We start from the raw sequence: 124775 nt of genomic DNA, 5'->3' as shown, positions 1-124775 counted from the left end.
GACCATATGAACAGTTAATGCAAGTTACTATGAATTTTGTTATTGTAAGAAACTAATACAATTGCTGGTATTTTGGTTGTTATAAAATTTATGCAAGTTTGTAACAAATACATTTTACCCTTCATCTTTTGCTGATTTTTTTTTAAAGTTAAACTTGTTTTTACTTTTGGATAAAATAAAAATCTTTATTGCAAGTCGGTTCTAGTCATTGGATTGATGTTGCTTTAACTAAAATCGCCGAAGTTTCCCAATTTCTGATAAATGTCACTTGCAGATCTGATCACAGGAACACATAATCCTGCATTCATAGATTATACAAAATCATAGTGTGATTTTGATACAGTGCAATCTATTAAAAGAAGAAAATGAATAGTCATGTTTGGTTAGGGCAGAAATCCAGAAATCATGTGGTTATTGATTGCAGCTTAGTGTGATGAGTAAATGGAGATGCATGTTTTTGATTTACTTTTGTATAAAATATACTACTTTGATAAATGCTCAAGAATGTAAGGCAGAATCAGCTAAAGAAACCAGGATTTTTTTAAAAAAACAGTGACAATTTTGAAATATGACTTGTTTTTATTTTAGCCAACAACCTTAATTTAAAAAATCCAGCCACAATTGTCAATGGGAATTGAGACTGTGGAGACGTAGCCATATTTTTAGATGAGCCATTTCCTTTTTATGGTTTCTAAAGTAATAACATGTTTCTTCTTTCCCAGCCTGTTTATTTTATATTACACAACTTTATAGGCGGGGTGGGGGTGGGGGGCTTAAAACTGAAACAGTTTCAGTGTTCAGAGTTTTTCACCTTAATTATCCATTTCTGTACCAAATCCTATTTTTGATATGATGGTCTTATAATAGTTTGGTAAATGGTACTAAGTATGGTAATCAGTTATTACAAATGTGTCAAAAAAAAAAAAGCTATTGTTGATAGCTGGAAAATATCTGACCCCCCTGAGTGATTTGGACAATATATTACAGTAATGTATTTAAAGTAACACTATAAAGAAATGGTTTAATAAATAAAATAATTTCACTTTGACTCTTAGGCTTTAGATTTTTCTGATGGGAGTTTATCCTTAAAAAAGACAATTATGTACAACAGAAGAAGAGAATATGAAATTAGTGTCAATAAATTATAATTGAAAAGCAATTGAACAGAAAAGAGTTCCAAGAACATTTAAAAAATGGATTATGTCCAAGAAAGCGATAAGGGAGTGTATCAACCAAATTTATGCCCCAGTTATTTCATGGCTTAGAAATCACTGTTGAAAAAAGTAATTCTAGGTCCCATCCATCCATAACGCCAGTGATAAGGAATGTGTGATAAGACCTTAGAAGATAAGCTGTGTCAATTGGCAAAGGTGGCCCTTTTTTATATTCTACTTTCAATTCATAGAAGAGCTTCCTGATAATAATGAGAACTCTAAACTACACAGAAATGAACCGGAAAATACAGGTTTCAGTAAATTATATTATGCAAAAAGAGTAATGATGCCTGATGGATTTTATACTTTGTAATAATTAGAAATTAATTACAGAAGATGCTGTGTCTATTTGATTTTTCTAAACAGTACCAATAATAGTAATTAATGGGATCAAATGTTCATATTACAGCCTGCTGTTGAGTTTTGTGTGCTGTATATGTATGTTCAAAAGAGAAAAAAAAGACATCAATAGTATCAGACAAATTTGGCCTGGAGATCAGAAGAATATGATCAAATAATATATACTATACAAAGTGTAAAAAAAACATTAATTAAAATTTTGATGTTTATCAATCATGGGTAAATGTAGACGATATTCTTAAATATGGTCATAGGCCTCTTAAATCAATATTTAGTACTGTGCATGAATTTGATAATGAAGACCTAAATATGTACTAACAAAAAAATAAACTAAATCAAACATGTTCTGGTTTACCATATCTTTTTTATTTTATGTTCTATCATAAATCTCCTACAGTGAATGAAAGAAGCAGCTTTCATTGTTTTTTGTATCAGACATTCCAAAAATATTTCTACGTGTTAATTCATCTCAAATGTTGAATTAAAACTTTGAAAGCAGAATGAATGTTTCTTAGAAATTCTACTGCAGAAGACAAGTTTAATAATTAACATAAATAATATATCTTTCCAGTTACAATAACTGTAACTGGAAAGCTACTATAACAGAATCACCGTCCCTTAACAGGATATTGGTAAAAATTATCCAATGTGTAACATCTCTTACTTGCAGTGTTACAAAACAGTCTTAAGAGTATTACTATGGACTATGGAAGTAGTCAAGCCAAGACTGATGATGTGAGAAATGCTTAAATGTATGCAATGTGGGCAGTAAGCAAACTGTTTGAAATCGAGCTGATTCATACTTTGGCATCCTTGTGTAATTCCTTTTTTTTGACAGAATTCTCACCCATGTTTCCCTGAAAATAAGACCAGGTGGTATTTTCTTTTGGGCCCCAAAATAAGCACTAGGGCTTATTTTCGGAGGGGTGTCTTTTTTCCCCATGTATGGAAGGCCCACTTCTGCTTGCTCACAGGCAGGGGTCATGCACAGTGTGCCAGTGCTGCCACAGTGAGGCGGAGGATGGAGCTTCCCCATGCGCCCTGCACCAGCTTACCTCAGGGCCCCCACAGCCAGACCACCAACATCCGAGCAGCTGCCTCGCCTCACAGCAGCAGCTATGACAGTCCCATCCAGCAGGATCCCACATGGCTGCCGGCCCACTTCTGCTTACTTCTGGCCGCAACAGAACAGGAGGCCGAGTGACGTGCTGGTGCTCCTAAGTAGGGCTTGTTTTGGGGGTAGGGCTTATATTAGGTGCACATGTAAAAAACATGCTAGATCTTATTTTCGGGGAAACAGGTAATACAAAACTGTCTAGCTAAATGCATTGATTGCTGCTGAGACTGATCTTAGTAACTAAAACAAATAAGTAAAATAATCCAGAGTTTACCCCCTTCACAAAAATGTTTGCTTTATGTACAAATCCCCTGCCCACAATGCACAAGGTTGCCTGCCTACAAAGGTCACAATGGTAGTTAGGTAAGGAGCAATGTAACACTTTGTAAGGGGAGGGTAAAAGGAGAAGTCTCAAGTGTCACCAAGTAGAGGAGCTCTGCTGTTTCCAGGAGGGTAAGACAAAACTGAAAGCGAATACCCAGAATGCTAATCTAGTAGCCCTTTTGAAAGCATAGTAAGTACTTGATAATAAAAGAAAGATGATGAAATGAAAAAGGAAGGTGGTTGACAACATATTCCTAGGATGTGCATCAGAACCTTGTAAAAATCATTTAGGAGCTCACATGTTCATGAACAACAAATTACACTTTGGGTTTTTCATATTAATTCACATAAATGATGTGGTTAAACATACCCAGGGTTTCAATCTGTTTCCAGTGATTATACGCATTGATGGTACATTTTGTCTGGAAGTAACTAAAAAGGATGTTTGCCTTTCTTTGACAACCATGACAGACCTGCTTAAGGACTATAAGTAAACTATATTCGATGAAAATCATATGTTTAGAACTTCAGTTAAAATCATATATTTGGTAGTTGACAGAAAAGCAAAGGAGAGATTTAGCCATACTCTTTAAAAAAGGAAATATTTTTATATTTCATTTTCTTGAATAACTGCTGCTTGTAACTTTTGGTAGAAATATAGTATTAAGGTTGTAATATTTCTCCATTGGCAGGACTGTGACAAAAGAGTGAAGCAACAATGACAGGATGAACCGGCTTCATGTAGAAAGAAAATCTAAAGACGAAGAAACAAAACATGAAGGAGAAAATAGTTAGTGTTTACAAATTACAGCATTGGGGGTTTTTCCACTGGGGTTGTGGGAAGGGGAGCATTAAAAGCATCAGGAAGACGACTGGATAATTACATGATCCTTAAAAGATCATCCCCTTCAATTCCACACTCAACATCAGAAATCTGGTTTTATAATAACTGATATAACTGATCTGTCTCCACTTCTGTGTCATTTAGTGCAGGTAAAGCTTTTTCTGCAGATCAGAAAAAGGAGGCATTCTGGGTGTTAGATGACAGGAAATGAAGGAATTTGGTCAGGGGAAAAAATTAGACTAGGTGTTTCTCTGATCTAAATACAAATCTTCCCATTCATAAAATTAAAGATAAAAAATTTAAAATTCCTCCAAGAGGATGGGGAGATACTCATATCCCTCATTTCCATCCTTCAAAGTTGGCAAAGCATTAAGTTGAATGCTCTGTTGTCAGAATATTCTGATCTATACATAAGGTTGCATTTCCATATCACTAGCAGTTCAACAGATTTTTTTTTTATGCCTTCAAGTCTTGACTCCTGGTGACTGCCTGGACAAGTCCTAGCAATTTTGATGGCATGATTTTGAAATGGTTTGTCTTAGGACTGAAAGTGAGTGATTGGCCCAAAGATCCCAGCTGGCTTTATGCCTAAAACAGGACCCAAAACCATGTTCTTTGGGTTTTTAGTTTGATACCTTAATCATTCTCTAAATGGTATCTTTTTGTAGCAAGAGAACCAACCAATAAGAACTAATCCTAATTAATATATTTCTTACTCACCTGTTGTGGTGAAATAGTTTTTTGCACTGCTTCAGTAAGATTAATCGTGAATCAATGAATCCCACGGAATTCTATTTTTGACTCCCTTTTACTATTGGTATTCTAATAACCATGTGGATCAAATCAACAAAACAGCCCCAAATTCTCACTCAAGATGCAAGTAATCAGATTCAAAGTATTATATTTTAGACATGTTATTCAAAGACCTGGAAAAGTCTATAATGCTGGGAATCATAGACTATTAGGCTGGGAGAGACCTTGGATGTCCTCTAGTCCAGGAAAAATGTAGCAGGAAATAAGGGGGCAATTAGCATCAATGTAGATAGACTCAATTATAGCAGGAATATGTGCACTGTTGGAAGAGCTGAAGGACCAGGTTGGGAGCAGATCCACCCGGATATGGTGAATAAGAGTTCATACCATCTTGATGGCACATAATCAAACTAAATAGAACCGAAAACATAAACTCCTACAGTGAACTCCAGCCTACTTTCTACTTTATAATAAGTTTACCAGAATCCTTAATTATGTAGTATACAGTATCATAGAATTATAGGGCTGCGAGGGACGTTGGATATCTAATCTAACCCTTTGCCCAGGAGTCTTTATTCTATCATGTACAAATAGTTGTCCAATCCTGAAAATCCCCAATGATGGAGCACCGAAAACTCTGGGAAGCAAGCTGTTGTATTGACTAATTGTTCTCACTGCCAGGAAATTTCTCCTTAGTCCCAGTTTGGATCTTCCTGTGATGAGCTTCCACTCATTGCTTCTTATACTGCCTTCAGGTGCTTTGGAGAATGGATGTCTTCCCTGTGACATCCATTCAAATATTGGAAGATGGCTATCATGTCACCCTTAATCCTTTTCTTCGTAAGGCTAAATTTACTTAGTTCCCGTAACCATTCATTATACAGTTAGATTCCAGATCTCTTATCATCTTTGTTGCTCTTCTTTGCACACTTTGTAGGACCTCAACATCCTTTTTGTATCATGGCGACCAGAACTTGACGCAATATTCCAAGCGTGGACTACTAGTGCAGTATAGAGCAGTACTATCAGTTCTCGTGATCTTGACCCTATCCCTCTGCTAAGACATCCTAGGATTACATTGACTTTTTTTGGCAATGTAATTGCCAAATTACTGCTGGCTCATTCTTAAGTGGTGGTCCACTAGGACATCTAGATTCCCCTCACAAGCACTACTGTTGAACCAGGTACTGCCTATTCTGTGTCTGTGTATTTGGATTTTCCTGCAAAAGTGGAGAACCTTAATTTTCTTACCACTGAACTAAATCTTGTTCAAAAGGGCCGAATGCCCAAGTCTGTCAAGAACCTTCTGAATCTTGAGTCTGCTTTCCAAAATGTTAGCCATACACTCCAGCTTAGTGTCATCCACAAACTTGATGAGCGCCTCTTCATCCCTCATCTAGGTCATTTATGAAGATGTTGAAGAGTACTGGGCTCAAGACAGAACCTTGAGGTACCTCACTGCATGCTTTCCTCCACACAGATATAGTTCCAGTGAGGACCATACAGCTTTCCATAAATAAGTTTCCTAACAAGATGACTAATGACTGTATGCAGAGAGATAAGTTCTGTTCAATTCAGCAGGACATACATCCATGCTCCCACATAAAGGTGGATAAGATCATTCTGTATTTTAGGATGTCCATATGAACAAGTTAGCTATTGCTAGAGATGGGATTCTAGGCCACAGTAAATGGACATTTGGTCTAAAATAGTTATGGATCAAAATGAATGACATCTGGTAGTTTACCCTCCAGTATATATGTCAAATGTTATGGATGAGTGTATGACAAGGAAATATTTTATTCTAGAATGTATGCCGGTAGTCATAAAAATAGTTACACATCTAAATCTGAATATATGAAAATGATCTGATGAAATTAATTTGGGTATAAGTTATAACAATTGGGGTTCAATGTGAAATAATCAAAACATTTAAGGGATCCTAAGATTGGATTTGGATTTGTTTTTCTGAAAATAAAGAAAAAATCCAATGATTATTAGAAATCTTTCCTCCCAGAGTTTATATAGTCTTTTCCAATCTTAAAAATTCTAACATCACAAAGATGAGGAAACAGGTATGGAAAATTGATTTAGCAGTATCTCAGGAAGTCGGTATCAAGAAGGCAGTGGGCTAGGCTTATCAGCCTCTGAAATGCAGGGGACAGGCCCAATGAAGCAGCAAATAAGATCTACTGTGATCCTAGCCATTACTGGTCACCTGACTTCACTTCCAATGTTGTTATACCCCATGCAACTGCAACTGGATGCTGTTGACTAAAGAGGGAATGCCATTATAGTAACACAGGTGTAGCTGGGGCTGACCTAAGGAGTCTCCCTCATGGGTTTGCCATGAGATGAAAGTAATATTACGGGAACAAGGCAGAGAAAGGTTGTTGCCAGACTATGATTCAACATAAACAATGATAGCTGCATGACAAAGTAGCAATAATGGTACATTCGAATATCTGCAAAAAATACCATTTGCCTGCAAGCAGGAAGTGACAGGTCCATAAAATAGAGAAAATAGAAAATGAAGAAGCTAAGGTGCTCTGAGGCTTTAGAATCCAAACAGACAGGCACCTGCCACATAACACTATTGTCGATAAGAAAGACAAAAAAGTCTGGGTAGTAGATGTAACAATACTTGGAGATAGCAGAATAGAAGAGAAAGAACTGAAGAAAACCACAGAATACAAAGACCCGCAAGCAGAAATAGAACAACTGTGGCAAAAGAAAGCAAAGATACTATCAATAGCAATGGGTGCCTTGGATGCAATCCCAAAACAACTAAAAGGCCACTTGAACACCATTGGCATTGACAAAATCCCCACCAGTCAGTTGCAAAAGGCAGCTTTACCTGGAACAGCTTACATCCTGTGACAATACCTTTAACACCATCAAACAACACCATTTGCCTATGCCATGTCCTTGGGAAGGACTAAACAGGTGGCTAAAAATGGAAAATCTAGTCTAAACCTCTGGCTGTTTGTACAACAAACCATAATTTATTGAATGTTTATAGACCTTTGGCCCTGTAGGCAAGATGCCCATTTGTCTTTAATTTGAACATTCAGAGGAGGCTCACCTATTAGTTTGTTTAATTCCACATATGTAAAAATTCACTCCAACTCTAGTTGGTTCACCTTACAAGTTTTGCTTATTTTCTATCAGGTTTAACAGAGTCTGAACGCTCGCCTGAAAAAAATCTGAATATTGCTTTGGACAATTGCCTTCCTGTAGTTTCCTGCCACCATGGGATGTTTCCGGGTATGTTTCTAGTATCTATGCACTGGGATATTAAGCATTCACTTAAAAAAATATTGTGAAATATTTCATGTGAGCTGATTAACACATACAATGCATTTTGATCGGGAATATATAGTATAAGAAAATTAGAGCAATTGCATCTGATCAAAGGAGCAAAAACAGAACCTTCAGTTGCACTATGTGTATCTGTCTTCAAGTCAGTTTGATTCCTAGTCCTACTTGACTATTTTGTTTGGCGTCTACTGAACTATTCCCTGCTGTTTTCTTCCTAGCACTGACAAAGACTGATTGGCCCAAGGCCACCCATCTGGCTTTGTGCTTAAGATGGGACTAGAATTCAGAATTTCCCCATTTCTAGCCTGTTGCCTTAACTCAGGGTTGTCAAATTTGCGGCCTGCGGGCCAGATGCGTCACATGCTGGCCATGCCCATCTCTGGTTTAGCGAAGGGGAAAAAAGTCATGATAAGTCACATGATGACAATGTGACACCGCGAGTTTGACACCCCTACCTTAACTGCTACACCAAATTGACTGCAGTATTAATATTTTTACAGGTCAGCCTATGGTTCCCTTTTGTATTTTAAAAAATAAATTAAAATAATGAGAAGCTGCTATATTTAGGCCTTCCAGCAGCATCTTCATTTATTCCAGGAATAGCTATAGATCCTGAATAGTGCAAAAGCTCTTTTAAAAAAAGGAATAACGAGGAGCTGCATCTTAATGCACATTTTGGAAGTGTACCCAAATGCCCAGAAAGAGGATACTGTAAAGTTAAAGCATGGATAGTAAAAAATGTCCTATCGAAGAGGGCAGTGGGGAGCTAGCATTCTGTTAAATACATGTTTTCCAAGTGGCTCTGTCTCCATGGCAGCTATTTTATGAGTTACATCCTCCCATAGTCCTTTATGAGAATGCTCCTAACTTCTTACTAGCATTCCAAATGTGTCCACCCATCACCCTAAAAGATTGAAGACTCCAGAGTAAAGGATTAGAGCTTTGGACTCTGCTTCTATGATCCCAACCAACATAGGAGTCCAACTTCAGAGGGTGTAACATAGATCAGATTTCTTTTCCTGTCTTACTGCAAAATACTAGTTCATTTCTACATCAAAATACTCCAACACAAGGGAGTCTGTAACTGAGGTATGACAACTGGTTGGACACGGGGAGCAAAGAAGCTACTGGGTCCAGGGGTGGGCTTCAAAAATTCTAGCCAGGGGTTCTCTGCCTGGTTGCTGGGTGGGCGTGGCCATGGTGGATGTGGTCTAATAGGCCTCCTGCACCACGGGGGGGGGGGGGCATTTTTGCCCTCCCTGGGCTCTGGAGGCTTTCCTCTGGGAGGATGAAAACGGCCTCCCCAGGCTCTGGAGGCCCTTCCCGAACTTCCGGTAGGCCCATTTTTTGCCCTCCCCGAGCCTCTGCGCATACCCTGCACTTACCTGCATCCAAAATGGGCTGCGTGGGGACTCCTGTGAGGGGTAGGGAGGGGTGGGCGGGGGCAGCCAGGAGTGGGATTTTGGGGTTCTCCAAACTGCACAGAATCTTACCTAGAGGTTCTCCTGAACCCCTGCGAACCCCCAGCAGCCGACCCCTGACTGGGTCCATCTGGCACCTCACAACCACAGCTCCCACTGTGACAAAACATTCAGATTAGACCTGAGGTCTGTACAACTGGAAGACTAAGGTTACAAATCACAGAGTTGTCAATAAGGGGAAGGAGAAACATCATTGTTTTTGCATCCTCTTACTCTAGTTTCTCTGAGTACTTTAGCTGGAGGCAGGAATCATTAGACAAAAAATCTGACTCTAGATTAGGAAGTTCGAAAATTAAAAGTTGCTATCTTTTGACATGACCTATGAAGAGACTGTCTATCTGTGGTCAGAAATCAACTATCCAAGAGAAAATGTCCCTGAAACAAATGTTATCATCTGTCTTTGCTATGGCCCATTACAGGTAGTCCTCAGTTAACAACTGCCCTGTTTAGTGACTATTCAAACTGATAATGGTGCTGAAAAAATAGGTTCACAATTGGTCTTCATAATTATGACAGTCATAGCGTCCTCACTGTCTTGCGATCATGATTTGGACACTTGGCAACCAGTGCAATTTACAACAGTTAAGGGTTCTGCAGTCATGTGAGTGTCACAGCTGGCTTCCCACAAAGTCAATGGGGAAGCGGCCAGTAAGTCACAAGTCACGGTGACATGACACCTCACTTAATGACCCCAGCGGAACTGATGTTGTAAGTCAGGCATGGTCACATGATGTTTCATTTAATAATCATGTCACTTAGTAGTAGAGTTGCCAGACCCAATTGCCATTACCAGTACTGTCAGCGTGATGTGCTTTAATGCATGGGAAAAAAGGCGGGAAAATTTCCTCCCATATATGTAAGATTAATTTAGAATAATAGCCTCCTTTCATTTAATTTCATTTTCTGAAAGAGGTTCTGCACCATTTCTGACTCTCAGCTCTTCTCAGATGGAATGTTCCTCATTATATAAGTGCATTTGTTTCCAATAATCTCCCATGGCAACATTCCAAGAAAAGAAATAGGCAATACAACTTCATTCCATACTGACAGATATTAAGATGAAAGAAGGATTTGGGGAATTTTTTTCAAAGACTTGGGCAATGGTTTGATCTAGTAGTTAAGGCTCAAGGCTAGAAACCAGGAGACTGTGAGTTCTAGTCCTGCCTTAGATATGAAAGCCTGCTGGATGATTCTGGGACCAGTTGCTCTCCTTCAGCCCAACCCACCTCACAGGGGGAGGAAGGAAGGAGTATTAGGTATGTTTGCTGCCTATAAAATTAATAAAGGCAGAATTAAAAAATATTTTAAAAGTTACTTTTTTGCTAATCCCACTGGAAAATATGGAAGATGAAGAGGATAACAGAGTTTGTACATTTCATGGAAGTTTATCTAGTGGTCGAAACTGTAATTTCAATGAATTTGGGTAATTATGCTAAATTAGACTAAATTTAGTATAGACAAGGGGCATCTTGGCAACTTTAAGACTTGTGGGCTTCAACTCTCAGAATTCCCCAGCCAGCCTTGGACACACCTTGGACACAGCCTTGGACACATATCAATTGTGTAAATAGAGATATTACTTCAATAATAAGTTTTTTCTTCCTTTGGACAAAATCTGGCCTGTGGCAAAGGTTATCTGTGTTGATGCTCTGGGCCCCTGACATCAGGAAGCTTTGATTGTGAAGTCACTGTTTTAATTTCTCACAACTCCCCAGTATGGTACTCTGTCAAGTCATTGTGGGAAATTTTAGATGGCCTGCCAGACTGAGGCACAACTGCTATCAGGTTTGCCCACAGCCAGGAGTGACCACCAGAGAATAATCTGACCAGGAATCTCTTAGTCCTGAACTTAATCTGAATTACTAGCTGTAGAGTCTACGAAAGGCCACATTTATACATAATCTGCTTTATTTTATATGCATAATTAATCTTCATTCCCCCTTCCAATATGTAGCCTATCCATAGGCTTTAATCCAAACATAATTAGCTCTAGTGTACATGTATAATGTTGCTTGCACAAATTGCCAAGAGGATTGTTAACATTGGCTAGTTAGTGCTCAAATATTTTAATTGCTCTTCCTCAGAGGTTCATCATGACCCATAGGGAAATTGATCACTAGTTGTCAGAAATCAAATAATTTTTAATGTCAAGAGAAATCTATTGAATATGCAGGGATATTTGGGAGCATTTATTTATTTATTTGTACCCCACCTTTATTATTTTTACAAATAACTCAAGTTAGCAAACATATCCAATACACATTTCTCCTCCTATTTCCCCATGACAACAACCATATCAGGTGAGATGGGCTGAGAGAGAGTAACTGGCCAAAGTCATCCAGTTGACTTTCATGGCTAATTCATGGTCTCCTGCTTTCTAGCCTGGTTATTACTAAATAACCTCATTTTTTTTAGTGCAGTTCTAATTCTATATTGTTCTTCTTTTATTTAACCATTTTTATAACATAGTTTTTTCCTTTATATTTTTAGAGCTCACATCGAGATCAGTGGAAGAATTGCCTCCTCCCAGAATAGACAAATACAAGCTTGCAAGATTTTTAGCAGATAAAGCCATCAGGGTATATTTAATAGGAATATTTTTGAAATAGTATTTGTATTGTAGCATGTCTGTCTAATTTTTGGAATTAAACCATTTAAAAATATTTCACAAACATATTTAAATATAGCACCCTGAATAAGGAAAAAAAGGGAAAATATTGCTTTGAATAAATAGAGATAAAAGTGAAAGCAGAGTTGGCTTGCATCTGTTTAAAAATACAGCTGCATAATTCTTTGCACTCAGTTTCATGTCTATATTTTTTCATTCTTCTAAAAGATTCTTAAAAGCTGAGATCATGGCAATATATTATTCTTCAGTCAGTGACTTTAAAGTGATTTGAAAAGGAATTTTTCAGTGCATTTTCCCAAGTTTTCAGATCTGTCAAAAGCCTGCAAGATCTAATTAACTCAGAGATGACAATGGGAGAAAAATAATATCTGTATATCTATTGTAGGATGGTTTGATACAACTGTTGTTCAAAGTTCTTTAAGTTTGTTGTCTGCAAACTGCCATTATGTTTTGGTGAGTGGCTTTGAGGTCTCATTCTTCAGTGACTCCCTTCAATGCTTTGGTGAGGTCATGGAGTCAGAAGTAGGGTTGAAAAGATCTAAATGTCCTAAGTATTGGAATGATACCATTGGGATATTATATCAGTATATCAATTCTCCTATATATAAATAGGGTAATTTACCTCTCCTCAGCCTGCTTTCTCTCTCAGTCTTGTGCTGATTGCATGTGGAACATGAGGGGGGGGGGAAGTTCCCATGCCAGACCTGCTTCTAATAATGTCAAACATCCAGAAACTCAGCTGTAGACTTCCCAGTCAGAATTGGATTCTACCTTGTCCAGATGGGATTCTTCTGTGTATAGCAAAGGTGTAGACTGCCATAATGATTTGGGGAGAACAAAAGTATCATGGCATACACAGCTCTGCCCTCTGCCCGAATTCAGAAAAACTCAAGCAAGTTTGTTTCCAGATTATTATCTGTGAAAGTTGCAGGCAGTTCAGACAAGGGAATCTCTGACTCTTCTTTCAGATATTATACTGAACTATAACTCCTAATATGCCTCACTGGCTGTTAGTCTTGGGACTGCTGGGAACTCCACTTTGGCAACTTAAAGACCACAGATTCCCCATTCCCATTCTAGTTAGTCCACAGTACAATATGTATTATTATTTTCTTCAACACAGCATAATTTCTTCTCCATTTGTGGTATAAGAAACAGACTCCTTCCCACTCACCATACAGAATATCTTATTTTCTGCAATGACTGTCAGGTACAGGTAGTCCTTGACTTACAACAGTTCGTTTAGTGACCATTCGAAATTACAATGGCATTGAAAAAAGTGACTTATGATCATTTTTCACACTTATGACCATTGCAGCATCCCTATGGTCATGTGATCGAAATTTAGATGCTTGGGAACTGACTCATATTTACGATGGTTGGGGTGTCCTGAGGTCACGTGAGCCCCTTTTGTGATCTTCTGACAAGCATCATCAATAGGGAAGCCAGATTCACGTAACAACTACCATGTTTCCCCGAATATAAGACCAGGTCTTATATTAATTTTTGCTCCAAAAGACACATTAGAGCTTATTTTCTACTTAGGTCTTATTTTGGGGAGGAAATACGGTACTAAATGCACCCATCTGACTGACAATCTTAACTGGGGCTTATTTTGGGGCTTATTTTGAGGGTAGGGCTTATATTACAAGCATCCTGAAAAATCATGCTAGGACTTATTTTCTAGTTGGGTCTTATTTTTGGGGAAACAGGGTATCTTTCTAACTTAACAACTTTGGTGATTCATTTAACAACCATGGCAAGAAATGTCATAAAATGGGGCAAAACTCACTTAATAAGTATCTTGCTTAGCAACAGAAATTTTGGGCTCAATTGTGGTCATAAGTCGAGGACTACCTGTACTATATTTCCCTCCACCTTTATGATTACCAATCAGCCAAACCAGCTTGTTACCTTTCTCACTTCCCCCCCCCCCCATACTTTCCCACTCGTGGACCATGACATCCATTTCACATGAGACCATCTCTGGTTTTAGGGAGTGTCTCGGAACCAATAGGGTCCCTTCTTTGAGAACTATTTTTTTGTGAGTCTTTTTAGAGTCCTCATTCTGATAGTTTTTCATGTGCTGACATCTGGGAAAAAGAAGAGCATATCTATCCGCACATAATTTTCATATCTATCACCTGTTTGAGCAGCTGCCATGTAGTCCATCTTTTATACATATCTATTCATACTTTCACACAAATACATCAGGGGTGGGTTCTACTTACCTTTACTACCGATTTGCAATGGGACTGTATGCGCAGATTGCCGATGATGACATCCGGGATGGTGGGCGGGGTCTCCCGCCAGTTTTACTACCAGTTCTTGCGAACCGGTCCGAACTGGGGGCAACCCACCACTGAAATACATGGCATAAAATGCACAATACAGTTGTAGACATCTAGACCCCGCAAAACCAATAACAAGATATATGTTGATGGCCTCCAACCTGGAAGTTGACGGGATTTAGATTGGAGTCATGAGTGGCCCAACATCCTTGGAGGCAGTTTCAGAGATGCCCAATAGTTGTTACCAAAGGGTTATTTTTGTGCAGCTGAGGATAAATTATTAACCATCTCACTGGGAGTAATTTTATTAGGTTTAATTTTAATTAAATGTACACTTTTACAGAAATCAATTTTAATTTTTTTAAAAAAGGGAAAACCTTTCTCAAATTAAGTTTTTGTCCTGGCCTACTATTTGGCTTGATAAGCTATCCAAGTCCAATGGAGCCTTCAGCCAATTGAGAACAAAATTAATTTGCTTGGAAGCATTGAGGGCAATATAGTGATGGCAAAGAATCTGCACAGTATGGTAAAAGGGGTTAAGATGACAGCCATGATACTGCAATCAAAGCTTCATAGTTTTTTATGTGCATTACCGTTTATTTTTGAGAGAGACCATTAAAAAAATTAACTAAAGAGAAAGATGAAGAACACACCATTTTGTTGACTATTGCTTTATGTTAACATCAGCTCTGAAACCCCTTTATAATTTCAGGAAAGGAGAATTTTTACCATCTGTGGTCCTTACCCAGTAATTCGCTCTTGTTTAAGAAAGAGAGGATGGGTGGAAAGAAAGCATATACTTAAATTTGACATTCAGGACCATAAAGATGAAGGGAATGAAGCAGAACGTGACAACGGTGTTAAAAATGGTAACAGATCTTTTAACTATGTTTTTTTTCTTGCTTTTTATTTGCTTAGAAATGCATAAATAATTGGCTTGAATTTCCTGTGAAATATGCTTTTCTACTCTACTTTCAGGGTTGGCAAACTTTAATGCACATAGGTGTCATGGATATGTGAATTATTTGAGATTTATATTATGTCCATATACTTTTTCAGATGTATTTCCCTCTCTGCCCTAAGAAGCCAAGAATTGCTAGTTTCTTATTTAGTAATCTCCCTTGATGATAACTTTACTTACTGTGAGCATTACAGAATGCTCACAATTATTCTAATTAGTGAAGAGGGAGAAGTACCAGTCAGAGAATGTTGTGAATAAGTGTAGCTGTTGGAAAATAAAAGGTTGGTTAAGATCAACTTAACGTAAGGACAACACATTTTGTGTGCTGTTAGTGGAAATGTTTGTTTTTAACCATTTAGTCCTGTCTTGACTCTCAGTGACTTTATAGGCAAGTGTTTCCCATGCTATCCTATCTTTCAATAATTGTATATACAACTTTGCATCATATTAACCCAGCATGTTCTTTGCTTTCCCCTTATTCTTTGTCCACTTAACATTCCTAGCATCACTGCCTTCTCCAATGAATACGCATGCATAACCTGGCTAAAGTAAATCAGATGTAGTCTTATGATTTTAGCTTCTAGTGATGTGTCTGGTTTTATATGTTTTGACACTTCTCTATTAGTTATTAGTTATTCTCGCTGTCCAGTATACGCAATAATTTACAGCAATGGAAATACCTTTTATACACTGCTCAAAAAAATAAAGGGAACACAAGCAGAAGACATCCGAGATCTGAATGAATGAAATAGCCTTATTAAATACTTTGTTCATTACATACAGTAGTTTTGTGTTCCCTTTAGTTGTTTGAGTAGTGTATAAACTACTGTATGTAAAGAACAAAGTATTTAATAAGAGTACTTCATTCATTCAGATCTCGGATGTCTTCTGCTTGTGTTCCCTTTATTTTTTTGAGCAGTATATTTAAATTAAGCCTACTTAATTAGAATAGTTCCACTATTTTGCAGCATCTGGGTTGCAAAAATTTAGACAATTAGGTACAGCAACTGGATTCACATTTGCTCCATCTCTTTGCTGCCATTTTTGGTTACAAATATCTAGGAAATTTGGTTCTCTTCTGCTCATGTTAAAGCATGTAATATCAATTTTTCATTTTGAAGTTAATGACTATAAATGACATTGGTTTACAATATAAAAGTGAATCTGGACACTAGAAAAAGGATATGGTGTGATGGGGGACTGTCAAAATTCTGATAATTCTACCTCATGACATGATTTTTCTAATAACATTTTTTTGGAAATAAATGTTGGAAGTAAGGCTTCCAAATGTTGGACGTAAGGCTTTTCATAGTTGGGATATAGCTTTCAGAACATTAAAAACATTTAACATATACTTCAATGTTCTATTATAGGCTAACCTTATTTGAATGTTATAGAATTTTTAATTCACGGCAATAATGTGTTTTCAATACCCTTTGCTGCAGCCTATTTAACTCTTTGTATTTTCTTTTTAAGAAAGCAAGGCAGTTTTGCATGAAGAAGAAAGTTTAAACAATTCAAATGACATCCATGATATAATGGTAAGATTATAGAGATAATCATGTTATTGTAAATTTTAGTATTTTTAGGTATTTTTGTCAAGTAGATTCCCAGCCCCACTAACTCATGTCACAGCAGAGGAAAAACAACATGTTTTGGTTTCAGTCCAATCATGTTCAGTTGGTCAGCAAATCACATGTATTTAAGTAATTTCATCCTGACACTTAATATAGCCCCTATGGGCTCTTCCAAATGAACAGTTCTTCATATTTCCATACAAAAGTTGTTGGGCAATTTTTCTGCCTTTCCCTTGAAATGAAATTTTCAGTGTAGAAAAATGAGGGAAAAAGTAGAAGGGAAGATGATTCAGTAGGCTTATCAATGGAAAATTACAGTGTAGGGCCTGTTAATAATGTAAGATTTTATTGCAGAATAAAAGATTTTATTGCACAATAAAAGATTGGTATGGAAGTTTTCATGAGAATTAAATATTTTGGGACCAGATCATTATAAGACTGTTTACATCTGTAAAACCTGCCACAGCTTTATGACAAATATCTGAATCCTAATCTATGGCCTTCCATGTAAGAGGAAACCAGTGCATTTCATGGATCCAATTGCACCAGATACAAACATGCAAGCAGAATTTTTATTTCTTAAATTTGATTTGTTTCACTAGCCTTATCTCTAGCCAGTTCTGCACAGATAAAACAGGGATCTTTTTGGTCCAAATCATGCAGCATACATTCTTTATTCTGCCTCAGTAGACCCAACAATTTTTCACAGCATTTGAAAAACCCAATATATGGGCCAGAAGTAAACTTATATTAATCATGTGTTTAAATTTGCATGCAAGTCGTCTGATTTTTAATTTGGCAGAATCCTGATGTGGGATGTTTCCCCAGGCACACTGGAGGTTCCATGGATATATTCTGAGAAATACATGAGAAAAATAATCTCATTCTCTTTTGTGTCTTAACAATGGTTATTTACTGCAAATTATATCTTTAAAGATGAATTGAAGTCTTCAGGTGATCTTCTGAACTATGTGTCTCTAGTATAGTTCCACGTTCTGCAATTGATCAGGACTTACGGATCCACTATAGATTTATAAAAGACATTTCCACACAAAGCCACCATTCCTGCCTCCCAATTCTGCCAGTAATGCTCACATTATTGTCTTGGCTGCTAAGAATCTTCATGAATTGATTAATAGTTCTTCCTTGTTCCCAGATGGTGGAACACAAAAATGGATATTCCCACCACCACTCTATTCCCACAACTCTTACTGCACCAAAGGAGTCTGAAGCCAATGCCTTTTTTTCTTCCCCCCCTTGCTTTCTCCCACTATCCACTTCCCTTTTCCCTTCCCCAATTTCCCTATTATTTGCATGTCATATTATAAACTAATAAAAAAATTGAATGGAAAGTTTATTTTCAGTGAGAGGGACCCACCTATTGTCGAGGGAGCAGTATATTCACCAGAATATCCTGCTGGATTGCCCTAAAATGCAACTCCTTACTCTGCAGTTCTAGAGGAAATACTAGCAAGTAACTGGACAGAATTTTCTCTGTAATATGATCTGAAGTGATTTATTGAGTCAGCATGAAAGACTCACAAAAGTTCACCTACATCATAGGAACACAGGTTTGGCACAGTGTATGTATGTGAAAGGGGCTAATGACTGATTACTTTTATGAATGTATTCACCCTTTGATGTTTAAAGAAAGTTATTCATTTAAACAAAGAAATAAACTAGAGTTATTCTTAGATGGGTAATAATACTGGCAGTATAAGACTCAATTTGCTTTGACTTGAAGGCCAAACTGAATCTGACTCCAATCCTGATTTCAATCCAGATCACATATATTTTCCATTTTCCATGTAGTTTTTCTTGTTATATGAATGCCTCTTTCCATCAATCTTCCATGCTTTATTGTTCTGTGCAACAACTATAGCCTTGGATCCTCAAGGAACTTTTCATTCCTTAATTACAGTACAAACAGGAATTCCTATAAAATGAAATGAAGGTTTTGCTTCAATTTGTTCAATTCAGAGATGGGTTATAAAAGAGTATTTGATGAAGTGGATAATATTTTCCATGTGGAAACATAACACAGTCTTCTTTGGGCCAGTCTAGATTGGTAAGAAATGAAGAAACTTCTTTTTATTGGACTACTAAAAAGGATGCAGTTGATTACTACACTCTCCATATTGATCAGATGTTGAACCATTATTCAAGAACTGGCTCTTTTACAACCAAAGTAAGTTAGTAAATAGTGAAAAGAATAACAAAACATTCATCTATTTCACTACGTTAAATAGAAAAAATTGACAGTCCTATTCCCTATAAATTGCATATGATTAATTACGGGTTGGGCCCTTGAGGTTTGAGGTTATGCGTTATTGGGAAGGCTTTCAAAAAGTACCATAATTTATTTCCTAACGAGCAATCTTACTTCCTGGCAGTATTTTGGTTGTGATGAACATAATTTCTATCATGTTGTCCATCAAACCGAAGCATGTAAGGAAGATGCAGAGAAAAACAAACAAACAATATCTGCCAGTAGGATTAGCCAGCAAACAGCTTAACCTGGTATCAGAAATGATTGCAAAAAAGGTTATAGATGCCAACTTGTTCTTTTTGTTTACTCCCTGTGGATATCCCCATCTAGCACAGAGGCCAGATGAGAAAAAAATGAGATGCGAGGACTGAAAATTTGAAATTCCTTTCTGGTATCAATTTTTTTTTTAACATAATTTCTTAACAATAGAGTGAAATATGAGATTTTCCCCTTGTGGTTTAACTTGTCAACAATGTTGTATACTTATAAATATTTTAATTAATGCTGGAGGCAAAGATGGACCTAAAGAGGGCCGGGGTTACAGTCCCTCTTTATAGACTGATGCAAATTACAACACACTAGTGACTGGAAAAAGCACCCTGGCATTTCATTGGATGTAACAACTCATATGCCTAATGAAGTCAGTGAGATCATTAAGGTGTAACTATGAGGTAATGAGGGTAGGACTACAATGACAAAGAGGTTTTGAAAAAACAAGGAGGCAGTTATTCCACAGTGTCTTTCAGGAAATTACCGTACTTCCTTTAGCTTTCATAGAACTCTGCTGAGCTCCCAGTACCTTTTTCCCAACTTACTCAGCATTCCTTGGCCTCCTGACTATTCTTTGGCTAAGCTAACAGTGTAGTTTTTCTGAGAAAGTCTTTTTGTAATGGGATAATTGCCTAATTTGACACTGGAGCCAATGCTTTCTTTTCTTGGAGAAGATATATTCAGCTTAGGGAATTTAGTTGGCCCTACAATGTCCATAGCATGCTGGCAAATCTTGAGGTTGACATCATTGTGGGATTTGATTTTGTGGAAGCAGTCCTCCCAGTTGATAGTGTTAAAACATTTTTTGGGGGAATTGAATGATCTGCTTGCTGTCACACCAAGATTTTAATCAACTATTGGCCAATATTATATCTATGCTGATTGGCAACAATTTTCCAAAGTCTCAAGGAAAAATATGTTGCTGAATCAAAGATCTTTTCAATGAAAAACAGATGTTCTACCATTGGAACAGAGTTGCCTTACATTATCCAAGATATATTGCCCATCAAGCAAAGGCTCAGGTAATTTGATGTGATGAAAATAAAATTTTTGTATTGCTGTATTGAGTATTCTGCCATTTCACATAGGTAGCAGGTAGATTTGTTTGTTAGTTATCCATAAGAGATGCCAGAATCCATTGCAAGCTTATTATTTTGGAAATTGTATATTTTGATCTTAGACAACTTGTTAGACAACTCAAGTTACGGGCAAATTGGAATATTTGAAGTAGAATAGATTAAATCTGAGGTGAAAATGCATAGGTAATATAGGAGTGGTGAAAGATGACTTTTTCCTGTCTGATCTTAGAGTGAGGAGTGGAGGATGGGGTTAAAAGGAAAGAATAAATTTAAAATTACATTATTCTTCCCTTTGAGTAACTTAACTACCTGACATAAGAGACACATATTTCGAGGAGGCCTGGAGGCCAACTTAATAGGGTTTCAGATGATCTTCTTGTGTTCACACATACAATGATGGTGGTGGAGGAGGAGGTGACATATAGGGTAATCTGTCTGTGATGGGATGTATTTTTGCCACGCCCCTAGTAACTGATTTGTGATGCATATGATAAGAACGGGCTTACATTTTATGAGCCTGAGGATATAAGTAGTATCTAGTCAACCGCAGGTTCTGTTGATTCTCACTTGTTTTGGCTTTTACATGCTAAGAGAAGGACAGTGGTTCTTAAATTGGTAGAAATTATCTCCAGAGGGAAAATTTGGGCATATTCTGAGGGCAATGAGGCAGTTGATAATTTGTTATTTGTGATTTGGAACTACCACTTGTGTAAAACATCAGAGGTGTGTGTTTGTGTGTGTCATGGGAGTAATGACATTATTCAAGACCAGGAAATGTGGTAATGGAATGGAACCATCTTAAGAACCCACCAGTCTAAGAAGTAGTGAATATATCTTTGGATAAAGACCTGGTGATGCTTGTTTTAGTGATTCACCTACTACTAAAACAGCTATCACCAGTTACAGTACCATTCAATTATATGTTCACTTTGTTTATTGGCAGGGAGGGGGCTAAGGAGTTTGTGTCTTGGCAACTGCAGATATTCTTGGAGGGTACCAATTTTCTTGACCTTCAATCTGGTTTCATGGTCTGGTTTGGAGACTAAATCAGCCATAATTTTTCTGTTAGATAATGTCCTACATGGGAGAGAATTGGGGAGTGTTGCTGTTGAACCTGACTGATTTTTCAGTGGCTTTTTGATTTCACTGATTATGATATCCCATTGGATTTTTTTTTATAATTTGGAGTTTTTGTTACAGTAGTCCTCTTCCCTCGTGCTGGAATAGACTCAAAAAGTAACATTGGATGACAGTGTCTTTGCGCCCTGAGAGTCCTACTATGGGATGATTTGTAGTTCTATTACGTGCCTTGCACTCATCAAGAATTTCATCAATATGCTGATTACATTTTCCTCATTCCACAGCATTTTAATTAGAAAAGGCTTGACATGTTTTGAACCTATGTTTAGATGCAATGAAGGTATGGAAGATGGGAAATAAAGTAGCTTTGAATCCGTGTGGGCTTCTTGGGTATTGAAATTGCATGTATTGGGAGGAGGACTGCCTGTTCTAAAAGGGATTGCACTTTGTTAGAAGCAGCACACAGTTTGAGTGTATTCCTAGTCATCCAGTGGTCAGCCCAGTGGTCAGAAGCCAATAATTAACAATTTTATTTATTTATTTGTAAAATTCATTGGATGCCTACCTTACCACAGGATAACTTACAATCTTAAAAAGATAAAAGACATAAATAAAATACCGTGAAGATCCAAATACTGAGCCCCAATTAAAAATGGGGAGGGCAGAGTAGGATGGGAGGGAGGTGGGATCTGTGGTTCATCAGTCAACCACCTCTACTGTGATGTGCTCCCTTTGGAGCCCCATGCTAAGGTCTTTAGGCTCTTACGGAAGGTCAAGAGGTTTGGTGGAGACCTCATTCCAGAGGACAAGATATTCCATAGGGCAGGTGCAATGGCAGAGATGCCTCTTCTCCTGGATCCCACCAGCTGGAATACTTGGGCTAACGGGTCCCACAGCATGCCTCTTCTGCCAACACAGGTGGGGCCGTCCAATCCCAATTTTGCTCGGTATATCAGTTATGCTTTTGCTATTGTTGCAATTATTATTTAATATATTTTATACTTCCAATAGAAGAGAATATATGCAAATCAGGGTTGATCTGTGGAGCCCTTGTTGCTCTCTAAGCTTGTTGGTCATCAGCGCTGATGACATTATCTACCTGAACAATGGAACATTTGCAAAACAAAAAAACAACCAAGCTCAGAGAGCACACAGGACTCCATATTTTAATGCTGTTATATATAAAGTTCTTTAAAGCACTTTATACAAAATAAAATTAAAAAGCGCTGTACAAAATGTAAAATATGCAATAAAATGAACTGAACTGTATTTATTTATTGGCAACCATAGGTTTTACATACATTTGTATGTAAAATCACATCAATTCAATGTATTCCTTCTAGTATTAGCAGCACTATTGGTCAGTGTATGCTTTTGTATCTTCCTTGCAAAGAGAGAGAGAGAGAGAGAGAGAGAGAGAGAGAGAGAGCATAAAAAAGGGAGGGAGGAAAGAAAAACAAAAGCAGAAGCCAAATTCACCCAGAGAAGATCTAAATGAAGAGAGGAGGCTTCTTTAACAATTTCTACAGGATGTAGCAGAGGCATTTAACAGATTTCAGGGAGTGTGCATTCTAGATGCCATTCTTGGATGCCATTACCAGAAAACCTGCCCACGATAAATCACCAAATTGTCCTTGAGACATAAGTAAAACCTCCCTTGACAATCTCAGAGATCTGCCATGTTTGTAATTAAAAAGGTGCTAGATACTAATCCCATGACGTATGTTTATATTTTATATTAAAAAAAAACCTTTGACTCTGGCTCAACAACGAATTGTCAATAGAACAGATGCTTCAACAGATGTGGAATCTGAACAGTGATAAGACTGCCAGATGCTGTACTTGCTGCAGCTTGCAGACCAAGCACAAGGATAGCTCCAATAAAATGCATACAATAAAGTGTTTCTCAACGTTGGCAACATTAAGATGTGTGGACTTCAGTTCCCAGAATTCCACAGTCAGTCAGGGGAACATATCTTAACTCACACATTTTAAAGTTACCAAGATTGAGGAACACTGAACAAAGCATTATTAAGTACATGAACAACTTTGGTTGATATGCTAACTGTACTCACTCCTGGATAGAGCTAGTTTACTATTGTCGATAAAAGCACTGATAATGTATATATATGTATTCTTTATAGATAGGACTATGTTTGCACCTAAGGAATTTGCCTTGGTATGTGTCAGTGAACCCAAACAGTTTCTTTCCTCGGTGTTATGCCATCTGTATAAATGAAGAGAAATCTGCTTTTATTGGTGAGTTATTTTTAATTTCCTTCATTTTAGCCCTGAAAACCTGCCAGTGGAAGAGTTTTGATTGCTGTGGTTGACAGCAAGCAACTAAAAATCTATAACAATTCTGTAACAATGCATGCATTAGTTTATTTATTTATTTATTTTATTGATTTGATTTATATGCAGCCCTTCTCCGGAGACTCAGGGCAGTTTATAATGCGCTAAGTAATAGTCTTCATACTTTTGTATATACCTGCTTAGTAAGGCTTTCGGCCCCCCCAAGTGGTGTTCTTTTTTTATACAAAATCAGCTTATTGCCCTCACAATCCGGGTCCTCATTTTACCTATCTCGAAAGGATGGAAGGCAGAGTCAACCTAGTTGAGCACTTATTCCAGTCCAATGGAAATTAGAGAAAATATCCATATTGATATCAGCACTACAATCTTAGTTACATTTATTTGGAAAGAATATCCATTGAAATGATATACACTTAAATGCACATTAAAATTGCAACTTTCCAGACATTTATTGCCTTGAAGAAGGAATGTTTTACAAGCTAATTTACAACCATGTAATAATTTTGCTTTCTGCAGATGATTTAGGAATTGTCATAGACCTATTTAAGAAAAGAGTTTATTATCCTACAGGATTATGCAATCTCTTGACCTGTCCTAACGTTTTTAAAATCTTAGATTACATTTTTGTGCACAGTTATATACTTGGCTATAACACTATGGCAAAAGTTTCCAATTATTTGATACTCAAGTGTTATAATGAGCTCCTGTTTTCCATGGCTGCGTCCATCTTTTTTTTTTTTCTTTTACAAAAATCCTGCAAAATAGCAATAGCAAGAACTTTTTTTTGCAGATTGGAATGAAAAGTGTATAATAGAGACAACGTAGAACTTGTCCATGTTAAAGATGGCTGTGCTTCTTCTTTTCTTGACTGCTTGTGATCAGAACCAATCTGAGGAATGGCCAGCAGGGCCTCAATGTTAAATTTTAGGATTTTGAATGTATCACTTATATGCAGGGGTGGGCTTCAAAAATTTTAGCAAGGGGTTCTCTGACTGGTTTCTGGATGGGCCTGGCCATGGTGGGTGTGGTCTAGTAGACCTTCTGCACCACAGCGGGGGGAGGAGGTGTTTTTGCCCTCCTGGGCTCCAGAGGCTTTCCTTGAGCCTCTGGGAGGGCGAAAACAGCCTTCCCAGGTTCCGGAGGCTGGAAATGGGCCCATTTCCAGCTTCCCCAAACTTCCGGTAGGTCTGTTTTTTGCCGTCCCCAAACTTCTGCGTGTGCCCTGCACTTACCTGATCCAAAATGGGCCGTTTGGGGACTCCTGGGAGGGTTAGGGTGGGGTGAGCGGGGCGGGGCGGGGTGGGGCCAGCCAGGAGTGGGATTTGGGGGTTCTCCGAACTGCAAAGATTCTTAGCTAGAGGTTCTCCTGTACCCCTGCGAACCCCCAGCAGCCCACCCCTGCTTATATGTTATCACTTTTAATTTTTATTCTGGCTAGGGTCAGGAACTGAGGGTCTGTGGAAATATCCGAATAGACTGAATAGGTTCTAGTTATCATGTACTATCCCTAGCAGACAATTGCAAGTTAAACCCTTTCTCCTAAAAGATTATTCATTTTAATAATGATTCAGTATTAACTTTCATATTCTTAAACTTATTATTTTTATACAATAAAAGAAGTATGACAATATTAGGCTTACACTTTTACAAAGCCAGATTGTACTCTAGATTTTTTGCACTGGCACTGAATTGTTAGTTGTGTTACTCCAGAAAAAACATTCTTGTTTTTGAAAGAAATGACAACCCAAGACTACACTACTTTAACATTCACAGTGTACTAAGATCCTCTCCTAATGATACACAGCAAGACTGAATTATACCAGTTGGCAGAGTAGATTAGAGAGAAAAAACATCTAGAGATGTTTCCAAATTATTTCACACTTGCAGCCATCACTTATTTTCTCGCTGCTGCTTCAGATCTTATTCTCTCCATAGTAATAGTAACTGAGACCTTATTCTATATGCTCATCCAAATCCACTCCACCTGGCAGAATTATAGCACATACATAAAGAAAATTGGATTTTCAGTAATACATCTCCAATATCACATCAAGTTTGGTATGTTGCCCTTGTGGAAATGGGACCAAATATATCACTGCAGTTTAATAATGGTTCGGGATGGATTTGGTGCTGTTTTCACCATATGCTTATAGTTCTGCTTTCTGCTTTATCATTTAGACAATTTGCTGCTTAAAAGAAATGTCATGTATTTCAGATGACTTCAGAAAAACAGCAGCCTTCTGCGTAATTAAATGGATTGTCAATTTGCATATTTCTGATGACTGGTCCTCTAAAGAAAACAGTGATAAAGAAGATGCAATTGAGATTAAAGGTATTCTTTAGAATTGTGGCTGTCTCTATAGTTGAATAAATGTCCATTTGTGGCAGTGGCAGTTTGCCTTTTTATTTTCAATATTGATTTTAATGAAATCTATTTCCTCTGGCAAATTTTGGACTACATAAATGTTATGTATCCCAATGACAGGGACCTTACAAAGAAGCCTTGAGGAGATAGCTAGATTGAATGGCATACAAAGTGCCATCACTGATAAGCATTTTGCCTCGATTTCCTAGATTATGAGGTAAAGAAAGTTAAGGAGCTTCCTGGAGAACTTGTAGAAATGGCATGCAAAGTATGTGAAACCTACCTGGAACAATTTGAACACGGAGACATTGACGCAGAGACAGACAATGTTCCAGTACTTTCAGAAACAGAATGGAATAAATTCATTGATCATTACTATTCTCTCATTCAGTAAGTGTTGACTTCCACGTCTGCTAACTGAAAATTGCTATCAGGTTCATGTTTATCTTGATGCTTAATTTTATAGGCCTTTTTTTGGTGGAAACTATAATTTGATACATGCAGAATATATACTATAGGATTTTCATCATATGGTTTTTTGTTGGTTTTCTTTCTCTATGGATAAACCTGTGGCTCAAAGGCAAAAACATATATTCTTTTGTAAAAAAAAATGCAGATACCTATCGACAAAGATATTTCTGAGCATCTGACAAATGCTTCACTAAGAGCATGCATGTCACTTGCAAAATTTAATTGTCACCCTACATACACTACTGAAGCGAAAACATGAAGTCAGTAAAGAAAAGTGCTTGCTGCTTTTAGTTATTTTCCTCGTCTTTCTGTTAGACACAATCCAGAGGTGGAAGCTGGTAGAACTGTTAAGGAGGGACTTCATTAACTTGTCAAGTTTTCAGTACAATAAATTTGTGAAAAATTAAACCACCTCTCTTTCCGTGGTAGACTTTCATGAGAAGTTTTCAAAATTGCACACTGTCCCCCAGAAATATGGGGATCAAAATTTTTGATGTTTATCTGAGCTACATTGAATCTACTTGTTTTCCCAAGGATATCCTTGAACTGAAGTTATATCTAATTTCCTAATTTATTCCTTAAAATGTCATGCAGTACTCCAAATAATTTGTAACTGTAATAATTTTGAATACAAATTTATTACAGGATTGGCTTAATTTTCTTGATTTTTTTAATTTTCTTGTTTTTTTCCAGTGAAGAGGCAGTTATTTGTAATGCAGACAGTTATTTTATTCAGTGTCAAAATATTTTGCACAAAATTAGGCTACTTAACCCACAGCAAGAGATTGATGGTCTTCATAACATCTGGATCATTAAACCTGGAGCCAAATCCCGTGGCAGAGGTAGGATTATGGGGTTGTTGTTGTTGTTGTTTTTGGACAAATACAGATAGTTTATTGTGTACTAAATGTGTGGAAATGTTGTCTGAATCTTATATTTGTTCAGCAGAGAAGCTATTAGAGAAGGCCAATTATCTCTCATTATGGTCTTTTTATTAGATTAGAAAAGATGATTAACCTATATCTACTTTTAAAAAAAATTGTTCAGAGAGATTATATCATTTTATAGAGGTCTATAAACATTTCCATCTCTTTGAAATAATTCTTTTTTCTTGTCAAAAAATAATTCATTTTCTAGAAAAGGATTGCATTGCTTTTAAGTTTATCCTTTTCTCAATTACTATTAAATCTAAGCAACAGATCACACATTCTACTATAAAAAAAAAACCCCTAAGCTTTTGTGGAACTATGTATTGAGATTATACCTTAAAATCAAGAAGTTGTGAAACCACTGAGAAATTACCAAATAAATTAATGTAACACTGATAATACTACGTACTTTGATAATGAAACCTTCAGAGAAGAAACTGAGATCAACCAACCAACCATCAAAATCCCAACAAAAAAGTCAATGCTTTTGTGTCAAAATTTAGATCTAATAAAACATTCTTAAAAGATTTTTCTATTTCAGATTTGACAAAGAGCAACACAATTGTAGTACTAGTTAAACTTTTGATTGAAAGCATCAAGTAGCAGTGATCAGGCAGCACAATGTTTGTGAATAATATGCAATATTCTTATCAATTCTGGGGTATCCTGAGGCCCAAAGGATAATTCTCATGTCTTTTTCTCCAGAAATAGTATGCAAAAATCGACTGGATGAAATATTGAAACTAGTTGAACCAACTGATCAGTTCCCAATTAAAGATCATAAGTGGGTTGTCCAAAAGTATATCGAGAAACCACTTCTCATTTATGATACAAAATTTGATATTAGGCAGTGGTTTCTTATAACAGACTGGAATCCATTGACTATATGGTTCTACAAAGAAAGCTATCTGAGATTTTCAACTCAGCGGTTTTCCTTAGAAAATCTTCACAGGTAACCGAGATTATACTTCTAATTTTGATTGCATGATATGTGATTATGTATATGGATAATATCTTACGGAGGGTTTTATTTCAGGTAAACATTTATTTATTTCAAGCATATGGCTGCCCATTAAAAACAAAAACCTGGTGCCAGATCAGATGTCTACTGTGTGATTATCTAGTCTTATCTCAGCTTTTGGGGGTAAAGCCAGGTCTTCAAAGCCTTATAGAAGGGGTGGGGGCCTGCTGAACTTTGGGGGCAGAGTGTTCCATATGACTGGGGCTGCCATGGAGAAAGCATGCTTCCCAGTGGTGGGTTGCCCCCGGTTCGCACCGGTTCCATAGAACTGGTAGTAAAACTGGCGGGAGGCTCCGCCCACTGACCCTGACATCATCAGAACACTTCTGCGCATGTGCAGAAGAGTGTGCGCATGCACGAGCAAAGCAAGCGTGCACATGTGGCCCCATTGCGAACTGGTAGTAAAGGTAAGTAGAACCCACCCCTGATGCTTCCTAGTTCTTATCAGATGTTTATATTTTGGGGGGGGAACTAGCATGCCCCCATCCTATCTGATCTGGTAGCATGGTAGATTTTCTTAGGGAACAGTCTTGCAAATAAAACATTACAAAATCATGATTTTGCTTTTTTGGTACACTGGCTATTATGAAAACACCATTGCATCATTGAGCCCAGTGTGGATTTCTATAGCATGCTCTTGCTGCAGCTTTTCTGATTTTAAAATAATTTAGAATAAATCTGGCTGGATTTGGATGCGTAGTTGCACACGGAAGCATTTCTGGCTGAATAAGAATTTAAATTTAAATAAATTAAATCAATTTGCATGAAGAATGAAGATATTATTTTATTTTCTTAAAATGCAATGTAACTGAGATGAAAATATATAACTGCATTTGAGCTCATGGAATAGGCACGGATGATCTGAGAAAAATGAATGAATTAGATACAGTCACTTTACAAAATTCTTCAGAACCAAGATATTTTGTTTTCCTGAAGTAAACCTCAAGTCGAAGTAGAAGTACATTGTTAGTCCAGTTCTTTAAACATTTCACATAATTTCTGCCTTTGACCACTTCTCAACACTTTATATCAAGGTGAAGTGCAGTGCAAGCTGTCATGTTGTTATGATTGCAAGGTAGAATTGCTTGCTGATGACTAACCATTTCCAGTTGCTGCCCCTCCCCCAAATCAGCATAGAGCTAGATTGTTCAGGTGATACAACCTTATCAGGAGCAAAACCTTTGCCATTCTTTAATTTTACATTAGATCACAGAATAATTTAAACATACTGAAGATCACTTTTATTTTTAAATGATGCTGAGCTACAGGTAGTCCCTTCTGGTTAGGGTACTTATATATTTTTTTTTAAATAAGAGAAAAACAATTAGGTTAATTCAGTGGATTATCCTTACAATTTCCTCCCGGTATTCATGTTTATATTTTATATTTGGTATAATCTCTACAGAAGACTAACAGGTCCATATAATTTCCACAGCTCCGTTCATCTTTGCAATAATTTCATCCAGAAAAATTACAAAAATGCATCAGATCGTAGTTCTCAGTTGCCATATCACAATATGTGGTCCAGTAGCAAATTCCAAGAGTATCTGCAGAAGAGAGGCCTTGGCCATGTTTGGTGCAACATCATCTATCCATCTATGAAAAAAATCCTAATATATATAATGAAGATGGCTCAGGAGCAAGTGGAAGCACGGAGGAGCAGCTTTGAACTGTATGGAGCAGATTTCATTCTTGGCAGTGATTTCAAACCTTGGTTGATTGAAATCAATAGTAGCCCAACTATGCATCCTTCTACTCCAATTACAATGGACCTTTGTGCTAAAGTGCAAGAAGACACAATTAAGGTTGTGCTTGACAAGAAGTTTGAGAAAAATTGTGAAACTGGAAATTTTGAACTTCTGTGGAGACAAGTAAGAAGTGTTTCATTTTGTTCCCTAGCTGAGTAGTATATAAAATAGTTTGATTATAACTATATCTAATTATGGTTAGAGAAATTAGAAGCATGGTTTCAGAATATGAATAATAATAATGATGGAGAAATATCAAATTCTACTTCCAGGAGAATGTCCTCTCCTCTTGCAAAATTAAATTTTAGTAACTTTGAAAGCATTTTGACATAATGCTGGTTTATTTCCCTGGATGTCTTTAATAGATTCTAATGATAATGGCTTGTCTTTTTTTAGACTTGCTAATATGCAGTCAAACATTTTTGTTGCTATTCTTAACATTTGTTGCATGGGGTTGGGGTTCCATTTGCTTTTGCATCTTGCTTGCCAAATAGTAGCAAAGTGATCGATGCATGATATAACAAGAGGCTCTATTCATCAGTCAGCTTGTCACAAACCTTGATGCCAGCTAGGGCTAAGAGGAAGTGGCTGGCTCACAATCATTTAGATGATTCCCATGTCTAAAGGAAGACAAGAACCTGGGTTTTCCCATTCCTGGTTGCCTCCCTAACTATTCCATTATGCTAGTTTTCATAAAATTAAACTATTAAACTATTCAGTACATTAAATACATTGTGTGTAGCATTCCTTTTGCTTTTATGTACCTTAATAAAACACTTCCTATTAGTCATTCATTTTGAAAACTCCTCTGAAATGTAAATGCAATCCCTGCCCCAAATAATCAATTGGCCCCTTTTTGATGCTCCTACCGAACAATTTTGCAAAGCAGAAGTGGTGGGGAGTGGGAAAGCTTCCCTTTTACATGGGGTGACCCCAGACAGGTTTAGGTCCTTGCATGCTTGTACCAGTGTAAAAGGCATTGAATCACTAAGTTTTCAACACAATCAAATGAAGATTAATACATAATTAATCCCATAATCCCGCACTACTAGATGTCTTGGCCGAACTGGCAGTGGAACTCCCCAACCTTTTGGTTGTGGAGATTTCAACCTGCCATCGGCTGGTGAGACATCTCAGTTGATGCGGGAGTTCATGACCTCCATGACGGCCATGGACCTAACTCAGATTGTACAGGGCCCAACTCATATTGGAGGACACACACTTGACCTGATTTTTCTCTCTGGACAGAGGATAAATGATCATGGGGAGGGGACTTTATCTATCGATCTATCTGTCATGGACCGATCATTCCCACCTTAGGCTTGACTTTCTTACCGCCATCCCCCATCACAGGGGTGCGGAACCGGTAAGATGGTTCCGCCCCAGGTGCCTGATGGAACCCGAAAGGTTCCTGAGGGATCTTGGGTCATTTCCCGCCTCCTTAGCCCACGATTCATCCGAGGCCCTTGTTGCAGCCTGGGAACAGGCTGCGGTGGGGGCCTTGGATCGAATCGTGCCTTTGCAGCCTCTGATTCGATGCAGATCCCGGGCGGCTCCTTGGTTCACTGCGGAGCTCAGTGAAATGAAGCGTCGGAAAAGACGCCTGGAGGGTGGTTGGAGATCCGATCCGAGTCCGACCGAACACAACTAAGAACCCATATTAGGTCTTATCTTGTGGCGATGGAAGTGGCGAAACGTATTTTGCCACTCTCATTGCATCTGCAGAAAACCACCCAGCAGCCCTGTTTAGAGTGACCCGCTCCCTCCTTAATCAGGGAGTGAGGGAGGACCCCTTGCAGGGCCGTGCTGAGGATTTTGCACAGTTTCTGCAAGATAAAATCACTCAGATTCGGACCGGGTTGGACTCTGACTGGACAGAGTCCGTTGAAATGACAGGGCTAGTCTTGATGGAGACATCTGGGTTGAGTTTGAGCCTGTTTTGTTGGATGACGTGGACAGGATTATGGGTAGACTGGGGTCCTCCATGTGTTTATTGGACCCTTGTCCCTCCTGGCTAGTTTCGGCAGCCAGAGAGGTGACTGGAGACTGGATCCAGGCTGTTGTCAACGCTTCGTTAAAGGAAGGGGTCTTCCCCGCTGCACTCAAAGAGGCGGTGGTTCGACCCCTCCTTAAGAAGCCTAGCCTGGATCCTGACGTTCTTAACAACTACTGTCCAGTCTCCAACCTTCGCTTTTTAGCGAAGTTGTTGAGTCCGTGGTGGTGCAGCAATTCCTCAATTCCTGGAGGAAACAGACTACCTTGATCCTTACCAATCTGGTTTCAGGTGTGGTCACAGCACAGAAACGGCATTGGTCGCCCTAGTAAATGATCTCTGGCGGTCCAGGAATGGGGGTTGTTCCTCCATCCTGGTCCTTCTTGACCTCTCAGCGGCTTTCGATACCATCGACCATGGTATCCTGCTGCAACGGCTCAGGGGGATGGGGTTAGGAGGCACTGTTTTACAGTTGTTGTTCTCCTCCTATCTCTCTGGTCGTCTGCAGTCTGTTTGGGCGAGGGGTCAGGGATCCTCCCAGAGGCCTCTCACTTGTGGGGTGCCTCAGGGATCGGTTCTCTCCCCTCTGCTCTTTAACATCTACATGAAACCGCTGGGTGAGATCATTCGTGGTTTTGGGGTGAGGTATCATCAATATGCTGATGATACCCAGCTTTACATCTCCACCCCTGACCACCCTAGGGATGCCCTTTCCATGATGTCCCACTGCCTGGAAGTGGTGCGGGTTTGGATGGGGAGGAACAGACTTAGACTCAACTCTTCCAAGACTGAGTGGTGTGGATGCCGGCATCCCAGGATCTGGAGGTTCCATCTTTAGTGATCGGGGGAGAGACTCTTGCTCCCTCCGACAGGGTCCGCAACTTGGGTGTCCTCCTGGATTCTCGGCTGTCCTTGGATGACTATCTGACGGCTGTAACCAAGGGGGCCTTCACACAAGTGCGTCTTGTGCACCTGTTGCGCCCTTTTCTAGATCGGGATGCCCTCGCCACGGTCACTCACGCCCTCGTTACCTCTAGGTTGGACTACTGTAACACCCTCTACATGGGGCTGCCCTTGGGATGCGTCCAGAGGCTCCAGCTAATTTAGAATGCAGCCGCGCAGGTAGTTACGGGGGCATCTAGATACTCCCGTGTAACACCTTTCCTGCTTGAGCTGCACTGGCTGCCGGTGGTGTTCCAGATTCATTTCAAGGTGCTGGTGCTTACCTATAAAGCCCTTCATGGTTTAGGCCCGGGGTACTTGCAGGACCATCTCCAGCCGCTCTCCCATTGTCCTGCGCGCTCTCACAGAGTGGGCCTCCTCAGGGTACCATTGGCCAAACAATGTCAGCTGACGGCCCTCAGGAGGAGAGCGTTCTCTGTGGGAGCCCTGACCCTCTGGAATGGATTGCCCACCGAGCTCAGGACAGCCCCCGACCTTCTTTCCTTCTGTCGCGAGCTGAAGACATGGCTCTTCCGTCAACTCAACTGATCCGTTTGGGGGTACACTGTTATAATTTTAAATTGTTTTAATAGGGTTGCTGATTTTAATTTTTATTTCATTGTGATTTGTATTGGAAATTGTCATTTTGTAAGCCGCCTTGAGTACCCAGGGAGAAAAGCGGCATATAAATCGCATAAATAATCTTGCCATGGAATGATAGCTGTGATTATATCCAAACCACAGGCTCTGGGACTGATTTTGGGAGGGTACCACCAGGGAAATGTTTTCCAAGATATTTGGAATACCTCTTCAGAAATAAATTTAGAAATAAAAAAGGCAGTTTGATGTAGTGGTGTTGGCTTAGAAAGCAGGAATTTTGAGTTCTAGTCCTGCCTCAGGCATGAAAAATCAGCTTGATAATGTTGGACCAGTCATTCTCTCAGCCCAATTCATCTTACAGAGCTGTAGTGGGGAAAATAAGGAAGAAATGCTGGTATATTTATCACCTTGAGCCGAGGTGGTGCAATGGTTAGAGTACAGTACAGAAGGCTACTTCAGCTGACTGCTAGCTGCAGTTCGGCAGTTCAAATCTCACTGGATCAAGGTTGACTCAGCCTTCCATCCTTCCGAGGTGGGTAAAATGAGGACTCAGATTGTTGGGGGCAATATGCTGACTCTGTAAACCACTTAGAGAGGGCTGTAAAGCACTGTAAAGTGGCATATAAGTCTAAGTGCTATTGCTATGTGGAAAAAAAAGCAGAATAACATCTAAAAAAAATATGAGACCAGACAAATAAACTGGATATTCAACAGATCTCTATAAGAGTCCTAATTATTTTTAGATGGGAACTAACAGACTTTTTCCATTTCTTTATCAATCCACAACTTAAGAGAATAAGCATCTCTCAACTGATATCTATTTTGATAAGACAAAATTGTAAAACTAACAATGAAATAGTGACTGTTCTTTTTATTCTGTAGCCCATGTTGGATATGCCACCATTTAATTCTACAGACCTCATTGTGGAAGGAATCGGCTTAAAGAAACTGAAAAAGCATGTGGTCATCAGTAACTTTAATTTTGCTGACCCCCTGTTGAACATACTGCAGCCTGCAACTAATCATGAAAGTAAAGGAGACTCAATTCCACCTATCAACGAGAAGCAAAACATAAAAGTAACACTTGGAAATAATACTCCTTGCACCTTTCCAAAGACTCTGGAGAAGAAGTCTGAGAAAAGCACTAAAGTAAAGTCGACACCCAAAAAGCCTATCAAAATCATAGATTTCCCTCGCATAACTATTCTCCAAGAAGCAGCAGTCATACCTGATTCAAAAAAGACCAAGGCAATTAAAGAACCCAAACAGCAGACTGGAAATCAAGCAGCCACCAGCTTTCCAAATTCAAATTCATTAGACTGGGCATTACTTCAGCCCTCTAAAGATACAGGTAAAATAAATATGTAAATCATACACAGACACACACATATATACTATATACAATGTATACAAGTTGAAATAGTTAAATTATGTGTATTTTATTTATTTTATTTAGTTTGTCAAACATGTACAAGATAACAGGTGTAAGTATAAACATGGACATGACCACATGAAATGAATAATTTTATGTCATCAGTGAAGAGGACGCAGCTGCTTATAATATGATTGCAAAGGTTGTTTATGTAAAGCAGGAAGATTGTGGGTCCTAATACACTGCCTTGGGGGACACCGCTGTTAACTAATGCAAGGTTTAATAGAACGCTCCCTATTTTGACTACTTGTTGCCTGTTTGACAGGAACATGGCTTATCCACTTGTGCAGGGATCCAGGAATGCCGTAAGAACTTAGTTTTAATAGTAGTTTGTCGTGTACCACTGAATCAAAGGCTTTGCAGAAGTCTATGTAAATTGCATCTATTGCTTTACCCTGGTTGAGTTGTGTGGTTCAAATAATTTTGATAAATTTCTCAGTTCTCCCTCTTAGTAAACCACTTCTGTATTGCCAAGTTAGTTGCACGTTTGTGTCCACATATGACATCAGGAGTCAAGCTTGACTCAAAGGCACTTTAACCTCAAACCCTCCGCATTCGTCTCTTTAGATGATATATATAGTTATGAGGCAGAGGTTAAGCACTGTTCTCTGTGCCACATTTCCCTTCTCTAAATTTTCCTGTCTGCACTAGGAAACATGAAGGCATCATGTAGATTCTGCTGATTGAATTAATATCCTTGATTACACATTCAGACTGTGAAGGTGGGAAACCTCCTTTCCCATCCTTGCATTCCCAATTTGGTTGAAGCTCTTTGGTGTTTCTTTTCTAAAAAAAATATCTTAGAAGGTCCAAATCTAATTTCCAAAATCTCCAGAAATTGCATGTGCTTTGTTTAAGAATTGTACCCCTAACAAATTATTATGATCTCTTTCTTTTAAATAAAGAAGGACATTCATAGCTAATTCAGGAAACCTCTTATAAAGATGAAGCATTCCTCTTAATGGAGAAATGATTCTTAAGGGAATTGCCAACTGGGATAATCCTACTTTATGGTTTATTAAGGACTAATTTCTTCACAATCAAGCCATTGAAGCCTGATTTTGCACACTTGCAATATGAGATTACATCCTCGTGCAGGATATCAGTGTCATTTTCGCATGTGAAAGGGACAATGTGTAAAAATGACATTTCCTCATGACTAAGTGAAATTTTAGAGGGATTTGGTGGCTCAGTGGCTAAGATGCTGAGCTTGTTGATTGAAAGATTGGCAGTTCAGCAGTTCGAATCCCTAGTGCTGCGTAACGGGGTGAGCTCCCGTTACTTGTCCCAGCTTCTGCCAAACTAGCAGTTCGAAAGCACGTAAAAAATGCAAGTAGAAAAATAGAGACCAACTTTGGTGGGAAGGTAACAGTGTTCTGTGTGCCTTTGGCATTTAGTCATGCCAGCCACATGACCACGGAGATGTCTTCGGACAGCGGTGGCTCTTCGGCTTTGAAACGGAGATGAGCACTGTCCCCTAGAGTCGGGAACAACTAGCACATATGTGTGAGGGGAACCTTTACCTTTACCTTAAGTGAAATTTTACAGTCTGCCACCACCATATACCATATGGGTAGATTCACTCATGTCAATTCCCCTGTTAACTAGAGATGCTTTGGAGGTATCAGTGAAATAGCACTACATTTCACTGCCCGTTATAACCATGGAAGTAAACCATGGCGGTAAACCAGTAACCATGGCAGCGCGTGCACTTCCGAACTGGTAAGGAAGGTAAGTAGATTTCACCCCTGATCTAATAGTTAGAGAAAGTTTTATATGTATTTTATTTAAGAGACCAAACACCCTGGACACAAACTACCACTTCTTTTCGTTTTGTAGAAACACATTAAGCGGGACACGGTAAGCTATGTGATTCAGTATTGATTGGAATTATTGTTTGCTCTCTTATTTAAAGGTCTACAGAACCAAACCAAGAAGACTCCATGCCTAGTTTGTGGAGATGGTTTCCAGTCGGAGAAAACTTGTAAACACTGCAGCTCTTTTTGTGCAACTGTATTACAAGGAGGTTCATATTTACCTATGAGTCCGTGTTCTGCTCCTGAAAAGATGTCCAAGACCAGGGTGGCTTACCCATATTATGGGTTTCCAAAATACTTTTGACTCTATTCAACGTGCCTTGAGATAGTGTTTTTCTTTTACAACTAATTCCCTAAAAGATAAAGCAGAGCTCAAGAACCATCCTTGTATTTTAAAAAAAAAAAGTCCTTGTAAAACATCCCAAACCCCCATTCATTATCAAATATGCGATAGGAATTTGACAAAACATTGTTATTAGTATAAATCTTACCATTCAACATTTAAGGGCAGCATAAAAGCAGAGGAGCCTTATTAGTATTTGGATGGACTTATTTAAATAGGAAAAGTTTCTTCTAGAAAGTCGATTAGCACCAGGGAAGTAATGGATTTTGTAGATAGAACTGATTCCAAATTGTAGCCTTAGCCCGATTGATGCTTTTGTGTCAATTGATTAGAAAGGAAGCCAGTTTTTCAGATTTCAGTCCCTTTGTCCTTTTTGGCTATTGTGATGCCCAGTATTCTTTCTGGACTATTTTCACCATGGCTCTTGATTGGTAGATTACTCTGGGGAAGGAAGGAAGGAAGGAAGGAAGGAAGGAAGGAAGGAAGGAAGGAAGGAAGGAAGGAAGGAAGGAAGGCAGGCAATGGACACTAGAGACCCGTGTTACTTTGTAATCAAATGGAGTGGAGAGATTTGTTTACAGTAGGCAAACCAGACATCAGTGCTTGACTAGCATAAACACTACATTTGACATAAAACAATAAAAATCAGGAAAAATTGCCCAAGAGATTCTTCCAGAAATGATAATGCAAGTCAAGTTAGCATCTTGTTAAGAAGGGACTGCTCTATTGATTTGTAGCTTTGTCAGTAAGTAAACCTTTGTGGCAAAACACTCAGTGGTCTGAAGGACGCTAGTTTATGATACTAAAAGAGGTTGCAGATCCGCCAAGACACAAAAATGAAAAATCTGATGACATATTGGCATACTGGTCTCTGCTTACTTTACACTTTACACTTTGGAAAGCCGTTTTCAGATTCTACCCAGAATCCATAGCTGAATTGGGAAGAGTAGTTAGGACACGGGAATCAAACTCGCAGTGTCATGTTGCTGTCATGTGATGTATCGCGATGGTTTTTCCCTTCGCAGAGCTGGGGTGGGCGTGGCCCGCGCATGACACATCCAGCCCACGGGCCGCCAGTTTGACACTCCTGAGTTAGGATAAAATCTTAAGTAAACTGGGTTATTGCTCTGTGTTCTACATGGACCTGCCCCTGAAGACCGTCTGGTAGAGCTGATACAAAATGCAGCAGCATGAGCAATAATGGCTACTCATATAGCTGACACAAAATGATACAAAATGCAGCAGCATGAGCAATAATGGCTGCGTTCCTGTATGTTTATGTGTCACCGCTTCTATGTGAGCCTCATTTGTGTTGTCAGTTAGCTTCTGGGTACAATTCAAAGTGCTGGTCATTACCTATAAGCAGGGGTCTCCAACCTTGGCAACTTTAAGATTTGTGGACTTCAACTCCCAGAATTCCTCAGCCAGCACTGGCTGAGGAATTCTGGGAATTGAAGTCCACAAGTCTTAAAGTTGCCAAGGTTGGAGACCCCTGCTATAAAGCCTTCATGGCATGGGGCTTGGGTACCTGAGTACTACCTATCTCCAACTGTTGCTGCCTGCCCAATACGTTCCAGCAAAATCGTATGTTCCAGGTCCCTTCTATTGTTGTCATCTTATGGGAGAGAGTCCAGACAGTGCTCTCTCCTATGGTTACCCAAAGCCATTAAGACCTGTCTTTGGTCACAAGTCTGGGGTTGATATCTTTGTAGGGCCTCTCATTTCACTTCATTTGTTATTTTTTTGATTGGTTTGAATGTGGGCTGCCTGCAAGATTGTACATTTTTACAGTAACTGTTTTTATTGTTTTGTATTTCCCAGAGACTATGTGCGTGGTTGGCCATACAGGCAGTTCTTGACTTATGACCACAAATGGGACCAGAATTTCCATTGCTAAACATTTTCATCTGTTGGCTGTTAAGTAAGATGTGCCCAATTTTACTACCCTTTTACTACTATGGCTAAGGAAATCACTGCAGTTGCTAAGTGAATTAGGCAGTGATAAAGGAATCAAGCCTGCCTCATTGACTTTGCTTGCTGGAAGCTTGTTTGGAAGATCACGCATGTGATCACATGATCCTGAGATGCTGGAACTGTTCTAAATAGATGCTGGCTGACAAGTGACTAAATTTTGATCATGTGACCATGGGGATGCTGCCACAGTTGTAAGTGTGAGGACACTTTATAAGTCAGTGCTGTTGTAACTTTAACTGGTCACTAAACAAATTGTTGTAAATCAAAGACTACCTGTGAAACATATTTAGAATAATAGTAATAATAATAATAATAAAAAATAAGAATAATCCTGTTTTACTATTTTCATGTGGCTACCTCAATGAGAATTTCAGGTTTAGATGCAAGCCTTTATAGGCAGGAATTAATATACCATATTTTTCTGAGTATAAGATGCACTCCCCCCCCAAAAGAGGGTGAAAATTTGGATGCGTCTTATACACTGAATGTAGCCTCGCCCACCCGCTGGCCCCCACCCTTTAGCCTCTGCCTCCTAGCAATTTGCCTCCTTGCAGCAAACAGCCCGTTTCAGTTTCAGCTTCTGCACAGCCTGATTAGCACAAGCAGTTCATTGTCAGTTGGATTGGCCTCCCGACCATCAGCTGTTTCAGGCTGCAGGTTTTTGGTCTCCGCTGTTTGCTGTTTGCTGCAATGACGTAAATTGCTGGGAGGCAGAGGCAGATTTTTTCCCCTTGTTTTCCTCCCAAAAAAGGTAGGTGCCTCTTATATCTGGAGCGTTTTTTACTCCGAAAAATACGGTACACTCATTGATTGGACAATTTAAAATATGGGATTTTTTTTTTTAGCGAACTAGTTGTTCACTAAAGTATGCTAAAAGTTGTGGTTGGGTATTTACTGCCCTGAAAATAACAACAATGAAAGAAAAGAACTGTACTTTTTATCTTTGGAGATTCTCAATCATCCAGGTCATGGTTCCTCCCCTCCCTCATTCTACTGCATATACCACATTACTCAGTTTGTATCTGGGTGTTTTATGCTTGGGGTGGACAAGCTTCTTCTTTTATGTTTTAGTTCTTTATCTTTCCCATTTTTGCCGGTAGGCAGGCCTTCAGCTCGGTAGTGTAGGGTTCTGATAACTCCCATTTTGTGCTCCAGTGGGTGGTGAGAATCAAAAGAAGAACTAAAACACACCAAGGAAGCTCTCAGAATGTGTGGCTATCCCAAGTGGACCTTCATCAAATCCCCCAAAAGACCCAGCAGGAGCTCCTCAATAACAGACAAGGAAGAGAGCAATAAATGAAGCAGTGTTGTCATTCCATATATTGCAGGAATATCTGAAAAGCTCAGGAGGATCTTCAGCTAACACAATATATGTATATACTTTAAACTCAAGAATAAACTAAGGCAGAAGCTTGTCCACTGCAAGGATAAAATACCCAGACACAAACTGAGCAACATGGTATATGTAGCACAATGCAGATCTGTACATTGGCAAAATAAAACAACCACTTCATAAACACATGGCACAACATAGGAGAACAAACCCATCAGGATAAGATTCAGCAGTCCATCTGCATTTAAAAGACAAAGGCCATTCTTTTTGAGACAGCAAAATCCACATTTTGGACAGAGAGGATTGCTGGTTTGAAAGAGGGGTTAAAGAGGCCATCTGTGTCAAAATTGAACAGCCCACTCTCAATAGAAGGGGAGGGATATGACATCATCTATCTCCAGTCTACAACACAGTTCTTTCAGCAGTTCCAAGAAAGCTCCACACCTATTTGTACCAGAGGTGGGTTCTACTTACCTTTACTACTGGTTCACACCGTGCCCGCGCTTGCATGTGCAGATCACTTCTGATGACGTCCGGGTCAATGGGCGGACCCTCCCATTGATTTTACTACCGGTTCTTGCAAACCGGTCCAAACCGGTGGCAACCCACCACTGATTTGTACTACTCAAGTACAAATGAGTACCTTAGAACAGAGATAAACCTCCAAGTGGCATCAGAGACTCTCTAAAATAATGCAAATGACCAGCTGTCTGCAAGGAATAGAAATCCTTCCATTCCCCACCATCCGGTCTGAGCTGAAGAAGCTTCTTGGATGAGAAGCAAAACATCTTCAAAGAAAAACAAGAAAGTCCAGTTGCCTCTTGAAAAAGCACCTTTTGGGACAACTGTACTTTTCCTTATTTTCCATACTTCTTCCAACAACATATCTAGACTATTGTTTTTGCTGGCAGTCAGTTGAACTTGAAAATGATGCTTTTTTCAGAGTTCCTATGAAATGTCTGGCTATGGCATATGGTCCTCAACAGTGCAAACAGCTCAGGCTAATCAGACCCTTTGCACTTGTCAGTGTAATACAATCTTGGAGAAAGCTTGTACTCTTCAAAATTGTTTGGAATACAATACCCAATCTCAGCGCTCTCAGCCAACTTGGGCAAGTACAGAGAAGTAGGGAATGTACTCACTGACATCGTTTGGTTTATGAAGAATCCTGGGAATAGGACATGTGGTCAGTAATCAAAGAAAATCTGATAATTGACTGAGGCGTTGATTATTATTTGTAATCTGTGTGCCTAACACATTTTTTTTGCTTGTATAAACACAACAAGGAAACATCGGTGCTTGAATTTCCCTCTTAATTGAAGACATCATTGAATCAAGACTGCTATTTTAAGACATGTTTTTAACACATTTCTGTCCTGAAAGTCTGTGCCCTGGTATCACATCAGAAGTGTGTTCAAATAACTCCAGCATGGTTAGAATTCTACTTATCACCCATTTATCTTCCTTGCTTATATTATTTATGAGCTGATTAACATTTTATATTTGGTTATTTTAAGGTGATTCGGGATCTGAGATATTTCAGTTGGCTACAGCACAAAGTTTTGGGGGTTTTGTTACATTCTTATTTCACAATTCTAAAGTCTGGGGAAAATAGATATATTGTCCTAAGAGTTCTTTTTATTTATAATGTTTATTTAAGTTTTGGGGTTAGAGACCTCCTCTAGTGAGAACTTTCTGCAATTCTACAATAAATCAAGAAATAGGCAAGTCTTCATATCCTGACTTTAAAGAACAAGGGGTTTCATGTGCTCTTTTCTTCCATCGCTCTTCTGTGTATGTCTGTGGTTGTTTTAAAATGGTAAACATACATCATAAACAGGTACAGTATATCCATAATGTAGACAAAAATCTGAGAGTGATAACAACATTGAAAAATATATTTACCAATTCCAGTTGTGTGATTTAATTCTGAAGTTTGTTTTGGTACAAAGTCATAGCAATATTTGTATATTTTTTTAAAAAAATTAGACAGCAAATGTTGGAATGTACACATGTTCTTCCAAATCATTCCCAGGTTTTTAACCCTATAGGCTAGAGTTCCCCACCCATTCTGGCTTTGCAGACTGGCCCGGGGCGGGAGGTGGGGGAAAGGGGATAGTTCCATGCGAGTGGTGGGCAAGCGTGCACATGCAGTTCCATCTGCATGAGCACTGGGCACGCACATGCACATGCTTGCCCACTGCTTGTGCAAGTGAGGTTGCACACGCACACGTGCTTGCCGCTTCTGTGACCCAGTTCTGAATGGCTCAAGGCCTGGGAGTGGGCTGTGGCCCGGGGATTGGGGACCCCTGCTGTGGGCAATGTAAGGCTCCATGTTGTGACTGGCACGCATCATGATATTTTCAGTACAAATTACTTATGAAATAAATGTATGGGTATGTACATTTACATACCCATCTATGTATGTACAAGTATCTAGTATGAACAGGAAGAGATGTTACTGTCTGGATTTTAGGTGAATACTTGGAAAGGATAATTACATGTAGATCTTATGGAATTATGATATTTCAGATTTTTCTACAGCTAATTTCTCTTCACCCTTAGGCCAAAATTAGATCTGAAGATTGAATTAGTACCTTGTCCATGACTGAGAACTTTGAAAGTTTCTGTGTTTATACAACACTTTGAGTTACAAATCAACCAGCCACATTCTAGCTGCAGGCAGTTTTTTTTTTCCTCCCCTTCTTTACAAGTGGATTGCTACACATCAGGAATTCAGCTGCCCTTCTCCACGCAATTTGTATTACATTTGGCCATGGCTCAGATTACCAAAGTCTTGATTAATGTTTACAATATGTTTTCCTGGTTAACCAAAGTTTTAAAGCGTTAATGGACCAAAGGAATAGTCACTTACAAAATTCTCTCTCATCTGTGGATAGAAGCAATCTAGGAAGAGGAGTGTGTGCAATGGGTGTGTGTATGTGTGTTCATGGTGTGTGCATGATTGTAGGTTAGCTATGGCAATCTTTAGGTTTGCTCCATGGTATACCAAAAACAGACCCCCAGAGGGTCTTTTGACTGATACGTACAAATTGACAGAACTTCTGTCAAGCCTTCAAAGCCCTAAGGTTTCAAATCTTGCCAGTGGTAGGAAGACACCATCGGATACCACTGAGATAACATTTCTGTACTGTTCTGACCTAGGCTTCCTTAGAAAGCATGAATCAAAGTCTTAATACCGGTAAAACCCCTTTTATTAACATGACTGTGAATTCCGTTCATTCACAGTCAACAAGGCTTTGGCAAACAGTCTTTCAGAGGAATGTTTATCAACCCCCACCTTATCTCACTTGGAACGCTGCCAGAGAACCAATTTCCAAATGCAGGGTAAGGCTAAACTTGGCACCGGGTCTATTAGAGTCACGAACAGAACTTTCCAATCTTGAAACGAGATGAACTAATTGCTTCCTGGAAAAGCCCACATCCCATTCACTCCTCTTTTATGTCCTATGGAAGGTGCCAATCATCTCCAAGGTGTGGCCTTACTCCCGAGTCTACCCTGCTTTCTTAATTGTTCTTGTCTTCTGGCAGCTCTGCGCATGTGTACACTGGGAACGGGCTCCAGCTGGTCCTCTGCCTCGCTGCTGTCTAACTCCCTCTCTGCCTCCGATGCAGAGCCCTCGTCCGAGCTTTCCCTAGCCCCCAGGACTGGCCCACGTTCTTCCTCAACCTCCTCACTGTCTGACTCTGCTGCCAGCTGTGCTGGCCACCGGCAGGCCACAGCATGTACATTTTGTAAATCCCACAGCAGAGATCTACCATATCACCATCATCACCCAATATTAAGAACTTTTTTTGGCCTCTTATAATCCCTGCATTGGGTGGAACAAAGGCTTATACTACATTTAAAAGTGTTGAAAACCAAGGAATAAACAGGAAAGTTAAATGACTCCACTACTGCCCCAAAAAGTACAGATACTTTTTGACAGCTAGCCTGAACATAACAATATTTGGCTACTAACCCAGCCCTTTTTTTGTAAAACAAAAGTGAAGCTTTTGTTGGAAGATTAGTGTGGATAATTTCCAGATCGCGTTTGTACCCAGGATGCTCCCAATCTCAACATTCAGGTCAAATCAAGATCAGAGCAAGCACATATGCCACTCAAAATAGTTAGTAAAAATATAACATGGTGTTTATTAAACATCAGCAAATATCAAAACAATTAGCTAGCCTAATAAGGTAAGAAGCAGACAAATGCAGGGGATGGGTGATGGAGTGTGACATGAACAATAGAATCTCTATCATCTGTGCCAGTCTGTTATCTGATATTTCTATACAGAACTTTCCAGAACTATTGGAAACAATATAATATTGGACAATTTCTAATAAAGAGTGACCTTTGCTTATTCCTTGTACACTGCCTTTAAAGGCCCTTTGATAGTGAGATTGGTGGTCTCTAAATTCAACCGATAAATAAATCCCAGTCATAACATTTTTATGTGTAGAATAGCAGCAGAATGAGATGGAAAGTAGGAGACCAGATGATCTCATCCTCTATTTGGCACCGTGAAGAAATACTTTGGTGAAGAACAACGATGGATCTAACAGTTTTGCTCTACTGGACAGTTCTCTTTAACCCAGGTGTCTCCAACCTTGGCAACTTTGAGACTTGTGGACTTCAACTCCCAGAATTCCTCAGCCAGCTTTGCTTTGCTGGCTGAGGAATTCTGGGAGTTGAAGTCCACAAGTCCTAAAGTTGCCAAAGTTGGAGACCCCTGTTTTAACCTATCTCTTTCCTTTTTCTCTCTTTTCTGTAATTTCTTCTTGAAAAAGAAAAGGGTAAATGCAGTATTATACCAATTAGTTCTTTGGAGGTTACAGCAACTACTTGTCAAAAGATCCACTCACATCGGTGAATAATCTGCTTTATTAGAAGATTAGTTTAAGTTTTGAATTTTGAAATGTAATAAACCTAGAATAGAAGCAATTACTGTTACTAGTTTGAATAATGCTTAAGAGGACTCTGGAGGATGGAGAGAGCACTAAACAACTTATTAACAGTTCTGAAAAAATGAGAAGTAGAGGTGACTGGTGCACTGAAGCACTTAGATGGCATCTCCACTGTTGCGCCATCTGTTTTTCTGGCTTCAAATGCAAATTTACTTTACACCAATGCACCTCTTGAATCTTCTTTCCACAAGGAATTGAAGAAATGAAAAGTTAAATCATGTATGGGGCTGTAGGAAGTTAGCACCTATCCCTTTCCTAGAAGAATGAAATATTTTAGGAAATATTAAAAAGGCAGAATATTATATTTCCCTGGTTGAGAAATGGAGAAACATGTTTTAAAGACAAAGCAGCTCCTACATTCCTGCCTCCCCACTTGTCAATGGACCATCATCTGCAACACAATAGGACTCATGTAGCAACAGAAACTCACCACATGGCACCTGGGAAGATTACATCAGCCAGAAAGGCTAGCTAAAACCCCCACTCCCTGGGAGTCTGACAACCAATCAGGATACTCTTTCAGGGCCCCAGGAAGTTCAAAGCCAGAGAGGGCATAAAACCCGGGGGACTCGCAGCATCTCTGTCCTTTTCTGTTCAGGAACTCAAACCATGTGATCCTGTCCACCATTAAACCATCTTTCAAAGCAGTCTCCATGTTTCCAGTGTGTTTTTCCCCACTTGGAGCTGAACCCAGAAGGGTATTTCTTCTAACAGGGCCATGTCACTCTTTACCCTGTGGGCAGGAATAAACCATTTTGGCAAGCTCACAAATTCAGATAAGTAATATTTAATGAAGAAACTTGAGAGCCGCAAGCAAAGAATTTCAACAAGTGTTGTAATTTAAGAGGCTCTATGTGTTGAAACAGTGTTCAAACCCTCATGGGGTTCTTTCTTACTATGCTTGGTCCCTTCTTTTGAGTGAGTTGGCTTTTATTTTTGTAACTGTTAGATTGGATACGAGGCTGTTCCTTGCTGGCTGTCAGAAAACTAATTTTCTCAGCCACTTGCCTGTCTTAAGTTAGTTTAGGTAGAAGAGAAGAACCAAATAGTTGGGTTGCTGGACTAAAATATACTATGGCAACACTAAACTGTAATAGTAGATTGAAATAGTTCACTAGTAATTGAAATAGTGTTTACAACTAAATTAGAGAGCTCCCTGGGCAGAAATGTGTATAAGGTGAAGAAACCATATTATTTATTTATTTATTTAGTCACATTTCTATGCCGCCCAACTCCCAAGGGACTCTGGGCGGCTTACAACAAAGAAAAATGATATGAGGAAGATGTTTCTCTTTGATTTGGTTATAGCAGGCATTGCATTAGCAGTAGACTTTTTAGGTAATAGTTGGAGGCCAACCCTGTTGTTACAGGATCTGTTTTTTTGTAGTTCAATGAACCAATGAATGTCTGAAATCTTGAAATGCCTCAAGGCAAAACTAGATAATTGGGGAAGTTGTGTGACATACAATATACTACAGTGGTGTCGGCTAATTTGCAAGTATATGCATATATGCAAATTCAGCCCCTGTGGTTAATTTGTCTTGGACAAAACAGTAAATTTATTTACTCAATCATGATTTGGTTAAGCAATATTTGCATATTTTGGGAATGCAGTTCTTAGAAAGTTCATCTTCTCTATCAACCCTTTCATACATCTCCTAAATTCTATTAGGTTGCTAAGCATAGCTTACGAAATACATGTAATTGAAAGATTACTAAATGCTTGTCTCCTGCCTCAAATTCCATTCTGAGGTCTCTTAAATTTATAATTAGATTATGGGTCTCTGTCCCAATGCTCTCTGGATAAAATATTTGAGATGTCCATTTCTATTCGGGAACTGAAGTTTCTGCTTTGCCTCTGAGGCAGACACAACCTCACCCTAACCTGACTCATAAGAATTTTTGTTCATTTAGAATTGATGGGGAAAATAATTGTTTACAATATCTTAAAACTACTTGGGAGAAAAGGGGAAACACAAACATAAAGCAAATCACATTAAAAAGGGAACAAAAATGCAAGTGGGAGGAATCAAGTCCATAATATCTTTTTTTCACGTTCACTTACAAACTGTGGCATATTATCAACAGCCTGAGATAAGCTCTAGGCATCAACTTACATAAAATAGAATGAAATAGTTCCAGTTAGACATCTGTTACTTGTTATATCTTAACAAAGGTTCTTGCACAATTATATCTGTCCTTGTAAGGATCAATAGATAATTATGTAAAGATTGAACAAGAGAAAATATTTACATAGCGGCTTCAGTAAACAAAACAACATCGTTTTAAAATTAAAGCTGTTAAATTCAGAAAAATATGTTATAGTTTCCAGTAACAACTGAACTTCCCTATGACTCATCTTCAGTGTTGATTTCTCCTTTCTACTAAAAGGAGGAGTTCTTTTCAAAGGTAATGGGGTGGGTGGGTGGGACTATTACACTATTTAAATGCCTTGTCAGAGTAAAACAGCTGTTTCTTTAGGACAGTCACCATAATAAAAACCAGAAAAGAAAGTAACTTAAAAAAAAAAGCTCAACAATCCCAAAGATGAAGTTTATGTGGCAGATTTTTGCAATATTTTATGGCGCATATGGCTATCAGCTCATTCCCAGGATTAAAGAATGTGGAGTCACTTGTTCACAGGTATGTTACAATTTGATTTATATCTGCAGTCTCTAAATAGCATCATCCTTTCTCCATTATCTGATTCACTGAGGAACATGTGTATTTGCTACAGTTGTGTGTCCATAGAGAAAGATGTCAATCTTTTAGGCGCAATCTTTTTCTAAAATATGGTATAAATCTGTGTAGTGCTAGGATTCAGAAAAAACTCATGGTTACATTTGCAGAGAATTAATAGATTTGTTATTTTGCATATTGGGACTGGTAATTCTTGAAAATATATTGATTAGATCATTATTACCATAAAATATCAGTGATATTTCTAGATTCTGCATCTATATATGATATGATAAATCAGAAAAATGCAGCACATTGTCATGTCACCATGCCATTAAACTTTGATTAATATTAAATCATTAATACTTATGTTTTAATTTCTAAAATGAATGAAAATATCTTGATTCAAGTCAAAATATAAAGTTGTATATTAAAGTATGTTTACATTGTAATTTGAATATGTAATACTTAGATTTGGTCTTTCTGGGCACCAATTGTTTTTTTTTTAAAAAAAAATACATTATTTCTATTGCACTTTTAGCTTGCAATATCTTGAGAATGGTGGTTTTCTAAATTAACTCCACTTGAGGGCAGCCTTGCAGATGGTCTGAGTTAGAAGTCAAAATTGTGAAACGCTAACGGATGCTTGAAAAACTGAGTTATGAACCACAAAATGTTAGAATGTGTTTGCTAGCAGAATGTCTGAAGTATAATTGGAAATCCAACATTGGTGAGGATTTTTTCCTGAGAGCAGAAATGCTTCAATTTACCCAGAAAGAAGGGAACAAGCCCACCCTATTTTTTCTCAGGACAGACAGAGTTAGTAGCTCTGTAGGCTAATTATTTGGTATTATTTTTAGAGAAGGAAGGCTAACCTCCTTGGGTTATTTAAATAATTGGCATAAATTAATTTCTGCCTGTTTAAAAAAAACACCCATGAGAATTATCATTGATGCATACTATAATACTTTTTGAAGAAATGATTTGTAAGGTACGATGTTGAGGCACACCCACCCACTTTCTGACTTTGGTATCTTGTTATTTGAGAAGTTATCACCCGAAGGTGACCAACACACTTCACCAATTTTGTGTTGAATGGGCCTTAGGGAAAGCAATGATGGATTGACCAGTTGGTGCTGATCCACATTTGCAATTTATGTACTGCTGTAGGTGATTCAGATGAATGTTGTGCCACCACCTTGGATTTAGAGACTAAAAGGTGCTTTGGAGTATTTCAGGGCACGTACTCGTAGTATCTGTCACAGCTCCTTAAACTAAATGTATTTGGAATGTACAGCAGCTGTGAAAGGCAGCTGTGTGATCCCAAGAACAGGCAGAGATGCTTTAAGGCAGAGGTCTTCAAAACTATGCTGGCTGGAGAATTCTGGAAGTTGAAGTCCACAAGTCTTAAAGCTGCCAAGTTTGAAGATCTCTGCTTTAAGGAGTAACAAGGAGCTATGCCTGTGCTCCAAAGGACCTTTTGCTTTTAAATCTGAAGTGCTGCCTAGTCCTCACACAGGTGTTTGTTAATGAATTGTTTCACGTGGCTGAGCAAACCCAAATGCACTTACCTGTACTCAGATCTTGGAATAGGACTGGGGAAGCCCGATTCTGAGTCTACCTCAGCCATGGAAGTTCATTTTCTCCTGTGACCAACCTATTTTTCAAATGTCATGGGGGTGGGGTGGTGCGAAAAAGAAAGACTTCTGGAACTTGAGGAACTTCTGTCAAGTTCCAGAAGAAAATCTGGGGATATAAATCTCAACAAATCCAAGAAATCCCTGCCTGAAGAACATGCACCTGACAAATTGTCCTCTTGCCTTCAAACATTCACAACAAAATAATGGTTTGATACCACAGGAATAGAATAGAATAACAGAGTTGGAAGGGACCTTGGAGGTCTTCTAGTCCAACCCCCTGCTTAGGCAGGAAACCCTAACCACTTCAGACAAATGATTATCTAACATCTTCTGAAAAACTTCCAGTGTTGGAGCATTCACAACTTCTGGGGAGGCAAGTTGTTCCACTGATTAACTGTTCTAACTGTCAGGAAATTTTTCCTTAGTTCTAAGTTGCTTCTCTCCTTGATTAGTTTCTACCCAGTGCTTCTTGTCCTACCCTCAGGTACTTTGGAGAATAGCTTGACTCCCTCTTCTTTGTGGCAACCCCTGAGATATTGGAAGACTGCTATCATGTCTCCCCTAGTCCTTCTTTTCATTAAAGTAGACATACCCAATTCCTGCAACCGTTCTTCATATGTTTTAGCCTCCGGTCTCCTAATCATCTTTGTTGCTCTTCTCTGCACTCTTTCTAGAGTTGTGCTCTTTCCTCCAACACTGCAGATACTTATTCAGATAGCCACAAGAATGTTTGGATGTGAGAGAGAAAGGGGGAAGAATTACAATGTCACCCCTGGTGATCTCATGCTACTCTTTTATGTGTGTTGAGAAACGAACGGTACCATTGATTTAAATCTACCTGAAAGGGTCTTTATAAATCTTTTGCCAATCTAGTCTCCCTTAAATGTTTTGAGACTTAACTCCCTAAATTGCCAATCACCTGGAAGATCCAAGTTGGGAAAGCTGCCACTGCACAAGATTGCACTGTTAATGAGCTACATTACCTAATGTTCTTTTTAAAGCAGAACCCTATAGGGAAATCCCCTGATTTGACTTGTATCCTGGTGCAGTTAATTTTGCAACTCGTGTCTGGTGAACTTCTGTGTGTGAAGAATGGATATTTTGCTACATTCTGATTCTTGAGAGGTGGGGGTGGGTATGTGCGATGCACCGAAAGTGATAAAACATTCATAGCATGGATTTCTTTTCCTTTACTTCCCATGATTAAAATACGTTTTCAAAGAAGGAAATAGCAATATTTTACATGGGATTTCCCTCCCGAAGGAAAGTTGATTAAAAAGCAGTTAATGAATCATGAGGGAGCTCTTTCCCAATCAGATGTGACTTCAGTTTTTCACCTTTGGTACAGTTCAGCTTAATGACCTGTGTGTTGTAACCTGTACAATTTGAGCAACTAGAAGAAAACAGCTTTAAAGTAAAAGTAAAGCCAGACTCAAAGATTTGCCTATAAACTGGACTGCATTGATTCATGTCACATCATCATTTTTGCTGATTTATTTTGAAAGAGGATTCAGATTAAGGTCACTTGCCAATCAGAACAAAAGCAAGAACTCAGTTAGCACTGACTCATCAGAACTGAACAAATCAGCCAATTGTTTTCCCAAAGAGAGCTGGGCAGGACAGAAAGGAAGCACTTATAAATGTGTTTTACTCCATTATGCTTAATGGATACTCATATAATCCCTCATGTAAATACTATTCTATAATACTTCAGCAAAGTCCCCATGTTTCATTGCCGCTTCTTCAGAAAATGCTATGGTCTGTAGAGTTCAATTCAAGTATTAAAAAGTCATACGAAGAAAGATCCCATTAGGATGGCAACTAAGCCACAATTGGTGCCGCACATGGGTTTATAGTGGATTGAAAGAAGATTTTTTTAACAAGTGCAATTTAATGGGAATTTTGAAATCCTTCCAGGGTCTGAAATGATTTCTTTAAAAAAAGGAAAATAAGGTAGTAGCAGTCATAAACCAAATGGTCCATTCGTTTGAGTAAAGCAGACTATTTCTTGATCCAACTGCAGGCCTCAGTTTAAAAATATGAAGAATGCCATTGACTTCAATCAAACAAGTTCACACATTGCATTTTTCTATTAAATGCTTGATGTCTAGATATATACTTATGCAGATAAGTTTGGGATGTAGCTTGTCTCCATGACGGTGCAAGTATAAGCAGATTTCTAGTGTACAAATTGCATTGTTTTTTCTGTCTTGTTGTGTGCCCTCACAAATACCCACTCTAAAGACTGCTAGTTCCCCATCAAGAATATACATCTCTATATTCATCTTTTCTCATCCAAATAATAAACATAATTCAATGGAGAGCTATTCCAGTAATGTGCAAGGATATTTACAAGGAAGGAGTCATTGTACCCATTTCTTGGTTTGATGTGGGACCAAAGCTTTACTGAATTTGGCCAGTCCAGCCAGAGGGGGTGACTACTCTAAATGAAAAAAGATTATGCCATTAGTGTATAAACTCAGAAAACACCGGTAGAGTTGGGGCAATTTGTCCTGTGGCCCCAGCTTCTGCTAGTTTGGATTACACATTAACTTTGTGCCCACAACCACAACTGTCATACAAATTACTCAGCAGAGTCACAAGAGCATTGTGTAAGCCAGGCAAAGAATTTCTGAAAATATTTTTCCAATACATTGGAAAAATGAACACATTTCAGATCCCATTTTTGCAGTTCTGAGATGGTTAAGTTCTTTTCAGAAAAAATATGAGATGAACCTCATTTTAGAAGATAGTAGGAAAATGACCGTTAAGGCATGGAATACTGCATTAAGCTGTTTAGTGTAGGCCTGGAGATCTTCCCAAGATCAGACAAGGTACAGCAAGTGGCCAAGCTCCAACAGCAAGTTTTTCTTTTACAGAAAGTAGAAGCAAATTAGGAAAGGTTCCTGTATAAAACAGAAGGCATTTTAATATCTATTCTCCACTTCAAGGCTGAAAATGTCAGTCCTTGCCTTCTGGAGATGTCATTGTGTCCCTGCTGGAAATCCCATCCCACATCTAGGTGAGATGGGAATAAAAAACCCTTGGATTAGGGCAGGGGTGAAATTCAATTTTTTTCCCTACTGGTTCTGTGGGCGTGGCTTGGTGGGCGTGGCAGGGGAAGGATTTTGCAAAATCTCCATTCCCACCCCACTCTGGGGCAGGGGTGAAATGCTTCCGGATCGGACCTGATCGCTTGATTCGGTAGCATTTTTTTCCTGTGGTTCGGCATTCCGGTAGCGATCGCCGCCTGGGTGTCGTTACTTCCTGTGTTTAACCAGTGCGGGCACTTCCGAACTGGTAAGGAAGGTAAGTAGATTTCACCCCTGCTCTGAGGCCAGCCAGAGGTGGTATTTGCCGGTTCTCCGAACTACTCAAAATTTCCACTACCGGTTCTGCAGAACCTGTTAGAATCTGCTGGATTTCACCCCGGATAAGGGTTGATTAAAATGTGTAAGAAAATTATCTTAGGGGCCTTTATCTACTTCTCTTTTGAAAACAGGTTACAAGATAACTAGGAAAAAAACAGTTACGCCTACATTCTGATTTATCTAGAGTTACAGAGGGAGAGAGAAAGAGAAGTGCCTATTTGACTGGTACAGTCATACAGAAATAAGAAAGGAAAGGAAACCTCCCTCCAGGCATTAATACATCTTCTGCTTAGTGGGATAGAGCTGATGATGAATCTGTCTAACATGAAAGAGAAACTATTTTGCTTTCTTGATCCTGTATATTGTTTCAAGTCCTACAAAAGATTAGTATTCTGTGCTGTCCTTACATGCCACATGCTCTTTGAATCATTCTGTCAATTTGGATCAGGACAAGATGTCCTCATGTGTTCTTTGTTCTTTTCTTAGAACAAAGTTGAGGAAATAGGATTGAAATCCATTCCGGACTTGTGAATTTTGTTTCCTCCTTTTTTGGTTTTACACACTGATGATTCCTTATTTTCTCACCAAGTTCCTTCTCATTCCAGACTGCAGTTTAAGAGTTTGTTCCATTTGTCTAGTCTCCCTACTTGTGGAACACTAGAGAGATTTTATTTTTAAAACATTTGTATGTAATAAGATATCCAACCATCAACAGCCATAATGACAAAGTGATATCAGCATTATTTTTATGGTTCATTGACCAGTCAGCGAAGCGCTTAGACTGGATTTGGCATTTTTATAAATAATATTATTAGGTTTTTATTCTGGCTTTTTAAAAATAACATGTTGGAAGAAAACTTCCCAATCATCTAAAACACTGATCTTGGGTATCTGACAAACATAAAACAGTAAGGAAAAAATGAATCCTTTTCTAAAGGCAAACTGTCTAATTTTGCATAGAAAATTGTATGCTACAATGTTATTGCAGATTTTATATTTATTTCTAATTATTTAATATTGCCTATTGCATTTTATCTCTTTTTTGGTTCTGTACAACCTTTTCATCTGTCACAGTAGATTGGGATAATTATTTTTCTTACCTATTTCCTGAATTATTTTTTAGGATTCTCAATTCTTTCTGTATGATTAGAAATCGCTAAATCATTTTAATGATCAAAAGAAAGGGAAAGGATGAAAACTAGCTGTTAAAAGTTATGATTTATATAACACCATTATATATGATTTATATAATTATCAATTTCTTCACCACTATGAAGAAATTGATAACTAAGAACACCATATACATAGATCTGCATAAAATATTCCATATGTGGGTGGTTTACACTCGGGGTGTCAAACTCACAGACTGCGGGCCAGATGCGTCAGGCACTGGACACGCCCACCAGGAAATGCTCCTGGTTCGGACCGGCTCGGGCGAGTATGTAGCGATGGCGGCAGGCAGTTCGGAGAACCGGTAGCAAAAATCCCTGCCCCCACCCTCCATGCCCAGCTGAGCCACGCAATCATCAGAGGCTTTTTTTCTTTTAAATGCCTCTGAGAGCCAAGCTCTGACGATCCAAGCTCTGACGATCCCAACTGAGTTGCCTGATCGGCAGAGGGTTTTTTTAAAAACCCTCTGATGATCAGGCAACTCAACTGGGATCATTAGAGCCTTTTGAAAGCATTTTTTACATGGTTTTACATGTAAAAAATGGTTTTAAAAGTAAAAAAATATTGGCTGCCCCCACCCAGTCACATTACTCCCCACCAAGCCATGCCCACAGAACCGGTAGTAACAAATTTTAGATTTCACCACTGCGCACACCCCCATTTTAGTGAAGGGGGGGAAAAGTCATGATACATCATGTGACAACATGACGCTGCAAGTTTGACCCCCTTGATTTACACAGTTAAAATATTAATTAGAAATAAATAGATATCACAGTAATAGAGAAGATTACTACTGTTAACCCAACTGCATGTATATACAATCTATGATACTCAGGTGGAATTTATGGTCATCTTCTATATTGCTTGTTTTTTTAAAGAAAATTTGATTTTAGGTGGCACTGTTACATCTCCAGATTAAAAGCTACTCAAGCACCTGATTGTGCTTTCAGGAAAAGAAATGTTGAAGTTGAGATAACAATAAAATGTGACTCCCTGTCTGGATCTTAGGTCATAGGTTTATAAAAACACTTGGATTTGACTTATTCTTGGTAGTTGTAGTTCCAACTTGCTCAGGCCTAAGGCTGATATATATACAGGTCTTTGTGTGCAAATGAATGCTCAAAATGCAGCATTGTTGATAGCACTTTCACATCTACAATGCCACATTGGACACAATATTGTGAAACAAAGATTGACGTATACAGATTGTGAAAGGGTCCTAACTGACTATTGATTCTACTTGTTTTTATGAGTTGTACCTTGTAGCACATTCCTTTGCTTACTAGTTAAAGGCATAACATACTGTCTTTGGGGGAGCTTATTCTCTAAGTAAATTATGGCATGCCACCTTTCCATTCTCTTGGATAAAGGCAAAATGGCTTGGTCAGGAAGCTCTTGTATGGCTAATCTATTTTGGGGGTCATACAATGAAATAATAGGCTGTAGATAGTACACCTCCAAATAGGCTTCTGAGAACCATTGCTCTCTATTATACCATCTTTATAATATTGCGTCTTCAAAGGGATTTGGTTGCTTTAAGTGAGTAAAGCACTGGGCAAAACAGTTGACTTCCTTGGCTGCTCAGTGAACTAACCTAGTTGTCAAAGGGGAGGTCTAGCATACTTGCTGAATTAGATTGCTGGAGATAAACTGCATTGAGTTAGCATCTTTGAACTGCATGTCCTTCTAGAAATTGCATTGTTACCTCTTAAGCTGTATTACTGTACGACAGATGCTTTTCTTTGAAAAGGAAGCTATTATTCACATGCTGTATTTTCAAGGCTTTACAGACACCTTACTGTAAACGTTTTTCTTCACAACTTCCTTGTGTATTTTAGATATTGTTCATGCAGAAAGCTGTATTTCATCTTGTTTTCTTTTTAAGCTTCTTCCTGGTTTGCATGCTGGCCTTGGTTTTTCTTTAATTGCAGTTTCCCTAATATCTTTAAATTTGCTTCTGTGCGGCTTGACTTCATAATAAATTGAATTAAGTGACTGTTCCAAGTACAAACTGAACCTGTTTTTCATTCTGCAAAGGCTGCTGTGTAATCTATCTGGCCTAGCAATTTGTGGAAGAAATTTAGGATTAGGTTGTGGCAGAATCTCATGTGATAACCATGATGAGAGTAAACTGCAATGGGTGGATTTACATCTCATGTTATTCATAAATCACATCTGGGATTAAATCATGCTATGCTTAATCTTCTACCTGAAGACAATCTGTAAAGCTCAGGTCAATTTAACTTTCTGAAGAACTGCCCAATATATATTTTTTAATAATAATAATAATAATAATAATAATAATAATAATAATAATAATAATAATAATAATAATAATAATAATAATTTTATTTATATACCGCCCTCCTCCCGAAGGCCTCGGGGCAGTGTACAGCCAAAATTAAAAACATAAATATACAATATCATAGTTAAAATTAATTAAAATCATTAAATAGTTTTGGCCGAATTTTAAAACCCAAAGTTAAAACCCAATTTAAAATCATTCAATTAGACAGCCCCGCCTGTCAGAACAGTAGGGTCTTGAGGGCACAGCGAAAGACCCGGAGATCAGAGATGTTACGAATATCCGGGGGCAATTCATTCCAAAGGGCAGTTAAAAAGTATAAGTGATGCTTAAAGATCATACCTTAACTTTCTAATGTTATATTTACAGAACTTACATCATATTGGTTTGGTCTGCACATTGCATTAAATCAACATGCAGTTGGTTTACTTTAGCTTCATTCAGTGTGTGAATCAGTGATGAAATTCAATTTTTTTCCCTACCGATTCTGTGGGCGTGGCTTGGTGGGCATGGCAGGGGAAGGATATTGCAAAATCTTCATTCCCAGCCCGCTCTGGGGCCAGCCAGAGGTGGTATTTGCCGGTTCTCCGAACTATTCAAAATTTCTGGTACCGGTTCTCCAGAACCTGTTAGAACCTGCTGGATTTCACCCCTGGTGTGAATCCAGTCAATTGTAGCTTAGTAACAATCTGTAGTTAAAATTGGGGCAGTGCATAATGAGTAAAGCCTAGTGCATAATGAGTAAAGCCTAGTGAGTAAGTAAACTTATTGTTTTTATGATCCTCAAGGGTGGGGTACGAGCAGTAGTGAAATCCAAATTTTTTTACTATCGGTTCTGTGGGCATGGCTTGGTGGGTGTGGTGTGGCTTGGTGGGTGTGGCAGGGGAAGGATACTGCAAAATCTCCATTCCCACCCCACTCCAGGGGAAGGATACTGCAAAATCCCCATTCCCACCCCACTCTGGGGCCAGCCAGAGGTGGTGTTTGCTAGTTCTCTGAACTACTCAATGTTTCAGCTACTGGTTCTCCGAACTGCTCAAAATTTCTGCTACCGGTTTTCCAGAACCTGTTAGAACCTGCTGGATTTCACCCCTGGGTATGAGGTATGGAATTGTTTGGTAGTTCATCCTTTTAATATATTTTGGCAGTTTGAGTTTAAACACAGAAACTCAACTACCATGCACAATTTGCCTGTGATAAACTTAAAAGAGACTAGAAATAGTATTTTGTTAGTGACTGCCCAGTTTAGCAACTATCTGAAGTTATGTCACTGCTGCAACTGACTTCCATATCACAACAGATGCCACCAGCTCATATAAATCTGATTGAACAATTTAAATAGTGGGTCAAATATGAGCCAGCAGTGTGCTGCAGCTACCAAAAAAGCCAATACAATTCCAAGAAGGATAGAATCAAGATCATGTGAAGTATTAATACCACTATTGCATCTAGGTTTGGTTGCCATGATATAAAATGATGTTGGGACTCTAGAATGAGTGCAGAGACGAGCAAAAAAAAAATGATTAGGGTATTGGAGGCTAAAACCTATGAAGAACAGTCATAGGAATTGGGTATGTCTAGTTTAATGAAAATAATGCACACGGGTGACATGATAGTAACTTTCCAATATCCAATGGGTTGCCATAATGAAGAGGAGGGTCAATCTATTCTCTAAAGCACCTGAAGGCATGACAGGAAGCAATGGATGGAAACTAATCAAAGAGAGAACCAACTTAGAACTAAGGAGAAATTTTCTGACAATTAGAACAATTAATCAGTTGAATGATTTGCCTCCAGAAGGTGCTCCAACACTGGTGGTTTTTAAGAAGAGATTGGAGAGCTATTTGTCTGAAAATGGTATAAGGCTTCCTACTTGAGCAGGGGATTCGACTAGAAGATCTCCAAGGTCCCGTTGAACTCTGTTATATACTTATATATAAAAGGCACATGAAACTGTTTGAAATTCACATTTAAAATACATCTATAATTTAAATGTCACTCAGTACACAAGCAAATAATTATATTATTTTATTATATGTTAAACAATGATTAAGGAATATTGCTTATTGTGGACAAGGTTAAAGATCTTAAATTCTCATATATACTCAGTGAAGCTCAGTTTCTAAATTGCTGATGTGAATTATTCATCGTGTATGCATATTTGCATGCAAATGCACCTGTATTTGCAAGCTGTAACAATGACAAGGAGTCCCTGTGCCTGGGTAGCATACCAACCACATTGCTATCTGCCTGTAGCTTAGCCTTAGTGATTCATAAGAACCTCATAATAATAACCTTGTTATCGCAAATAGTGTTGCACACGTCTGTCTGTTAAGGTGAGCAGTCTGGTTGTTAATTGAGATTATATAACATTAATCCTGAAAGAACAGCACTGATTGCCTACACCTAAAGTGGTGTTACTAGTCAATTAGTCTTAATTGCTTAGGGTCTAGGTACTGAAAAAGAATATATATAGTAATGCTACTTACTTTATGTTAAGATCAGCTGCTTATGCGCCATCAATGGGACTATGTCTCTGTGCTGGCCAGGTGTGGCAAATTCTTAGTTCAGTGCCACAATTAGTGCCCTCTTTCAGTGCCCTCTTTCAAAAGATGCTTGGATGGCCTACATACTAACTTATTTCACAGAAGAATTAAATATCCTTTTATCTAGATATTTCTGGGCTAATGTTACACCAAGACCAGCCAGTTACTTTGCTTTTCTGTTTTTTTACAATTTGTTATCATATGTCTATTATTTTTAAAGATTGTCGGCTTTATCTGAAAATTTACCATTCCTTTCAAATCATGCTAGGGTTCCTTGGGAAGGAAGCATAATATGAAATAACAACAAAGGCACTCTCATCTAAGAGTGAGATGGGCAGTATCTAAATCCAATAAATAATAATGCATTTTTATTTGATATTGTTTCTCCAAGTCCAAAGAATTTCTCAGAATGACATACCAAAGATTTAAAACAGCGAAAGCACAAAAAAGGATAGTGCAACTGTGTGAAACAAACAATAAAAAAGCAGAAAATGTAAGCTCTAACAAACTAAAAGCATAAACACTAAATAGAAGGAAAATTTAAACAGATTTAAATGGTGCTTTGGGCCACCCAAATGCCTTACATTTGAATCGGTAAAGGGCATAATAGTCACTGCCAAGCAAACTCTATGTGGAAAAACATTCTAGAATCTAGATTCTTGAAAAGAACTATCACAACTTCCACTCTTCCCTGAGAGGTGGCAAGAGTGTGTACGATCTGTAGTAAACTAACAAGATTGTGGGTTTTGACCATTCCATTCTGTCTAAGTATCTGCAGTGAAGGAGATAAACTTGTCCCTTATCATTTAAGTGCTTCTCCTTTCAATTTCTATCCATTATTTTCAGTTTTTAGCTTTGAGTTAAATTTCTATTTTCCGACAAAGAAATCTATATATATATATAAAAGCCAAATACCACTCACTCATCACGAAATCTCCAGAATGGTAAAGCCTACAAACTTGAAATTTGGCATGTATGTTCCTCTTGGCTTCTAGGTGCTCACTAAGAAAGGATTTTTCGAAATGACTATCAGATCATTAGTATTTCATATATAGAATTATATTCACATGCTCTGATGCTAAGGAATTAGGCATTTTACTTCCCCTCCCCACCTGAAAAGAACTCTGTCTCAACTGCCAGTTGCCTTATATTAACATGCTCTGATACTAAGGAGTTGGACATTCTATTTTCCCTCCCCACCTGAAAAAAACTCTGTTACAACTGCCAGTTGCCTCACATTCCATTACCTCAGTTCAAACTGGCAGACGTTCCACTCCTTCACTCAAGAGTGGTCAATGTATCAAGCCCAATCACATAGTTTCGTAGCGAAGCACAAATATCCAGCTAGTAATAAAATAAACAACAACAAAAAAGTTTGTTGTGAAAGCAACTGCCTGCGGAGGCTTCTGGATTGGGGCTGAAAGGCAAAAGTGGAAGCAGTATGCTCCGTCCCATAATTGGGTAGACCAAGTTGCCCTGATAAAAAACACTTTTTAGCTTTGAAGTATGACTGTTTAAATCCACTCCACCTCTTAAGAGTCAACAACCAGCATGGTTCCTTTAATCCTGTGTTCCCTGGGCTCTGCCTACCCACCACCTCTAACCATTTTCATAGGATATGCTTTTCAGATGCCTCTCCATGAACAAATGCCAGGTAGAGATTGTACTTTCTATTCCAGATGTCTTCTGGCAGGCAGAATAAAGGGAGACTACTAAAAGTTATTTCCTCTTTATACCTTTATTGAGGATATTTTGATGAACCATACTATTCATTTCTAAGAGGAACGCAGTGACTCAGTGGCTAAAACGCTGAGCTTGTCAATCGAAAGGTCGGCAGTTCAGCGGTTCGAATCCCTAGTGCCGCATAATGGGGTGAACTCCCATTACTTGTCCCAGCTTCTGCCAACCTAGCAGTTCGAAAGCACGTAAAAAATGCAAGTAGAAAAATAGGGACCACCTTTGGTAGGAAGGTAACAGCATTACGTGCGCCCTTGGTGTTTAGTCATGCCGGCCATATGACCACGGAGGTGTCTTCAGACAGCGCTGGCTCTTTGGCTTTGAAACGGAGATGAGCACCGCCCCTTAGAGTCAGGAACGTCTAGCATATATGTGCGAGGGGAACCTTTACCTTTACTATTCATTTCAGTAATGACATGATTTATATTGCTCTTTAGTTCTTTAGCTTTTTGCAGCTACAATTTCCAAAATTTTGTCTATCCAGCATTCTTTCTTATGACAAGTATTTTTGCTAAATGAATTATCCCATACCAGAAATAGTGATTCTGTTATAAGAGTGTGGGAAGTGAAGTTGTATGAATCTCACACCCTCTGCCCAACATATGATTTAAATCCAGTAAGAAAACAACTTCTCTTCTTAGATATTTAGGAGTTGAATTAAGATTTAATTAATGGAATATCTAATTCCACAACTAACTCAAATAGTGCTCACACTGTGGTGTTATTTAAACATTGCTAGGTCTGGTTGCAAATCTCTATGTGAAAACATAATCCATACATCTTATAGGTGTGTGCAAAAATAGATTTATTCATCTGTCAAATCTGTATTCTTTCCATCTTGTTTTGGCTCATGGACTCCATAAATGATAAATTGAGAGATAACTACCTGCTTTATCTTATATTACAATATTACAGATTTTCATTAAAGAGAAAATAGGTAGAAACATGAATTAGAAAATAAACTATCTCTGCTGAGCCAATAAATTATCCTGTTCTGTTGCTTTTCTTCCTTAACTTGATATCATCCAAGGGAGATTAACTTCAATATTTGATTGATGGAAACTGAAATTGGAAAGGGACTATGTTAAAAATACGGTATGGTATGAAAAATACGAAAGAAAGACCAAAAGTTACATGATAGTAGAAACTAAGGGTGGTTTCACCCAAAAGATATGGCCTCTCCTTTGTTGAGCTTCATTTTTTCCTTTGCCTTCTGATTCATGAAGAACTACAACTTCTAACAATATAGTCATATGCTGGAGAATGCCTTGTTGAAGCCTGTTCCTAAGATTAGGTCTCAGTTAGTCACCTATGGTTTAACATAGGTGATAATAATCCAAAATTTAAAGTTGCAATACTGTTCCTGAGTTGCAATACTGTTCCTGAGGTCCTTAATTGAGGTGGAATGTGGAGACTATTATTTCCAAACAAATTGTTGGCTTGAGGAAAAAAAAAATGCCAACTTTGGAATGCTATGTCAATTCCATTGCAAATACTTTTGTTTGCCAGAATTTTCAAAGTCATAGTACAGTTTGTTCTTCAATTAATACTTATTTTCTGATTCCCCCCCTCCCTCTGGTTATTTTGTTTGTATTTGAAATATTTCTCTAATATTTTTATTTGAGGGTGCATTTGAATAACATGCTAAACCATTGTTGTGGGTTAAGGAATACACCTGCCACCATTTCCCTTTCATTTATGCAGCTTATTTACCAAAAGCAGAATTTTACCTGACGTGCATTGTATCATCTGAATCTACGGTGGCTGACATTTTTGTTTCTAGAAAACAAATATTGAAATCAAATTTCCTTTTCTGCAGACCAACGATAATGGGAGTCAGATGCTTAAAAACTATATTACATGAAAATCATATAAATCTCCAGGACATACTAGGTTAAGAGAGCTAGTTTAATGAACAGTTTCTTTCTCAGACAAGCAGGCAAGCCTGCTGTATTGACATTCAGGTCACTGAGCTTTAGCCTAAAAAATTAATTTATTTTGAGAGAAGGCAAGAGTAAATTTAATCTGAAACAGATGTTCTGAATAGAAAAAAGGGAAATATTGGACTGGTCTACAAAATGTGGTAAAAAGTCAGGATGGGAGTCATGTTGGCATGATCAAAACTCCACCTGTTGTTTTTTTTTTTACAAATATTTTTTACCAAATCCTGCTGGCACCCTGGGACCAGGGGTAGGCTGCTGGGGATTCTCAGGGCTTCGGGAGAACCTCTAGTTAAGATTCTGTGCAGTTTGGAGAACTCCCAATTCCCACTCCTAGCTGGGCCCACCCTCCCCTCTCCTACCAGGAGTCCCCCTATGTTTTGGATGCAGGTAATTGCATGGTGCGTGTGGAGGCTCGGGGAGGTTGAAAAACGGGCCTACCAGAAGTTCGGGAAGGCCGGAAATGGGTCCGTTTCTGGCCTCCAGAGGGCCTCCAGAGCCTGGGAAGGCTGTTTTTGCCCTTCTGGAGGAAAGAAGGTGAAAAACGGGCCTACCAGAAGTTTGGGTAGGCCGGAAATGGGTCCGATTCTGGCCTCCAGAAAGCCTTCGGAGCCTGGGGAGGGCAAAAATGCACCCTCCCTCCACTGTGGTACAGGAGGCCGACTAGGCCACGCCCACCATGGCCATGCCCAGCCAGCAACCGGGCAGAGAACCCCTTGCTAAAATTTTTGAAGCCCACCCCTGCCTGGGACTATACTGGACTAACTGTGTAGTGTTATTTCATACAATATAGCCATAGTATGTCTTTCAAATATATACATAACTTCGATTAGACTGGTAGCTGCTCTTTCTGTTGCATAAAAAGCAAATGTGATCTTGAAATAAAATGTTAAAATCCTGGTTAGAGTATGCTAGGGTTGGGCCAATTCAAAGCTCACAACCTAAGTACAATCTTCTAAAATTGCTACATCTCTACCAAGAGCACGTTACAAAAAAACAGATGGGAAGACTGATGATGCTAAAGTAATTAAATTAGTATGGGGAAAGGAAGGTGTGTCCTGTAGACATGCAAAATAGATACGTAGTTGGTGAAATTGGGTCTGTATGCTTGTATTTCTTTACAAAATAAAATACTTTCATTCTTCAGACAGTCACTAGTGCTGTTCCCCATACTAATTTTCTGGATTTTCTGAATCTTTCCTGTTTAAGCAGTACAGTATCTATGAGCAGTATGTGTAAAATAACCACTGTGTAGAAAAGAACATGGGAGCATTTCATGGACTGTTTCAGGAAGACTATGTGTGCATGTCAGTGGTGGGTTTCAAAATTTTTTTACTACAAGTTCTGTGGGTGTGGCTTGGTGGGCGTGGCAGGGGAAAGATACTGTAAAATCTCCATTCCCACCCGATCAGCTGGGACTTGGGAGGCAGAGAATAGTGGCCAGTCAGAATTTTTACTACCAGTTCTCTGAACTACTCAAAATTTCCACTACCGGTTTTCCAGAACTGGTCAGAACCTGCTGAAACCCACCTCTGGTGCATGTGTATACAAGTAGTCTTCAACTACTATTATGGCCAAAATTCCACTACAAACAAAGGTGGTTAGAGAGGTTCATCCAATTTTAGGGCCTTTTTTGCCCACAGTTGTAAAGTGAATCATTATAGTTGTTAACTGAATCACATGGTCATTAAGCAAACCTGGCTTCCCCAATTGGCATTGCTTCTTAGAAGCCAGCTGGGAAGGTCACAAATGGTGATTACATGACTCCAGGTTACTGCAAGTGTTATAAATACATGGTGGTTATCAAGCATCTGAATTTTGATCCTGTGACCATGGGGATTCTGATTTTGTAAGTGTGAGGACTGGTCATGAGTAACTTAGAGTCAAAAATCACAATAATATAATATATTAATATAATATAAGCTATAACTAAGTTAGAAAAATGTGGGATAGATAGCATCTGGGATAAGAGCCAAGGTGGCGCAGTGGTTAGATTGCAGTACCGTAGGCTACTTCAGCTGACTGCTAGCTGCAGTTCAGCAGTTCAAATCTCACCAGGCTGAAGGTTGACTCAGCCTTCCTTCCTTCCGAGGTGGGTAAAATGAGGACACAGATTGTTGGGGGGAATAGGCTGACTCTGTAAACTGTTTAGAGAGGGCTGTAAAAGCACTATGAAGTGGTATATAAGTCTATGTGCTATTGCTGTTGCTATCACCACCAGGTGGATTCATAACTGGCCGACAAACTCAATATGTAGTCCTTAATGAAACTTCTTCTACATAGAGGGAAGGAAGCAGTGAGGTACCTCAAGGTTCTGTCTTAGGCCCAGTATTCTTCAATATCTTCATAAACAATTTAGATGAGGGAATAGAAGGGAAACTCATTAAATTTGCAGACAACACCAAGCTGGTAGGAATGGCCAATACCCCAGAAGATAGGCTCAAGATCCAGAGAGATCTTGACAGACTTGAACACAAGGCACTATTTAACAAAATGAAATTAAATGGTGAGAAAAGTAAGGTTTTACACTTAGGCAAGAAAAACCAAATGTACAGGTATAGAATAGGTGTCACCTGGCTCAATAGCAGTAACTGTGAGAGGGATCTTGGAGTCCTAGTGGACAGTCACTTAAATATGAGCCAGCAGTGTGCGGCAACTACCAAAAAAGCCAATGCACTCCTAGGCTGCATTAACAGAGGGATAGAATTGACATCATTTGAAGTTTTAATAATGCTCTATAAGGCCTTAGTAAGACCACATTTGGTATAGTGTATCCAGTTTTTGTTGCCACAATATAAAAACAGTGTTGAAACTCTGGAAAGAATGCAAAGAAAAGCCACAAAGATGATTAAGGGGCTGGAGCCCATAATATATGAAGAACATTTACAGGAATTGGGTATGTCTAGTCTAGTGAAATGAAAGACTACTTGATAGCAGTGTTCCTCAATATTTGAGTAGCTGCTACAAAAAAGAGGGGGTCAATCTATTTTCCAAAGTGCCTGATGGCAGGACAAGAAGGAATGGATGGAAACTAATCAAGGAAAAAGCAATCTAAAACTAAGGAGAAATTTCTTGATAGTGAGGGCAATTTATTTTTTATTTATTTTTATTTCCAATTTATATACCACCCTTCTCCCTGAGGACTCAAGGCGGTGTATAGCCAGAATTAAAAAACATAAAATACAAATATTAAAAAACAATTAAAATATATATAAATTTGGCCCAAAATTAAAAATACAAACCAATTAAAACATTTAAAAATTTCTTCTTAAGCCAGCCCGGTTTGCCACAATTAACCAGTGGAACAGCTTGCCTTCAGAAGCTGAGGGTGCTTCATCATTGAAGGTTTTTAAGAAGAGACTGGGCAGCCATTTGTCTGAAATGGTATAGGGTCTACTGATTGAGCAGATGATTGTACTAGAAGATCTCCAAGGTCCTTTCCAACTTTGTTATTCTGTTATTCTCAACTTCTTTTCAGTACCATTGTAATTTTGAAAGATCACTACATGAATCTACATGTAAGTCAAGGACTACCTGTAAATAGATGTGGGGACAGGGTAAAAAATATGGTGATGGATCACAATCCATTGCAAACAGTCTGCAGGTAGTGCCTTATCAGGTAAAATCATGGATTCAAGTCAGTTCTTGAGTCATGTCAGAACAGTAGATCAATCTGAAATAATCTGAGAGAATATCATTCTGCTTCCAGATCACCACAGAACGCCCTGATGAAGGAGTTTAGACTGCTCCATTCTTCATACAAGTTGGCCTCCAGCCACTTGATCATCTTTGTTGCTTTTCTCTGTACTCATTCCAGAGAAGACTCTGTATTTGGATAGGGTTTACTTTACTGAATGATGACTTAACATTTGATGATAGATATTACAGATTTCACAGCCCATATTCCTAGAATTGTAGAGTTGAAGAGTTGAAGATCATTTACTCCAGGAGCTTCAGGGTAGAATTTGCAGTATAGGATCTGCTTTTACAACCCAAATAGGTTGTCTAGTCTTGATATCAATACCACTTCAATGAAGAAGGGCCCACTACTGTAATGCTCTCTACATGGGGCTCCCCTTGAGGAGTACCCGGAGGCTCCAACTGGTCCAGAATGCGGCCACGCGGGTGGTTATGGGAGCGACATGGCGCTGTCATGTAACACCTCTCCTGCGCGAGCTGCACTGGCTCCTGGTGGTCTTCTGGGTGTGCTTCAAGATATTGGTTACCACTTTTAGAGCGCTCCATGGCTTAGGACCTGGGTACCTACGAGATCGCCTTCTGCCACCGGTAGCCTCTCACCGGCCAGTATGCTCCCACAGAGAGGGGCTCCTCAGGGTGCCGTCAGTCAAACAGTGTTGACTGGCGGCCCCCAGGGGGAGAGCCTTCTCTGTGGGGGCACCTGCCCTTTGGAACGAGCTCCCCCGGAGATACGGAGGATCCCGGATTTACGCACTTTCCGCTGTGCCCTCAAGACTTTTTTATTCCAATAAGCTGGGCTGGCCTAACTCTTTTTAATTGCTTAAATTTAATTTGCTTTTAAAAAAGGGGTGTTTTAATTAGTATGGGCCAAATTTGTTTAATATGTTTTAAATTGTTTTTTAAATTTTATATTGTATGTGTTTTATCTTTGGCTGTTCACCACCCTGAGTCCTTCGGGAGAAGGGCGATATATAAATCCAAATAAACCAAACCACACCAAACCAAACTATTTCCCAGGTATGCCCCTTCTACAGTTTGTTAGGAACCTTTCCCAAGATTTAACTGAAATCATTGTATTTTTCACTATTTCATTTGGGTCTTTCTGTCTGGAGTAACATAGAGCAGATGTACTTCATTTCTGTGTGAAAATTCTTCACATATTTTAAGAAAGTGATTACATCTTCCTATAATTTTCTTTTATCTAGACAATTTCTTTGACATTTCTAATCAGGATTGAAGTCTTATGTGCTACTATATTTTGGATTCCAGCCACATAATTCAAGTGACTTCTAAGAATTGACCTGTATTTTTATATGAATATATGAGTATTACTTGTCTAATTTTATTCCTTAGATATATTATTTAAATTAATATATCTTCATTTTCTCCTCCATAGGGATTTCATTGCAAACATCAATTTTCTAGTAAGTATTATATTTTCATTCTTATTATATTTTATTCATTCTTAAAACCAGGAAAGCAAAACTTTTGAATGATCAATCAGCCTGAAAGCTCATTATATTTTTTAAAAAAATTTCTTCCTACTTGAAGACCTTCCTATTTGTCCTCAAATGTCTTGGGTCATGTCAGGATGTAAGCTCTTCTGTGAATGACCTAAATAGTATGTTTGTTTTTAACAAGAATTATTTAAAAAATGAGGCTTTGCTTCTCAGAATACAAAATGTATTATTCCTTGTACACAAATATTTTGATCGTATCACCCATTGTCCCACAAAGAAAATATCAGTACCTACACAAGTACTGCAAATGAATAATCATGGGCATACTCATTTGTCATAGATCAATGGTGATTTTTCTACACCAACTTTTCTGGATGTAAATTATTGTATAAATAGCTATGGAAATCTTTAAACAGTTTTTGAATGGGTGAAAGTTGCACACTAGCAATGTAAATTAGTTACTGAACTGTACATCCTGACATTGCATTAGCAGTCAAGCTATCAGATGTTATTGTATGTTCCATTTGCCTGTAACTTTTGTTATAGGCCGAATATTCAATTAGCAATCTATAATGATTTGGCCCACCCTTCTTGCGAAGAGTGTGATGTGATATGCTTTCGATTGTTTGCATGTGTGTGTCTTCAGTGGCTCCCATCACTTAAAATCATGTAACATTTTTTATTTATTATTACTTATTTATTCATTTTATCTACCTTTATTATTTTTATAAATAATTCAGGGTGACAAGTATATGTAATACTCCCTCCTGCTATTTTCCTCACAACAACAACTTGTGAAGTAGATTGGCTGCGGGAGAGGGACTGGTTCAAAATTAAACAGCTGACTTTCATGCCCAAGGCAGGACTAGAACTCACAGTCTCCCAGTTTCTAGCCTGGTGCCTTAGCCACTAGACCAGTGTTTCTCAACCTTGGAAGCTTGAAGATGGGTGGACTTCAGCTCCCAGAATTCCCCAGCCAGCACTGCTGGCTGGGAGTTGAAGTCCACCCATCTTCAAGCTTCCAAGGTTGAGAAACACTGCACTAGACCAAACTAATCTATCTACTGGTCTACCCACAGTAGATTTGGTATTCTGTCTGGTATATTCAAGAAGGTGGATATAATTTTCTTCATCTGTTGTGGCCTGTGGTGAACTAGGTATATTCATTCATTCATTCATTCATTCATTCATTCATTCATTCATTCAACTTATATGCCATCCATCTCTGCTGGAGGTGACTCTAGGCTGATTACAATAATTAAAAGCCACTAAAAGCATTAAAACATCAGAACAATAAAGGTATGGGGAATCAAGTGAATAAAGATACCTACATAAAAGGATTATAGAAATGATCAAATCTTGTAAAAGATTGTTCACAACCTGGGCTCTCTGTGTTTTTATTAGAGTAAGTTGTTGTATTTCAGCTTTTACTGTACCCTTCACTCTTATTTTCAGAAGTTTCTTTTTTATCTCTCTGCTCGTGGCCAAATGAACGTGCATTCCTACAGTCCTTGAGTCAGCAGAAAAGTATTCTGGCACAAGCTTCTTTATCTCAATTTCTAAGTCATTTTCTGTCTCAGAGATGAGGCCACCCAGTGGCATCATCTACACATATTTGATATTAAGGAAAGGAATTGGCAGATTCCCTGGTTTCATTTTCTCTTTAATGGGCATTGCCTGCTGATGAGAAAAATATCCAGCCATCACTCTTTCTACTATGAGTTGTGACTGGGGCTGGGATTGGGAGGACAGAAAGATTTTATCAGAAGGTTAAACTTAGAGTACTGACCTATGAAATGGAAGGGGGTCCCACTAATTTATTGGGCAGCCCCCTTCTCTGACAAAATGATCCTCAGGGCGGCTGATGTTGCCCAATGCCTGTCACCTGAAAATTGGTTGAGAGGAATTAGTGGAGAAGCAAGCAAGGTGGAATCGGGTGGGGGCTCTATTGATCACCAAACCATCTCCTAGTGCAGTGATGGTGAACTTATGACACACATGTCAAAGGTGATATTTTGGGTGACACACCACTGCTCCCCAACTCCTGACAAATATTCTTGAAAGCACGTTCTATTTTTCAGAGACTTTGGAAGCTGCAGAGGCTGCACGAGAATGGTGTATGCTTTTGTATGGCCTCCGGGCCAAGTGGGAGTCATGTGAGAAGGTCATGTTCTTGTGTGGCCTCCTGAGTCTCTGAAAATTGTGCAAGGCTAGAGCCTGTTTTCGTGCAGTGTTCACAATATTCTCCGAAGCTACTTCAAAACAAAGACCTTATGCAATCTGGAGCAGCCTCAGGTAGACCACAGGTGCTTGTCAACAGAAAGAGAATGCTGCCTACTGATGCGCATCTTGGGAAATGATGCGAGGCAGCCATTTTGAGTGACTGTGGTGGCGTCTACTTCAGATCCAACCTCAGTGCTGCTGATGAGTGCCACTGTTCAGGGTGACCGAGATTGGGGGTGGGGGGGGGGGAGAGAATTATTTCTGAGAGAGAGGGAGAGGGGGAGGAGAGAAAGAGAGAAAGAGAGAGACAGACAGACAGAGAGACAGAGAAAGAATGAGAGAGAATAGCAGGAGTGTCAAGTTAGGCATTTCCTGAATTTTTAACCCACCAAGTCCAAAACATTCACCATCGCTGTCCTTAGTTTTATTTTGGATGTATAATTAAGCAGGTGCAAGATCTGAATAGCATCTCCATTATTACAGAAATTGAGCAATGGCAATTTCAATGGAAAAAGAATACTGTTCATTTTATACATCATAGAGAAACGATATAAGATATTTTGCAGCTAATAAGGTTAAATGATGGCTAAAACGAGTCCTCCTGAAAATGAACAGATTAGATCTTTCTTCCAAATCCAATGTTAATGTAGCAAAACTCAACAGTATTGGAAATTAATTCTTTGCAGAATGGAATGAAGTTTGAAAGTTGTAGTTTCATTTCAATTTGCGATATTTCTATTACACTTTATTAAAGCACATACTCCTTCAAATTATACTGACCTGGCATTGTTTAAGATAATAGCTGCAAAAATTTTATCTGCTTTTATTGGAAAAGATTCTTCTTTTCCGCTATGGAAGAATGGTTAATTAAACTGTGGGAATATGCTTTGATGTCTAGAATAACTTCATTGCCGGGGAAAAAAGATCTTCTATACAATTCAGTCATATTTTGAAATTATTTTTGGACTACAATTCTATGCATAGAATTAGGGTTATGCAAAGTAGCATAACCCTAATTTGGTCCTCTGGTTATTCATTTTGGGGGTGGGAGCGAGGGAGGGGAAGTATTTAACCAAATGGGTCTTTTATTTCCAAGTCAATTGTATAATTTAAGAGTACATTAATTAAACAATTAAGAGTTAGATTGGTGTAATGGTTAAAGGCACCAGACTAGAAATGAAGAGGCCATGTGTTCTAGTCCTCACACAGGAATGAAGCTATCTGGATAATTTTAGGTTAGTCTCTCTCTCTCTTAGAAGAGAGAGGTAGTGATAAACTGCTTCTGAAAATGTAACCAATAAAACTGCAAGAATTTGTCCAGGCAGTTGCCAAGAGTCGGGAATGATTTGAAGTAACATAAACACTTGTACTGCATGGGCAGTAGATTTTCTCTCTGGCAATCATTTTGCCCTGTGGGTGATGCACGCACTAGACATCTTCCTAGTACTGTCATATTTGGTCAGAACCTAAATTGGCCCAAGATATTATGGCAAAGGGATGCGGTGGCTCAATGGCTAAGATGCTGAGCTTGTCGATTGAAAGGTCGACATTCAGCAGTTTGAATCCCTAGTGCCGCGTTAACAGGCTGAGCTCCCGTTACTTCTCCCAGCTTCTGCCAACCTAGCAGTTCGAAAGCACGTAAAAAATGCAAGTAGAAAAATAGGGACCACTTTTGGTGGGAAGGTAACAGCGTTCCATGCGCCTTTGGCATTTAGTTATGCCGGCCACATGACCACGGAGATGTCTTTGGACAGCGCTGGCTCTTTGGCTTTGAAACGGAGATGAGCACCGCCCCCTAGAGTCAGGAACGACTAGCACATATGTGCGAGGGGAACCTTTGCCTTTACCTATTATGGCAAATGAATGTATAGTTCCTTCCTCCAAGGGAAGACCCTTGATTGATCCAAAATCCTCCTTTGTGTTAAGTACCATATGTACTGATGGATTATACAACTAGCCCCCTTGAGTCAGAATTGGGAAATCTTTACCATTGTTTTTTAGAAGATGTGACTGAAGTATATGTCTATAGTGCATTGTTTGTCTAGTGAATGTCTTTCCTACCTTATTAGTATATGAGGGATGAACATATAGACATCTGCTGAATTTTTCTTCAATGATTTAAGATATTATCTAGCTATTACAAGTTTGTTTTTACACAGAGGCACATGTACACATATATTTGTTACCTTTACAGTGGAGGCTATGAACAGTGTCTGCCGTCCCGCGCCTGGCTCCGTTTCTCCAGTCAATCTTAAAAACATGAAACTTGGGACTACAATGAAGTGTGAAGATCACAGGCATTGCTCTCTCCACTTAAGCATTAAGGCAAACCTGCAACTTAATGGTAAATCAGAAGATTTCATGGGAAATGTGGATAATAACTGAGGGCTCTTGTTCTGTGGAAAAGCATGTGCAGAAAATCCCAGCTCTGCTTCCAGTTCTTTAGAGAGATCTAGGAAGAACTCATGTCTTTCATGGAGAATTATTGCATATGAGATAAGGGGAAACCCAGGGCATTCTTTGGGTCCTGAGAAATCCTTTCGGTTAGGGCTCCCATCACAATATTGGTAAAAAGATGGTGATTCCATCTGAGAGTGCATACTTGTTCTGGTACCCAGGGCTTGTACACACAAGCTGGTCTTGGTGTAGAATGTTCTCTTAGGGGAAGGGATAGTGCCAATAGGTTGCATCATAATTAACGCTACCAAATTTGAATTGCAAGAATATGGATAATCACTAGATAGCAGCAAAAGGATGGGAATTGTTGTATTGTTTGCTGGATCCTGTGGTCACATCAGTATATACTAAGGCAATTTAAAACAATGTGAAGTTCAAAAGTGTGGATTTCAGCTCAGGACAATGGGAGAATATTCCTTGGGTTCTTAAGATGCTTCCAAGTGCCATTAAGAAATTACAAATTAAAATTAAATGAATGCAACTGGAAAGAAATCAAGAAAGATAGCTATATCAAAGAAAGCAATAGAAGTTGTTTTTGTGCAGCAAACAAACTACTGTAAATCAATATTCCCAGTTGCATGAAGATAACATGATTCCATATAGAAATCTATGAAAATACTTTCTCTAGCAGAAATTTTTAGTGGCGATAAAGGAGATACGAAAGTAGGAAAGTCATCTGTCTAATCAATGTTGACCTTAATGGATTTGGTCAAATTGGATTGGCATTTACAGAGGTTGGCTACTAATACACTTTAGCTCCATGAAAGTAGAATTAAAAAATGGATCTATTGCTGTTTTCTCCTAACGTTTTATTTGGTAGAACTTTGATCGAGGAGCACTTCAACTTTCAAAAGTGAGGTGCTCATCTTTGATTAGCCTATACTGGGGTGGGCAACTGTGGTCCTTTTACAACCTGTGGACTTCAACTCCCAGATTTCCTGATACAGCCAACCTGGCTCAGGAATTCTGGGAGTTGAAGTCCACAGGTTGTAAAAGGGCCACAGTTGCCCATCCCTGGCCTATACAGATTCTAAAAGTTATGCTATTTGTTTCAGAGGGCTTTTTATTTCTATGGTTCATTCATAAAAGGTTTCCCCCCACCCCATTCTTTCATAATATTCTTTTGGAAGTGAGTAATAATTCCTTCCTCTCAAAGTTTGTTTTTTTGAATTTTGAATTTGCTTTTATTTCTACATTATTTTCAGAAAATACTTCTGGTGTTCAAATTTGTTATATCCTGATGGTTACTCAAAAAACCAAGTGTGTGAAAGTGAAGATTTCCAGGGGGCAAAATGCCCATCCTGAGGGAAATAAGGTAAAAGATTTCAGCAGTTTCTGTCATTTTATTAGAGTTAAATTTAAATAGTCTTGGAAGAAGGTGATATGGTGTCTCTCAATGTAAGAAGTGATTTTTTTTTCTTTTAAGCTGATAGGGCAAAGTTATATGTTCAGAGGTAAATATAGTGTTCCCATTTTCTCATTTTATAGTGCTATGAAGTTATTTACAGAACAGAGTTGGACAGAGTCAGCCTTTCAAACAAAAAATACCAACCATGAGTACTCAAACTATTTTTATTTGAAGGTTACACTAACAGAATCTTGCAGGTCTACAAGTACCTTTTATTTTTACTCTCCCAAATACTAAAAAGATTCCCTTCTGATATGCTTTGTCTACCCCCACAGCTCCTTTGGACTCAGATTTCTCTTATTTGACTGTTGTCAAGAGTAGACTGTGACTCTTCCTTCTATCTTCCAAGGTTATTCCATTCCAAGACCATTACAAATAGGAAGGCTTGTGGATCTTCCCTTATATTTTTTGTCAGCTATTACTGAGACTGCAGAAAAATCAAGATGTATGTCAGGGTTCAATATGATACCTCCAATAAAATTGTTTTTTGAGGAACTTGCCTGCCTCAGAGTTCTGTTTTCTATGGAGTTATTACTTGGAACCCTGACAATGTACTTATTTATTTAATAAATTGATATGGCAACTCATTTCAATCAGAATAGAGCTGGAAGGGACTTTGGAGGTCTTCTAGCCCAACCCCTTGCTCAAGCAGGAGACCCTATACCATTTGAGACAAACGGTGGTCCAATCTCTTCTTGAAAACCTCCAGTGATGGAGTACTCACAACTTCTGGAGGCAAGTTGTTCCACTGATGAATTGTTCTGACTGCCAGGAAATTTCTCCTTAGTTCTAAGTTGCTTCCCTCCTTGATTAGTTTCCATCTGTTGCTTCTTGTCTTGCCTTCAGATGCTCTGGAGAATAGCTTGAGAACTGCCCCTCTTATTTGTGGCAGCCCCTCAAATATTGGAAGATAGATATCATATCCCCCCCCCAGTCCTTCTTTTAATAAAACTGGACCTACCCAATTCCTGCAATCTGTTTTCAATCAATGAATCAATGTATCAATGAATCAATGAACAATGAATCAATGAATCTGATTTTGGATAGCATACAACCAACACTTAAAACACTGTTATAGCTATTTTAAAAAGCTTAAAATATAAATAAAAGCAAAATTGCTGGAGAACATGCACCTAAGCACAATATAATAATTATGCAGACTTTCCATGGGATGTCCAAGGCTTCTGGAAAAGTTAGGTTTGGGGGATTTTCTGAAAGATTAACAGGGATGGGCTAACCTCACCTTCGGTGGGGTTGGGGGGGATGATGTTCTAGAAGGCAGGAGGAACATACCATCTGGGTCCCAACGGATGAAAGCCAATGGGTCTCTCAACACAACCTTCCTGTTGGACCTGATGGGATGGGCAGATATGATTGGGAAAAGGGTGGTCCCTTAAATAGCCTGGCCCCATGCCATGTTCGACTTTAAATGTGAAAACCAGCTCCTTGAATCACATTCAGAAGCAAAGATCAGCCAGTTCAGCTCACAGAACAGAGATATAATACAACTATCCACACAGCTGCATCAGTTGAAACTCTCAAATACTTTTGAAGGGAACCCCAGGCAAAGTGCATTTCAGTAATCTACTCTGGAAGTAACCAGAGCATGGGTTTCTGGGAGTAGAAGAGCCTTGCGATTCAGTAAAGGGTACAAATGATACACTATATGAAGCTGTTCAAAGCCCCTCCTAGTCACCACTGCCACTATGCGAATGACTCATATATCATTGTGTAATGGGATCATGACATGTGTGTAACATTATTTTGTCATCATCATAGCTTCCAATCTCCAAGGCTGGCTCTGGAAGTTATTTTGGGATTAGAAGTTATATATTCGTTCTACGCAGTTCTGGCATTTTAGTTTATTTTCCACACTATTATACCAGCCAAATGCTTGCCTGGCCAAAGTGAGAATGAAGATATTTGAACTATTTAAAACAGGATCCCCAAAACACTAGTACAAAAGGAACAAGAATTGGTTCAAATTGTTTCCATATTCACTGACTGATTACTGTCTGTCTCAGAGAGTATTAGGTTTATGTCTGCCTTAAGCTATGAAAATTAGTATGATGACTATGTTTGGGCTAAGAATATTGCATGCCATTGCTCCCATATGGATTTATTTAAAAGAATATCCCTGAAAACACAAATCAAACAATTATTCCCCATAAACTTAATTATATCCCCCATGCTCACATCACATTTTCACAGAAAACATTGTGTATCTCTCTCTTACTTCAAAAGGGAAGTACTTCGAACTAATCTGTCAATTCCTGAAATCTAGATTTGGCAATATATTTTTTACAGACTTCTTCTTTTTGAAAAAAGCAATGTATATATTATGGTTAGGAAATATTACTACAGAAGGGACATCTAGGGATTTTCCAGAAAAGCTTATACCTCATAAAAATACTTTGAGTTTGATATTGATTCATGGGTAAAGGTTTAAACATTTCCTCAAACAAGGTTGATACTATTGGTATATACATCTATATCCATGTGCTCCTCTGGGCCAGCAGTGAAATCCACTTACCTTCGCTACTGGTTTGGGAATGGGAGCATGCGGGAGCGCAGAGCGTCAAAAAGGGGACATAATGATCTCCTGGCGGGTGAGTTCACGCGAGCTGGATAGATCCGGCCGATTTCACCGCTGATTTGGGCCCAGTTGAATTGATTGGATACAACATTTGATGCATGGAGGAACAAGAAATACAACCCCAATTCCAAGGCCAACAGTGTTTACTTTTGGCCAGCTTCCTGCAAAGAAAGCTAAGTTGGAGCCAATGTTGCAATGCAACAAAATCTTTTAGATGTTTTACTTTGAATTAAATCCTCCTCTATTCATTATGGTGCGTTTGTGGGTTGTAGAGGCGAGTCTCATCTTAAGTTATAGACGTTATAAGGATATGCCTTTTTATGTTTGCTTTTGTTTTTTGTCTTTTTTTGTCTTTTTTTTTTGAGTTTTGTATTTTAACTTTCTTTTGAATAAAATAGTATGAAAAAAAAGGATACGCCTCCACATGTCAATATTTTTGATCTTAACAATAATAATTTTTTTATATTAGAAACACGACTATTTTATCATAATCCAAATCTCTGAGTTTAATATAAAATACGATCAGAGTTCTTGCTCATGAGCCCAGTCATGTTTGCTTTAATGAAGGGGTTAGAGTTGCTTCCTGGATCTTCAGTGGATTGGCAAGTTCTAACCGTAGGGCAGAACTCAATTTCAAGTAGATTGCTGGATAGTCCCCGCTGTCAAAACTCTGAGTGATGAGTTAAATTTGGAATTTTATCAATGCATTTCTTGAAACAGGATAGCCTTTGGAAACTGAGAACATAATTAAATGAAAGCTAGGAAATTAATAAATACAGAATAACAGAGTTGAAAGGGTCCTTAGAAATCTTCTAGTCCAACCCACTTGCTCAGGCAGGAAAACCTATACCTGGGATGGTGAACCTGTGGCACGCATACCACAGGTGGCACGTAGAGCCCTCTCTGCGGGCACGCGGGCTATTGCCCCGCTGGTCAGCTGGTTTTCAAGTCTCTGGTGCGTATGCATGGGGGGTGGGGTGCACTGGGGTGTGTGTTGCGTGTGCATGCATGGGGGCGGGGCGCACAGGGTCTCATGCGCATTGCATTATGGGTGTTTACGCGTGCACAAGTGCTTTTGGCACTCAGCAAAAAGGTTAGCCATCAGTGGCCTATAGCATTTCAGACAAATGGTGGTTCAATTTAGCACCAGCTGCCTGCAATTACTGCAAGTTCAAATCTCACCAGGCTCAAGGTTGACTCAGTCTTCCATCCTTTTGAGGTAGATAAAATGAGGACCCAGTTTGTGGGGGCAATAAGATGACTTCGTATATATATATATATATATATATATATAAAAAGAACACCACTTGGGGGTGGGGGACGAAAGCCCTACTAAGCAGGTATATACAAAAGTATGAAGGCTATTGCTTAACGCATTGTAAGCCGCCCTGAGTCTCCGGAGAAGGGTGGCATATAAATCGAACCAATAAATAAAAAATAAATGAATCTCTTCTTTAAATGGAACACCCACAATTTCTGGAGGCAACCTGTTCCACTGGTTAATTGTTCTCACTGTCGGGACATTTCTCTTTAGTTCTATCTGCCAGAATTATTCAGGGTAAGAGAAGAAAATAAAAAACGACACATAACATTAATACATTTGGAAAATAATTTTAGTGGAATGCCTGTTTCCTCATGCTCTCGTTTTGTGAAGTAGTGTCTAAACTGAAGATTCTTTTCATGCAAACAGGTGAAAATACAATTTAATTGCTTTGAAGTCAGTGTGGGACAACATCTCTATGTAATCATGACAACATTTCCAAATTATTGTGGAGTTAAACAGACTCAAGAATATTATGTTGAAGGTAGGAAACTTTAAAAAATGTTGATCTTGTGTGTGTACATGAATGCAGCTGTGTGCACTTGAATGTTTATGCTAATGCAAATACTAAAATGAAGATGATGCTGACACAAATATCAGTTCAAGTGATTGACAAGCATTTACCAACTGTTTGAAGTTATAACAACACTGAAAAAAATAACTGACAACTGGTCCTCACACTTACAAATGTTGCAGCATCTCCACAATCAAATGGAACTGCACATGCATTTGCCTGCCACGCATGTAGAACCATCCTTTCTCCCCCTGACCTCTGCCTGTCCACAAAGCCGAAAAGGTTGGGGAACTCTGTTTTAGACCATGCCTTAAGATCAAGATATTGAATTAAATGGCTCTTACTCGGGGGTGGGTTTCTCTGCCTGGTTGCTGGGTGGGCGTGGCCATGGTGGGCAGAGCCTAGTCGACCTCCTGCACCATGGTGGGGGGGGAGTGTATTTGCCCTCCCCAGGCTCCGAAGGCTTTCCTCAAGCCTCCGGGAGTGCGAAAACAGTCTCCCCAGGCTCCAGAGGCCTTCTGGAGGCTGGAAACGGGCCCGGTTTTGGCCTTCCTGAACGAATTTATTTATTTATTTATTTATTTATTTATTTATTTATTTATTTATTTATTTATTTATTTATTTATTTATTTATTTATTTATTTATTTATTGCGATTTATATGCCGCCTTTCTCCCTAGGGACTCAAGGCGGCTTACAAAATGACAACTTCAATACAAATCACAATACAATACCAAATTAAAATCAGTAACCCAATTAAAAACGATTTAAAATTATACCAGTGTACCCCCAAACGGATACACTAGGCCCATTTTTCATCTTCCCCGAGCCTCTGCATGTGCCCTGCACTTACCTGCATACAAAATGGGCCGCATGGGGACTCCTGGGAGGGGTGGGGTGGTCGAGGCCAGCCAGGAGTGGGATTTGGGGGTTCTCTGAACTGCACAGAATCTTAGCTAGAGGTTCTCCCAAACCCCTGCAAATCCCCAGCAGCCCACCCCTGCTCTTACTTAATTATAATGAATACTTTGCGATCTAAAAGTTGGTGTGTATCAGTAATCCCCTGGGCACATGAAGAACAACTTGTAGTTTACCAGCTAAAATCCAGTTACCTCCATGTTCAATTTAGGGTTTCCTGTCAGTGCAATAATAATAAGAAAAAACGAATCTTTAATCAAGGAGATACCTACTTCTAAATTTTAGGATCTCCATCTTATTTTTATAGCAGCAGTAGTAGTAGCAGAGCAAATTATCTTGTGCTTAAGTAATATTACCACTACTTGTGACTTTAAAACTGTGGTACAGCTCTTCAAAAAATTATTCCTGTGACTATATAACATTCATTTGATGAAAATAAAATGATATCATTTTCAAAATGAACTTTCAATTTATTTGAATATACAATATGGCTTTTTGAAATAGCTATTAAAGGCTATGAAAGCTTTGATGGGACATTTCAAACTGGGTTTTGAGGTCTCCTTTAGCAGTTCTAATGGCTGAAAGAGACTTTTGCTAACACACTGTTTCTGGAATTGCTGGATGAGGCAATTTGCATATCTGGACTTTTTCATTCTGCAGTCTAGTATCTTTCACTGAGGTGAAGCCAAGCCAAGCCAATAATGGGGGAAATAAGATTTTTTTTCACTAAGAATTTCAGATGCATTTTTCCTGTTGGAATCTGTTCCTATAGTTAGGAAGCACGAATCTGACTGGTTGTGGAGAAGATATACTTGTTTTTGCCGTCCACCTATCATGGTCCTTTGAGAACTTCTGGAATACAGGAGAAATGCCTGGAGATTGAAGAGCTAACAATATTTGAAAAGGGAGAAAAGCGGACCCAGAAAACTATGGACCAATCAACTTGACATCAACACCTAGGAAAGTCCAAGACCAGTGATTCTCAACCTTGCCAACTTTAAGATGTGTGGACTTCTACTCTCAGAATTCATAGCTAGCTGAAGAATTCTGGGAGTTGAAGTCCACACATCTTAACATTGCCACGGTTGGGAAATACTGTCCTAGAAAAAGTTCATGTTATAGCCCTGCTGGACATATTCTCTGATGAGGAGGATGGAGAGGAAGTAGAATCTGGTATATCCATGGACAATAAACTTAACAGTGGTGGTGAAGCCAATGGCTCCATTCTGGTTGAAGCAGCCCCAGGCCTCCTTAACTGCACCCACTGACAGTTCAACCACCCAGTTGTAGGCAGAGTATGTGATAAAGATTCCACAACAGAGAGCAGGACTCTGCAGATCTGAGAGATCTGCCAAGAAGACAGCATAAGGGTCCATGCTGAGGAGTAAACTGCTCTAATTGTGTATTGAAGAGGCTCAGTATGGTTGGTTTATTAGCTTCCCTCCTGGAAGCAGAACTATTCAAGCCTCACTTCTATCATATTCACTATCTCCGAGACCGCCTGCTGCTACCGATGACCTCCCATCGACCCGTGCGCTCCCACAGAGAGGGCCTCCTCAGGGTGCCATCAGCCAAACAATGTAGGCTGGTGGCCCCCAGGGGGAGGGCTTTCTCTGTGGGGGCTCCCACCCTCTGGAATCAGTTGCCCCCAGAGATAAGAAGAATCCAGGACCTCAATGCCTTCCGTCGTTCCCTGAAAACCTATCTTTTTCAGCAAGCCGGGTTGGCTTAAGAAGAAATTTTTAAAATTTTTAAATTCTTTTAATTAGTCTACGATTTTTAATTTTTTGGGCCAAATTTTATATATATTTTTAAATGTTTTAATATTTGTATTCTATGTTTTTTATCTTGGCTGTACACCGCCCTGAGTCCTCAGGGAGAAGGGCGGTATATAAATTCGAAATTAAATTAAATTAAATTAAAACTTTGCTGTGCCATGCTTAGAACCCTGGATTCCATTTCAGTAGGCCTCTTGTCTTGTCCCTTTGATCTGTCACTTATTTATCTTTAATTGGAGAAGTGGCTCCAACAGATCCCAGGAATGACATCAGAGCTTTCTATCCAGAAGAGTGTAGTGTTAGGAACAGCTGAGATACTGTGCAGAACCCTCAAATCTCCAGGCCTCTGCTAGAGGGCCCAGCATTGTGAAAGACATATACCTTACCATAGGGATAAGAAATGATTTTTAAAATATTTCAAATAAATAAATAAATGTTATCAGAATAATAAGTGAATAATGTGATTCCATGTGAACCTTCATAATTAAGCAAATCCATTACTCTTTCCTTCCTTTCATTCCTCCCTCCAGGAAGGCTTCCAATCACACTAAGTTGTGTTTCTATAATGGCTTAAATAAGCCACTTCATTAGGTTCACAAAAGGCACTTTTTCAAAATCAAAGCAATCACACATAGACCTAGAAGCAGAAAGAACATAACTGTATTTGAGAAAAATTTTCTCCAGGTTGTCAGTCCAATTAAACCCCTTATTTAATCATCATAGCTGAATCAATGAAATATTTGTAATCTGTATGATACTGTATAAAGGGATTTCTACTGATTTCTGACCATCCCTCATGAAAATATAACAGATGTCTTAAGAAAATAAACAACTTGAAAATCTGTTTGTTTTTTTTAATTTTGCAGACTGCAGAAACAATGATGTGGGGAAAAATATTCCAGATTGTTTTGGTAAGTTGAGGTCTCTGCAATCTAAAACAGTAGCATATTTAGTAGTCTACTAAATATTTCATCAACAAGGACATTTTAGGATTCTTTAAGAGTTGACAGTTTTGATCAATTTTGATCAATTGTAGTTGATACTACAATTTTATTTATATTTACTCCAGATAAATTTGTATAAGATTGTAGACTAACATTTATTGAAATCAATTTTCCTACATGAATAACATTAATATTCCAAATAAAGTTTAAACTCCTCAATTATCTTGTCTCGTATGGACACACAATAATTATTGGCTACCGAAAATACAAATATATGGCAGTACCATTACAATTTTTTCTTTGTTGTAAATTTCAGTGAGCAAAATGGCTTATAATGTGGACAGAACCAGAAAAACCATTTCAGTGAATATTTCAGATGTCCAAAACACAGACTGTTATGTCCGTTTATGTCATCAAAGATTTGTATGTGAAGATGTGGGGCCTGTCACTTTGGTAAGTACTTGAAAGAAGTAGAAAATGTTTTATGAAATTAATTCAGCTAGCAAAACAGTACTGAAGGTGTTTATAGGGTAACATAATTCCATGGGAATTCCAAGGATAATAGAAATATGTTTTTAAAAATTATTATTTTCTCCCTTTTCCTAACATCTACATCTTTCTTTCTTCCACCCTTTTCTCTTGCTGTTTTCTTCCCCCATTCCCTCTAGTATTTGAAGACATCTAATTGTGAGAAGTTAAATGAACAGAAATTCTAAGGATTTCTAAATGCAAATGATAAGATTTGGACTCGTTGCACTATAAAGGAAGAGAACACCAGTTTATGAAAAAAATATATGGGATAGGATATAATAGGAGTTGTTAGGAGTTGAGTGGGATGCAAATTTGATAAATAAATTAGGTATGGGGGAAAAAGAAAACAAGGCTACATAGGCATAATTCTTAATGTGATCTGGATCTTGTCGCTATGTTGGAAATCGCTAAGTATTATGAATAAAAAAAATATAAGAAGCTGTATTGAGTTATTTGTGACCAATGGTTAATGACTAAAGTTTATCGTGGAAATAGGATGTTTTACTTGAGAAAAAGTCAGAATAATAAATGACAAGAAAAGAGGTGTATACAGTTATTCACGATACTGGCATATAGAGGAAAATGTGTCTGCCTTTTGGAATATCAGAATGCAATCATGAATAAAACTTAACACAGGGCGAAACAGGACAAATGAAAGAAAATATTTCTTCGCTTAACCCATAGTAAACTATACAACTTTGTAGCTATTAATATATACTGGTGACTGCCAAGCTGGCCAGCTTTAAAGAGGCTTAGATTAGTTCATAATAGTTAAGCCCATTTGTAGTTATTAATTATGAGAGCTATGAATTATGGTCAATATTAGAGAATTAAAAATTCTGGCTTTTATTCTTCCTTTCAACTGTCAAGACAAGATAGATACTAAGAAACGTTGCTTGGTGCTGGAAATATGAATAGGATGGGAGACTGGACTGGAATGAGAGATGACAATGGGCGCCTGATCTTCTCAGGGTGTTAACATTACCTAATTAATTTCTAATAAGAAAGGAAGAGAATTTAGAATATTAGGCCTCTTGACCAGTGAAAATGTTAGCAAATAACCAATGCAACAGACACAGAAGGAAAACAACCACAATACACCTAACTGATCTTTCCCCTTACAACGGAAATTCTTCCCAAAGCCAGTAACAGACTCTTTTTCCATTACTCTCTCTCTTATTTCCTTCTTTCCTACTGACTTCATCAGCATTCCTACATAAATATTCTTTCCTCAACCAGATATTTGACTGAGACTTTCACCCTTTTGTCCCTATTTGAGAGGAAGCTTAACTTTTCCAGGACTTTGTGAAATAGGGAAATTCCAACAATTTCCCCCAATATTGTTTTAGTGTTCTACTTATAGATTTCCAATAGATATTCCTATAGTCAATAATGGACTATGGATACCACCCTGGGGTCATTACTAGATTTCTCGGCATATTCTTATGTCAGTAAATATTAGACTGACCCTGTTAATTTTGGATCATATTATTTATCTGCTTTTAATGTTTAAACTAATGCTAAAGAAAGTTAATGCAAAGACACGTAACTACAATTGTTGGAAAGCAAAGATGTATAAAACATTTCATTTGGGAGGGAAGCTAGGGATATAATTGAAATTCAAAAATATAAGGTCTTCTAAAGAATAGGGATGCAGTGGCTCAGTGGCTAGGATGCTGTGCTTGTCGATTGAAAGGTTGGCAGTTCAGCAGTTCAAATCCCTAGTGCTGCATAACGGGGTGAGCTCCTGTTACTTGTCCCAGCTTCTGCCAACCTAGCAGTTCGAAAGCACATAAAAAATGCAAGTAGAAAAATAGGGACCACCTTTGGTGGGAAGATAACAGTGTTCCATGTGCCTTTGGCATTTAGTCATGCCGGCCACGTGACCATGGAGACGTTTTCGAACAGCGCTGGCTCTTCGGCTTTGAAACAGAGATGAGCACCGCCCCCTTGAGTCGAGAAGGACTAGCACATATGAGTGAGGGGAACCTTTACCTTTAAAGAAGACTAGGACTAGGATTTCTCTCCATCTCTTTTGAGTAGGAAGTTGTCTTTCGCACAACTGCAAAATAATTTTCTTCCTTCCCAAGTAATCACCGCAGTCTAAACATATACATGGAATTACTTTGAATAAGTCAAAAGACAGCTTTAATTCTACCATGGTCCTGGAATAATCCATAAATAACTGCAACATTTTGGAATATTAAGCTTAAAGTGCTAAAGAAATCACCTTGCACCAGGTGTGTAACAGCAAAATGACTGGATGATATTTATATAGATGCATACATCTTTCTGCAACTCTTCTGTCTGTGCAAAAAAGTTTGACCTGTCACCTCCTGTTTTATAATTTCAGATTCAGGGAAAGGACATGATGAAATCCGCTTCTTTGCAATACACTCAACTGCTGCCTTGTCTGTGTATTGAGGTAAATGTTTTCACATAGCTTGATGTACGATAGCTCAATATATAGGAATCCTTCAAATACCCATTCACAACTGTCTACAGGATTGAGTCAATATACAAAAAAATCAGCTGGCACTTTTATTATGCCATTGTGGCCACCATCTTGAGATTTTTGAGCAGAACCTGCAGACAGCTCTGAGATCATGACTTAGGGGAGCGGGCTTATCCTAAAACCTAAAACCTCCCACCTATGACACACAGATAACAAAAATCTCAAAATGGTTTGCATTAGTGTTACATCCAGTTTTTAAAATTTAATCATTACAAAAATAAATAGTAAAACTCATTTTATTTAGATCTTTCCCAGAGAAGAACTGAGAAGTTTATTTTTGCTGTATTCTTTCCTATTATATACATTTATGTTATTTTGATTACTCCATAAGACACCTTAAGAGAAAGGCCACATAGAAAGTGTCGTACAGGCAATACTTAAATTGAAAAGCAATTTAAAACTTATGGTGATTTGAACTAACGGATGCATATTTGGATTACAGGTGTGGCCGGCAATTTTAGATGCACGAAGAATGCAGTTGTGCCCATTCAAGAATGGCAAGTGAAATGTGCTTTTTGCTTTTTCTGAGTGGTGATTATGCAATTTCAGAAGCATAACGGGTGGGAAGAATAATGTCACATGTAGCCGTCCCCCCAATAATCTGTCACTTGAGTCATTTGAGTGGGTAGCAAACACAAATTGTAACCTAAACAAACCAATGCATAAATCTGACTTCTTTTCTTACAGATGTGTTCCTACATTTGCTTGTTTATAAAAAAAGCCCTATAACAACAAACAAAATGTGACCGTATTTCTTACTTTTCTAATAATGGGAATAATTGCAAAAATCTCAGCATATATGTTGCTATTACAAGAAAGGCACATAACATTCACTCATCATTCTGATCTAGTTGTAGGACGACCATAAATTCAGGTCAAATGACAGAATAGGCTATATTAGTATGATACCATATATACCACAAGAAGGCAGTAGAGAGACATCATTTTGTAACTCTTTGCTCCCATCTGGTAGTCATGAGGATTTTCACAGCCCAGATGTAGGACATCTAGTCTGAAAGGACAAACCATAGCACAGAGAGAGTAATCATTTTTTCATGTTTCCCCTTCTGCTCTGCTTAAATTCTCCGGTGCTTATTTAGTAGTGGAATAACCAATAGTTTCATTGTTTTTCAATGAGAGAGAGAGAGAGAGAGAGAGAGAAGGAGAGAGAGAGAGAGGGGGAGGAAGGGAGAGAGAGAAATAGCTCAGCGTAACAACACGTTCTGAAGTTTATCCTTTTCTTCTGTACCACTGAATAGAACCAGAGGATATTAATTTGATAAACCATAAATGGTTTATGTCCATCCAATAAGATCTAGCAGGGAACTCTGAGTCCCATATTTGAGAAATTCCCATCACAAGAGTGTGGCTTTTCTGTAGCTGACCTGCCCCTCTCCTTTGCAAGAATGCAATATGTGAAGGCAGGCTAGCACTAATCTTGTTGCCATTCTGAAAGCTATCATGACCTGGCCCTTCTGGAAAACATCTGGGGACTGGGCATAAGATGGTTCTCCTCCATGCAGTAGTCAATACATCTAGGAAAACGTTTATAGATTGGCAAGCTGATATTTTTTTATTTGTTCGATTTTATTTTTGTTCCATTTTTGAACGACTTAGAATATTTTTGGAACTGGGTGGCACATAAATTCCTGAAAATAAATGAATGTCCAAATATGAGTACACACTATTTATATCCCCTTTCTACTGTCATTCAAAGTGGCCATGATAAATTAAAAGCTCATTTGATATATATTTAGCCAGAACAATAGCATTCTAATGATTCACAAACCATATTTTCATATGGACTGATTTTTTTTAGCTACAAGAACTGTCAGAAACAACTTTAGCATATGATAGGAACATTTTTATCTCTTATGCTGTAATTTGTATAAGCTTATAAAGAGGAGACAAAATTTGAAGTCAGCAACATCAAATGTGATATTTAAGGGTGAACGTGATAATAAGATGGCTTCATGTCTATTTTTTGCAACAGATAATAAAGTTTGCTAAATCAGGCTAGACTTACTCATTTTCTGTACCAAAATGGTACAGAAATAAAAGCTGTCATAGTGTTAGCGTAACAAAGCATGTAACAATAGTAATAGATAATAACTCTGAAAAAAAACCACCATTTATTAGAATAGAATAAAAACTTTGTCACTTTAAATGTACGCTAATCAGCATACAATTCAGCTCTCAAAAGATAACCATTATGCATATACCCACATATACACCCATATATGACACAGAGAAACATCACAATCTAATTTGAATGTATACATATTTTGTTGTTGTTAGTTGCAAAGTTGTGTCTGACCCATCGCAACATGGACAATGTTCCTCCAGGCCTTCCTGTCCTCTACCATCCTCTGGAGTCCATTTAAGTTCACGCCTATTGCTTCAGTGACTTTATCCAGCCACCTCATTCTCTGTCGTCCCCTTCTTCTTTTGCCCTCAATCTTTCCCAGCATTAGGCTCTTCTCAAGTGAGTCCTCCCTTCTCATTAGGTGGCCAGAGTATTTGAGTTTCATCTTCAGGATCTGGCCTTCTAAAGAGTAGTCAGGGTTGATCTCCTCTAGGACTGACTGGTTTGATCGCCTTTCAGACCAAGGGACTCGCAGGAGTCTTCTCCAGCACCATAGTTCAAAGGCCTCAATTCTTTGGCGCTCAGCCTTTCTTATGGTCCAACTTTCACAGCCATACATTACAACTGGGAAAACCATAGCCTTGACTATATCATGTATACATATACATGGCAAAAAAAAGAAAGAATATAGAGAGTTTATAAGATGGATGGCAAGTCTTATTTTTTAGATACAGGAAATTTGCTTCCAAATTTGCATGTGCAGTCTGAATTAACCATTATTCAAAATAAGCCTGTGTTAAAGGCTCTAAGAGGAGGGGGCACCATAGAGGTTTTTCTTCTGTTAAGTCCTTAAGTCTTTCACTGCCACACTTAACTTTTGTCAGGTTTTCATAATTGTTTTTATCTGCTGCATTTGACTTTAATCTGCATTGCTAAAAAAAGATGTTTTTTTGGCATGATGAGTGACTAAAGCTGAAAAGTTTGTTTTGAAGGGATAATCAGATATCACATTTGTTCTCATTCAATAGAAGGAGAGCTTCCCTTCCATTGAGGGGCACCATTGTTGGGTTGTGCTTGGGACATCAGTTGGCTTTAATCCAGTGGTGAAATCCAAATTTTTTTACACCAGTTCTGTGGGCGTGGCTTGGTGGGTGTGGCAGGGGAAGGATACTGCAAAATCCTCATTCCTTCCCCACTCCTGGGGGGGAAGGATATTGCAAAAATCTCTATTCTCACCCCACTCTGGGGCCAGCTAGAGGTGGTATTTGCCAGTTTTCCAAACTGCTCAAAATTTCCGCTACCGGTTCTCCAGAACCTGTCAGAACCTGCTGGATTTCACCCCTGCTTTAATCCAGTCTTATGTACATGGAAAGAAAAGTAAATAAAAAACAGAAAGAGAGAGAGGGCATTCTATAACTTTATAAATATCATACCTTCTAGCAAAATGAATTAATTCTGCACGACTATTTGATATGGGTTTCAAATTATTGGTGATTATTAAAAGGGGCTATTTTTCTGGCAAATCTGCTGAAATGATCAATATGACCTGTCAGAGTACCATGCACCTCAAGGATGTTTAACTTTTCTGGCTCTGTGAATACTGTCCAGTTAAGTTGAGATTTCACATTCAACGGTGTGACTGCTAGCAAATGGAAATGGCAGAATTCCCTTTGAACTCCATAATTCAGAATGAATTTCTTAGTCTTTACTCTAAAATTGAACCATAATAGAGAGACTGGTTTGTTCTCATTAAGATTAAATAGCAAGTCCTACCTCCGCTATTGAACAAGGTCTGACAAGCAAAGTTTCTGGGTTTGTGGATGTTTCTATTCACTGTATGTTCAAGCAAACATGAATTGAAGTCTTGTTTGGATATTACTCCACTAGCAGAAGGGAGTGGAAATTAAGCAGGCAAGGAAACAGATGTGCAGAGGGGCAGGGGTGGGGATGTACCTTAACATCCATCTCCTCTTTTAACCTTCATGAACCTGGGCTAAGTATTTGCATAAGACTGATAATGATAAGCATCAAATCAAATAATGATGAGCAGCATCATTCTAGTGTTATACTGTAGTACAAATACTTCCTTATTAATTTTCTGTGGTTGCTTATTGATTTTCTGTGGTTGATCCTCCCACTTGGCATCCTAGTACAGTACTTCAGCTCCCATGAACCTTGACCATTGGACAGAAATGCATTCATAGCATGAAGTGTGAGATTTAAAGAGGGGGAAGGAATGTCAATTACATGACTTCAAACTACCACACAGAAGAAAACCCCAATCTATGTTTTTGTAGCACAAGTGATGAGTCCTAGGAGTAACAAGTACAGTTCTTCTTTACAGTTCAATAATTAACTAGGTTCATGCTTCACACACTTCAGATCACGGTTCTCACCCACCTTTGCTGAAAACATCTAAAAGGGTACTGGAGAGCAACAAAGATATAGAAAACTCTTGATTATTTGATGCCCTCCTGAGGGCGTTAGGATTTTTAAAAACTCAGATAAGGTAACCCAATGAAGCTACAACTCTCTCCATCCTATATTAGCCCACACGATAGGCATTTAGTATAGCTGCATTTGGGGGAAATGATTCAGATCAGCATTCTGAATGTTAGAGGAACTCAAATTTATACGTCTTTGTTTTCTTCATTTCTTTGTCTTAGATACTAGGTCCCTGTGGGATAATATTGTTTATCAACCTGCCACACAAACACTGACTTGGGAAGCTGCCTGTCCTGTTCATGTTACTGTCAGCCTTTGTCAACTGATGAAGATTAATGATCAATGTGTTGATCTAGAGGGCACTGTCAACATTGCTACAGAGAAAGTAAGCAATAATAAAAAAAAAAGAGAGAAAATGTTCACTACACTACACTATATAAAAGGCAGACTTATTGCCCAGATCTTGTGATACTACTGGCTGTCATGAATGTTTCTTAGATGCATGAAACTTCATTCAATTCAACAGAATCATTTTAGTCAGATTTACTAGACAATATTTTAAACTTGCCAGGGTCCTATAATGAAGCCTTATAGAGTGCTCAACAGACCATGCAAATAAAATCTGAAGACCACTTATGCCTATCTTTCTGATATCTGACTCACTTATAAGGTCAAAAATCCAACTTTTTCTAAGCCGAAAGGGGAGGAAAAAATGGAAAACCTAACCTGGATTGCTCTAGGTTGTAAATACTATTGTAAATACATTCCCTTTGACATATCTCCCACTTCTCTAAAATTTGAATCACACAGATGTCCTGTTGTAAGCATAGAAGATACTGCTTTATGTTCTTTGACATACATATGGGCAACACTTGACTCAAGGCACACCTATAGCCGATGCTAATCCTCTTTCACAAAACTGGCACTAATGAAAGCATTGCCAAAGATTTTGAATTAGTGTGATCTGCATGCAGAGATAGATTTATAATGTAGAAGTTTATCTGCAAACATCAATAATAGAGAAGGTTTTCACAACTGCATATCACCCTCTCTGTACAGTTCACTAACCATGTGTATTATGAGCTTTGGAGTGTGTGAGTCAAGACAGAGGTTATATGGATCTCTGGAACCCATTGATTTTCATTCAGTTGATTTTTAAAAATGAAAACTGCATGGTAATTGAAGAATTATCACACTGTATTAAGAGCACAAAGTAACCCAAAACATTTTTCTCCTTCTTCACTTTTTAAAAAAATGTACCAGATGTTCACAAGAATTCCGAGCTCCACAAATACTCCTATTTCATAGAATAGAATAGAATAGAATAGAATAGAATAGAATAGAATAGAATAGAATAGAATAGAATAGAATAGAATAGAATTCTTTATTGGCCAAGTGTGATTGGACCCAAGGAATTTTTCTTTGGTGCATATGTTCTCAGTGTACAAAAAGCAAAGATACACTCATCAAGAATCATAATGTACAACACTTAATGATAGCCATAGGGTACAAATAAGCAATCAAATCATATTAGGAAACAATCAATATAAACCGTAAGGATACAAGCAACAAAGTTACAGTCATACAGTCATAAGTGGGAGGAGATGGGTGATAGGAACAATGAGAAGATTAATAGTAATGCAGACTTAGTAACTAGTTTGACAGTGTTGAGGGAATTATTTGTTTAGCCGAGTGATGGTGTTCAGGAAAAAACTGTTCTTGTGTCTAGTTGTTCTGGTGTGCATATTTTTTTTTTTTGACTCGTGCAGTATACACATCCTCAATGGAAGGCAGGTTGGTAGTAATCGTTTTTTCAATGTTTCATAAAGACCTGCATGACTATATGAAAACATGTGTTTCTTGACTTTGAAGAGGAAGTTCATTTTGGCTTGCCTCATCATGTTGCAGAAATAAAAAGGCTATTTTTTGCAGCAATTCTGGGCTCTCCAACTCATGCGCTTCCTCTTTATATATAACTTCCTGAAATGCCAGAAATAGGATAATATAGAAGGGCTTTCAAGGAAGTGATGAGTCAGAGAAGCCCATTCTATTCATGAATGCGCATCATTTTAAAAAGGGAATATCCCCCCCCCTCCCCACTACATGGATACTTAGCAAAGTAAATAAAATACTTCTCCCTTACACCCAGGAACTTTTAAAATATCTTAGAAGGAAATCAAGGATAGTAGAGTTCCATTTTTGACTAGTATTTATTTCATTATGGGCTCCATTAGGAAACTCATTGTAAAGTTTGTACCCAATGGCATCCATACTGCAATAATTAGGCATTCCTAGTCAACGAAAGATCATATTTTTCATACCCCTTTGGTGCATAAATGATATAATAAATGTCAGTTACTTCAAATTTCAACTACTTATAAAAAAAGTTCTCAATGGGCAAAGGGACTAATTAATAGTGATATTGTCTACTTTGGGGGTGCTTACTCATTTGAGTTTTTATTTTATTTATTAAACAGATTTATATGACCAGCAAAATCACACATAGTGATTCTAGGTGGTGTACAACAATAAAACATGACTTTAATTTAATTTAATTTAATTTAATCCCACCCGCAGTCCCTTCTCCCTCAAAGCAGCAACAAACACAATCAAACAAGCCACTTGATCAGCTCCATATCAACCCAGGGTCCCCAAGACTATTGACAGAACCATGTCTTTGGATTCTTACTGAAAAGTAACAAGGTGGGGGCAAATCTTATTGCTGGGAGAGGAGCCACTACAGAGAAGGCCTTTTCTCTTAGCTCCACCAGATTTATAGATGAGACGTTCAACAGGCTCTGCCTTCCCACTCAGGTGATGGTAGAGCTAACTGGAGAGAAGTGGTTCTTCAAATAATCTGGCCACAAGCCATATAGAGCTTTAAAAAGCTTTAAAGTTTTGGTTTGAGCCAACTAAAGTTTCTGGATACTCTTTAAGGGCATCCCCATGTAGAGCATGTTACAACAGTTCAAATAGAAATTGACTATGGCACGGGTGACTGTTACTCAAACAGGATATGAAATGGTCTTCTGTTAAGGATGCCATAGTTAAAATCCTCTGTCTGCAAAGCATTGTCAGAAATTGAATCATGATCACAAGCTTATTGTCAGCAAGGTATGGGGGTATTATATAGATTTTTCAAAACCGATTAAGAACCAAAAGCAAAATTCATTTAATAGTGAATTCAACAAGGTCGAGAACTTCCTTTTTCTAGAGGCAAGTCTAAAGGGCTAACCACCCCTTTTCTAGATGAAACTGACTCTAATATACAGCAACTCTCTGCTCATTGTTTACTCTTTTGAGATACTCCTATTCCTTTCTTAGCCCCAGAGATTTCTTTTACAAGTCCTGCTCTTAGCAGAGATCAGATCGGACAGCCTTCATTACAAATCTAACATTCTTGTCCAAGTACAGAATAGTTTCAATGCACAGGGAGGAATTATGGAGACAAATACAGTTGTGGAGACAAATACAGGGTCAGTAGAGATTGATTTCCCCCTTTACTCCAATTGCGTTCATTGTACATGATATATCATTAAAATTTCATAGAATGTTCTTGTTTGGATGCTTGCATTTTCAGGATTGGCTAACAATCTAATAATCTTTTCTCAATCAGGTGAAATATTCCCGAGTTGATACACATCCAAGCCTTTGCATCAAGGTAAATCAAGATCCAATCGTCATGTCTAAGTGAGAGGTTATGACCCTTATTCTGGTTTATGGCCTCAATACAGATTTGATTAGATTTGACAGTAATGACCTTTTCTAGTGTGCAAGTCTCTTGTTTCTTTTGATGGAGCTTGAAACTGGTAGTTTTTGTAGATATGGTGGGAAACTTTATCCCACCAGGAGTTCAGTTGAGAGTCTCTTTTCGGAACCTGGCATTTGATTTGTGTGTCCATATGGTGTTGGGTAATTTCTCACTGAAATCGGGTGATATGTCTTTTTGAAGCAAATGTCAGTTTCAGAGGAATAATTTGTTTTAGCCGGGTAGTAGTAGTATAATAGTAGGGTAGAAAAGAATTTTACAGTTCCTTCCCATCCTTTGCCAGCCCATTTCAATAGCTAATACCAATTGAACTGTACAAAAGCATATGACAAGTGTAAAGTGTACCATGTATATGTTGGCCTTAATTATAATAATCTTTCAGAGATAATTTGGAAGAAAGAAGCAGGACTAATAATGTAAACGCTTTTGTTGACCCAGATAGTTAATTGTACATAAAAAATTATGGTACAAAGAGGTATCCAACAGTATGGTCTGGATCACCTATTGTTGCAAACGGTGATTGGTTTCACACAGTTTATTGAATAAATCACAATTGGTTCACACAATGCACAAATCCATAAACCATGGTTTTTAAAGGGCAATGGCTAAGTTATATCAAATTCATACTACTCAATTAATTTTGAATAGTTTTGGCATAGCATGTTTGATAAATCCAGGTCATGTGTGTCAAAAAGCTATAGATAAATGAATTGACATGCAGTAGATCATAAATTAGAATATGATGCAAATTATAAATTATTGTTACAAATACATTATTCCCACTATCCTTCATTAAAATATCAAGGAAGAGTTTCATAGTTTAATTCTATGGAACATTTGTTTAAAAGTTTATCTGATTGGTTTTAGTGGGCTTACTCTTTAGGATCAGCTATAATTGCTCTATTATTTGTTTGAGCTTATTAACCCTAAAAGCAACATTGTCATTCTGCCTGATAGAAGAATTTCTACAGAGCTAGAGATTCAATCCATCAATATATTACTTCAGTTTATTGCAATAGAAAATTCAGGCTGGATAACACAAATTAAATGTTAATTTCTTTTAAACCCTTTTTAGTTTGCAACTGAGCACAACGTCTGGGTTAAATGTCCATTCAGTCATGGACAATTTCAAGGTAAAATATTAATTGTAATGTAATTCTTTTCTTACATTCACAATGAATTAAATGATTAACAATAATCAAAGCATATAGAAATAGTTTGGTCAATACATAACATAACATGTAATTGATTTCATTATTATTATCATTTAAATGCAAAGAGTTTAAGTAGTTTGAGAATGTATCTTTTGATTTGTTATATTTTTGTGATAGAATGTTGTCTGGATTCCCAGGAGGGTGGGAGTGCATTTCAGAGGAACAAGAGACAACACAGTTTAGTGTGGGAGAAAGAGAGTGAAGACAGCTCCTCCTAATAGTTCCCACAGTATATGTTTTATGTATTGTATTTGTTTATTGAATAGCCCGAAGGCCTTTTCAAACAAAACAGAAAAGAAAAAGGGAAAAAGGCAAAACAGTTACAGAAATAACAATCTAAAAATATATGATATATGACATTAAAATTTTACAATATCAGATTTCAATAGCTAAGTTGCCAAGACTAGATAACCCAAATAAGATAGCTCCTCTCTAACTCAGCTCATCTTTCTTACAATCAATGAAATTCTTTTCGATATAACTGGCTCGTATTGCTGTCATCCTTTTAAGATAGTGAGTGATAGCCCTTACCATGGGAGGAGAGTCAGCCTTCAACAGAAATGCTAATTTATGCCTTATATTCCAGTGGGGAAATTTATTTATAATTGGGGACAGATATTGTTTTCTTATTTCCTCATACAGCCTACATTCGAATATTATATGCGCCGTGTCCTCCACGACGTTTACCCCACATATACATGTTCTTTTGTCATACGGGATTTTCTGGTAACGGCCGAATTTAATGTTGGTATCTAAAAGTTCGAATCTAAACTTAACAAATAACTGTCTCTCCACTGATGGCATTTCTAAATGTAAATACTTTTCCAGGGTGAAAGTTGTTTTAACTGCTGTCAGCAGTTTAAGGGAGTGATTAGTTGAAAGAGTTGCCATGTCCATTTGCCCATGTATATCTTTAATCCGTTGTTTAACTTGCTTCAGTGTGTCACACAATGGGAACCCTATGCCATATCGGTTCAATATTTCTGACAGCCGGGTTAGCCAGGAATACCTTTGAGGATTTGAAATCTGCTGTTCCTCTAGGCAGATTTTGGGGAGTCTGCTGGCTTCCATCTGAGTCATTTTTAGCCAGTAGGCTACCGCCCTAGTGATTGTATAGGTGTACAGTGAGAAATGTTCCAATTCAACTCTGACGGCTGCAGCTGAAGTGGAATTGTTTACCCTGAGCATCCTCCTTAACAAATTATTTTGAGTTCTCTCCAATATGGGGGCCTCTGTATATGTTTTATGGTACAAATGTCTTTCTTGGCTTGGAACATGACAATTTTTCATCATATGTAGTGTGTATAGTGTTTATTTCTTTAGAATAAATCAAACATTTACTAAGCTATAGGGATGCTCATTAAAGCACAACATTTGACTTGTATGTTATCATCTATTAATTATACTAGCTGCTGGTTTTCATCATGTTCCAATAAAATTTCCATACAGAATTTCCATCAGCAAAACTGCAGTGAAATATTAAGTGTATTTCAATCAATCTAGTAAAGTCCTAATTTCGATGAAAAGAAGTTTAGCATGTGTTTATGAATCCCTTGATCCTCTCTGTCTTTTTTTAGATAGGATGTCCTTATAAGGAAACCAGACAGGGCTCATCCATTGCCCACATAAGAAAGCAGAACAAGCAATTGTTCTGCTTTAATTGATAGGTTTTCAATAGATTGTTCCTCATATAAGGAATACTGTAATACAAATGGCTTTTTATGATTAAAATTATAAACACAGATCCATGAAAGATAGGAATCACTTAATAGATACTTAAACCCCTACCGACTTATCTGCTAATTCTGTATATTAAATAGTTGAAGGAGATATCCAGAACCTGCAGACGAGTTTCATCCCCCAAAGATCATCTGATCTACATGACATCGGAGTTATTTGTAAAAGGATGATTCACATACATCTCTGTTCCATAAACTCCCTCCAAAAACCAATTACAATTCAGTTTTTCATTCTAATGGAAATTATCTGTACATGGACTATTTCAGACCGATGCTGATAGTCTAAATCTGCAATTTAGGTAGACTTAGATTAATATTTTCCAGGAACTCCTTATTCCTTTCACATGTTCAGTATATTCAAATATGAGTATAAATTACTTATTAAGAATTGTGAGTTTAACTTAATCTGGGGTGGCATTTTAAAGTGCATGGAAGCATGATATCCCTGCTACAATCTTTGTAGGTATCCAGCCAGGGCTAGTATTTTTTGGAAACATTGTTAAAAACTGGAGATTCCCCCTTTTTATTATGATTGTTTGTTTAGTATGCTCCAGAAGGAATGAACTTTGATATATATATATATATATATTTCTAATAGCTTTCTTATGATCACATGGCCATTTAACAGAAGTTAGGCATTTTACAGAATAACAAAGTTGGAAGGCACCTTGAAGGTCTTCTAGTACAACCCCCTACTGAAGCAGGAGCCCTATACCATTTCAAACAAATAGCTGTCCAATCTCTTCTTAAAAGCCTCTAGTGATGGAGCACCCATAACTTCTGAATGAAAGCTGTTCTCACTGGTTAATTGTTCTCACTGTTAGGAAGTTTCTCCTTAGTTCTAGGTTGCTTCTCTCCTTGATTAGTTTCCATCTGTTGTTTGTGGTCTTGCCTTCTGGTGCTTTGGAAAATAGTTTGACCCCCTCTTCTTTGTAGCAGCCCTTTAAATATTGGAACGCGGCTACCATGTCTCCCCTAGTTCTTCTTTTCTCTAGACTAGCCACACCCAATTCCTGCAACCAAAAGTTTTGCCAACAGGTTTGAATTAAATTGAATTGATGAAAGCAGAAGATTTTGAAGGCAGATTTTAGAAGGAGAGATAAGACTCATGGAACAGAGGATGCCTTTGGACCTCAGTTCAAAAATCCCTTCATGGAATATGATTCCACCATAACATTATAAAAATGTAAAAATATTATGAGTGTATGAAACATTTTTTGAAAAGAATGTTTACTGTAGTGTTAGGAGAATGCATTTTACTATCATTTGTAAGCATCAGAATGGAATAAACATCCAGTGTGGTGTAGAGGTTGGTGACTTAGACTAGGTCAAGGAGACCCAGGTTTAACTTGAAATTCAGTGGATGATCTGGTCCGATCACTCTTTCTAAGCTCAATCAATCATTATAATAATAAGGTTCATAATAAGGTGAACTATGTTAACTGAAGTATTCTTAATCCAGTTAGCATTACATACCAGTTTGATGGGTTTCTTTCTGTTTTTAGCTTGGAAAATGAGACTTGCTGTAATGGGACAACAAATAGAAGTTTCTTTCACATCACATTTTGAAGCAGAATTTTCAGTACTTATATGTAACAGGACCAACTTGCATTCATGCAACTCTACTGGAAGTCCCAAAGCCCTTTCATTGGTTAGTGCAACTTTTTTTTATGTTTCAAAGGTTCTTAAGCAAATCCAGCATGAAGGAGATAGGCCTGCCAAATTCATTTCAGCTAAAAACACTAAGAAGTATGCAATCCATGAGAAATATCTATGTTAGAAAGAACTGTATATCTATATATACTTACCATGGTCACAATTATTGACACATATGGACATACGTTCTTAATGCTGCAATATATTTAAATCATAGAGAACAACTACATGCAGCTGGATGTAGCTATGATGGAATATAGTGAGGAAAAACTATGAAAAGCTATGGCAAATCTAGATAGCATTCTAAAAAGCAGAGACATCACCCTGCCAACAAAAGTGTGTATAGTCAAGGCTATGGTGTTCCCAGTTGCAATGTATGGCTGTGAAAGTTGGACCATAAGAAAGGCTGAGCGCCAAAGAATTGAGGCCTTTGAACTATGGTGCTGGAGAAGACTCCTGCGAGTCCCTTGGACTGCAAGGCGATCAAACCGGTCAGTCCTAGAGGAGATCAACCCTGACTGCTCTTTAGAAGGCCAGATCCTGAAGATGAAACTCAAATACTTTGGCCACCTAATGAGAAGGAAGGACTCACTGGAGAAGAGCCTAATGCTGGGAAAGATTGAGGGCAAAAGAAGAAGGGGACGACAGAGAATGAGGTGGCTGGATAAAGTCACTGAAGCAATAGGCGTGAACTTAAATGGACTCCAGGGGATGGTAGAGGACAGGAAGGCCTGGAGGAACATTGTCCATGGAGTTGCAATGGGTCGGACACGACTTTGCAACTAACAACAACAACAAAAAAGTGAGGAAGGGGATGTACTACATAAGTATAAGAGGCAACCCAGCCCCTCCCTAAAAGTTCACCGAATATATTGTGGATGCAGGTAGTAGAGTTATCAGTCTGGCAAGATTGTGTGTCTTTATGTGTGAAACAATAAACACTCAGCTCAGAAGAATCATCACATATCATGGTCTGGGATCCATCAGTAGGCAAAGGATTTACTCTTTAGACATATATTTTTTACAAATCCTGAAATGTTCTTTAAAGCTATGCTGGGAAGTGATGATTTGAAGACAAAGTTCCCATACTGACTTTTACATGCCCCCTCCTTCCAATTTTTCTCATAGTATTTTCACAGTCAGCAATTGCAGCTATCATAAACACTTATTTCTTCTTCACAGAGTTGAGAGGATTTTTTAAAAAACCACACCCCTATTTTTCTTTCAGTGCTTCCAGAGATTACTACACCTGGATATTCAGTATACAAAACAATATGCAATATTGTATAGTGTTTAAAATGAAATATTTATTAAAGGATTGGCTGCCAAACTCTTAAGAGACTGATTTGAATAAATTGGAAATCCCCTTGTAGTTTATATACCAGAGACCCAGCAAAGATACAGTATTATTTTTAGGGGTGGGGGTGGGATCAACATGATTGTATTCAATAGTCTCTTTTGGGCAGTATGTAGAGTATTTTCTCTCTGTGTCTCTCTGTCTCCCTCCCTCCCTCCCTCCCTTTCCTTATTTCACATTTTGGAAATCAATGTGTCTACTGACTGGCATCTATGTTCTCTATGATATCAAGAAATGGCAATTTCAGAAATTCCAAGATGATTTCCAGAGTTTGAGAAAATAAGACATATTCCCATGTATTCCCAAAATGTTAAACCAATTAACAAGCACATTCAAATGACTAGCATAATAAGCACTTGATGAACATGTCAGGAACAGTGAAAGCTGCATTAGTGTAAAGCTACTATGTTTGTGAAACCGCAGAATGAGTGACAGGCAACAGATCAAAAAGATTATGCGGCTTTATTTTCTTGAAGTTAACTTGGTTTTGACTTGTATTTTCCAGGGTGGATTAAGTTTACCATCTGTCAACATTTCAGGGAAACCATGTGGCTCAAACGTCTGCATTAAGGTATGTAACTTTTGGATCTGCATGCAATTAATAACTAAAAGTGTGTGTGTGTGTGTGTGTGTGTGTGTAACACATAAAAGATAAAAATCACAAAATCTCACCTTAAAATACAATGACATTAACAATCTGGGAAATGATTCAGCATTTTAAATTATGCAAAGCAACTATCTCGGGCTGTCAGAGACAATATTTTCAAAGCTTTCTCAGAGGATGTTCTGGATTCAGTCCCTGCTTTGTTTGGAAGTGAATTTCTCAAGATGTAGAGAAATCAGAGCCCAAGTGGTGGCCAAACGCATCAGCTGCTATTAAAGCTGGGCAGGATGGGAAAAGCCTTCGTACCCTGAGGAACATGAACTGAGGGAAATCCCAGCATAAGTAGCAGCAAATCCAGCAGCAAACCAGTTTTTTGCATTTTTAATGGCCAACTGAGGACAAGAGCATGCACATAAAGCAGTAATAGTAAACACACCTCTATAAATCAACCAGCTAAATGCAAACATTAGGAGCAGTAATTTACTTTGCAGGAAGGAAATGGCACAAAGAGTTGGAAAATTCCCTTTCTTCTTCCTACTTTTAGGTTTGGGGTATATAATCTGCTGGCCAAAACATCCATATGATCAGTGTGTATTTTGCTGCCTCAGAGCATAGCTCATCCTGCCTAATCTAGCACCATTATCCTTGGGTGTGTGTATATCAGAGGTAGTATTCAGCAGGTTCTGACCAGTTCTGGAGAACCGGTAGCGGAATTTTGAGTAGTTCGGACACCCAGTAAATACCACCTCTGACTGGCCCTGCCCCCATCTATTCTCTTCTAGAGGTGGTATTCAACAGGTACTGACCAGTTCTGGAGAACTGGTAGTGGAAATTTTGAGTAGGTCGGAGAACCAGTAAATATCACCTCTGACTGGCCCCATCCCCATCTATTCTCTGCCTCCTGAGTCCCTGCTGATCGGGAGGAAATGGGGATTTTACAGTAACCTTCCCCTGGAGTGGGGTGGGAATGGAGATTTTACAGTATCCTTCCCCTGCCACGCCCACCAAGCTATGCCCACCAAGCCATGCCATGCCCACCAAGCCATGCTCACAGAACCGGTAGTAAAAAAAATTGAATCCCACCACTGGTGTAGATAGGGATCCTGAAAGTGGAGTTCTAAGTGGAGTCAATGCCTTTAATTTGCTAAGTTTTCTAAGTTTGCTAAATTTTCTGGCATGCTTCTGTTCAACTAGTAGCACCAACAATTACTTTCAAGTAATCTTCTGATATGGTATTTTGCTTCAAAGTATTTTGTTTATAAGTTCAGATTTATTATTTCTCTGCAGCTATCATTGTCACAAGTAAAAAAAAAAAGCAGAGAGGTATTGCTGAGTGCAGTGAACTTGAGGAAGCACTTTTCTCTCTAAAGAATTTTTGCTGCTTCCATATGGTTGATTATCTTTTTTTTTTTAAAAAAAAAACAATGACACATTTCAGCAGTGATCTGAATGAGAATAATTGCCCTGGAAGTGGGTTTGATAAGCCTCTTTTTTGAACAGAAGTTCTCTACAAAGTTCCTCATCATTTGCCAACATAAGGCTTCATGAAAACTTTGCTGCCAGCTAATGTGATCATCTGGATTGTTGCAGTGCAGAAATGGAGTAGCCTTTGAGCCAGCCACTCTTTCTTAGCTCTTGGAAGGAGGCAAGGGCAAAATACTCTTGAAAATGCTGCCAACAAAACTTCAGGGACAGTCACCGGCAGTTAGGAATGACATGAAGACCCAAATACACTGTACATACCCAATGAGAAGATATTTTTTTCCCATGCAGTCTCTGAACTTCTTTCAAAGTAGGTAAATCCTATGTTGAGAACAGCATTATCAACCATGTATTTTGAAAATGTGTGGGCTTCAACTCCAAGAATTGGGGATTGGCTGGGGAAATCTGAGAATTAAAATCCCCATATCTTTAAGCTGTCAAGGTTGAGAAATAGTATTCTAGAAATTGTGCTGGCCAACCTCAACCCATTTGAAATCATTCCTATGATAACTCTCCAAGAGTAGTTACCTATTCATGCTCACTAAATGCTGTTCTTTTTAATAAAGGAGAATATTTGTAAATCAGGGTTGAAATGAGGGGTCCTTGATGCTCTCTGAGCTTGGTTGTTTTGTTGCAGACGTTTCATTACCCAAATTAAAAAACTTTTTTTAAAAAATGTGCCCCCATTTTGTACTTCACTTATATGCTAAAAAAACCCGAGAAGATATATACTTGGATTTTATTGTATGTTGTCTCTCATGATTATTCAGGAAAATGTTTTCTTTTCTTTTCTGAACAAGGGATGGAGGACAGATGTGGACTATTCTGTTTCTTCATACATCTGTGATTTACCCTGCAGTAAGTTTCAATAGAAAAAAGGCTACTGTATATGAGATAAGGCAAACCATCTACGGGCTCCTAACAGAAGTGATTTGGGAAGCTAGCACACTACTAAGTGCTTCCCAACTTTGGCCATTTTAAGATGCGTGGACATCTACTCTCAGAATTCTCCAGCCCCAGCCCCAGCCCCAGCCCCATGGCTGGTTGAAGAATTCTAGGAGTTAAAGTCCACACATCTTAAAGTGACCAAATCTGGAGAGTTAAAGTTCTCAACCTGTTGTGGTGGGCAGCTGATGTATTTTGGCCTTTGCCTCTTGAACATGAAGGGTTGTTCTGAGGACCCCACGAAGATGTCTCAATGAAGTGAAAACCTTTAATAAATACATATGGACTATTGAGATTGCCATCATGGTGGTAACTGCAAGAAGATAATATGTAGCTACCAAGATTACAGTCATGATGGCCATGTGAGGACAATGTAAGAGAAGATATTGATTTAATAAATAAAACCCCCAGACTTATAGATAAAATCTGACTATGAATGTGATGGTAAGCTAAAGATGAGAACCAGATTGGTGTAGTGGTTAAGGCATCAGACTAGGATACCCTGAGTTCTAGTCCCACTTTAGGCATAAAGCCAAATGTGTGACTTTGAGCAGGTCACTCTCTCAGCCCTCAGGAAGAAGCAATGGCAAGTTCTGAAATCTTGCCAGGAAAAATACAGGGTAGTCAAGGCAGTCATCATCAGTCAATGCTGACTCAGAGGTACAAAAAAAGAAAAGAAAGGCTAAGGATTCTCAAGATGATTATCTACGAGATTCAGAGATGTACAGTGTCTGCCTTGAAAATAGACTGTGGTGCACTACAGTATATAGTATAGTCAAACATGAGGTCAGGAAATGAGCACAGGAAATATTGTATGGCATTTTTATATTATGTCATAAAATGTCTAATTTTATGTTATAAAATGTTTTATAAAATTTGCCAAATTTCAGTTCCATGGGAGTCAAGGCTCATTTATTTTAGATGCACTCTGTAAGTTAGTCCATTTGAGATACCCTAGTTCAAAAATTCTTGCCCTATGATGCACCATTTTGCGCAGTTAAAGGTTGTAGACAAATAGAAGAATTGTAATAGTATGTAGATGAAGCACAGTACTTATTGATTTCTCATTATTCAATGAATTGTACTGAGGGCAAAAGATACAACAGTATTTTGGGAGCATGGAGGAGCTTTGATAGCTCTGTTTGGCCCAGGAATCATATTCTTATTCTCTGTCCATTCTTATTCTAATAGATTAGGAAACAAAGATTCTTTTGTGTATTTCTAAAGAAAAAGGAATTAAAGCAAACAGATGATAAGAAACACCAAAAATATAGAATTCCTTGTGTGTATCACATGTATTTCATCCTTTCTCCCATTCCCAACAATTGAAAATTGGGGCATTTCATTACTTGAATTTCCAGAAATTCACTGTCCACTGGGAGCCTTTCTATATTAGTGGGTTTATTTGCTGATGACAGCAACACTCCTGTGATATTTGGAGTATGTCGACATCCATTTTAACTTCCATTGGATCTTCCACTTTGCTGTCTGAGCATAGTGGTTAATGTTAAATGGCCATGAATCCCTGTTAATTCATTTACATGGTGCTTTTGTTATGAAGTTTGTTGGTCTGTTTTTTCTTCTCAATGATATGGCTTTGACTAGAAGAACTATCAAAATTTAATAAAAGAAAATAATAAGGGCCTACTTATTCTTAGATGAACATCTAAGATACTATTTTGTTTAATTCTAGACTCTTCTACTGGGACTCAAGAATATTATGAATATTCCTTAAGCATCCTCTCTCTCATAGCATTTCTTGCCATATTTCTAATCATGTTGGCTCTCCTTGGACACAAACTTTTGTCAGGTACTGATTTATGCAGCGGAAAAGTCAATAGATGGTTACAATAATGGTTGTAACAATAGAACATTCATTTTAACTGATAGATTTTAATTAATCAACACTGGCTTAGAAGTTTATTAGAAGTACTAACACGTAATCAGCCAATGGCTTGTTATCTTAGCTTTGTATTTTCACAATAATATTCAAAGAAAATTTGCATAGGGAAAATGTACAAGTGCTTTTTTTTAAAAAAAATATAGCTTTTACAATTCCATCATGTAAATTTTCCTTCAAATATTATACTGAATGCTCAGGGCATTTTTCTTTTACCCATTTGCAGAAGCTTATTACAATTGGAATTATTCCCTTTTCAAAGCACCCTTTGTTCTTATTGATTTGCATGTATTATGATTTCTGTGTGAAAACTATTTTTATATGAAATTTAATTGAGATCCAGTGACAGTAATAGTAAAATATTGCCTACGAAGAGGAAATAGTAGGCAAGAATTGTGGGTACCAATTCTTCCAGTAATAAATTCATAATTAAATTATTTTAATTTAATTAACTTTTAATGTTGAATTTTAACTTTCTTTGCCTCATATAAATTTTATCTATAGTTTATGTTTTAATATTTTACTTCTACGCTTTCTGGAGTCCCTTTGTGGTGAAGATGAGCAGTTTCTATATTTTTATAAATAAAGAAACAACCAGAGACAATGTCTAAAGCAGCAGTGTCAAACTGGCGGCCTGCGGGCTGGATGCATCATGCACAGACCACGCCCACTCCAGCTCAGTGAAGGGAGGCAATGTCATGATACATCACAAGTTTGACACCCGTGGTCTAAAGCATCCTTTATCAAGCATCGTTTTGAGTGTGAGCTTTGCACTCAAATAGTTTATGTCCAGCCAATGCTATCAATGCAAAAGAAGTAAATAAGTACAGCTCCCACCCCCTTTTTTTCCAAATCCTTTTAGAAAATCTGTTCTAGAAGTGAGGTAGCTTTCCCATTAACAGAACACCCCTCAGGGCAGGATCCCTCCCCCAAAAAATATCCATCCCAAAATATCCATTTTGGATCCATCCCAAAATATCCATTTCTTATAAATGGATATGGTTGCTTTCCATTGCCATGTTTAGCATCCTGGTATGCTACTTATACTCTTTATTTCCTTTTTCCAGGAGGTACTGCATTCCCAAGCCAAACGTTTTCTATGAATGCTTTTGGGTATTATATGAGACCCAGAGATAAGAATCGCTAAGGCATTTTTAGATATGCAGTTCATGTCGTAGTTGGCACTGTGTTTAAAAAAATGTGACGACTACCCACAAAAATAAATGAACTTTAAAAAAAAAATTGAAAGCAAATTGTCTGGGGTGTGCCAAGTATCCAAAATGTCTATAAGAAATTCTATACGTACTTATCGACTTTTGGATTACAAGTTGAGTCCACCACATGACTGCAATTACCTCTAAATCTCTTTCAAGAGAAGGATTGATCTTTTCTTGCTTCAGCAATAAAAGTTAATATTTCTATGAAATCTCCAGTTTTGTTTACATAATAGATTTGGATTTTATACTTGACACTTACAGAAGGCCAATATTCTGTAAGTCAATCTTCCCCAGTTTGGTACTTTCCAACTAGTTTGAACTTCCCCTAATCATGCCCTACTGAAGTTGACACATTCATTAGAAAATATAAAGTTGGCTCTATAATTCCAATGATAAAGATTGATAGTATTTTACTTCCCCTTCACACTTGAATGCATCCATAGATATGTTAATATGCCCTGCTGTAATTCCATTGTCTGATATTTCTCCTAAAAAACTAGATTTTTGTGTGTGGCTTTCCTGTACATGCTTTCCATTTCTGAGTAAGAGGTGTACAAACAAAATCAATGTGTGATTTCTTCAGGACACAATAAGTTTTGTGATACAACTCTCACATTGTCTAAGTAAGACTGTTTATTCAAAATATCCAACTATAAAAAGCCTTCCAATTATAGTACCTGGTGGATTTCTATGTCTGATGGTTATTTGGAAAATTAAAAGTCATAATATGAATTTATCAGCTGATTCACACATACATGTCATATTGTCATGCTTCCCATAAGTTACTTAGTGATTGATTGATCATGTAACCTGTATTGCAACGTTCATACTTTTTTTTTAAAAAAAATGTTTTTGAAACTACTGTATGAGCAGTAGTATATAACCTTGTTTATATAATTTGATCTTGATACTGATATTACAGTAATTGTATAGTCAAAATGGAATAATGACATCCCTTTAATTTTGTTATATAAAGGATGCTTTTACACAATACTATAGTCCAAATAAAATGTATTTGGGAACTCTAGTATGGTGTCTCAATGAGTGCAGAGAACTCAATGAGGGCACAGAGACCTCCTTTGGTTGTGATCAATCTCTCAGCCCAGCTGATTTTTTATACTGATTTTCTTAATTAAAAATTGTAGAACTCCAATGCTGCAATGCACACAAGCAGCCTTTTGCTGCATTTGGAGTTCCATGGAATTTCCCAGGTGTGCCTCAAATAGATAACATAAGGTTTCTTTGAAAATAAAAATGATGAACACCTGCAAATGAGGTGTGTCCATCTACTCAGAAAAAGGACAATGGCAGGCAGTAGTAGCAGCAGAGAGCTTTCTGTGGAATGGCCAGCTAGAGAGTAGGAGGTAACCTCCATGATTTGGGAACGGTATGGTTTCCAACAGTCATTTTAGAATTTTAACACTCATAACATGTTCTCATTTAATATGTTCAACATGTTTCAGATGGTCCACCAGTTTCCCAATGGTGAGAGATCGTAGTTCTAACTTAATCCACTGCCATCACCAAACATGCTCAGAGAAGCTTTCCATAGTTGAATGGTTGGTGGCCATGTGAATCAAGGACAACATGAATTCATTAGGATGCTGAGATTAAGGGAAAAACTCATCTACTTGCCACCACACAGCCATAAAACTCATTGGAATAGAGCCATACTGTATACACTGCCAAGAATTCACAGAGGAAAGACTATCATAGTGTCATAAAGAGCCTCATCAGTGAAGAACAGTATTAACCGATAACATTTTTTCTCAGTTAATTCTAGGAAGACTCATGAAGAGAAAAGTGTATTACACATGATAACACACAGGTAAGCATGTGTTTTTGTATAGTTCTTTGACATTTTGAAGAATCTTTGCTCTAAAATGCAAGTAACTATTTTACAGTCAGTCTGACCTGAATTCTTAAAATTGGGGATGAATTTTAGTTTTTTAAAAAAATATCAATAAAAATAAAAGGTACTGAATTATAGCTAATATATGAATATAACTAAAAAATGATATTCCATAGCTATGAGGCATGGAAAGGTCTAATATTGATAGAAGAAATGTTCTGTTAGAATTACACTAAAATTACAATTATCCCTATGTGAAATAATTTAAAGCTTCTATTTATTTTTAGGTAACATGGTTCCTGAGAAACATATGAAGTATATACCTCACACTTCTGCCTTGGTAAAATATCATGTAAAGAAACTGTGTACTTGGGTTGAGGCCATTTAAATTGGTTTAGGATATAAATAATTGATAATTTAAATAAATTAACTTTGACATTTATTATTTAAATTCAGAAGGCCTAGATTAATTTTAGTGATGTTTGGGAATAAAATGTAAATCTTCTCACTCTCCGAATTGATTGTTAAATCATCATTTATTACTCTAGATCAGGGGTGTCAAAGTCGTGTCATTATTGCATCATCACATGACGTATCACGACTTTCCCCCCTTCATTAAACTGGGCATGTGCATGGCCAGCATATGATGCATCCAGCCCATGGGCCGCGAGTTTGACACCTCTGCTCTAGACAATTGCTTGAACCTTTTACCTAGAAATTTCAACTTGAACTCAGTCTCCTGGTTTCAAGCCTGATGCCTTAAACCATTAGACCAAACTAGCTGTCTAGATTCAAAGATTTAGATCATGACCCAGGGGTGAAATGCTCCTGGTTCAGACCGGATCGCTCGATCCGGTAGCGATGGTGGCAGGTGGTTTGGAGAACCGGTAGCAAAAATCCCTGCGCCCCCCCCCCCATGCCCAGCTGAGCCTCACAATCATCAGAGGCTTTTTTTTTTTACTTTTAAAAGTATTTTTTCTACAACCTCTTCAGCCGAAAAAATGCTTTTAAAATTAAAAAAAAAAAAAAAAAGTTGGCCACGCCCACCCAGTCACATTACCCCCCCCCTCCCACCAAGCCACGCTCACAGAACCGGTAGTAACAAATTTTACATTTCACCACTGTCATGACCCTTAATCTTCACATGACTTTCATGCATAATTGGTTGCCTACAATAATTTCAGCAAACTTTTGTTTTTTTACAAAAATCTAAGTAGTCACTAGGAGCCAAAAATGACTCGATGACACAGAATTAAATTTTGCATTTACACTTATCTGCATAACCTAAAATTTGCTTCTGTTAGCAGATCTCAGCAGACAAAAATAATCACTGAGTCCAGAATCCTTAATAGTTTATACAATCTGACCATGTATTTCAGAGTATTTCCATATCAGAGATTCATCATGTTTTATCATGTCATCCAGCCATCCCTATAGTGCTGTTTCACTAATAGAGATGGGTTTTATGTGACCACAGTGATGGCTGGTGCTATAAGGTGCTATAAATTACTTTGTCTTGAAATATTTTCATCTGTATTTAATTGGTTTGAAATGGCAAGCAGCTGGAGAGCTCTTAAAGCAGAATAAAATATATTATAGAGAGGTCCAATTTGTCCAGGTAAAAGGAATTAAAATCATCCTAGTTATGTATGTTTAGCATTAACTACAATTATGTACATTATTTCTCATCATTCTCAGTTTCCCATTAAGAGAATTGGTCTTTCCATGGTTTCATCTGATATAATTCATTATCTTGTTTGCCAATTTAGTAACATTTTATATACTAGTAACTGCAGGGAGAATGCATTTAGGCCTTCCCTATTTCTTTTTGTATGCTTTGTTTTCATATAAATTGAATGGGGAGATAGAGCTGACATATTTTGATAGAGGGTGTTTCCCATTTGGCAAATTCATAGAAATAGTCCTTTTTATCAATACTCTCAGGACCAGTAGCTTCTACTCCTTTTGTGATAGAATATATTCAAACTGTTTTCTATTTATATATTTTTGCCTACATATTCCAGTGAAAAACGATACATTTCCTGCCTTGTAAGCAAAGAATTATTACCTATTTCCTAATGATATAAATTACAGCTACTCCAGCCTGCCCATATTTGCAGAACAAGCTCTTTATAGGAATATATGAGCCAGTAAAAACACATTGGCAGCCTTAGTGACTGATAGAAGTGGAAATGCATAATTGCACTTTTCAAATTGCAGATATTTCAAGAGTCTTGTGTCTCATTTTCTTTTTTCCTCAGGATGAAATAGCACCATTTGTTTTATGTATGAAGAAAAGCAGTCAATTTAGCAGAATGTTGTCACTTCCTGCATCTTAACAAATAATTGAAAGATTTCTCTACGGTAAACAGTTACATGTGTAAATAATCCTTGTGTGTGCAGAGGTCTTCCTTGACTTCAGTAATGTAGGAATAAATTTTTGTGAGGCAAATTCCTTACCCTGTGCCCTATTGTCTCCCTTCCTGAAGTAATTTGATAACAAAACATCTTTCTGTAGACAATTTGACTTTCTCCTAAATCAATGATGGTGCCTGCCCTTTATATTTGTGGAATATGCCCTGTAATGTAAAAAAATCACTGATCTCTATGGTTCTTTCATGTTTTATATACTTTTCCCTTTGAGGATCATTCCATTCAGAATATTACTTCCTATCAAGATAAATAAATATCTCAGAAAAATATGTAAGGAAAAATTATGTATATATATTTTAAATTAATAGTCTTGTTTATAATATTTTCCAGTTGTTTGTTTTAAAAAATAAGTTTTTTAAAAGTACTGCTATGGATAGAAACCTAGCACTTAGACATGAACTGGATTTATATAACTGGCAGTGACACAATGTTTTCAGTGTTTAAAGTTCTGGGCATACTTTAGATAGAATTGAGTTCTATTGAATTCTGTGGGACATGTTTCTGATTGTAGCTGTTATGTACAGGTTCTGAAAAAGTTTGTTACTGATTAGTGGGCTGCTCCTATGAACTGTCCATCATCTGCTTCCTAGGATCTAAACTAGCTTTGTCAGACCATTTCAATGTTCAGTGGCATTACGGTAGCATCTTTTGAGACTAACGAATATTCTTGACAAACATTAACGTCTGTGACAACAGCTCACTTAATCAGATTACCTGAAGTTTATGCCTCTTAACGTTTTGTTAGTAGGAAAAGGTGCTACCAAACTCCCAATTTTTGACTACCATAGACCAGTGTTTCTCAACCTTTGATGCATGGATTTCAACCCCCAAAATTCTCCAATAACAATGCAGGCTGGGGAATTCTGGGAGTTGAAGTTCATGTACATCTTAAAGTTGCTGACATTGAGAAACACTGCCATAGATTAACATGGATCTTCTCTTACAAGATCCACAGGAATGCTCCAATTCCTATGTGTCCTCTTTTTCCTCCAGCAGTCCTCTTAAAATCTTTTCACCCTAGTCTCCATCAAAATCTGAACTAGGGGAGGGCAGTGGCTTATTGAGTACCTTAAAAAGGTGGAGTTTGGTTATATGGTACCATCTCCAGCTGAGCTACTGTGGCCTAAACTAAGCTTATGAATGGGCTATGTGACCTATTTATATGTGGTTTTTCTTTACATCCAAATTAAACCTTGGACTAGGATTTGACTTTTAGGATTTTAAATTATTGCAGTAATATGCAAAAAATGTGTTTATCTTTCTATTCAAACTGTATTATTGGTATTGGCCACAAGGAGATATTTGGACCATGTTCAAATAACTTTGTAAAGTATTTAATATTTAACAGAAATCCAAAGGACGTGTGGAAACATTATTTTATGTTCCCAAATGGATAGCTATATAAGTGTTTTGCAGCAAAAGAGACAGCAAGAACATGTGTTCTTTCGTGTCAATGTTTTATATATTACTGTCAATATTTATACTTGCAAAGGAAAATAATAAAATACTCTGAACTCTACAAATGTCAAAAGTTTGTTATTTATTTCTCCTACTGTCATCTAAATTCTTGCTATACAGACTTCATTACTCAGGAAAAAAGAGTAAAGTTAACAGGCATGAAAATTATGCTGTCTAGACTCTAAACCATGTGGGATTACTTGATTTACACAGACAATGGTTTCTACAGTCCCCCATCTTCCCAAATGGGAGAAATAGTGAAGACTATAAAAAGTCTGGAGGTAGAGATGCTTTTTCCATCTGTTGATCATTTTGTCTTTGGTTTTCAGAAGGCACATTTCATAGAAGTGAAAATACAACCCATATTGAAACAGGGGAAAGTCTCTTCTGAGACATTTGCCACCCCCCACATTCTTTCTGTGAAGTCAGCTGCTGCTTTTTTGACCATTGTCTAATTTACTGGGGTATAATAATAGTTTCATAACAGTTTCAGACTTGGTTGCTCCTTTGCCACTTTCAGGAAAAAAAATTAGAGACACATGAACCATATATTGAACATTTCCTCAGTACACGCGGTGCTTCTAGTTTCATTCTAATTAGGTTACTAATTTGTATGGCTTTTATTCATAATTGCATGAATAAACCTAAGATTTTGGTCTCCTCAAATATATTTAACCCATGCGCAGCCAGTCCCTGCCATTTCCTCTGGTTTCCTTCACACGCCCCCAAATAATTTATTTATCTATTTTTATTTTATTGAATTTATATACCACCCTACTCCCGAAGGACTCAGGGCGGTGAACAGCCATAGAATAAAATATATAAATACAAAATTTAAAATAAAATAAAGCGAATTAAATAATTTGGCTGAACAAATTTAAAACCCCAATAATTTAAAAACAAATTTAAAATTTCCATTTAAAAAGGGGAAAGACTTAGGTCTTTCCTAAGACCTCCCTGAAAATAAAGCCAAGCGCTTATTTTGGGGTTCAAAACAATATAAGCCAGGGTCTTATTTTTGGGGAAACACAGTATGTATGTTAAAAAGCTGAAAAACAAGATTTGTTTGTTTTGAGAATTTGTAACAAAACTAAATGGCTATAATAACTTTTCAATTTTCTGATGGAATTGAAAAAAGTGCAATAGTCCATCTTCCTTTGAAATGTCCTGGTCACCTTTTGTTTAGTACTGATCAACATGAAAGAAACAGGTTTCTTTTTTCCTGGAGGAAGTGACTGCTATGTTCATGTGCCCCTGAAATCTTGTGACATGGAAAACTAATTTCATAATCACTTAACACATGGCCTCCTTCTCAATATACATGAACTGCTCTTTCACAATTTCGACCTTTACAAAAGTCTGTTCCTAAGAAATGTGATTTCATGCCTGTCCTAAGACATGTTTCATACAGCTAGGAAACAGACGTGTAATTTTCAAGCATGGGTTTTGGAAACAAATCCACTGTTGAATGTACAACAATAACAACTTCCTTCAGATTTCTTCCCAGAACTCAACTGTTACAAAATCCAAGACAACAAAAAATGGATCACATGAAACAGAATCAATGCAATTTAACGGAAACACTTTTCTGTTATGATCTACCAAAGACCTAAAGTTGGTATAAAGGCTCACCTACCCAGTCACGCTTCAGCTGTAGAAATGAAATCCCTTATTTAGTTACACAACATAGTCATGCTGAGATCTTCCAGGTTTTGTTTTGTTTTTTTAAGATCTGGTAGTGGTTTATGGAATTGAGAGGCAGAGGAGAAAATAAGAGCTGTTTGGGGAAATCTCATTGTCACATATTTATACTACAGTCTGAGGCTGATTCCTTATGATATTACTATCTGCTGTTCATTTGCTAAGGTGTTATCCCATTTTGAGTTGATATCTCCAACTAAGGAATGAAAGGACCCAGAAGGAAAAGAAACATCTTCACGGTTTATTACATTCTTTCTAGAGATGGTATAGAATAAAAAGCACATATATAGTGGGTTTATTTTTGGGAAACCAATGCTTCTTTTGGCTTCATGCACAGCTCCTGTTTAAATTATTTTCACCAGGTGTGTCTTGGTGTATGTGTTTAAGAATACAAAGGCATTTGATAAGCTTATAATGGATGGCATTTTACAAAAATTAAGAGGTAGAATATCTCATCAACTATCGCATGGCATTTATTCTGTGTTATTCACTTATGGGAGATATGCAACACTTAGATTAGTGTACCACTGAATAATTATTTCCTTAATTTATGCAAATCTCTGTTAGGTTTGGAATGGATCACTGTGCTACCTTTCTATTAATTGCATGATCTAGTTTATTTCTGAGAGCCAAAGGTCAGGGGACATAGCATTTCTTTAATTCAAATTTAAACATTTAACCACAAAGTAGATTATATCGATGCTAGTAGATAACTATATACCTGGCAACAATCCAGCCTAAACTAACTAGTTCAGAAGTAATATCAGGAACCAAATACGTTGACAAGAGCTAACACCAGACACTCTATCTCTCTGAGGATTTAATCTGAGCATGTTTTGACCCATCCATATTATTATAGGCTATAGACACCAAATTAAGCTTTTGTCAGCATTCTTGATTCAGCCTTGGGGGAGGCAATGTACAACTAGATTGGGTATCATCAATGTACAACAATTAGGGATCCTTGGTGATCTCTGACCTTGCTTGTTTTCAATAAGCACCAAGGACCCCTCATTTCAACCCTGAGCTACAAATATTCTCCTTTATTGATATACAATCATTAGATGGTAAGCTTTACCACTGGCAGGCCATATTATAGTTAGGTCTCATCTGCCCAAACATGCAAGATGGAAGAAATAGGGCACATTCAAGAATCGGCAAAGGGGAATAATGGATAATGAAGCATCGTATTCCTTGTGAAATAGATGCATAGCAGGGCTCAGAAAACTCTTTTTCAGTAATGATTTAGATTTTTCTGTATTTATGATATATCATTGCCTTTGCCAGGGATAGAAGAAATACAAGCCACTGACTATATCCTATTTTCACATATTATATCTTTGACTAGTTCAATGCTATTCCCCTGCACAATCATAAAAAATACACCCTGTATTATCAGATCTTTCCGCTACCATTCTATAACCAACATGTTAGATCATGTTGGTCTTACCATCTTCTATCTAAAAAAAATAAATCCCAATCTTACTGCTATGCTTCCTGAAATAAACAAAACAGTAAAACTGTTTAAGTCTAGTCATTTATAAAGAACAATGTTCAGTTTTGTGTTTTGTTACTCGAAGAGAATGAAATATTCTGAAAGATACTGACTTCTGTTTGATCATGTGAGCAAAAAATAATCTCAAGATCTAAGACAACCAGATATGAGAAATATTTAATACCCTTTAAGAAGGAATAGTGTAACAGCAAACAAAGAATGTATCATCACACTAGCCTTTATTTAAATACGTTAAATCGGATGAAATCGTCATAATGGTGAAATGTTAGCACTCGTTTTATGCTATTTTGTAATTCAACCCAAGTCAACAAATATAACAGCCTCTACCCTTGAAAATCCATCTGTGTTCCCTTCATTCAAATTTAATTCTTAGGAAAAACGTTGTGCATGAACAATTGGCACACTAGCAGTCAAGGAATTTCATCTTCACAGTAGGCTTGCGTCATATATCTGGTTGAATGCTACTGAAGCATTGATGAAATATGCCAACAGCTATTTTTCTTGCTATTTTAAATCATTCTTGTTTAACTCAGTGCCTTCCTGGTGTGTTAAGACTGTAATATCCAGAATTTCCAACCAGCACACCCAAATATATTGCTTGGGAATTTTGGCCATTGTAGCTCGAAATACCTCTGGAACACATCAGATGACCCACCTCTGTGTGATGTTCCTGAGTAATTCCAAGCTGACCTAAGTCATATTTCATTCTTCATTGCTGATGAGGAATCTACAATAAGGCAATCAGAGAAGCAATTTTCTGCATTAGATCATCACAAGTCATTGACATTCACACATGGAGAATTGATATACATGTATATTTACACATTTGTATTATGACAAGAGTTTATCTATTTATTATTTATCTCCATAAAAATGCTACCATTGGCACAATGCATTTGTATTTACAAAAAATTTTGCAGGGACGGGTGGAAAATGGTTTTCATTCCATCACCTAGAAAGTGAAATACTTCAGCTTATACTTCTCACAGATACAGTGAGTTAAAAACATGGTCTGCCAAGTGCCAGGTTAATTAAATGCAGATTCCTTTCTGCAATTGTTCTTTAATTGCAATTCTGCAATTATATATGCTTTCATAGGAAATCTAGGGAGACCTAGAACTACACTATGTAGAACTCAGAGGCGTGATAACTTCAAATTATGTTTTTAAAGGAGGTTGCTAGATTAATTTTGTTATCAGCCTGCCAGATAACTACCATAGGTATCTGCCTACCAAATTATTCAAATTACTATGGAGGGTGGAGGTGGGCTTTGAATACTGTTAAACTCTATGTAGCAAGACAAATAAAAACACTTAGGGTATGACTTTTAAAGTTTATGTTAATAAATCCAGTAAATCCAGTACCAAGAAGGAGGAAGTCAGAAATCAAATACGTATCGCTAATATTTTTAGCATTTTTGCTCCAGAATCTATTGGAGTTGGGCAGCATGCAAAATGAAATAAATAAAAACAAATAAATATCAATTTGTGTCTCATGCAGACAAAACATCTTTACCACTCAGTATGCTAACTTTACTTATAGCAATGTGGAAAGCTATCCCCCCTTCCTAGAAGAATGAAATACTTTGAGAAATATTAAAAAAAAAAAAAGGCAGGATAAAATATTTCCCCTAAAAGAGAAATAAAAATCTTTTTTTATTTTTTATATTATTTTATACACAAACAAACATTTAATACATCCGTCATCCCTCCCGTGTGACATCTCAGCATTTTCTCTGTAACTTCATCTTCTATTTGTTGTTTCTTCTGTCTGCATTTTCACCAAATCTATTGTAACGTTTCTCCAAAAGTACAATATTCTAATTATACCATTTTTTACATAGCTATTAATTTACTCATCTGTATCTCTTTTCTAACCAATGGTAAAATTGATCCCATATCTTAAAGTATTCTGAATCCTCTCTTTCTTTAATCATCAGAGTTAATCTATTCATTTCTGCACAGTCTATTTTTTTTTAATTACTTCTCCTTCCAAGGGTATTTATTTCTCAGAGAAATAAAAATCTGAAGGGAGACAGAAACTCAGAGCATCAGCTCCCTGCCCCCCCCCCCCCAAGCAGATACTGAGCTGGGGCAGCTTTAGAAGTGCAGATTTAGTAATCCATTACTCCCTGCAACAAGGTCTGAACAAAGGTAGGATTAACCCACTACCATCTGGCAGCAGAGCTCACCATATGGCACAATCTCCTAAGGACATTGCATTGCCCTTCAAACTTCAACCAAACTTAGCTCAGACAACCTACAGAGCCAGCTATGACCCCTACAACAGCCAATAGAATACATGTTCTTGCACAGGAACAGGAAGCTCAAGTTCATAGCCCAAGAGAAGGTATAAAAACCCCTCACTCTCAACTCCATGTGTTCAGCTACTCAAAATCACATGTGCTTGGTGGTTCTGTTTCATCAATAAATTGACCCTCTTTCCAATCAGCCTCCATTTTGTCTCCAGTGCCTTCCTCCCGGCTTGGACCTGGACCTGGATATTTCTTCCAACAGCAAACATGCAGGAAACCCTAACTACTCTAGAAACTTCAGATCCCTGTCTTTGACTATGATATATTTGCTATGAGAACTATTTTATGAGAAAGGAACAGAGGAAACTGCCTCATGCTGGCTCAAATGATTGCGCTTCCAAGTCAGGGGTGGTATTCACTTACCTTTGCTACCAGTTCGCAAATGTGAGCACGTGTGCATGCACGCACCACCTCTGCACATGCACAGAGCCTTCTGCGCATGTGCAGAGGGTAAAAAAATGGGACGGGATGACGTCCGAGAGAGTGGGTGGAACCTCCCGCAGCCGCTGCTACCGGTTCACCTGAACCGGATAGAGCCGGCTGAATACCACCGCTGTTCCAAGTTCAGGACGATGTATCCCAGCAGCAGCTTTGGGGAGTTTTGTATTTCTTCCTTTTTCTTTTTTTCCTTCTTACCGTTTATTAATTCTTACTCTTGTTTTTAAAACTTTCAGTAAAGTTATATATTTTTAAAAAGCAGGTCATGCTGCTCTTCTACAACCATTCTCTGTCCTTGTGATAATCATTTCAAAACATCAAACAAAAGCTGTGGGTATTTTTGGAAAAAAAAAGTCATTCCTTTATTGCGTAAAAAGGAACTATTTTTAAAGCTCTGGTGGGACATGAAGGGAAGTGCTACCCTGCCCCCCCCCGATGGGTGAACCATGGTCAGTGGTTCCCTTTGTAGCTCTTTTTAATGCTGTTCCTTTCCTGGTTTTGTGTACTTCATCAATAGTCTTCAGGGAACCTCTTCACTTATTTACTTTCTCCCCACCGAAGAAATAATACTGAATTTTAAAAACAGGACAGTCCCTTGTATGTTACTAAACTGAGTCAAAAGCATGAATGTCTCACAGGGCCCAGTGTGTGATATGTGTATATATCAGTGGTGGGATTCAAATTTTTTTACTACCGGTTCTGTGGGCGTGGCTTGGTGGGCATGGCATGGCTTGGTGGACATGGCTTGGTGGGCGTGGCAGGGGAAGGATACTGTAAAATCTCCATTCCCTCCCCACTCCAGGGAAGATTACTGCGAAATCCCCATTTCCTCCCGATCAGCTGGGACTCGGGAGGCAGAGAATAGATGGGGGCAGGGCCAGTCAGAGGTGGTATTTGCCGTTCTTCAAACTACTCAAAATTTACACTACCGGTTCTCCAGAACTGGTCAGAACCTGCTGAATACCACCTCTGGTGTATATGATACAAAATCCCCACTGAAACAAGGCAAGATATCTCTGAACCAACAATTGCTTGAACCCAGTGTAGAGATTTCTTCCATTCCATCTTGCAAGAAAATCATGTGTGCAATGAATATGCAATAAGCCGTCCAATTTAATTTCAAGGGCATCTTATTATTTATTTGTTTATTTACTTATTTACTCACTCCTCTAGATATTGGTTCATCGTTACAAATCTAATTCCTGGCCAGGGATTTTTTGATGATGCTTAGGCTACCTAAGCAAAATAATTAGTCTGCATTGGAATGTGGAATGCTTTTAATTATTTAGTCTTAGGTCATTTTCAGATGCACGTAGTCAAAATCGGGTTCGAGCACACGTAGTGCTGTGAGTGCAACAATGAGCTCCTTAAATTCAACTCTGTAGCAATTAGCCAGGTTCTACAACCTTGCTTTATGTGATGGTGAAATGCATGTTATGATGGCATCTGGACTGTGGCAAGCTCTAAAAGTAGAAGAGCATTTAAGGACATTGGTGGATAGACATTATTCTGTCTGCGGAGTCTTGTGAAAACTGAGCTGCATATGATAAAGTGTTACTAGATTTTTATTAATACCTGGTATTTCCACATGCAGGATTACTCCAGAAATTAAAACAGTATCTAATGGTAATTTCAAAGTTGTTCTCATCAGGCCAGGTATTTTAAAATCCCAAATTAGTTTAATTCTGGTTGAAAACTATTATTGTAGAAGATTTGTTTGAAATCTTCTAAGTCAACCCATCTGATTTCCTGTATAGTTGATGGTGGTCATAGCTAATATTTTCAAGGACAGAGGAGAAGGGCATATTTTGGGGATTTAGGAATGATTACATAATCTCACAGCATTGTCAAATCATGGAGATTTTATATGTCTCACCTGAAATCTCATAAGATGACATATGCATATATGGCACAGTACTTGATTAATTATACCAGACGCTGCCTTGCAACAATTGAATCTGTCCATTCAGTATGAACATTTTGAGATGTTCTACATGAAGTTATGTGGGCATAGATGGACCTGAGTCGATTGCTTTGTGATGCCTTTGAATCACTATTTTATTTGGTAATATACTGCTGAGAGTCTGGATTGTGGAGATACAAAAAAATATCACACTGTAAATGATAGATATCCAATAAATATAAAATTGCACAAAATTTGATGAATTTAGGAGATTTAGCCCCTTTTTAGTATTTTTAATAATATTTTCAAGATTTTACTAATCCCATGTTGGATTTTTGGCTAACCATGTTTCTGCAGTATTCCACAGTGTAGCACAAAAACATCTACTGAACTGAGTCAACACCCATGTCAGTTTTGCTTATCAGAGATGGAAAAGCGTAGAAGACATCTTAATTTTACTTGCATATTTCTATGCAGGTAAGTGACAAGGTGGGATTCTATACTGCGGAAGGCAAACATAAAGCTCTACCATACTACTATCTATCTCAGTATTTCTTGACAACTTGAAGATGTGTGTATTTCCACTCCCAGAATTCCCCAGCAGCATGGTGGCTGGGGAATTGTAGGTGTTGAAATCAACACATCTTCAAGCTGTCAAGATTAAGAAACACTGACTTATGTCAAGCCATCTTTATTTATTGATTTTATTTAGTTTGTCAAACATGTTAATTCATGGTCCTACCCACACGGGGGGAAACACGCTGGATCTGGTTTTTGTCTCTGGACAGTGGTTGAGGGATCTTGAGATAGGGGATATAGCTACTGAACCCTTGTCATGGTCAGATCACTCTCTCCTTCGTCTCGACCTTCGAACCGCTGCACCCCGCTGCAGGGAGGCGGAGCCGGTAAGATGGTTCTGCCCCAGGCGCCTGATGGAACCTGACAGATTCCAGATGGAGCTTGGGCCATTTCCTGAGGCTCTGGCACACGCCTCGACTGGAGACCTAGTGGCTGCCTGGGATAGGGCGGCCGCTGGAGCTCTGGATCGGGTCGTGCCTTTGTGGCCTCTGACTCGGCACCGATCTCAATTGGCTCCTTGGTTTACCAAGGAGCTGAGGGAGTTGAAGCGCCGGAAAAGACGCCTAGAGAGTAGTTGGAGGGCCAGTCTTTCTGAATCTGACCGGACACTAGTAAGATCCCATATTAGGAATTACCTAGTGGCGATAAAAGCAGCGAAATGTAGCTATTTTGCTGCTCTTATTGCATCATCAGATAACCGCCCGGTCGCCCTCTTGAGGGTGACCCACTCCCTGCTCTACCAGGAAGCGCGGGAGGACCCCTTGGAGGGTAGAGCCGAGGATTTTGTTCAGTATCTGTATGACAAAATCACTCAGATTCGGGAAGATTTGGACTCCGACTGGATAGTCTCAGGGGGAGAGACTGGGGCAGGTCTTGAGAATGTTATCTGGGATGAGTTTGATCCTGTGACTTCTGAGGACATGGACAGGATTCTGGGCAGACTGAATGCGACCACTTGTTTATTGGATCCGTGTCCTTCCTGGTTAGTGCTGGCTTCCCGGGAAGTGACACGAGGCTGGCTCCAGGGGATTATAAATGCTTATTTGGGTGAGGGTGACTTTCCCGCCGCCTTGAAAGAGGCGGTGGTGAGGCCTCTCCTTAAGAAGCCTTCCCTGGACCTGGCAATCTTCGTAAACTATCGTCCGATCTCCAACCTTCGCTTTGTGGCGAAGGTTGTTGAGAGTGTGGTTGCGCAACAGCTCCCCCAGCACCTGGATGAAACGTTGTATCTGGATCCATTCCAGTTGGGCTTCAGGCCCTGGTACAGCACGGAAACGGCATTGGTCGCATTGGTTGATGATCTCTGGAGGGCTCAGGACAGGGGGTGCTCCTCTGTCCTGGTCCTGTTAGATCTCTCAGTGGCTTTTGATACCATCGACCATGGTATCATGCTGCACCGGTTGGAAGAGTTAGGGGTGGGAGGCACTGTGTTGCAGTGGTTCTCCTCCTTTCTCTCTGACCGCTCGCAGTCTGTGTTGACAGGGGGGCAGAGGTTGACCCCAAGGCCCCTCATATGCGGGGTGCCACAAGGGTCGGTCCTCTCGCCCCTCCTGTTCAACATTTATGTGAAGCCGCTGGGCGAGATCATCCGTGTTTCGGGGTGAAGTACCACCAGTACACTGACGACACCCAGCTGTACATCTCCACCCCAGACCACCCCAACAATGCCCTTGAAGTGATGTCCCGGTGCCTGGAGGCCGTGCGGATCTGGATGGGGAGGAATAGGCTTAGGCTCAACCCATCCAGGACCGAGTGGCTGTGGTTTCCGATGTCCCGATATAGTCAGTTGGTGCCATCACTGACTATTGGGAGCGAATCATTGGCCCCCACAGAGAGGGCGCGCAACTTGGGCATCCTCCTGGACTCACAGCTGTCTTTAGAAGAGCACTTGATGGCCGTGACCGGGAGGATTTTTCATCAGGTTCGCCTGATTCACCAGTTGCGTCCCTTTCTGGATCGGGACTCCTAACGCACAGTCACTCATGCCCTCATCACCTCCCGCCTGGACTATTGTAACACTCTCTACATGGGGCTCCCCTTGAAGAGCACCCGGAGGCTCCAACTGGCACAGAGTGCGGCTGCACGGGTGGTAATGGGAGCGACATGGCGTTCCCATGTAACACCCCTCCTGCGCGAGATTTATTGGCTCCCGGTTTTGGTTACCACCTTTAAAGTGCTCCATGGCTCAGGACCTGGGTACTTGCGGGACCGCCTACTACCACCAATAGCCTCCCACCAGCCAGTACGCTCCCATAGAGAGAGGCTCCTCCGGGTGCCGTTGGCCAAACAATGCTGACTGGGGGCCCCCAGGGGAGAGCCTTCTCTGTGGGGGCACTTACTATCTGGAACGAGCTCCCCCTGGAGATACGGAGGATCCCGGATCTGCGCACCTTCCGCCGCGCTTTAAAGACCTTTTTATTTCACCAGGCGGGCCCGGCCTAATTTTCTCCCTCTTTTATAAAAGATTTTTAATTTCTAATATTTTTTAGTATTTTATATATTCAAATTTTAAAATTGGTTTTAAATTGATTGAGGTTTTAATTTGTCTGGGCCAAAACTATTTAATTTGATTTTAATTCCACTTTTAAATTTTGTATGTATGTATTTTATTGTTTGGCTGTGCACTGCCCTGAGTCCTTCGGGAGTAGGGTGGTATAGAAATAAAATAAAATAAAATAAATAAAATAAATGTATGAGATAACAGGTATAAGTATAAACATGGACATGAGCACATGAAATGAGTACAAATAAATGGGGACAGTAGGACAGAGACGGTAGGCACGCTGGTGCACTTATGCACCCCCCCACCCTTACAGACCTCTTAGGAATAGTGTGAGGTCCACGGTAGACAATTTAAGGTTAAAGCTACGGGGGTTTGAGGAAGTAACAATGGAGTCAGGTAGAACATTCCCAGCATTGACTCTATTGCTGAAGTCGTATTCAATCAAGTTTGGAGCAGTTTACCTTGAGTTTGTATCTATTATTTACCCATGTATTATTGTGGTTGAAGTAGTCGTTGACAGGTAGGACATTGTAGCAGAGATTTTTGTGTACTATGCTTAGGTCAGACTGTAGCCGTATAGTTCAAGGTTGTCCAAGCCCAAAATTTCAAGCCTGGTGGCTCAGCAGACTGATAGCATTGTGATTAACACCAGCTGTCTGCAATTACTATAAGTTCGAATTTCACCAGGCTCAAGGTTGACTCAGCCTTCCATCCTTTCTAAGGTAGGTAAATTGAGGACCCAGTTTGTGGGGGCAATAAGATGATTTTGTATAAATATACAAAAGTATGAAGGCTATTGCTTAACGCATTGTAAGCCTCCCTGAGTCTCTGGAGAAGGGCGGCATATAAATCAAATTTTAAAAAAAATAATTGTGAGCAGAGGAGTGGGGGACTCTTCTCGGGAAATACCTCTGGACCAGCTTGATTGTATTAATGTCCAATATACAGTGTGGATTCCAGGCAGGTGAGCTGTATTCAAGAATTGGTCTGGCAAAGGTTTTATATGCCCTAGTTAGAACCTTACACCAGTGGTGGGTTGCCCCCGGTTCGGACCGGTTTACAAGAACCGGTAGTAAAACTGGTGGGAGGCTTACCCATCACCCCAGATGTCATCATCGGCGATCTGCAGACCGTTGTGAACTGGTAGTAAAGGTAAGTAGAATCCACCCCTGCCTTACACCTAATGTATCTTCCCTGACATGTCTTCATCACCACCTGGATGTCTCATACATATGTAGAATAGTGTTGAACTTGTTGTCAGTCCTTCCCCACACCCCCTACGTGAGTTACCCAATACTGGAATACTGAAACCCAGACAATTAGTGTGTCAGTTACTGAATTTATCTGAGCACTCCATGAATCATTCAAAGTCCTTTTCTCTTCCTTTATAGGAAGGGAAGCAAAGCCACCCCCCCCCCCAAATGAAGAACAAAAACACACTCATGAATTTCTGGCAAACTTTGTGAAATATGAAAAGTGGATTGCACGTCAGAAAATCAACTTGGTGCCAGGTTTTTTTTTTGTTTTTGTTTTTATGCCTTTGGATTTAATAGTTTTCATATGGTTTTTAAATCTTATTTTAGTTTTAGATTGGGAACCTCCCAGAGCTTGTTATAAGATGGGTGGCTATATTAATGTTTCAAATAAAAAAAATCAATTAATCAATCAGGACATTCCATAGCTAGCAAACCATCTCCCCCATTTTAATTCATATGAGTGAACGCAAGGAGGAGGGTTTGATAGTTTGAGCAGCTTCTGTATGAATACTGTATTCACCCGCTTCTGAATATTTACAGATTTACAGATTAACAGGGAAGGGACCTTGTAGGTCATTTAGTCCAAACCCCACCCCCCAAGTAGGAGACCGCTTCCACCATTTCTGACAGATGGCAGTCCAGTCTCTTCTCGAAAGCTTCCAGTGATGAAGCTCCCACAACTTCCGAAGGCAAGCTGTTCCATTGGTTGATTGCTCTCACTGTCAGAAAATTTCTCCTTATTTCTAGGTTTAATCTCTCCTTCATCAATTTCCATCCGTTATTCCTTGTCTGGCCTTCAGGTGCCTTGGAAAATAGCTTGTCCCCCTCCTC

At 38.4% G+C, this 124775-nt stretch overlaps 2 protein-coding genes across 2 annotated transcripts; both read left to right on the top strand.

Annotated features, from left to right (window-relative positions):
• The first annotated feature begins 3741 nt into the window (after positions 1 to 3741).
• TTLL8 (tubulin tyrosine ligase like 8) lies at positions 3742 to 37508 on the top strand. Its single transcript, XM_070947258.1, has 14 exons — positions 3742 to 3805; positions 7784 to 7879; positions 11905 to 11993; positions 15047 to 15203; positions 16772 to 16836; positions 18932 to 19060; positions 23715 to 23829; positions 26102 to 26218; positions 26461 to 26641; positions 27416 to 27564; positions 28357 to 28603; positions 30108 to 30543; positions 34838 to 35306; positions 37303 to 37508. The coding sequence occupies exons 1-14, from the start codon at positions 3742 to 3744 to the stop codon at positions 37506 to 37508; spliced, it is 2520 nt and encodes an 839-aa protein (XP_070803359.1).
• Positions 37509 to 48373: 10865 nt separating this feature from the next.
• IL17REL (interleukin 17 receptor E like) lies at positions 48374 to 107823 on the top strand. The gene is made up of 17 exons (XM_070947736.1): positions 48374 to 48469; positions 68310 to 68337; positions 72791 to 72940; positions 74259 to 74368; positions 78748 to 78862; positions 82454 to 82498; positions 82848 to 82984; positions 85416 to 85487; positions 86020 to 86074; positions 90330 to 90493; positions 93725 to 93769; positions 94953 to 95010; positions 98336 to 98481; positions 100349 to 100414; positions 102730 to 102787; positions 104568 to 104684; positions 107765 to 107823. The coding sequence occupies exons 1-17, from the start codon at positions 48374 to 48376 to the stop codon at positions 107821 to 107823; spliced, it is 1521 nt and encodes a 506-aa protein (XP_070803837.1).
• Positions 107824 to 124775: the final 16952 nt, after the last annotated feature.

This window comes from Pituophis catenifer, unplaced genomic scaffold, assembly GCF_029215685.1.
Source record: "Pituophis catenifer annectens isolate HBS135680 unplaced genomic scaffold, rPitCat1.0.hap2 SCAF_7, whole genome shotgun sequence".
NCBI lineage: Eukaryota > Metazoa > Chordata > Lepidosauria > Squamata > Colubridae > Pituophis > Pituophis catenifer.
The sequence above is the reverse complement of the archived record's forward strand: the minus strand, read 5'-3'. Positions and strand labels throughout refer to the sequence as shown.

Coding starts and splice junctions, on each gene's coding strand:
- IL17REL (XM_070947736.1), top strand. CDS start 48,374: ATGAAGTTTATGTGGCAGATTTTTGCAATATTTTATGGCGCATATGGC. Junction 90,494..93,724: donor TCAACATTGCTACAGAGAAA/GTAAGCAATAAT, acceptor TTTCTCAATCAG/GTGAAATATTCCCGAGTTGA. Junction 100,415..102,729: donor GCTCAAACGTCTGCATTAAG/GTATGTAACTTT, acceptor TTTCTGAACAAG/GGATGGAGGACAGATGTGGA.
- TTLL8 (XM_070947258.1), top strand. CDS start 3,742: ATGAACCGGCTTCATGTAGAAAGAAAATCTAAAGACGAAGAAACAAAA. Junction 16,837..18,931: donor ATGACATCCATGATATAATG/GTAAGATTATAG, acceptor TCTTTGGGCCAG/TCTAGATTGGTAAGAAATGA. Junction 26,642..27,415: donor CATTACTATTCTCTCATTCA/GTAAGTGTTGAC, acceptor GTTTTTTTCCAG/TGAAGAGGCAGTTATTTGTA.